Source organism: Zingiber officinale, chromosome 6A, assembly GCF_018446385.1.
Source record: "Zingiber officinale cultivar Zhangliang chromosome 6A, Zo_v1.1, whole genome shotgun sequence".
NCBI lineage: Eukaryota > Viridiplantae > Streptophyta > Magnoliopsida > Zingiberales > Zingiberaceae > Zingiber > Zingiber officinale.
Genome location: NC_055997.1, coordinates 18,717,731 through 18,860,722, shown reverse-complemented (window position 1 = coordinate 18,860,722; position 142,992 = coordinate 18,717,731). Strand labels below are relative to the sequence as shown.

The following is a 142,992-nucleotide window of genomic DNA, read 5'->3' as shown; positions in this document are numbered from 1 at the left end:
ATGCGTTATGAGATCACTATTAATGGATAGATAGGATGTTTTTCATTAATTAGAATTAGATTTCATACTTGCATTGCTCTTTTGGTCTTTAGGTTTAATTTCATACTTGTTTGTTATTTCATATCGTAGTTCAAAATTCAAAACTCAACCCCTCTATTTTCATGTTAAAATTCAAAGCAATAATTGATCCTAATTTTGTCATTTACCGCTACATTTTTGGGGAGACGACCCGAGTCATCTCTATACTATTTTAGAGTAGAGAAGTTCGGTAAACTTTAATTGTAATTTGATAAGCTCCCGTAGCACGACACTCGAGCTCACAACAGTGTCCCAGACTCTCACACCGTTTGAGCGAGTTATAAGTAAGCATGCTCTCACACCTCCAAATTCTCATGTCATTCGACCGAGTTATAAGTGAGCAAAGTCCTCGCACCAAGTGTCCCAAACTCCTGAGCAGCCATCTGGTTATAAGCGAGCATGCTCTCGGCCTCCAAATTCTCGTGCAGTTCTGCCAAGTTATAAGCGAGCAAAGCCCTCGCGCTAAGTGTCCTAGACTCCCGACTAGCCAACTGGGTTATAACGAGCATCATTTCATACCTCCAGACTCTCATGTTGTTCGACTGAGTTCTAAGCGAGCAAAGTCCTCGCGCCTAAGTGCCCCAGACTCTCTCACCATTCGGGCAAGTTATAAGTAAGTATGCTCTCATGCCTCCAAACTCTCGTGTCGTTCGGCTGAGTTATAAGTGATTAAAGCCCTCGCACCGAAGTGTCCCAGACTCTCGCACTATTCAGGTGAGTTATAAATGAACATGCTCCCACGCTTCCAAACTCTTGAGCTGTTCAGACTAGTTATAAATAAGCAAAGCCCTCACGTCTAAGTGTCCCAAACTCTCGCACCATTTGAGTGAGTTATAAGTGAGCATCCTATCACGCCTCCAGACTCTCATGTTGTTCAGCCAAGTAATAAGCGAGCAAGGCCCTCGTGCCTAAGTGTCCTAGACTCTCAAGTAGCCAATCGGGAGTGAGCATCCTTTCACGCCTCCAAACTCTCGTGTCGTTCGGCCGAGTTATAAGCGAGTAAATCCCTCGCACCTAAGTGTCCCAGACTCCCGAGTAGCCAATCAGGTTATAAGCAAGCATGCTCTCACGCCTTCAGACTCTCATGCCATTTGGCCGAGTTATAAGCGAGCAAATCTCTCGTGCCTAAGTGTGCCAGACTCCCAAGCAGTCAATCGGGTTATAAGAGAGCATGCTCTCATGCTTTCCGACTCTCGTACTATTCAGCCAAGTTAAAAGTGAGCAAAGCCCTATGCCTAAGTGCCCTAAACTCTCGAACAGTCAACCGGATTATAAGCGAGCATGCTCTCGCGCCTCCAGACTCTCATGCCATTCGGCCAAGTTTTAAGCGAAAAAAACCCTCACGCCTAAGTGTCCGAGACTCTCACGCCGTTAGGTCGAGTTATAAGCGAGCAAAACCCTCACGCCAAGTATCCTAGAATATTGTGTCATTCGGTCGAGTTTTGGGCGAACTTAGCTCTCGTGCTCTGTATTGCTCTCGCATTAAGTAAATCGATAAAACTAAGTCTTGAAGATGAGAAGTAAAGGTTAACATGAGCACTCTAAAATGCAGAACGGGCGTGCATCAAGTTAAACTTAGCAAATTTTTATAAGAAATACTTCATTGCTACAAAAGGATGTGGATAAAGTTAAAAGAAACTACGCCAAATCTGCTATGCCAAATCGCCAATTACATCATCTGGGAGTGAATCCACATCTTCTCCCTCTTGATGAACTATTAGGACCTCAGTGGAATGATAGTCACCCTCCTTTAGCTATTGAAGGGTCCCATCAATGACATAGCTGAACAGTTGAAAGGTTTGATCGACCAACATCTAGTTGAAAGCCTCCAGGTGAAGATACTCGACTTTAAAAGCCTCTAGCTGACCGGGCTCCTCTTCCTTGAACTTAGTGAATTGCGCTTGGGAGGTCTCCAATGCGACTTTCGATGCTAGCAGCTCGGAGTCTTTTTTAACAATTTCTCGTTTATGCTTGCCAAGCTGGAGTTCGTGGATGGCCTGCTCGGCCATACGGTCGACTTGCTCTATGACCAAGGTTGTTTCCTCTTTCTCAAGTTGTTTGGCCAAGACTCGGGCTTCTTTGTTTTTGATATCCAAGTCTTCGATGGTCCTGAGCTTCCTAACATTCACAGAGTTGATCTTGGCCTCAAAGTTATGAGCCTGCTTGGTCAGCTGGTCGAGCTGGAGGGCCTAATTATGATTTTTTATTTTTTGCCACTATCAGCGCCCACTCGGACCCTAGGTGTTGCTCGAAGGTCGTATCCAAGTCTTTAGTTGGGTCACCTCCACGGTTAGTCGATTGACTAAGGCCTGTGAGACACTTGTCTCCCCGATAGGGGTCTGTAGCTGTTTATTTTCATGTTCTAGATGGCCCAGTCTCTGGCACAGATCCCGTCTTTCCACACAGAATTGCAAGTAAAACGAGTCAATTATGGTTGACCAGGAAAAACGAATAAGAAACTCCGGATAAGGCTTACCTTGGTAGATTTTTGGTTGAAGCTGTCAGTAAGCTCACCAGGTGGAATTGTAGTCGCCCTAGCCCTAGCATCCGCCCAGGTCAAGGCCAAGGGGCCCTGTATGCAGACTTATGTTTGGGGGAGTATGACTTGGCATCATCCGGATGGCGCCAGTCGTTAATTGGCAATTTGATAATGGCCGTGGTATGCCTATAGCCACTCGGATCTGAGGATTCTGAGGTTGTCTTGCCCTTGGACTTGGATAGAGGGGTGGAACGGATAATAGATGTAGGGGTCACTGGGTCAACCGATGGGGGCATTAAGTAGGAGATCAGCTGTGCTATGGTTGCCTCGATAGGCAACTCGGGCAGAGAAGGAGCTCGATTAGATGACGGAGGAGTTGGTAGACTGACCATCCTCTCAGGGATGACAAATGAAGATCTCTCGTCCCGCTCTGATGGAGGCCAAGGAGTCGACGCGATAGCGGAAGTCTATGGAACAGAGGCCTCCGAGAGGGAGGACGCCTCTGACCAGAGCCTTTTCCAGCGTTAGAAGTGGATCAGTGGTTCACCGGAGTGTTAGTTAGAGCCCTAGAGCTAATCATTTGATGATTGTATGGACTCATGTATATTATATTCTTGTATATATATTAAGGCATTTGGTTTTGGTTATTATGCTTATTTGTATTAGTGTCAGATAAAATAAGTATAGTAACGTCCTTGAGTAGAAGGTTCTTACCTATATCAATCGATTGGTTGAATCGATAGTGAGATGATATAGGGAACACTACTCTAAATCATTCCTAGTCGAGTATTAACGTTCAGGGACAATGTTAATACAATAAGACTAGCATGTAGGTCAGTTCGATGACTTGATCTCACAAGTCATGGATATAGAGATATCAAGCTGACACATGGGTATGCATTAGAGAATGTATACTGAATGACCCCCCATGAGAAAGTATCATGGATCGTTATATGAGTGTCATATAATTTCTCATGTGGCTATTAGTATGACTATTAGTCCTTAAACCTGAAGTCACCATGAATCCCTACATAAGGAGTTATGTACTTTGGTTTCGTCAAACGTCACCCGTAACTGGGTGGACTATAAAGGCGATTACTGGGTATATAACAAATTATATAGAGGGATGTGTGTGGTGTAGATGGGATCTATCCCTCCCATATGACGGGAGCGACATCGGTATTCTTGATAGAGTGAGACCACGAAGTGCATGGTCATGCCCAAATGAGTCAATATGGGATATTGAGCTCATTTGATTTAGTGTGTCTACTTGGAGTTCAAGATTTAGATTGATTAGAGGATGATACGGTCTATGCCTCATATTGATCAATCTAGATGTCTAGGATAGAAGGACATTGTCACATATTGTGAGGAGTCAGAATTAGTAGTCACAAGGTGATGTTGGATCTCGACATTTCTTGTAACTTGGGTAGTAATGATGTGTTGCTAGATACCGCTCATTACTTATGCTCCTAAATGGGTTTAGGGCATTGCCAACGTTACAAGAACCTATAGGGTCACACACTTAGGACATTTAGATGGAGATTTGGTTCATATGATGAACCAAGAGGATTAGATTCATTTGATGAATCAAATTGGATTAAGAGTAATCCAAATTGGGCTAATTGAGTTAGACTCAAGTTGATTCATGTATTTAATGAGTCTAATTTAGATTATGACTCATTAGATCAATTTAATTTAATGAATTAGATTCATTATATTAAGTTGGCTTGAATCAAATGGTTAGATTAGATCAACCATGAGAGAGATTGAGTCAAGTTTGACTTGACTAGAGAGGAAGAGGAAGAGTCAAGTTTGACTTGACTCTTTGCCACATCATGAGTGAGGTGGCAAGATGTGGACCAATAGTGTTGTTCCACATCATCTTGTTTTGCCACCTCATGGAGGTTACAAGCCTCCATTGCATTTAATGTGGGTTGGCCACATTAAATGAGTGGAGGTTACTCATTTGCCACATCATTGTGAGGTGGCAAGATGTGGACCAATGGTAATGGTCCACATCTTCATGATGTGCCACATCATAGGAGTTACACAACACCTCTTAATGGCCTCCACTTAATTGTAATTAAGTGGAAATGGGGGTTACACAACAAAATGTGGCCGGCCACTTTAGTGAGGGAAAGGAAATGAATTTTTGATTCAACTCCTCATTTACTCCTTTCTTCTTCCTCAAGCTCTCAAGCTCTCCCTCTCCCTCTCCTCTTTGCTTGGCCGAATCTCACCAAGGTGCTAGCACACCTTTTGTGTGAGGTTTCTCCACCTACGTGTCCGTGTGGATACTTCTAGAGGACCGGCGCTTGACGGTCTTGAGATCCGGCAACTCCTTGGAAGAGCGGGAACGCGAAAGGGCACGCAACAAGGGTAAAGTTCTCAACACATAGATATAGGAGTAGATCTAAAAAGGTTTTTCAAACTCGTATTTGGTTTTTCCGAAAATTTTTTACCTTGCACGGATCCGTTGACCTTGGGTGATTCGGGGTTTCCGCGACGCGAAAAGCGGTTTTCGCGGCCCGAAAAACCCAACAGACCGGAGGTGGCTGACTCCAATAGGACTGCTATAGGCGACATGAAAGGACGCTCGGGAGGCAGCTCACCGATGTTACCTATATCATCACTGGCCGCCACCTGGCTTGCCTCTGCTTTACCGGTCTATTCTTCAGATTGCCTGACTGGAAATAGCCTGTGGGTTTCCAGCTTGGCTGCCCCCTTGGTGTTGATTTTTTGCATCGGTTAGTTCGCCCTTTCCATTGAGCAACGCCTTGAATATGACTTGGGCTGCAAAAAAGAATAAAAAAATCAGTTAGATTCAAAAGTGACAGAAGGAAAAATGGCTTACAAAAGGAGTCGGGCAGCTAAGCTCAGATGGAACTCAGCCCGAACATATATAGGACACCCTCCAGTAGCAGCCTATGTATATGGTATTTCTAACTGGCCAGGTGCACAACCGCTTGAAGGTAGTCAGCTCCCATTGGTATTTTCCCAACGTAGGGGATTTCGACAGCTCCATCTATCAGCCGGTCAAGAAATCGAGTCGGTCAAGAAGTCAGACATAGAAATAATGGGATTTCCAACCTTTATCGGATGTGGGCATCTTCTTAAAATAGACGACACCCACTTGGGTTTGAAAGAGGAAGACACCCGGCTTGGATACTTTAGGGTAATAGAAATAATGAAAAATACGAGGCAAGAGAGGAATGTCGTACAAGTAGAATAATACTACAACCCCCGTACAGTAACCTAAAGGAATTAGGTACCAACTGTTATAAGGGAATGTGAAAATGCCTACAAACTTCAGGAAAAAAAGATAGGAAAGCGCAGACCGACATACAGTTGGTCTTTAAAGAAAGGAAGAAAGTCGTCAAATGGTGTATGAGGGCGAGAATAGGCAGAAGGGGTTACGATTTGCTGATCGTCGGGAATGTGATAAGTCATTTTCATTTAGTATACCTCGTCGCCATTAAAATCTGACTCGGTGGAGGTATACTACAACCTAGGGGCAGCCGGGGGTGGAGAAGGAGAATGCACCATATGAAGAAGATGAAAAGCGAAGATCGAAAGGAGAGAAAGGAGAGGACTTACTCAACGGAAATCGTTAGCGATGAGCAGAGAGCAAGAAATGAAGGAGAGGAAGACGAAGACGAATGTTTGCAATACGACGAAGAAAGAAATAAAGGGTTTAATAACCCTGTTGGCGGCTACCTTGAGCCATTCGATCAAGGGCTTGGGAAAATAAGGCTTTGACCATCGAATTCGAAAAGGCAACCATCACATCAGATCCCAACAGTCACCTGTCACATCACACATTTGGCGACAGGAAAAAGCAACATGTGGCATACAATCACAAGTGACATTAATGAGGAATGGAAATTATTAACAGGCGTTTGATTAAAAAGCATGTATGACATGCTTTACATTAATGGCAAGGGATTTGAGTGATTTTCAAGAAATTATGGTGACATCAACCGCAATTAAAAGACACTAAGTAAAGGTGGCCGCTCGGGAAAGAAATTAGAAAAGGGCTAACAAATGACCAAGTGTCGTCCATGTCAGGTCCGAGCGATGTCAATTTCGGAGTCTTCTGATAGTGCAGAGATCGGCGATTGAAGAGCCTTGAGAATGACAATTGTGTTAGTCGAGCGACAACTCTAAACCCTAGAACGCTAGATCGGGAAGAAAAGTTGCAAAAAAAATTAAGTGTCCAGTTAGTCGAACTTGTAGCCTCTTTCGATTAGACTTGAGGGGGAGACTTGTGATACGACGATAGAGGTGTACCCTCCCCCCTCCCCAAGAACGGGTCAAGATAGGGAAGGTCAGCTAACGTGGAAGTCAAAGTCAAAACGGTCAAAGGCTCAGGACTACAGCTCAGGCGAGGTTGGCCGAACGAGCCTTCAATGTTGATCGGGCGTGACCGTCCGAATGGTCGTCCTCCGAAAACTTATGGTTGGGGTTAAGAGACAAATAGTAAGTTTTCCGACCCACCGTCCCTGCCTATCGGACGGCATGTCCGGTTGGACAAAAAGACAACCCTCTAACAATAGGAAAGTCGAGTGAAGGATGATCGAGCTGGTGACGTCCCGATAAAACGAATCCCGGTCGGCCTATAGCGAGACCCACATACACATATCACCGTACTGTTTTGAAAGTTTGTGCCGCCGACAATAGAGAATGTCCAGTAAGCAAATAGTACTTTAGCAATTTATAGTCTGTCACATCAGAGATTTACGTGCTCGCTTAAAGAAAGGTGTCAGTGATATTTTTTTATTTGTCTTTTCTTATGACGCTTTGAAAACGTGCACATACTTTATGATACATACACATGACACTACAATGACACTATAAAAAGAGGTCTCTATCTACAGGTGGAGGTATGCGATACTTTATTATTCTACACGTTCTTAGTTAGTACTGTTGATTTCTACTGTTTATCTCCACCGAACCAATGAGTGACTTGTGTGTTGGAAGTGTTGGTGCAACCTTAGGTCAAGGTTGACCTGGTTGACCTGACTCGAGTTGTATTTTGATGTTTGACGAGAATAGAAAAGTTCTATTCTAATGTTTGACGAGAGTAGAAAAGTTGTATTCTAATGTTTGACAGAATACAAACTTGGGAGATTGTGAGTGCAATCTTTGGTCAAGGTTGACCTGGTTGACCCGAGGTGAGTCGACCTGATTCGGGAAATCCTGGTGAGTGAAGCCAGGTGAAAGTCCTGGTGAGTGAAGCCAGACAAGGGAAAGTCCTGGTGAGTGAAGTCAGGCAGTTGGAAAGTCCTGATGAGTGAAGTCAGGCAAGGGAAATCCAGATAGGTCAAGATTGACCAGACATTTGGTGAAAAGTCCAAGCAGGGAGCTTGGCACGAGAAAAGTCCAAGTATGGAGACTTGACACGGAAAAGTCCAAGCAGGGAGCTTGGCACGGGAAAAGTCCAAGTATGGAGACTTGGCACGGAAAAGTCCAAGTATGGAAACTTGACATGGGAAGTCGGAGAGGGCTCGGTAGCTCGTTCTCCGGATTAGGTCAGAGAGGGCTCGGTAGCTCGTTCTCTGGACCAGACGAAGTCGGAGAGGGCTCGGTAGCTTGTTCTCCGGACTAGGTCAGAGAGGGCTCTGTAGCTCATTCTCTAGACCGGATGAAGTCGGAGAGGGCTTGGTAGCTCGTTCTCCAGACTAGGTCAGAGAGGGCTCAGTAGCTCGTTCTCTGGACCGGACATGGGAAGTTGAAGAGGGTTCGGTAGCTCGTTCTCCGGACTAGGTCTGAGAGGGCTCGGTAGCTCATTCTCAGGACCAGGTAGGGTTTAGGGCTGGGAGCTCTAAACCTGGATCGGTCTGGTGATCGATCAGTAACCAAACAGTGTGTTTCTGTGAATTACCTGATCGGTCTGGTGACTGATCAGTAATCATACAGAAGCGAAGAAGATCGGGAGAAGAAAGAGGGGGATCGGTCTGTGGACCGATCCACCTGAGTCCTGATCGGTCCACAGACCGATCAGACTTCGAAGCCAACTCTCTATGAGAGTTGGTTGATCGGTCTGGGGGCCTAGGGCCTGATCGGTCCACCGACCGATCAGGAGTCTCCCAGACCGATCAGGTTGGAGCCTGATCGGTCCAGGCCTAGCCGTTGCGACACAACGGCTAGATTTCTGTGTTGCTCTTTGTCTTCTTCACAGGTGCAGCAGGTGCAGGATATATATTGAGGTCGAGCGCCTCTATAGAAACTGTTCTTCTTGTTCCTCACTCTTGCGATCTGAGCTTCGCTGAGCTCTGTGTTTCTGAAGCTTCGTGTGAGCTTCCCTCGGCTGGTTTGCGGATCAGTTGCTGCTGGCATCGTGAAGTTGTTGCTGTTAGGATCTCTTCGTACGGCTAGAGAGGGGGGGTGTGAATAGCCGACCTCAATCTTTCGCGTTTCTTCCTACGATTAGGTTAGTGCAGCGGAAATACAACGTAGAAAGAAAACAGGAGAAGAAAGACAAACCATATAACGAGGTTCGGAGATGAACTCCTACTCCTCGGCGTGTCCGTAAGGTGGACGAAGCCTACCAATCCGTCGGTGGATGAGTCCCCGGAAACCCGGCTAATAGATACTCCTTGTGGGTGGAGAAACCTCACCATAATCTTTGCAACAGCAATAGGAGTACAAATAGGAACAAGAAAACAAGAACAGAAATGTAAACAACACTTGCTTGCCTTCTTGAAGTCAGCAGGAACCCTGGTGAAGCAGCAGCTTCTCGGATCCAAGCCTAGCTAGAAAACCGACGGGAAGAAGCTCACGAAGCTTTAGCACCCAGAGCTCAACAAAGCTCGGCGGAAGAAGAAGCGAAGCTTGAGGGAGAGAACTTCCGAAGGAAGAAGAAGTAGCGATGGGCGGCTTCTTTGAAGTCCTGTAGCCCTCTTTTATACTGCGAAGAAGAAGAACAGGACAGTGAAGAAACTGGCCGTTGCGTCATAGCAGCTAGAACCTGATCGATGCGTGGACCGATCAGTAACATCTGATCGATGCGGACCGATCGGAAAAAGCCTGTTCCATCCCTGATCGGTCCATGGACCGATCGAGAACCTCTGATCGGTCGGGACCGATCAGGATTTGATCGGTCCCCGGTGATCGGCCCTCTGCGCCTCGATCCTGTTCGGCCGATCGACTCGATCGGTCACCGGCCGATCAGAATATTCTCGATATCGGATCGATCACCGGATCGATCCGACTCATGGTTTCGCCCAAACCAAGTCCAAACCAACATCCGGTCAATCTTGACTGTTGGTACATTGCCTAGCATCCGGTCCTCCTTGACCTCTAGGACTCCCGCTAAGTGTCCGGTCAATCCTTTGACCCACTTAGACTTTTCTCTCCGTACCAAGTATCGGGTCACTCCTATGACCTACTTGGACTTCCCATCACCAAATGTCCGATCACCCTCGATCCATCTGGATTTTCCTTGCCCGGCTTCACTTACACTTTCACGGCTTCACTCACCAGGATTTCCACAGCCTAACATCCCAGTTAGGACTTTCTCATTCACCTAGCTTCACTCACTAGGATTTTCACCGCTTCACTCACGGATTTTCCCGAATGCGGCTTCACTCACGGACTTTCACCTTCACATATCTTCACTCACTAGGATTTTCACCGGATTCACTCACCAGATTCATTGTCTGGCTTCACTCACCAGGACTTTTCCGTGCACTTTTCCCGTGCCAAGTCTCCATACTTGGACTTTTCGCGTGCCAAGCTCCCTGCTTGGACTTTTCCAGTGTCAAGTCTCCATACTTGGACTTTTCTAGTGCCAAGCTCCCTGCTTGGACTTTTCCCGAATCAGGTCAACCAGGTCAACCTTGACCTACGGTTGCACCAACAACCTCCCAAACATCTATTCTTGTCCCATATCAAGAATAGAGCTCTCTCACGAGTGTCAAACATCAACATGCAACTCAACTAGGTCAACCTTGACCTAAGGTTTCACCGACAATCTTCCCAAGTCAAACATCAAAATACAACTCGAGTCAAGTCACCTCGAGTCGGGTCAACCAGGTCTACCTTGACCTAAGGTTGCACCAACACTTTTGATGTACTAAACCCATCAGTTAGCTTCCCGTAACATCCTTCTTAGCTACGTCTTCCAATCAACTTCCTACATTCCTAAGATCCTGCACACTTAGACACAGTTAACAACCTAACTTGGGTTCTCCAATAATTCTCCCCCTTTTTGACATACATCAAAAAGAATTCCAATGTTCTTCCTCGAACATTCCTTGACATTCTTCCCCTAGCTTAGGTTAACCCGATAACCTAACTTGGGTTCTCCAATAATTCTCCAATGAACACTCTCCCCTTTTTGACACACATCAAAAAGAAAAAGGAGAGTATCAAGGTCAAGAGTTTCTTCCTAATGAAAGTCCCATACCTTTCATTGAAACTCTTAATTTCCCCTTGATACTAAACTCAACAATCAACTTAGTGACAATCCCATATCACTAATCCTTAAAAGTCTTAAGGAGTAAAAACTCCCCCTAAAAGTCAACTCCCTTTGACAATTAGGTAAAACTCCCCCTAAAGGTCCACTTCCCCTTGACCATTGCACCAACAATATCTTTGAGAGTTCCAAACCTTTAGAAATCCAAAAACACCACTTCCAGAACTGAAATTTCAGACAACGGTGAAAAATCGAGAAATTGACGCATACGATCGGTCCCGGACCGATCCCTGATCGCACTCGTGCTCTTGGAACTCATCGGATCGGTCTGCAGACCGATCCATGCTTCACCGGATCGGTCCACGGACTGATCTTACTGGATCGGTCCCCGCACCGATCCGGACTCATAAGCGATTTCTGAAATTTCCTTCCCGAAATTCAGAAACTCCTAGAAAATTCCAGAAAATTCAAAAAATTATGAAATTTTGAGGATACATTCCTCATAACATATACTATCATGGAAAAATAGTTTTCTATGAAAATAACTTCCATTTTTTAATCTTGATACAAAGTTCAAAAACTTTGAAATAGTTCAAGTTTAACTCAACTTTGTATCAGAATGTTCAATGATGAATGCTAACACTAGGAAAGCTTCATCAAGGTTTTTCAAATCAATTTTAAAATGCTTTTAAAACCATTTGAATTTAGGACCATAATCTTAGGGCTAGATGTACATGACTTGTACACAAGATTTCCCTATGACCCTTAATTTCTTGAATTAGGGTCATCTAGGTACAAGGACTATGCACCTTGATCCTAACTCATGATCCTAATATCTCACACACATCTAAGGTGTATCAAACCACATTCAAGTCAATTTGATGTGAGATATGGATTAAGGTCAACTTAGACTAAGTTCTCATGCATTTTCTAAACACCAATTTGATCTCAATATCAAATTATATGTTTGTCCTTAAATCAATTTCATTGATTATAATGCAAGAGATGATGACATGGCATATAATGATATCATGAGTAAAAACATGTGCCAATGTCATGATGTCATGGCATAAAGTTTGAAAACTTAAATAAAGCATGACATATAAACTAGCCTAAGCATTATCATGACATTACAAATGATAATAAAATAAATATGATGTCATGGCATGGCATATGGCAACCAATCATGGCAAGTTAGCACAAATAAAATACCTAAATTCCCTATCTAAGTATCCTTAGCCTTAGCTAACTTAAAATCTAACCCTAGATTGCCCATATATCCCTAAGAAAACCAAAATCCCAATTATGGTATTTCTCTAGGTTTTCTTAAATTGTGCCAAATAAGATTAAAATCGATATTTTTCAAATATGGCACAATTTACTCTTCAAGGAGTAAATAATAATTCTTTTTCATTTTCAAAGGTTCATAAAACCTTGAAAATGCTCCTTGAGTGTCAATTTCCTCAAAGTTGGGTTAACTACCCTTCTTATTGGAGTTGACACTCTCTAACCCATTTATGGGGTAGAGAAGATGCTCCTAGGAACCCAATACCTATTTGAGCTCATTGGGTTCACTAAATATTCACTAGGGATAACTTCCCTAGCAACCCTCCTAATGACCCTCTTAGGCTTTGAAGCCTTGGTCATTTGGGACTCATCAAGATCAACTCTAGGGGTGACTCCCTTTGTGACCTTGGTGGTGGTCTTCCTAGCCCTAGGTTTTGTTCCATAATCGAATGGAACATTGTGGTAAGTGGGCTTGACTACTTGGGACTTAGGTTTGTGACCCAAACCTTTCTTGTCCTTGGACATTGGTTTTTGACCCTTAAACCCTAGAGTCAAGTCCTTAAGAGCCTTTTCTAGAGAGTCAAGTCTTGACCTCAAGACTTGATTTTCTTTCTCTAATACCTCAAACTTTAATTTATCATTTTTCTTTGAGGTATTCCTAGGCATATGTCTAGATGATTTGGGATTTCTACCTAGATTTTCCTTAGCCTTAGATGGGTTAATTTTAGGGTTGGCTTTCCTAGTGTTATCCTTATCTAGGCTCACATGTTTGGCACCTAAGCATGTGTATCGATTTCTATAATTAACATGCTTATCATCCTTGACAATAGCAATAAGGCTACTAGCATGCATCCTACTCGAATTGCAAGAGTGTGCCTTAGAGATTACCTTAGGGTTTGCCCTAGCTCCCCCTATACATGTGCTCGATCTCTTGTCCTTGTGAGATTGCCTCCCTCTCGGACATTGGCTCCGATAATGTCCCCTTCGCTTGCATTGGAAGCACATCACGTGCTCCTTGCTCTTGCGTATCGGGGCTCCGGCTTCCTTGATCTTTGGCGCCGGTGGAGTCTTCCTAACCCTCTTTGGACATTTACTCTTGTAATGTCCAAATTCCCTACACTCAAAGCATAATATATGCAATTTATTTGAAATTGAAATGCTTGAGTTACCTAGGGTTGAGGATAGATGAAGACTTTCTTCTTCATCCCTTCCGGAGGTAGAAGCTTCTTCCTCTTGCTCCATTCTTGAAGAAGAACTCTCCTCCTCTTCTTCCTTAGATGTTGAGTAGCCCTCAACTTCTAATTCCTCTTCTCCATGATGTGAGCTACTTGGCTCACTTGACTCCTCTTCATGGCTTGAAGTGGAGTTCCCCTCATGGAACTTAGCCAAGTTGTTCCACAACTCCTTGGCATTGTTGTATCCACCTATCCTACACAATATATCGTTAGGTAATGAGAATTCAAATATTTTCATTACCTCGTCGTTGATTGTGGATTGGTGGATTTGCTCCTTCGTCCACTTCTTCTTCTCAAGAGGTTTTCCTTCTTTATCCATCGGAGGAGTGAAACCTAATTGTACACAACTCCAATTTTCAATGTTAGTCATAAGGAAATACTTCATCCTTACCTTCCAATACGCGAAGTCGTCGCGATCGTAGAAGGGTGGAATGGTGATGTCTTCTCCGAGTTGATCCATCTCTAGCTTGTGCTCCCTCGGGTGTTAATCCGGCGAAGAGCGACCTCGCTCTGATACCACTTGTTAGGATCTCTTCGTACGGCTAGAGAGGGGGGTGTGAATAGCCGACCCCAATCTTTCGCGTTTCTTCCTACGATTAGGTTAGTGCAGCGGAAATACAACGTAGAAAGAAAACAGGAGAAGAAAGACAAACCATATAACGAGGTTCGGAGATGAACTCCTACTCCTCGGCGTGTCCGTAAGGTGGACGAAGCCTACCAATCCGTCGGTGGATGAGTCCCCGGAAACCCGGCTAATAGATACTCCTTGTGGGTGGAGAAACCTCACCATAATCTTTGCAACAGCAATAGGAGTACAAATAGGAACAAGAAAACAAGAACAGAAATGTAAACAACACTTGCTTGCCTTCTTGAAGTCAGCAGGAACCCTGGTGAAGCAGCAGCTTCTCGGATCCAAGCCTAGCTAGAAAACCAGCAACAGGAAGAAGCTCACGCGAAGCTTTAGCACCCAACGAGCTCAACAAAGCTCAGCAGGAAGAAGAAGCAGAAGCTTCAGGCAGGAGAGAACTTCCAGAAGGAAGAAGAAGTAGCAGTGGAAGCAGCTTCACCGAAGTCCTGTAGCCCTCTTTTATACCTGCGAAGAAGAAACAGCGAAACAGCGAAGAAACTAGCCGTTGCGTCGCAACGGCTAGAACCCTGATCGGTCTGTGGACCGATCAGGCAACATCCTGATCGGTCTGCAGACCGATCAGGAAAGAAGCCTTCGCTTCTGTTCCATCCCTGATCGGTCCATGGACCGATCAGGGAACCTCCTGATCGGTCCGGGGATCGATCAGGATTTGTGCTGATCGGTCCCCAGACCGATCAGCCCCTCTTGCGCCTCGATCCTGTTCGGCTTCTGATCGACTCCTGATCGGTCACCAGACCGATCAGTTAACACACAGTATGCTACTGATGTGTTACTGATCGGTCACCAGACCGATCAGAATATTCTCGGTATCACTGGATCGATCACCAGATCGATCCAGCTCATGGTTTTCGCCCAAACCAAGTCCAAACCAACATCCGGTCAATCTTGACCTGTTGGTACATTGCGCCTAGCATCCGGTCACTCCCTTGACCTGCTAGGACTCCCCGCTAAGTGTCCGGTCAATCCCTTTGACCCACTTAGACTTTTCTCTCCGTACCAAGTATCGGGTCACTCCTATGACCTACTTGGACTTCCCATCACCAAATGTCCGATCACCCTCGATCCATCTGGATTTTCCCTTGCCCGGCTTCACTTACCAGGACTTTCACCTGGCTTCACTCACCAGGATTTCCACACTGCCTAACATCCCAGTTAGGACTTTCTCATTCACCTAGCTTCACTCACTAGGATTTTCACCTGGCTTCACTCACCAGGATTTTCCCGAATGCCTGGCTTCACTCACCAGGACTTTCACCTTCACCTAGCTTCACTCACTAGGATTTTCACCTGGATTCACTCACCAGGATTTCCCGACTGCCTGGCTTCACTCACCAGGACTTTTCCGTGCACTTTTCCCGTGCCAAGTCTCCATACTTGGACTTTTCGCGTGCCAAGCTCCCTGCTTGGACTTTTCCAGTGCCAAGTCTCCATACTTGGACTTTTCCAGTGCCAAGCTCCCTGCTTGGACTTTTCCCGAATCAGGTCAACCAGGTCAACCTTGACCTACGGTTGCACCAACAACCTCCCAAACATCTATTCTTGTCCCATATCAAGAATAGAGCTCTCTCACGAGTGTCAAACATCAACATGCAACTCAACTAGGTCAACCTTGACCTAAGGTTGCACCGACAATCTTCCCAAGTCAAACATCAAAATACAACTCGAGTCAAGTCACCTCGAGTCGGGTCAACCAGGTCAACCTTGACCTAAGGTTGCACCAACAGTTGCTTCATCGAACTCCAGTCGACAAGAAGGCAAGCAAAGTGTTGTTACATTCATATTCTTCTTGTTTTCTTGCTCTATCTTGTACTCCTTTATTGCTATTGCAAAAGAGTTTGTGGCGAAGTTTCTCCACCCAGAAGGAGTTGTTGTTAGCCGGTTTCCCGGGGTCTCATCCACCGACTGATTGATAGGCTTCGTCCACCTTACGGACACGCCGAGGAGTAGGAGTATCATCTCCGAACCTCGTTACATCATCGTGTTTGAGGTTTGATCTTCTCCACTTTCGTTTCTACATTGTATTTTCGCTGCGCTAACCTAAATTGTAGAAAGAAACGATAATTTGAGGTCGGCTATTCACACCCCCCCTTTCTAGCCGCTATCCGAAGGTCCCAACAGGAAGGTCAATGTCAGGGATCTCTTTCCGTCCCAACAATAAGCTCCTAGTTTTATAGGACAACGTAAAATCTTTATCCAGTCAATCACATGATTACATTCTCAGCCTGTCGTCTTCTTGGTTTTGAGATATGACGATTTCACTTTGAGAATCCACTCGAAGGAGGACCCAACAAACAATATACCATCTGATTCTGATCTAGATGAAAACCCTAATTGATTCTGATTCCAAATATGTCTGCCTTTCCCCTCTATCTCGATTAGGTCAACCTATGATGGTGAGCTGCGTGAGATGCACACCATGATGGTGGTCAGTCTCTGTCTTCCCTGCACCTTCAGTTTTCTTGCAGCAGCTTGGCCATGTGCTACTTGTCACTGATGATCAGGAATGGGATCATACTTGCTCCTTTTTCTGTCACAAGCAACATGCGATGGAGTGGACTGTCATATAGCTGCAGCTGCATGGTAAACAGTTAACCAGTTCCATATTCTTAGGCTGCAGCCAACATGTTTCATCAATGATTAGGCCTTTGTTAAGAATAACTCAAAGGCCACTCAGGGTACGTCGAATTATTTTAAAATTAATTAAAATATTTTAACACGGGACCAAACTGTTCCAATTTAATTTAAATTATTTCGACTTGTTAGAATTATTTATAAAAGTATTATAACGTGTTATTAATTTTAAAATTGTTATAATATTAATTGATTTTGAAAATAATATCGTATGTCCTGGCGCCTCAACGGAAGCGGAAGCGACACCGATGGACGTTCAATCAACGGTAGGTAGGTAGGCAGACGGAAACTCTAACAACCCTGTTTCGTACCTGCTTCAGCGGCCTCCTGAAGTCTGGGCCCGCGATGGCAGGAGGATTCTACGGTGTTGGTAAGTTGCTGAGGAGTCCTGAGAGGATGTTGACGGATAGGGAGCGGATGTCAGCGAAGCGGCATTTAAGTGGATTTAATTTAAGTGAAGCGGCTGGCGTTTTCGATCTGCTTCGCCGGAACCGAGCTCCGGAGAAACCGAGGAGAAGAGAAGAGCCTGCTTTCTTTCTTTCTTTCTAAAAGGGGAACACGCGATCCAAACCCTAGACCAGAGCCGAAGGGAGAACAGGGGGAGCGGAGGGAGGGAGGCGGTGATGGGAAGGTCTTCTACTTCATGCTTCAAGATCATCGGCTGCGGTAGCGGGGATGCCGTCGATGACGACGAGCACGTGGTGGATGAGGTAATCGTTCTGGTTCGCTGGTTCATTGCCGTGCTTAGTTGATACTGAATGTCTGGTTTCTGGATCGGAATTCGGATCCTCTTTGTCTTTGCTGTTTCTGCAAGTGAAGGGAATGCTAGGATCTTCTCTGCGTAGTAGTTGGAACAGGTCGCATCCATGATCCATGGTCTCTTGATATATATTCATTCATTCATTTAGTGAACGAAGTGATGTTGATCAGATCAACATGTTCTTCCTATCTAGCTGAATCTCCAGTCAAGTTAGCTCTGTTGTCATCTTACTATTTCGAATGCGAATTGAGTAGGTAAATCAAGTGATTGTTTGGATCTCCGTGAGTACATTCATCCGGATGAATTTTCCCTTACCTGTGGATCTGGACTCTGGAAGATTGGAGATGGAGGTTACTCCACATTGTTCTTTCTAGATCCTTGATTTTCGTTTTCTAATGTAATTATTGCGTGCCTGTGTTAAACCGTTGCAATATTTGAGAGGAGAGAATGTTCGTATATCATTGACATTGGGCTGTGTAACGAATCACGATGTTTGATTTTTAAGTGTCAACCTGGTGAATGCAAACTGAAGAAAGTGGATGAACAGAGAGACAGTGAATATCACGAGTGGGAATGAGCATCTTAATTACTATTATTATTAGTATGTTTTGTTCCTTTTATGATCTACAGAATACTAAACCAATTTTGCTACCAAATTTTGATGTGGAAGATACTTCTTGATGCTAAGATCCGATATGCCCATTATTTGGATTATATTCTTCCCAGTGAGATTATCAATCTCAACTGAATTTTTTTTCTTTTTGGTAAAATCTCGTGTAAATTTGAACATCTATGTATTTGCACTTGTAATTCTAGTCATCTCATGAGGAGACTATAACCCATTATTCTATGTCAACTCTAGCAAGTTGATATTTTTTCCTTCCACAAAATTGATAAATGATTTTTCCTCTTTCTGTCTCGTTTCTCTCTTGCAAGAGAATAAAAACCTTGAATGAAAGAATTAAATGGCTGATGATAGTACAGATGCGTGAATTCACTTCACTCTTCAGTAAACTAACGCTTTTTCTATTGCTATAAAGCACGTCATGTCTAAAAGGCATTTTCACACTGATATTTATTATTTCATCAGTAATACACTATGAATTTGACTAGAATACTTAACAACCTTGTATTAGCTAAGTTTTTTTCTTTTTAATTTGTTTATCCCACTGGGATCCCTTAACTAAAAAAGGGTTTTTGAATAAAGAAATTCTGATGCTCATGTGTTAATTGATTGTCTTTCAAACTGTGAATCTTCTCGTGTCAATTTTTATGGATTGTTAATGTCTCCTGTTTTGTCAGGCAAAATCTTTAGCAGATAAACGTAGATGGAGTTTCTATAAGAGATCATCCAAGCATCAAGTGCTTAATGACAGTGTTATCTCAGAACCTGTGTCTGTTTGCTCTAGCAAACAGAGCCAAGAAGCTTCAACAACTACTCTTCATTCATCAAAATATAACTTGTCAGAAAACCCCCCAGCGCAAGAAAAGCCAGTTAAAACATCTCCAATTCCGTCAAATATTGTGAATTCAAAGTCTCCACCATCTCTTTCTAACAGAATTGATACTCCAGCTGACCCTTCTCTGAATGAACCTGATGCTATTATTCTTCAGGCTGCCATAAGGGGTTATTTGGTAGTATCCATACTTGTGATTCTATGTTAGTTTTTTTGTATCTTTTTTTAACAATAAAAATGTCTCAGGCTAGGAAAATGTTCCATAAACTTAGGAGCATTGTCAAGTTGCAAGCAGCTGTACGTGGACATCTAGTTAGAAGACAGGCTATTGGAACTTTGCGGTGTATCCTAGCGATAATAAGAGTGCAGGCCTTTGTAAAGGGTCGTCTTACTTGCCAATTAATTGGAAACTTACCTTCCTCAGGAGATACCAACTCTGAGGTATATAAATCAGAGATCTTTCAGACTCTTATTGCTTATTGTTTGTTTATTAGCCAAATATAAAAATATCACATCTTACATCATGCTATGTTAATTGGATTAGTAATTACAAAAATTATAAAATAGGTGGTTCTAGAACTTTAAATGTGTTGGTCTATTAATGGCGCTTGGGTGGGTTTCTGAGGATTACAATCCTTAAAAATGTATCTTAGCTTGATAGTTTCCTGTCTGTGTACTCAAATTACTTTGTCAACATTGATTTTGCTGGGAGTATATTCATGATTTACTGCAATTTATGATTTTCTCATTGTTTTTCGTCCAATTGCTTTTAATCAATTCAATTCTGGACATTGTTTTCAGTAAGTGCCCAAGAATCATGATTGTGCCCCTCTTCACAGTTTCTTTTTTTCTAAAAACATGAAATGCGAACAAACTAGTTCACCAGAATTGTGTTAATGTATAAATCATGCCATTACACAAATTATGAATGATTTAGCATAGGGATTCATACTGGGCTAGTAAAAAAGGTGGATGGAGGGAGACCAGTATAGCAAGAAAGGGGCAAAGAAAGGATTTGCAGGCCTTGTATGAAGAAGCCTCAAATAGAACCTTCAATCCACCCACATGTAAAAACAAGAACCTAAGAAGGGGGCACTGGTTGGAGTATGATGAGATAATATCTGTCTATTATATCCTTTTACTTAATTTCCTTATTTGACTATGATATGGGTACGGATGCTAGGGCTACATTTTTTTTCTCATTTTAGTTTGGATTTCTTCACTCATCAGTATACACTAGTATCCAATAACAAATTTTATCTTTCCTGTACTGAATTTTGTAGTTAGGACTTGGTATTACTGTTTTTGATTTAACAATTTTCAACAAAATAATTGCTTTCATCTTAATTATTATTTTTACTGCTTGGTTTTATTTTTCTTTATTACAATTTTTTCTCAGGGAGTGGAAGCTTCTTCTGAGAAATCAAATAAAACACCAATAAAATATTTACTTTCAAATAGCTTTGCTCGTCAGGTATGGCAAATTCTTAATTTTTTCTGAATGGTTTTCTCTTAAATTTAATTTCCAATAATGAGAAATTCCATTTTATTTTCTTGCAAGCTTCTGGAGATCACGCCAACCACAAAAACCATGTACATAAAATGTGTTCCATCAAAGTCTGATTCAGCATGGCAGTGGTTAGAGAGATGGATGGCTATAACATCATCGGGAGTAAGCCAACACGAACAAAATGTCAAAGAAAGTAATTTTGAATCAGAGGCCGATGCTGCAGTAGCAGACAGTGAACCAGAGAAAAATATTCCACCTACTGTTTCCACAATGCTATCGGAGCCTAATTTGTCTTCCTCGGAATCGTCCTTCAAAGATGATAAAAATAGTGTAGCAACTAAAAATACTGGAAACTTTGAGTTGCAAACTTCAGTTATTGCTTCAGATGATTCTAGCAAATGTTTGCCAAATGACGATGGTGAAAATTTAGAGCTCAGAAATGAGGTTTCCAACATTAGTGTTGAAGGTTCTATAAATACTGAGATGGTGAATGACAGTCCAAATTCTTTTTCAGATCACAAAGCATTGCAACCAAACTTAAGCTCAGAAATACTATATGATACTATACCTCATATACTTGGATGCACAAAAGGCACGTCCACTAGTGAAAGTGAATTATCTGAATCAATTGAGACAGAAGGGGAGAACTCTGTAATTGCTTCCCAAAAATCATGTAACCCTGTATTTATTGCTCACTCTGCTAGTTCAGATAATCAAAATCTTGCATCAAAAGTGAAAACAGAAAGCAATAAATTAAAGGTGGAATTTTTCACTAATACTGAGGCAATTTCAGCAGAGAACTCAACGTTCCATAATTTGAGGATTCCAGCTGCAGCTTCAGAATGTGGTACCATCTCCTCCACTCTCGACTCACTGGAGAAATTTGCAGATGATGGTAGGCAAATTGTTCTTGAAATTGGTACACTAGAGGAACAGAACCATGCTGAGAAAACTGTTAATCTCCAAAATTTGGATAGCAGTGTTAGTGTCTCTACCTTATATTCTGATACAAATGAAACACAAAGACCTGATGGAGTTGAGCATACTACTGCTGACTCAGATGTTTCTGTTAACATAGTGCATGTTCATCAAAATGCAGCTATGTCAACTATTTCAGATTTACAGAGCCGTTTGGAAGAAATAGAACAACCTAGGTCACCTGAGGGGATTGGCAGAACTCATGCAATGGTACCTGATCCACATGGCACGCCATCTAGTGACATTTCTGTGAGTTCCAGCAAGAGCAAGAGGGATCATAACAAGCGTACTCTTGGGTACAGTTCTAATTTGGCAAGTAAAAAATCACCATCCAATCCAGATAAAGATCCAGTTGGAACAAATAGTACAGGGGACTTGTCAAAGGATGCAAGGAATCCAAAGAGGAGCAACTCCTTTGGGACGGCCAAGATGGATCCTGTTGATCAGGAGGCCAGGCTCAGTAATAGCAGTTCTCTACCAGGTTATATGCAGGCCACTGCGTCTGCTAGAGCTAAAGCTCATGTTAGAGCATCTATGAAGTCCAGTCCTGATCTGCTTGATACCCCGCCTAAGAAAAGACATTCGCTACCTATCGAAAACGGAAAGCAGACCTCATCTCCGCACATGCAAAGATCAGCTTCCCAAGTTCAGCAGATTGCGAAGAGTGGTGGAGTTCATTCTCCTCACAACTCTGCTGGTAATTTCCTGATCTCATGAACGCTCTCTACAGGAGAATTGAATTCCTTACAGAGCCAATGATGCATGTGATTTCCTTTCAAGTTGAACAATTAAGACAACATTCCTGCAATCGTTACCAGAGGACTGTCTACACGTTCAGAATCGTCTTACTCTTAAAACAAATTAAATTCTTTTCATTTTTCTTCATTTCAACTCTTGAGATCTTTGACTGATAATAAAAATGTTAATACTTTTTTCAGAAAGATGGCAAAGATGAGATGAAGCTTCAGCAGCAACCTATGATCTGAACCAGTTCACATATACTTACCAATGTGATATGTTTGAATACGGTATTTTGTTATTTGCATATGTTTGTAAAGATTCAGAATTTGTTTAAGACTTGCTATATATTGTTTTTATTTTTTTACTTTGTTTCTTTAACCCTGAATTTACACCCAATCTTGACATAAGCTTTAAATCAACCTAGGAGAGAATCTGTTTAAGTTTTGGATAAACTAAAATAGATATATAAATTAATTTCTCTTTAAAAAGCTTGAGCTTTTAGAATGGGTGATTAGTCAATCAGCTGATTGGAACTTCATCGAGGAACTATCGACGGAGGGAGAGCAGAGATTACTTATGGATTCTATTGATACAAAATTGGCACGTAGAAATGAAATCATGAATATTTAAATGTTGAAGAAAATACCATCGATCATCCTTTCCATGATCGCAGCAATATTGACGATATTATGCACTGATTGATGAAAGGTTTCTCATAAATGCCTAGACCACGTGAATATTGAAAAATCATTATTCTTGTCCTATGGCGTCGTGGAAGAAGATGAAGCGGAAGCAAATAAAGTGAGGTCAAGGAGCTTAGGTTGACTGTACCGAATTCTCTTCATCAATCGAGAATGAAGAGATATGTCTCAAAAGATGCCTTCAACCTTTAGGGACCTCATTTTATATAGACAACTAATCTGTTATCAATTTATAAATAATAACGAATTAGGTTAAAAAATTCTATACATTCAATCCATATCTAATAATTTAAAACCCTTAAATCAAAATTAGATTACTTTAATGAATTGGATTTGGTTTGTATCCACATATGCAAATTACTCTTAATCCCACGTAAAGATATAAAATCCAGCGCTTGATTCTTTCCATGGAATGTTTTTATACATATGCTCAACCTTGTCTCTGCACCTCTCTTTGTGCTCTTTCTCAGCCTTCCACTCCTCGAACTCTAGCCATGATGCCTTTTTTGGGTTTTTTTTTTTTGTTAAGCCAGGTGTCTAATTCTTACCATCTAATTAATCCGAGAGGCAACTGGCTGGCCCATAAAAATTTTTCATCGGCCTGGGTCTGTCTGTAAAGGTAAATCATGAAAACATAGTATCTACTTGTAAGAGTCTATAAGGATCTGTAAGTTGTAACCCTGACCATTCAATACCAAATCAGTACTCTACTTGTTGGATTTTTTTTATCGACCCATGGTCGCCCAATCCAAATTTTTCATTAAATTCAACGTCAAACATGTCCTAGAGTGCCGAACTACAACACTTTGAGAATTCCCGTTAACTGCTGCACATGGAATGGTTAATTCGATCTTGCCTATACAGGCAGTGCCCCAACCTCTCACATTGAGATGGTGGGACCCACACTTAAGTAGTGGGTCCCACCCCCTCATTGTGAGAGGTTGGGGCACGGCCTGTACAGGCAGGGTGAAATTTACCCAAGTAAGGGCTTTTAGAATCATTTCAAAAATTCTCGGAAAACGATCCTATTTTGGTATCAGAGCTTGGAATTCTAAGTTCATGGCAGGCTAAAAATTTCTAGGCTCAAGGTGAAGGTAAGGGATTTTTGTGCCATGTAAATAATATATGCTAGTTATTCATCCCTATTTACAAGAAGTTAATCGCAAGGTTGAAAGGTGGAGACTCGACAAACATCCTTGGTCCGGAGTTCCGCAAGGCTAGTAAATGTGTAAGATGACAAACATTCTTGGTCCGGAGTTCCGCAAGGCTAGTAAATGTGTAAGATGGTAAGCCTGAAGGCCTTAATTGAGGATACTTCTTGGTAAGGATTATAGATATATTCAGATAAACATATGATAAAGTGACCGAATTTGTTAACTGAATGCAAAAGACTGCCGTGTGTGTAAACCTCCGAACGGAGCCGTTATCAATCAAGTGAGCATGAAAGTTTTATAAATTCCTAAGCTGTAAGTATGAGTATTTGATATATCACCTATGTCTGAAAGATTTGAGCAAAATATAAAAGGATGGTACAACAAGTCTTGAACCGTAAACCTTGAATACCTAGATCTTGTTGAAACACCAAAACCAAAAGTTTCGGAGTTAGCCCATAACATTGGGGTAGTTTATGATAGACTTTCTTTACTATCCAAAGTTTCAATAAAACATTTCTACTCCCTCAAGGAGGAAAATCAAGCTTTGCAAAAGGAAGTAACGCAACTGCGAACTTCTGTTTGCAATTTAGAAAAGGAACTGATAAGCCATTAGCTACTTACTAAAGCTGAGGTTAGAAGCTTAGTAAGGGAAGTAGTAAAACAACCAAAAACGGTTGAAGAAGAGACTATAAAGTTAGCAGAAGAGCTAAAAATTAGCGTCAAGAAAATCGAACAGCTGATAGAAAGTGTGAAAAGTCTCATAGGTGGATAAGTGAGGATTGGGTAAAACAGTCAGAAGACCTTAACTATCTAAAAGCAGTTAGGGCAACAGAATCCATAGAGGCCCCAACCCTCGGATTTGCCAAGCCAAACCCCAAAACAACATTTGATGCACAAAGAACCTTGATAAAACAAAATAACACCATTATTTCACTTATCGTTGTGTTATGTAATCAGGTTCAAAAGCTACAAGAACAGGTGCAGACCTTGAAAGGCTATAATTCGGCACCAGCAGTAGAGACTATCACTAAAGAACTTGAGAATTCGATTGAAGAGCTTTCATAGAAGTTAAGCGGTTTAACCTTGGGAACGGAACCAATTATTCCCAAGAAAAGGGGTTCAATTCTGGTTTATCATAACCCATCGGATATTCTTCAATAAGAGAAGAAGAAATGAATACTGCAAGACCACCAGCAGTATCAACTACCTCAACAGTTCAAATCCCCAGTGCTGAGGATCAGATCCGGGATTACTGGACAAACCAACGAAGATTTTATAATATACAGTGAAGGATAATGCCAAGCCAAAGACACTTCAGGTATACTATTGAGAGCCAAATAAGTCCTGAAGAGCAATTGGAGATCTCAAGGTCAAGAAGAGATGGCATGGTACTGGCAGAGGTTCTATACTCAGCTGGATTTAGACCCACTCAACATAGGGTCTATCAACATTATTCTGAAGAAGATATCCTTTGTATTGAAGAAAATCAAGTGGACTTATCACTTGTTACACAACAAAGCCATCAAGTCTTATGAGAGGCAGGATTTCACCATATACATATGGGCATCGTAATGATCAGAATATATGCTCTACATAGGCGAGATACAGGGGCCATGGTATTAATCGTACTCAAGGATTCCAGATGGCAAGGGGACAGGTCAATAATTGCAACTATGGAAGTAGACCTCACCCATGGAACTCAAATGATATATGTCATACCTGATCTAATGATGAACATACATGATTTCGCAAATTATGTGGAACTTTCTATTCAAACCCATGGCTATGAAGAATGGCAAGGTGGCTCAAGTAACCTCTTGGTTACACGAATGATGGTCGGAAGGTTAACTAATACAAGTTTTACAAATTTCGCTTATAATGTTCAAAATGTTGTAGACTATTTGGCAAGTAGAGGTGTTATAGCCCTACCAGGAACCGAATTTACAGCAGGAGAACTGCAACAACACAGATGGATTCTTCGACCATCAACAAGAAGGAATCCAGTAGCACCAACTAGAGTACAAACCCGAACACTACTAGACAGTAGTGTTTCGATGCAGTTCCAGAGGTATACTCCTACACTTGAAGATCGTGAAGTTCAAAGCACCAATCATGAAGATGTGGAGATCACCTCTCCCGAAAACGAAATTCTGGCAATGCTAAGGGAAGAATATCCCGAAGCACTATATGTTACCAAGATAAATCCTGATGCCATAATACCAGAAAGAAGAACGGCGGGAGTTGCAGGGTATGATCTCACTCTTAATCATACATATATAATTGAAGCAAGTGAACGAGAGTTAATACTTACCGGCTTAGCATTTGCAATACAGGAAGGGCAGGAGTTATTGACAGCGACTTCCGAGGTGAAATTAAAATTCCTGTGTTTAATATGGCATATGGAAACATAATATTAAACAAAGGAGAAGTCATAGCTCAGTTAATTTTGGAGAAAATAGTCACCCCAGAAATCACACAAGTGGTAGAATTGCCACATACTGTTAGGGGAACCAGGGGTTTTGGTTCAACTAATCAACAGACTGCAGTTCAGACCACTACCCCGGCAATCCAACTTGGAACCACAGCTTGGACAAATTTGATGGGCAAACTCCTACCACGAAAGCATATTGATGATCCTTCAACATCCTATTAGCAGCTACATGTTCTTACGGAGGATATGCCCAGCGACGAATGGATTAACTCATTATATACGGAAGGTGGTGGATATGACTCTTCCACTTCTTTTATTCAGCTGAACCCGACGTCTTTGATAAACAGATGATAGCTCATCTGGACCTAGAGGAAGGCTTGGAAATGGATTATCCTATCCAAAAGAAAGACGAGGGTTTTTTGCTTCATCATCAGCAATCTCAAAGTATAATCCACCGGAGGACACCATGATGGGACCACCACAATATGCACCAGCAATAGAATGACCAGAATTTCCAAATCCCTACCAAAATCCGAGATTTATTGGAGCAAAAATTGGAAAGATAAAAAGAGAATATAGGGAGCCGTGGACTCTCCTGTTGGCCCAACAACAGGCTGGTGCGTTATTAGTACTCCCTGATAACTTTGGATTATATAATGATGTTATATCCAGATAGGAATCGATAACGGCAAACGTAGTTGATTCAAAAATATGGTCGGACAAAAGGATAAAGGTATAATATATTGAAAACCTCTTGGGGGAAATTGAAAAGAAGACATTTATCCAATGGAGGATGATGTATCCTAACCAGTATGACAAAATGATCAACTCAGTAGATGAAACCCAAAATGTCTTATCCCAGATAAGGTGCATTATTACGTTAGAAGACCCAGCTTTGGGATCAACGACGGAACAGAATCAAGCATACCAAGATTTGGAGCGACTGGTATGTTATAACACAAAAGCTTTGATATCTTATATGAATCAATATAAAGATCTTACAGCTAGGACCGGAAGAATGTTCTTAAATGAAGAGCTATCAAGCAAGTTCTATCGAAAGATGTTGCTACTTATTGGAAGTTACCTGGAAGGAAAGTTCCAAGAGAAGTTCAAGGGAAACACTATTGGTGTACTACCCCGGATTCACCATGCTTATCAAGAACTAACGGAGATGTGTAAACAGGCATCTCTACAAAGGAGCCTAAAAGATTTGCAATTCTGTTCCCAAATACCGATTCCAAGGTATTAGCAAAGCACAAAGAGATACGGTTTGAGAAAAGCCCGAAGTTACAAAGGCAAACTGCACAAGTCCCACGTGCGGGTAATAAAGAAGAAGCACCAAAATGATAAGGCAAAGGTTAAGAAGTGTAAATGCTTTATATGCGGCAAAGAAGGTCATTTTGCCCGAGAATGCAGAAATAAAGTGGGAAATAAAAAAAGAATAGCAATGCTCAAAGAACTAAAACTTCCTGAAGACTATGATGTGATCTCAGTGGACCAAGAGGAAAGTGATAGTGATGCTATATGCAGCATTTCTGAAGGAGAGCATGACACAAAACAACATTGCAATATTGCTACCAGTATTCTACCAAAAAATATATTTGTCCTGATTGGAGAACTCCGGGGATGACAAGTACAAGTGGATATTCCTGAAGAGCAATACTATTGCCCACGTAATTGGGAAATAAACAAGGAAGTTAGTACCCTTTATATCAAATGTCAAGGTTGCGGAAGGAACATAAGCATAAGGTCACAAGTACATTGTTTAAAATGTCTATTAACCACTTGTTCCATGTGTGTAGACTACTATTTGGGCATTGAGGCAATCGTGACACCCCCACCTCCTACTCAATATGACGAAAGAAATTTAGTGTTCGAGCTACTCAATTATATTGACTTTCTGTTAGCAGAAAATAGGAGGCTCCAAATGGAAGTTGATCGATTGATAAAAAGGCATTCAGACAAAGAGGAAGAATTAACTCAAGAATTATTGGAAGACGTACAGTAGTTAGAAAAGAGGAAGGAACACGTTACTTTTCTTGAAGCACATACAGTACTTAAAGCTAGTGAAGGCCAATACCACCAAAAGAGAGCTGTCAACATATTATATAATATGACAGTAACCTTTGAAATTCCAAACATTGCACCATTTAGTGTTAATGCAATACTTGATACAAGTGCCACATCCTGTTACATTAACAAAAGGAGTATACCTACGCAAGCTTTAGAAGAAAATTCTTATACAGTAATAATTAATGGAGTCAATTCAAAGCAGTCAGCTAATTGGAAGTTTGAAAGGGGACAAATGATAATCGGAGAAAGCAAATTCAGGATTCCTTTTACATACTCCTTTGAAATGACCTTAGGAGAAGGAATACAAATGGTTCTCGGGTGTAATTTCATCAGAAGCATGCAAGGAGGCCTAAGAATAGAAGGTAACCCTATAACTTTCTACAAGAATGTAACAACTATCATCACAAGACAGAATGCAACCTCCGCAATCGAAGAATTGGAATTGGACGAAGAGGAATACTTGAACATCAAGGAGCAGGTATTCTTTACTGGTAATCCATCAAACACTTTTAGATGAAGCATGGACCATTGCTTTCCAGACTTAGAGAGCAAGGCTATATTGGAAAAAATCCCCTCCAGCATTGGGCCAAGAACCAAATTATCTGTAAAATTGATATCATTAACCCAGACATTACCATTCAAGATAAACCCTTGTCACATGTAACACCGGCAATGAGGCGGGCCTTTGATAAGCACGTTGAAGCCTTATTAAAGCTGAAAGTAAGCAGGCCCAACAAGTTAAGACACAGAACTATGACCATGATTGTGCAATCTGGAACAAGTATAGATCCAGCCACAGTCAAGGAAACAAAGGGTAAGGAAAGAATGGTGTTTAATTATCGGACCCTAAACGACAACACATATAAAGATCAGTATAACTTGCCTGGGATAAATACTATTATGAAGAAGGTAGGAAATTCTAAGATCTACTCAAAGTTTGATCTAAAGTCAGGATTCCACCAAATAGCTATGGATCTAGCATCAATCCAGTGGACAACTTTTATTTGCCCCTTCGGGTTATATGAATGGTTGGTAATGTCATTCGACTTAAAGAATGCTTCAGCGATTTTTCAGAGAAAGACGGACTTCTGCTTTAAAGGTACGGAAGAATTTATAGCCGTTTATATTAATGATATTTTAGTTTTCTCAAAAACAGAGAAGGAGCATATTAAGCATCTGGAAGTTATGCTCAACATATGTGAGCAGCATGGGTTAGTTCTATCATCAACCATTCAAAATTGCAGTACCAAGGATTGAATTTCTTGGGGCGGAGATTAGTGAAGGAAAGCTACGGCTACAACCGCAAATCATAAAGAAGATTACTGAAGTACAGGACGACAAACTTAAGGAAAAGAAGGGTATGAGGTCTTGGCTAGGTGTTTTAAACTATGCCGGGACATATATACCAAATCTAAGCTCAAAGCTTGGGTCGTTATATGAGAAGATGTCTGTCTCCCCATGGGGATAAAAGAATGAAGGCTTCTTATTGGGTCCTTGTAAAACAGATCAAAGCCCAAGTACAGCAGTTACCAGATTTAGAGATCCCTCCTGAACAGACCTATATTATCCTGGAGACAGATGGGTCAATGATGGGGTGGGGAGGGGTATGCAAATGGAAGCTCAAAAAGGCTGATCCCAGAAGTATGGAAAAGGTATGCACCTACGCTCATGGTAAATTTCCCACAGTTAAATCTGTAATTGATGCAGAAATCTTTGCTGCAATGGAGACAATGAGCGCATTAAAGATTCATTTCCTAGACAAGGTGGATATCACATTAAGAACAGACTGTCAAGTAATTATCAGCTTCCACAATAAATCTATCAAAAATAAACCTTCTAGAGTACGATGGATTGCCTTCACGGATTTCATAACAGGCACTGGAGTAAAGGTAAACTTTGAACATATTGATGACAAGTTGAACATTTTTGCAGACAACTTGTCAAGATTAATAGAAGATCAAGAGATGGTAGCAGTGCTGACAGAGGAAGTTCGGGGGGGGGGGGGGGGGGGGCCCCCCCCAATTCCCCTTACTAACAGAATATGAAGACCTAATTCATGATACTGCTAAAAAGATACTTCTCCAGGAAGAACACTAGAAGCGCCATAGGATGAAAGAAATTGAGGATCAAGCTATCAGAAATGCCTCCCTGGCAATAACTGAGTTGGAGCTTATCCAGCAGATGAAAGAATATGATTTTAATCAGAGAAGACATCTGGAAGGTGGAAAAGAAAATTACTGGACGGAGAAGCTCCCAATTATTCAAGAGACACGAAAAGATCTTTGGAGAGCATCCAATGCCCTACGCGACGTCTATCATGTAATACAGGAAATCCCACCATAACAAGGAAGCAAGTGGCGAGCCCAAAATCCAACAGATGTAAAGTGGAAAGGATTGAGCCCCGAGGAGCCATCCTTTCACTAGTCACTCTTAGCTGTAAAGTTACTTTATGTAAAGTAAAGGTGTGTTGAGTCAGGTAAAGTAAGGTATGCTGAGTTAATATGTGTTGTAAAGTCCATAATAGCCGACAAAGGTGATAATAAGAAGGATGATGAGGCTAAAGAAGGGCATCCGCTTCTTATCGTCACAACTTTGACGAAGCTATATAAGGACCATGAGTGTAAAGGTTTAGACACACTTGTACAACACCAAAATGTTTATTCCTAAGTAATAGTTCTCATGAGCTTGTAAAACCTTTCTCAAGGTGAAATAAATTCTAAGCTTCAACTCGGGTTTCATTTCAAAAATTCTCGGAAAGTGATCCTATTTTGGTATCATCTTTTGCTCCTCCATGAGCTCGCCGTGGACAGCCTTCTCCTTTCCAAGACCAAAATAAAATTAATGAACATCAAAATTACATGTTTTATAAGATAATTCTTTGCCCGGGCTACGGTGCAGCAGACATTTCAAGTTTTCATTAAATTCATGGTCAAACATTCTCTTTTGCAACACAAGAAACAGCATTTCAAGCGTGATATGAAATTGAGAAATTTTCCCTTCTCATTTTTCCATCTTCAAATAAACTGTTTCCCAAATATACTAGTCATTTTAACATTTCTGTTTCCCTAAAAAGCCTTAAAATAAATTGGGTTTGGGTCTGAAAAGTTTCTCCTGTCATGTTTTCCACTAGTCGAATGGTTTTTAAAGAGCTACGGAGCAAAATAATCCATATCTGATACATAAAAATAAATGATTTGACTGATAAGAAAATTATTGCTCAAAGTGGACTCACCTTTATCTTCTCAGAATCTGCTGATTTGCCTGGCATGATGGTGTTAAATTCACTGCAAAGAAACCAAAAAAAGGTTCATAAGAAAATTAACAGAGCACACACATAAGTTGAATGAAACAATTTACCTGCAAAGCTTGGTGAAGGCAGTATGAAAATCACCATAACCTTCAATATCAGAGAAATATCTATCATAGACGGTGTCTGTAGATAATGAATCCACATCGGGCAAGACTGCGAGAATAATTAATATACATACGAATACCAAAATAGGTATACAAGTCTAATTATCCCAGTTCCTTGATTTGATTTAGGTAGTGTTTGATTTAGAGATTTGGGAATGAGAAAATGAAATAATAGAAATATAAAGTATTTAGTTAATGGATTTAGGAATAATAATTTTGAAATCATTCCTAAATAATTAGCAATGGATAAAACCCAAGGAAAGTGGTGGATTTAGAATTCATTCTCGTCTTTTTTAAGAGTTTTTTTTTTTTTTTGCCACTCATTTCTCTCCACCGTGCAAACAAGGCATGCCTTCACCGTGCCGCTGTCGCACACATCGCAAATGCCCACTTTGGCTTGAGTTGGCTCTCGTCGATAAACTCCGACTCGGCCAAGTTAGTGCTCTTCAGTGGGAGGATTGCGGTTGAGCTGGGCGTGGAGGGAGGTTGCTTCGGCATGGCCAACCTTGGCCCTCGCTTGCCACACCATCGATTCAATCTGGAGAGGCATGAGGCGGTGCTCTTGCTTGGCGCCTCGCCTCGCCGCCCGCTCCACGTCCACCTCCTTCTCACGTAGCTATTGCGCCACTCTCTTCCTCGCAGCAACTAAAAAAGAACGGATGCTCCTCCGCCTCCTCTCCAACGTTTGCCGGAGGTACTCTCACTGAAAAAACATCAAATCTTTTCAAGTCTAATCGAAAAATAGAAGCAATTGGATCAATAGAGAATGAGGAATGCTACATGGGCGTGAAGAAAGAGTTCAATTTCATCCATCTGCTGGTTAACACCGACAGCGAGATCATCGGAGAGGAAGGTGTCGAACGATTGTTGGTTCTGCTATGGGCGGCAATGCTCCTCAACGAGAGGCCAATGCCAGTAGAGACAAGGGGAGGCACGCAGCTCTGAAGCTACGCGAGGTATACCGGCAGCAGATTCATTGCCGAGTGGCTCTACAGCACCAGTGCCGCTGCCTTTGTTGGAGCATACGTAGAATCTCTCCCTCTCTTCGTCGGATTCCACCCACCGCTGTTAATTACACCTAACAACAACATTGAAATGGCCAAATCCATTCTCATTCTAGTCTACTATCAAATCCATTCTCATTCCTATTCCTGCACCCCAAACCAAACACCCCCTTAATCTTTCACCAGGTTTATACTGTATTTTTCTGTCAATAAAAATACATGTATTTTGCTCCTAGAGTGATTGCTTAATACCAAAAAGACAAACTGTAATATATAAATTTGAAATGACACTTGCAATAAAGAAAGCTAGTAGCATATATAGCTCAACATCTTAATTCTCTCAAAGTTCTAAAGAGAAATTATTGAGACTGATTTTGAGACAACCTGCTTAGATTAGTTAAGTGATTCATTACCTTATCCCATTCAACTACTGGCCCAAAATACTTAAAATAGCTTATTCATTTAAAAGCTTAAAGAGCTTCTTTATTAGCCAACAACTTACTGCGAACTAAATTGGGCTGTCACAATAATAATATACTATCATGTGATGTCGGGCAGGAGACAAACAAAAGATATTAGATATTCATGCAACAAAAATATAAGCAATGCAATAAAGGAACTTACTATACTTACTAAGAATACTGGAGGAGATACCCATTGTAAGCAAGGAATATGACAGAAATTCTATTGTTCTGCCCTGTCGAGGATGATGGAGGTTACATATATTCTATAGCGAAGAAAGAGGAGAGCTTGAGAAGTTCACATGTGTACAGGTATATGTGGCATATGTACCTTTCCTTATGATGCGTATTCTTCTCTGCTTGTCTTTTGATTCCTGACCTTGTGATGAAGTCACACAATTATGCATCTTAGCCTCGAAGTGCAAGTCTTTCTCCAGAAATCAATGGGGAGCCTTTAAGAACAATCCCCCCACCCAAATTGAGATGATTCACATCTGCATGAAATTTAGTAGCAAAACTAGGTGATTGCAATTATGCCTGCACTTCAAGATTCACGATAAGAAAATCAACATCGATCCAAATGGCCATATTTCTAGTCACAAGTCACTTGGTAAATGTTACATACACATTTGTTCATGAAAATAGAGTGAGCAACACTGTAAAAGAGTCACATGGAATGCTACAGAATCAAATTATGAAATTGTCACTAAGGAAAAGCACAAGTCACATGGACGCTGCAGAAACAAATTATAAGCTGGTGTCACCATTGCAAGATCATGCACCCCAGACAGCACGAGTAGCAGAAGATTTGTTATTTGGTCTCGACGTCAACTCAAACAGTATCCGTGCAAAGGTATCAGAATATCTACCATCTGACATTAGGATCTCTGCAAAACTACTTTCATGTGCCAAAAGCAGGTGCCGGTTCTGAGGTTCACACACCAAGCTTTCCAGTATCATTGCAGCTTTTCTGCAAACATCTGGTACTGGATGTGGAGTCTTAACTACTTTGAAGAGTCTATCAACCGCCCTGAATTGATTGCGACAACATCAGAAGAAAGACTGATAGAACAAGAAGAATTGCTATTTAGAATGAAACCAACCATCTTTCACTTGCAAGCTTCATCCGGGAATCTGTATTGACTTCTGCTAGATTATAGAGTGCCCCAACTGCCGCTGCTTGTGCATCCACAGCTGGTAAGCTAAGAAGATCAACTAGTCTTTTGTATATCTAAGTAGAAAAAAAGAAGCATAAAATCAAACCCCATATACCACATACAGCGACTTTTTTTACTATAGCCGCTAAGTATACAGAGTTAAGTTGTAAATACATAGAACTAGAATAGGTTGACAATTTGACATGCAGTCAGTTTAAGGAAATTAGGTCAGGTCTAGTGGTATTTGCCTCATGTTTCTATTTGGGATAAATTCAGACAAAAATGTGGTGTGCATCAGTAGGAATCCTATGTCAAACATCAGGAACCAACACAAACTTTTACAAGTATACTGACCTCTGAAGATGATGGAAGAAGAAATGGCTCATTATCGGGATTTATAATAAGCCTTCCTAGCAATTCAGCAGCTGCACAATGCCAAGCCTTAACTGAAGATCCTAGCATGCCCATGATGGCTTGAACTGCACGTTTCTCTCTGCTCTCAGAAAGCATCATCAGATGTACAAATATTAAAATATAGCTGACAATAAACAAGAGGAAGCATGATAGTAGATAAGCTCACGTCATTCCACAGAAAGAAGGCTTAGACGAGCTAAAAATACGAAGGTCCAAAAGTGGTGCTAAATTGACAATTGTCTCTAATGCATTTGTTACCAGCTCCTCATCTTCTGTATAATAAAAATTAACATACAAAATTTACAACCAGACATTACTGGAACCCATAAAGGTGAGATAGTAATTGAAAATAATACAAACCAAGAGAAGTTATTTGCCTCACCTGGGTTATTTCCAGATGACCATGGAAATAATGTATTATGCACTAGTAAGGCACCAAGAAAAGCTATTTGCATCACCTGAGTCATTTTCAGATGACCATGGAAATAATGTACAGTACACTACTAAAATACCTTTCCACCATCACATCATTATTCCTCAATCCACCCTAGTAGTTGTTATGGTTGGAAACTTCTTATGAACAAACTGTGTACTCAGCTAGTTCAAGGCTTATCTAAGTTTGTTAATACATAAATGTTGTGTCAAACAGGCTGAAGGGAGGAGGGACACATTTCGTTTCTTTTTCTACTTGGGTGGAAGAACAAAATGCAGAGGAAAAGAAAGACACAATTTCACTCTCTTTTCCCCACTTTTGGTTCTTTCCAAAAGGGTAGAAGATGGGTTGTTCTCTCTTTCCCCTTTTCCTCCTAAGTAGCATATCTTTTTCAGTAAGTAACTACAACTGGACCTATAATTATGACTAAATGAGAATATCTAAAGATTTATCAGATTGTTCTATAATAGTCGATCAAATGTGGATATCTATCAATTTACCATTCTGTTCTTTTGATTTTTTGAATAACACAAACAATGTTATTTGCCAATTCATTGTCGTCCTAGATGCAATACAAAAGTAATGACCTTGAAAGTGCACAATGCCAAAGAATTTGTTGTATTCAACAATTGTTACCAAAAAATCTCCCAATAGTACTACATTAAAGCAAGTAGATTTGGCTCCAATAAACAAAGACGCACCAATAGAAGAGAGGCTATAAAACATGCATAAACGAGAGAACAAAACAAGAGATGGGTTATACCCGTGTTCTGATCCTCTATACACTGGAACATAGTTTCTATGCAGTGTCTATGCTGTGCCATGACTTGTTCATTATCAGGCATGAAAGAGAAGTTCCTAATGACATTCGAAGCAGCAACAGCACACAGTTGCTTTTCTGCACGGCCTTCTTCATCAATGTTAAACAAACCATCATCATTCAACCACCAGTCAGTTGTCCGTTGCTTCTTCAAACTAGAAGCCTCCATGTTAGATAAACCTTTATGACTACAACAAAAAATAAATTAAAAAAGTTAGTTATGATAGTTTCATGAACAAAAGGTGTCTCCAAATAAGACAGTGACTGAAGGCCATTATTTCGCACCCAGGGTAGGATATGGTACCAAGAGAGTTTGTTCCTTCAAACTCATACCCAAAACCTGTAACTGCTGTATTGGAACCCAATGACCTTACCCTTGCGGGCTTTGTATAGTCTCGTGGAAGAGCAATGTCACGCCAGTCATCAACCTTACATCCAAAAAAGACATGAAAAATCTTAATGAAAAGGTTCAGTTTAGAAGTAGGGTTTAGGGATGAAATGTAAGAAATAACTTTTTTTTTTAAAAAACATTTTGATAAGTTAATCAAATACTTTTTCTAGCAATATTCTTATAATGTTCTCGTGGAAAAACATATCCAGATTACTGGGAACATTTAGTGAATTGTAAGGGGCTTGAGACAAGCACATAAAGGACAGGTCCTGCTACTTTATAGAATTTACTAATATAAAATCAAAATTTAGTACTTGGCCCTTCTGATAATCACCTCAAGAATGATAAAACTGTAACTAAAACAGAATTAATGGAAGGTAAGATAAGAAAACTTACAACTTGAAGGAGCGCATCCAATAGGCCAGGTATCTTAGCAAGTGGAGTTGAATCTCTGCGGAAATCATCTTTTTCTTTAAAAGAAAGTAGTGTAAGAGTATTCAAAGCCCATCTCAGCTCACTCTTTAATCCACTTTGCAGTGCTAAGACAATTCTTTTATTGTTTTGTTCTGTAAAAGAGTAGCCAGTAAAATAAACAAAAACAAAAAAAAAAACAACAGCAAACATGCATGTTTATGATAAAAGTGTAGTGTCACTAAGTAAGCTCCTTAACCATGGAATAATCTTTCTACATATACAACAAGCATATCAATTTTCTGCTTTTGAAGTTTATAAAATTTAACTTATACTAAAAATGTTCATAAATACAAACTCCCATCTGTCTACCTGTCTCCCACCTCCTATTTCTTCATATCTCATCCTTTCTTACAACTATCCACAGGCATTTCCACCACATATTGCATCTTCTTCAACAAGTTTATGATTACTGCTGCATTAGCAGATGGCTTGTGCATTGCAGGTCTCAAAGTCATTTAAGATATCAAAATAAAAATATAATTATTAATATTAGTGTTTTTTTCTCAAAAAGATATTAGTGTTTTGTTAATGTGAATCTGAAACTGATCAAGCTTGTAATAATTATTTCCTCATCTTTCTAACTGTTGCTGATCTTTAACTTAACATGCTACTAAATTTCCTGTAGCCATAAGAGCAGAAGTTACTATCTTTTTATGATATGCATAATACATAGTAAACTCTTCGAATAAGATATCAGGAGGGACTTGTAGCTTATGGTAACTGGTTAACTCAAGTGTAACAAAGGCAACTTAAAACACTAATCCCGATGCCCCAACCAAACAAAGGACGGATTAAATGCTCCCAGTTATCTTGATACAACGTGTAATGATCGAGTCGAAAATCAGAAAGGATTTCAATTTAACTGTTAAAACTACCAGTTCAACCCTACAAAATGCTCGAAAATCGCGAACCTGTCCACACCCATCCCTTAGCCACACTTTATACGCGTCCTAGAGCTAAAATAAGTACTTCAGGACGATTTGTAGGTGAATCAAGATAGTAAGTAGGTAGAAGAGAGGGGGATATTGTGCTAACCGGCGAAGGATGTGGAAATCTGGAGGGTAGGGCCAAGGAGAGACCCAGGGGAGGAAGCGTCGCCGGCGAGATCGGACGTAGCGGAGTTAGCGGCTGCGGCAGCTGCAGCGGCCGCTGCTGCGGCTGTGCTTCCGAACGGGCGGCCGCGCTTGGCCGGCGTTGTGGACGAGCCGCCGAACTTGCCGGCTTCCCTCTTCTGCATCCCTAGTTTTTGCTTTCCTCCAAGAGACGCGCGTGGAGTAAACAAGGCCGTACCCGATTAACCAAACCCGGCCCGATATGGGGATCGAATCGTGAAATTTTACAAAATTACCCTTTTTCCGGCGTTTGAGTTTTTTTACAGAATTCTCCCCAACGTTTCGGGAATGTCAATATTATTAGGTAATTTGGAAAAAATGTCCCCGGATTTTTTGTAGAGTTCCTTATAATTCTTACATTTCAAAGGCCTTATATGTGAGAAATTGAATTGGCGACGTAAGAACTTATTATTTGGTCTTTACAATTTATTAGAAATTAAAATTTTAAAAACCTTATTTCTCTTTCAAAATAAGATGTTAATGATTTTATTCATACACTAATTATAGACTTATTAGTGATAGTGTTTGTGGTAATAGTTTATATAAATTAAAACTTTAAGAAACATTAAGAGATCTTATTTTTATTGAGTTATTGATTCTCATTTGTTATGGTAATAGTGTTTGCGAACAATATATCGTTTTGTCCACAATGTGTCACAACTAGGAATTTTCCCATGAGTATTCAATTAACTACGGAAGCTCCTCGTCGCTCTTCTAATCAACTAAGCTGGAAGATGATTAACTATGTCCCATATAAATTTTCATCAATAAATTCATAAATGTAAGTGTCTAGTCGTCTAGCCACCAATGTCTTAAATTTGACATCCTACTAAAGAAAAATATCTTATAATACATTGTAATTAAGAATCGAACCACTGACATTAACTAATTTTGAAATATCGGTCTAACCTATAAAATTTTTCTATCGATCATTAGAATAAATTTAAAAATATTTGTAAAAGGCATCCTATCAATCAAGCATTTTTAGATCAACCAATGATTAAAAAAAATTCATTAATTTACCGATATTATAACTCAATCCTTGTTTAAAAAACTGAGCACGTCAGAACTATATATCCATTTTATTAGACTAAAAAATAGTATGGCTCATTTTAGATGGCTAAGCAGCCTGATATAGGCTGGTAAGATAGTTTGCTCTAGCCTTTGCGGTAATCAAATTTAATAATTTGCCTTAACTACGAGGGAGAACTTTACTATTGTTATTATTTTTACTTTCTTAAAAATATAAAATAATTTTTAAAAAACCGTTTGAATGAAAAATAGAAAATAGAAGGGAAAAATAAGGAAACCACATAAAAAAAAGAAGGAAATTTACTAAAGGACATATCTAAATTTCTAAATTGTCTAAACAAATGACACACCTTTTCAAATGCACTTCTTGTTCTACCCTTCTGACAAATCTAACTTTTCATATTATTTTTTTTCTCTATCATTTATCTCTCTTCTCCAAAATAAATAATGGACATCATATTTGAACTTCTTGTAACCCCAGAAATCTACAGAAACTAAAATAAGTACAATCTGAGATCCCTAAGTTTATCAGTAGATTTTGATCGAAACTCACTGATGGACCTAAAAAATTCCGATTACACCTAATTCAGTTCATGTGGATTCCTCGTATTACAAGAAGTTCAAATATATTATTCATTGTTAGTTTTGACTTCTCAAAATGTATTAAGATGTTATCAAAAATTCAACTAAACCTTAAATGTTATGGGCCTGATATGATTTGCATATCAGGCCTACTTTATGCGTGCATGCAAAAAAAGAGGAGGAAAGAGAGAAATGGAAAAATAAGATAAGCTACATGTACAAGAGAGAAGAGAGGAAAGAGAAGAAAGAGAAATAGTGGAGAAAAGAAAAACGACATAAAAAGTTAGATTTATCAGGAAGGTAGAACAAAAAGTGCACTTGAAAATGTACGTTGATCTAGTCCGAAAACGGAGATGGTGGTGAGTTGGAGATGTGGCTTGAAAGTTGACAAAGCGAAAACTCCACGTCGTCCTACAACATAAAAGCATCAGTACCGAGCCGAGAAGGGGTTCCCGGCGTTAGTCCTCTGATGCTCAAGTCAATCCCCGGTGAGTAGAAAAAAGGGTGAACTGTAGCTAAAGCGTGAGTAAAATGAAATTACACATACATCCACCTGTAGATGGGAACCCCTTTTTATAGTGTTACTATAATGTTCGTACACACATCTTAAAGCATAGACACATTTTCCTAGACATTGTAGGAAAAGATAAGTCAAAAAGTATCCTTGACATCATTCCTTAAGCAACCATGCAATACTCGAATATGACAGTTTGGAAGCTTCTAAAGTATAATCTAACTGTTGGACATGCTCTACTGTCAGCGGCACCAACTCCTAAAAGGATATGACAAGATAGATGATGGGTCTATATTGTTGGTCCCTTGGCGACCGGTTAGAGGTGGTGAATAGCCTACAAAGTAAAAAACAAATAAAATCCCTTATCAAACTTTACAACTTAATTAAATCATACACTTGGATAAAAAAAACTGATTAATTAAAAAAATAAAAGAGGCATAAGAGAAATTACTTGGTTTGCAATTAAGAAATTGCTAATCCAAGGAAGTTGAAAGCTCACTAATGTCTCCTTCGGGCGGAGAAACCTCTTACAGTAGTCAAAGCACCTAAACAATAGCAAAACAATCAAAGAAAGTGATTACAAATGTTATTTTGACCTTCTGGGACCAGGGCTATAAATATAGCCCTGGTCGGGGTGTCTGGAAGGGTTCCAAGTGCCTGGAGGGGATAAACTTTTATCCCCGCCGCAACGGGACACGCTACGTCGAGTTTGGATAAAATTCTTGGTCTGGGCTCCCGGAAGAGTTCCGGGCGCCCGGGGTCCGGGCGCCCAGACCAAGAAAGTCAACATTTCGCATTGGTCTAGGTCTTCCACTCTGGTTTCTTTCGCTTGGGTGATTTCGGCCATCCGAAATAGGGCTCACCCGAACACCTTTTCCGGCCTTCGAGCAGTCTTCCGCTCCGGCTTCTTGTCCTTCGGAAACATTACACGCCTTCTTCTTGTCCATCAGCGTATTCTTCCGCAGCACCTCGCCCCTCGGACGCACCGAGCCTGTCGGCTCTCTCCTGTGTCATCCTTCTCGCTAGCTACGTCTTTCACTCAACTTCCTGTGCTTCTAAGTTCCTGCACACTTAGACACGAGGGTTAAACCACAATAGGACCTAACTTGATTTGGTTGATCACATCAAAACTACCTTGAGGTACTAATAATCTCCTCCTTTTTTATGTGAGCACCCCCAAGTTAAGTTAGGGTAAATTACAAACAAATAATAGTTATAAATATTTGCAAGTACAAACATTATAAAAAAGAATTGTACTACCCTCCCCTTAAACTTAGTCTTCACTACCCCCTTTGATCACATTAAAAATGGCGTACATTAAAATACTAATTGGAAAGTTTAAATTGAAAATTCTAAGGGAACACTCCAAAAAAATGGATCTATAAAGTTTTTTTAAAAAAAAACTTTAAAAAAAATTGCTTAAAAAAATTGAATAGAGAGAAATGGCTCTCGAGATAATTTCTAAAATTCAAAAGTATAAAAAATAAACATAGAGTAATAATACGTTAAAAAAATTTAAAAATTTTTCTTTAACAGAGAATATAATATACTTTTAGAGAAAAATAAATTTTACTGAATAATTAAAAAAATTTAACATTCAAGAAAATTTAAAATTTTTCCTACATATAAGTGATAAAGTTATCTTTTTCGGAAAAAATAACTTCTAATTAATTTCTAATAGAAATTTTGACAAACACTTGAAAGCATTAGTTAACAATTAAATGCTTCATAGTTAGTAATTAAACATCTATTTCAGTAATTGACTTCCAAGCTATGGTGAGGCACTAAACTTTCTTGGTTATTAGAATAACAACCACTTCTAGACAAAGCCTTTTAATGAAAGTAGATATATTATTTTTCTCTCTGAAAGTCCAAAAAATAATTAATCTAAATATGATTTTGGAACTCAATATAAGTCTTTCCTATAGGATTAATCAAAAATTCTCTTAGGAACTTGTTTTTGTGATATCCTTCTAACTTGGCCCTTATGAAATCTAAAATGTCAATTAAGTCATCGATCATATTTAAAATTTCTATCATTAGCATGTAAAAAATTTAAGCATGAATCATCTTTTTCTAACATTTTAATTTTATCTTTTAATTTTATATTTTCATCTATTAGTTTTTCAAATTCTTCTTTTAGGCATGCGGGTTCTTTCTTTGACTTTATATACTTTGTTCTCTCTTTATATAATGACTTACTTAGCATTTGCATAATTTTAAATAATTATTCTGGAGGAAGCTTACTTAATCGATGCATCTTTATCTTGGAGTGTTTCATTATATATCCGGGGATCAGGTTCATGTTTACCCAGGATCAAGTCCGAAGACTCTCCCAAAAACATGAATCTTTCAGGTTGCTTTACAACCCTCCCACTACGACGAGGCACTGCCTCTGGTTGTGTATCATGTGTGACACGTGTTACAGTCTCTTGTGGTACTTCATCTTGTACTGTTGGTACTAAAGTAGACGTGTCATCTCTTATTTCTTCTAGAACAATTTTACTCATGGGCTTATGGTTCATTACATAATCATCTTCTAAAAATTGAACATTGGTGCTAACAATGATCTTCTGATTTTTAGGATTATAAAACAAACTCCCTTTCATTCCTTTAGGATATCCCACAAACAGACATACTTCTGTACGTGATTCCAACTTGTCAGTATCTCCCTTCAGCACATGTGCTGGACTACCCCATATCCGGATATGATTCAGACTAGGCTTACGCCCATTCCATAATTCCATGGGAGTAGAAGGAACTATTTTAGAAGGTACCATATTCAGAATGTACACTACTGTTTCTAAAGCATATCCCCAAAACAAATTTGGTAATTCTGAATAACTCATCATCGACCTAACCATTTCCATAAGAGTTCTATTCCTTCATTTTATCAAACCATTCTGTTGGGGTGTACCAGATGCAGACAATTGGGATTGAATCTCGACTTCTGATAAGTAATTCCTAAACTCTCCAAAGAGGTATTCACAACCACGGTCAGACTGTAGTATCTGGATACTTTTACCAAGACATTTCTCCACATCAGCCTTATATTCTTTGAACTTATCAAAGCATTCAGACTTGCGGCGCATCAAGTAAATGTATCCGTATCTTGAATAATCGTCTATAAAGGAGACGAAATATTCATAACCACCTCTTGCCTGGATAAACATAGGACCACACAAATCAGAATGAACCAGTTCTAACACATCTTTGGCTCTATATCCCTTGGCCTTAAAAGGTCTCTTGGTCATTTTATCTTCCAAGCAAGATTCACAGGTTGGAATGTTTTCCAACTCTAATGAACCCAAGAGTCCATCGGCTATAAGCCTTTGAATCCTACTTAAATTAATATGACCAAGCCTTAGATGCCAAAGATATGTTTGGTTCATTTCCAAAGGTTCCTTTCTCTTAATGGATTTAGAAGATGTGTTATTAATTTTCATTTTTTACTTTGTGGAAGAAATTGGATTTAAAGTATATAAATTGCCAACCAATGCACTAGAACAAATAATAACCCTATTTCTCTTTATAACCACATTGATATTAAAAGAAACAGAATATCCATCCAAATACAGTTTAGAAATTGAAATTAAATTCTTTCTAAAACTGGGTATATAAAGACAATTTCTTAAAACCAAACTTATATTCCTATCAAAAGATAAGTAGACGTCTCCCACTGCAACAACCACCACCTTAGTAGCATTGCCCATGTAGACGGTTATCTCTCCTTCAAATAGTCATCGAGTTTCCTAGAACCCCTGCAAAGAGTTACAGACATGATTAGTGGCTCCCGTATCTACACACCAGGTGCTGGTAAATAACACCGCTAAACATGTTTCAACTACTAGAGAATGAGATATACCTTTATTGTTCTGATTCCTACGAGGACAATCCACCTTCCAATGTCCTGACTGCTTGCAGATGAAGCACTTGCCCTTCGACTTCTTCATTCCAGCTTTTTGTCCTGTACCCTGAGGTTTATTCGCCTTCTTTGCTGTAAAGACCTGTTTCTTCTTCTTCTTGCCTTTCGACTTAAAAGTAGAACTATTTTCAACATAGTGAATCTGAGAACTGTGATGAAATATACCTTCTGCTGCCTGTAGTTCTGTGAGAAGTTTCGCCAACGTATACTCCCTTTTATTCATGTTATAGTTCGGGCGGAACTGCTCAAAACTTCTAGGTAGCGTTTGGAGAATTATATCGACCTGGGTTTCCCCATCGATTTCACCTCCAAGGACTTGTATTTCATTCAGATAAGCCATCATTTTGAGGATATGATCCCTTACGGGTGTCCCCTCTGACGTGGTGGTTGTCATTAACTTTCTCATTGCCTCTTGCCTAGCAGTCCAACTCTGGTGCCTAAAGAGTTCTTTGAAATTGTTCATTATATCATAAGCAGTTGGTAAATCTTGATGCTGATGTTGCAATACATTTGACATTGAAGCCAAAATGTAACACCGCGTCATCTCTGTTAGAGTGTATACTGAAAGCCTAAGCTTTTGTAGACATTTATTTTGAATAAAGAATCACATTTGGTCAAATTATCTACATTTATTTATAGTTGTTCAATTAATTTATATTGTAGATAACATAGTATGTAGTGTCACATACAGAAGATAATGTTATCAGTACCTTATAAATTATAAACAGTAGCTCACTACCGAGATGGAAAGGAACAAACCATTGGAAGGTCGTAGTGTAATTAGGTATTAGTTTATCTTAACTATATAATTACACTAGTACACTTAGAGTGTATTAAGTAGGACCATTAGATGTCGTTTCTTTTATACTGACTTTATAAATGAACAAAGACCTCAGTTATTATGGAAGTGTGTGTTGAGACCGAAAAGTAGCTAGAGGGGGGGTGAATAGCTCTTCGCGCTTCTCGTGTGCTTGGCGTTGCTTGTTTCTTCAAGAGATGTGCAGCGGAATACAAAGAAACAAAAACAAACACGCTAACACTTGGGATTTTACTTGGTATCCACCTCACAAGAGGTGACTAGTCCAAGGATCCACGCACACACACACCTCCACTATGAAACACTCCTTTTCGGTAACTACCGAAGGCGGAGAAGCCCTACAAGACTCTCAATACAAGAAGAAAGGAAAGGGAAACAAAATACAAACGCAAAGCTTACAATGAGTACAGAAAACCCTAACCCTAGCTTCTCTTCTTGGCTTTGATCCGCCTCTTGACTTGGAAAACCTCCAAGATCCTTCAAGAACTGGCGATCTGAGCTTTGAGAGCGCTGTGGAGGAGCTGGCGAGAGATCTGAGATGAAACAGTAGTGAGTTGCCACAGCCATCGCACGCCTGCAGCTCAAATACGACGCAACGGTCGGATCCCGATCGATTCGAAAGCTCCCAATCGATCGGGGAGGCTTTGGATCGATCCACGGATCGATCCAGAGCGCCTCTTTGCTCTGGGAAAATGCCTGGATCGATCCATGGATCGATCCAGTGCTTATCGCGTGAACCAGCAGCGTCCCAATCGATCGGCTGATCGATTGGGACCTCTGGATCGATCCACTGATCGATCCAGAGGCTCTCTGTTCGCTTGGAAAGGCCTGGATCGATCCACTGATCGATCCAGAGGCTTTCTGTTCGCTGGGAAAAGCCTGGATCGATCCACTGATCGATCCAGCTCTTTGTTTTTGCCCAAAACCAAGTCCCAAGCCTCTCAAACTAACATTAGGTCAACCTTGACCTGTTGGTACATCATGCCTAGCATCTAGTCACTCCCTTGACCTGCCAGGACTCCCCACCAAGTGTCCGGTCAATCCCTTTGACCCACTTGGACTTTTCTCTTCGTGCCAAGTATCCGGTCACTCCCTTGACCTACTTGGACTTCCACCAGATGTCTGGTCAACCTTGACCCATCTGGATTTCCTCATGCCAAGTATCCAGTCAATCCTTTGACCTACTTGAACTTCCCAACACCAAATGTCCGATCATCCTTGATCCATCTGGATTTTCCCTTGCCTGGCTTCACTTACCAGGATTTTCACATAGCTTCACTCACTAGGGTTTTCCATCTGCCTAGCTTCACTCACTAGGACTTTCACCTGGCTTCACTCACCAGGATTTCCTTCTGCCTAGCTTCACTCACTAGGACTTTCACCTGGCTTCACTCACCAGGATTTCCTTCTGCCTAGCCTTTCAATTAGGAATTCCCAGTCAAGTATCCGGTCACTCTTGACCTACTTGACTCTTCTTCAATCAAACTGATCAATGCCTGATCAGAATCTCCCCACGTGAACAACTGCACCTGCATTGTCGATGTGTCTACATGTTTTGTCAAATATCGAAACTATGACCAAGACTCAAGCTTGGTCAACTCAGTCAAACTTGACCTAAGGGATATTGCACCAACAATCTCCCCTTTTTTGATGTTTGACAATACCTTTAAGTTAGGACCACTTTGAGTTAAGCTAATCCTATAGCCTTAACTTCCTTCATGCCAAAGTATGAATGTTGGTTCTCTTCATTCTACCCCTATGATCTCCCCCATTGGTAATGAAAGTCTAACTTAGACCACACATTCTCCCCCTATTGGCACACATCAAACAAATACTATCTCTCCCCCTGAAGAGATACTCATCATTTGCTACAACTTCATAATGAAGATCTCATACCATTCATTTTCCCTACATTCTCCTTCAATGTAGATAAGTGCCCAACCTTGAGCATTTTTCACTCTTTCAACCACTTGAAATACCACTTGAAATAATGAGGATATCCACTCCCCATTTCAAGTTCAAATGCTCATTCATGAGCATTTTCACTAAAGAAGGTTAACTACCTTCCAAGGTTCATGAAAAATAATTTTTCATGTCTTTAAAGAGTCCCTCCCCCTAAAGACATGGTGATAACTTCTGTCATTGCACCAACAATGACTTGGAATCCCTAAACCTTTAGGAACCCAAATTTAGAAGTTTTGAAGTTCAAATATTCAATATTTGAAGCAAACCTCAACCTAAACTTCAATTTAGTCTTCCTTAACCAATCCATTCTTGTTTTCAAACATGAAAACACCCTTTTTATGTATACAAATGTATTTTGAGGGTTTGGAATGGTTGCATAGACTAAACAAGTTTCAACAATGCTGAAATCAGGCTTTACCAGCCAAAATCAGCATCTTAGATCGATTGGAGTTGGGTTCCAATCGATCGGACCATTTTGAATCGATCCACTGATCGATTCAGGAGATCTGGATCGATCGGCTGATCGATCCAGCGAGCTTCTGCTCACGGGAGAACCTCCCTCAATCAATCGCCCGATCAATTGAGGTACTCCAATCGATCGCCCGATCGATTGGAGCTCTGATAGTTGCTGAAATACCATTTCAGTCAACTTCAGAAACCCCTAGAAAATTCTACAAAAATTCAAAAATTATAAAAATTTGTGTAGACATTATTTAGGATATACTTTATCATAGAAAAATAATTTTCTATGAAAATACATCATATTTTCAAAGATTGACACAAGCTTGAAACTTTGCTAAAACTTTAGCGTTTTCTTCAAGTTTGTGACTAACTATTCAATGGTGATTACTATCAAAAGATAGCATTCACCAAGGTTTTCCAAAAGCATTTTAAAATAATTTTCAAAACCAATATCCCATCACATTCCTTGGGCTTAATGCACATGACTTGTACATTAGCTTTCCCAATGATGGGAAAACACATAACTATGTGTTTTGATGAACCTAAAACTCAAAAGAATGCACTAAATCAACATCTTGAGTTTTGTTCATCTTCCTAACATCTCACTTGTATCTAATGTGCACTAAAACACATACAAGTCACCTTATGGTCCTTGTGAGATGTGAGATTTTGGTTTTGCCCTATTCTAGGGATCATGCATATCTATCTAGGCATTTTAGAGATATTAGACATCCACCTAGGATGTCACTTGTTAATAAGTGTTGTTAAATACCATTTGTCCTTAATTACAAGGAATTTAAACTTAATGCATGATTATGTTATGACATACATCAAAAGGAAATAATTGTCAAAAGAAAATATCCTATAACTACATGATGTATGAATGTCATGACATGGTATGTTTGGATTTTTCATAATAAAACATGAATGCAAAAATAGACATGATGTCATAGCATATAATGGGCAGATAATCATGGCAAGGTTTAGCATAAATAAAATATACCTAGATTACCTATCTAAGTATCCTAAATCTTAGCTAATCCTAAAACTTAAAACCTAGATTGTCCACAGTGCTTCAAGAGAGTGCCAAAGCTTGAATGGACATTTCTAATTCTCTTGATTAATTTATGCCAATTGAAATTAATCTTATTCCTCAAATGTTGGCATATTTTATTTTTCCACAAGAGTAACACTAAGAAAATACCAAAATTCCAACTTGGTATTTCTTAGATTTTCCCAAATTGTGCCATTTTAAAATGAAATCAATACTTCTCAAATTTGACACATTTTACTCTTCCAGAGAGTAAATGAAAAATTCATTTCATTTCCAAAGGTTAATAAAAACCTTGAAAATGTTAGGACCAAAAGTAGCTAGAGGGGGGGAGGTGAATAGCTCTTCGCGTGCTCGTTGCTCGACGTTGCTTGTTTCTACAAGGATGCACAGCGGAAATACAAAGAAACAAATACAAACACGCTAACACTTGGATTTTACTTGGTATCCACCTCCAAGGGAGGTGACTAATCCAAGGATCCACACAACGCACGCACCCTCCACTAATGAAACTCTCCTTTATGGTAACTACCAAGGGCGGAGAAGCCCTACAAGACTCAATACAAGAAGAAGAAAGGGTAGTAAAGAAATACAAGCTTACAAGCTTACAATGAGTGCACAAACCCTAACCCTAGTTTCTTCTTCTTGCTTTGATCCGCCTCTTGACTTGGAAGAGCCTCCAAGAACCTTCAAGAACTGGCGATCTCGAGCTTGAGAAGAGTTGTGGAGGAGCTGGTGAAGATCTGAAATGAATCTTTGAAGTTATACCGCAGCCATCGCACGCCTGCAGCTCAAATACGACGCAACGGTCGGATCCCGATCGATTCGAAAACTCCCAATCGATCGGGGAGGCTTTGGATCGATCCACGGATCGATCTAGAGCGCCTCTGTGCTCTGGAGAAAACACCTGGATCGATCCACGGATCGATCCAGCGCTTATCGCGCGAACCAGCAGCGTCTCAATCGATCCACTGATCGATTGGGACCTCTGGATCGATCCACTGATCGATCCAGAGGCTTTCTGTTCGCTGGGAAAGGTCTGGATCGATCCACTGATCGATCCAGAGCTTGGTTTTTGCCCAAAACCAAGTCCCAAACCTCCCAAACCAACATCCGATCAAACTTAACCTGTTGGTACGTCATGCCTAGCATCTAGTCACTCCCTTGACCTGCTAGGACTCCCTCACCAAGTGTCCGGTCAATTCCTTTGACCCACTTGGACTTTTCTTTCATGCCAAGTATCCGGTCACTCTCTTGACCTACTTGGACTTTCACCTAGCTTCACTCACTAGGGTTTTCAATCTGCCTAGCTTCACTCACTAGGTCTTTCACCTGGCTTCACTCACCAGGATTTTCATACTGCCTAGCTTCACTCACTAGGACTTTCCAATTGCCTAGCTTCACTCACTAGGTCTTTCACCTGGCTTCACTCACCAGGATTTTCCTCCTGCCTAACATCCCAGTTAGGGCTTCCCAGTCAAGTATCCGGTCATCCTTGACCTACTTGACTCTTCTTCAATCAACCTTGCATTGTCAAACATCGAAATCCAAACCAAGACTCAAGCTTGGTCAACCAGGTCAACCTTGACCTGAGGAATGTTGCACCAACAATCTCCCCCTTTTTGATGTTTTGACAATACCAACACTATCACTTACAATACCACATGTAAGTTAGGCTAATCTCATAGCCTAAACCTTCTTCATGCCACTAGGTAATGAATACATAAGTTAAGCCCTTCATTCTCCCCCTAAGAGGGCAAACTCCCTCTAGGTGATAAAAGCCTAACTTACTCCCTTTTATTCTCCTCCTATTGGCACACATCAAAGCATGCCCCATTTTTGGGCACACATCAACAGATTCACTTGTTGAAAACTCTCCCCCTGAAGAGTTGCTCATCGTCGTTCACAACTTCACTCGTTGTGATCAGCACGATAATGAAGGTCCCATACCCTTCATTAACCTTAACCCTACATTCTCCCCCAATGTAGGCAAATGCCCATCCTTGAGCATTATCCACTTGAAACCACTTGAACAATGAGGATATCCACTCCCCATTAAAGTTCAAACGCTCAACCTTGAGCATGTTCTTAACGGAAAGTTAACCACCTTCTAAGGTTCATGAAAAATAATTTTCATGTCTTTAAAGAGTTCCTCCCCCTAAAGACATGGTGGTAACTTCTGTCATTGCACCAACAATGACTTGGAATCCCTAAAACTTTTGGAAACCCAATTTTAGAAGTTTTGAGGTTCAAAATATTCAAAATTTGAAACAAACCTCAACCTAAACTTCAACTTAGCCTTCCTTAACTCATCCATCCTTGTTTTCAACATGAAAACACCCTCTAAAGGTATACAAACGTGTCTTGAGGGGTTAGGAATGGTTACATTGACTAAAATAGATTTAGAGTGCTGAAATCAGGCCTTCCCAGCCAAAATCAGCATCCTGGATCAATTGGAGTTGGGTTCCAATCGATTCAACCTATCTGAATCGATCCACTGATCGATTCAGGATGTGTGGATCGATCGGCTGATCGATCCAGCGAGCTTCTCTGAATCGATCCACTGATCGATTCAGGCACTCCAATCGATCCATGGATCGATTGGAGCTCTGATAGTTGCTGAATTTCAAATTCAGCCAACTTCAGAGACCCCTAGAAAATTCTACAAAAATCTAAAAATCATAAAATTTTGTGTAGACATTATTTAGGGCATACTTTATCATGGAAAAATAGTTTTCTATGAAAATACATCATATTTTTTAAAGATTGACACAAGCTTGAAAACTTGCTAAAACTTTAGCGTTTTCTTCAAGTTTGTGTCTAACTATTCAATGGTGATTACTATCAAAAGATAGCCTTCACCAAGGTTTTCAAAAAGCATTTTAAAATAATTTTCAAAACCAATATCCCATCACATTCCTTGGGCTTAATGCACATGACTTGTACATTGATAACCATGATTTAGCTATATTATTTTGATTCATAATGCATATTTTTGATGGTCTATTCATAGCTTAAACTCATATTTGCATTACATTTCATAATTGCATTTGATTTTGGACCTAATTGCAAATTAGCCTAATTTCATGGTATTTGATGCTAATATTTGTTTATTATTTTGTAGGCATCAAAAGGGTCATGGACCCGATCAAATCAGACCGCATTTGGGCTCAAATCAAGGGCTTAATGAGGCGATCAAACCTTGGAGCATTATGAGCCGTCCATTGAAGATTGGAGAGATCTGAGCCATCCGTCAAGCATCTGGTCCATCCGACCTAATGAGGAGCAGATCTTGTCCATTGATAAAGATCCAAGGGTTTTGATCCAGATCTGAGTTGATCCAGCCGTTGATCAAGCTTCAAATTAGTCTCAGCCGTCCGATCAGATTGAAGATGGTTTAAAAGCTTCGTGAGAAGCTACAGTGCAGCTGGGCTCGAGCGTTCGCGATTTCTTCACTGTAGCATCGTCTTCTTCCTTAGCGGCGCCGAGTTCCCGTTCCTTAATTCCAGATCTGAGAGCTGGCTTCTTCACCGACGGCGATACCCGAGCTGCCGGCGTCCATCTTCCGTTGATCAGAGAGCTTGAGGGAGGTCTCCCGATTGCGATTTGGGATTTGTTTCATCGCCGCGATTCCGATTGTGGAGGTCTCCCAATCGGCGATCTTCGCATCCACCAGAGCTGAAGGGAGGTTTCTCAGATGCTACTGGACCTTTTCCGATCTCCATTCCGCAGCCAAACTGTGTTGAATTGGCCATTCGATCTTGTTTGCAACTTCACAGATCCTGAGCTCTGTTCTTCGGTTGATGGGATTACCAGATGAATGTGAGCTCGAATGGAGGTTTCCAAGAGCTATGAGCATTCCCTAGTAATAGAAGGTAGCTTGTTGGATTGTTGTTGAATGCTTATAGGGGTTCCGAGAGCATTTCTGTTGGTTTTACAGCAGATTGGAGGAGTTTTTGCTACGGGATCCGGATTAAGGAATGCTTAGGGTTTAGATCTCTTTGTTTTTGTCTTTTAATTGTTCATAACCTGGCTCAGATTTGAAGATCTGATTTCTTGCTTGCATCTTTGATTTCTTTAGATTTCAGCAATTCAAGCCCTGGTTTCCTTACTTGATGTTTATGCAATTTCATTTCTGAGTTTCTTACTTGCATTATGGATTTGTTGAGTTTTTGGCAATCCAAATCTTGTTCAGTTACTAACTTAGTTTGCAACTTATCTCTAGTTTTTAATTCATGTTTTGGTTTCAACAAGTTAGAGTTTAGTTTAAATTCTTGAGTTGGGTTTCATTACAAATTCTGTTAACCTTGCTGATTGTGGAGTGAATTCAAGATCTGATAATCAAGTAAGTGTTGAATTTGATTGTGATAGAGAATGGATTGTTATTTTCGGTTCATGTAACTTTGATGAGAATTTGAGTTGAGTTATGGCTACTAAGATTGTAAATGTTAAATACTTGAAGGCTCTATTTTTGTGAACTTGAATGGAAGGGAATTCAATTGATTTAATTGATGAGCTGATACTTAAGAATTTGAGTTTAATTGTTATTAATTTGATGAGGAGAAGTTTAATCATGTTAAGGTGAGAATGGACATTCTTTGATTTATTTGTGATTGTGGAAGGATTCAGTTTGAAGTGTTAATTAAATGAAAAGTTAAATTGATCTTGTTGATGTCGGAATTTGATTGGAACCAATTCTAGAATTCATACACACCTACTAGTTATCCTTGGAAAAAATACGACTTGGGACTCCTTACTACACGCATTTTCTTTAGCTTAAATGGGTTCCAATCTTTATTAATTTGGAGCGCCTTGTGACATGCAAAAAGGCCGACACCATACATTAGCTTTCCCAATGATGGAAAAACACATAACTATGTGTTTTGATGAACTTAAAACTCAAAGAAATGTACTAAATCAACATGTTGAGTTTTGTTCATCATCCTAACATCTCACTTGTATCTATTGTGCACAAAACACATACAAGTCATCTTATAGGTCTTTGTGAGTTGTAAATTTTGGTTTTGCCCTAATCTAGGGATCATGCATATCTATCTAGGCATTTTATGGATATTGAACATCCACCTAGGATGTTATTTGTTAACAACACTTGTTGAAAACACTTGTTGATAAATGTCATTTGTCCTTGCTTTTAAGGAATTAAACACAATGCATGATAATGTTATGACATACATCAAAATGAAATAGCTTTCATAAGAAAATATCCTATAACTACATGATGTATGAATGTCATGACATGGTATTTTTGGATTTTTCATAATAAAACATGAATGCAAAAATAGACATGATGTCATGGCATATGATGGGCAAACAATCATGGCAAGGTTTAGCATAAATAAAATATACCTAGATTGCCCTAAATGCTTCAAAGAAATGCCAAAACCTAAATTTACATTTCTATTTCTCTTGATTTGTTTATGCCACTTAAAAATTAAGCATATCCTCAAATGTTGACATATATCATTTTTCCTCAAGAGTAATCACATAAATCAAGGCCCGGATTGCCTTAAATTTCTAGGAGAATGCCAAAATCCCAACTTGGTATTTCTCTAGGTTTTCCTAAACAATGCCATTTTAAAATAAGATCAAGACTTCTCAAATTTGGCACATTTTACTCTTTTCGAAGAGTAAATAATAATTCCATTTCATTTTCAAAGGTTAACAAAAACCTTGAAAATGCGCCTTGAGTGTCAATTTCCTCAAAGTTGGGTTAACTACCCTTCTAATCGGAGTTGACACTCTCTAACTCATCTATGGGGTAGAGAATATGCTCTTAGGAACTCAACACCTATTGGTGCTCCTTGGATGCTCTAGGTACTCACCAGGGATAACTTCCCTAGATACCTTCCTAGTGACCTTGTTGGGCTTCTTGGAAGCCTTGGTCACATTTCCTAAGTCAACTCTAGGGATAGCCTCCCTTGTGACCTTGTTAGTGACTTTCTTAGACTTCTTAGAAGTCTTAGTCACTTTGGTTGCAAAGATACTTCTAGGGATATCTTCCCTTGTATTTTTGGCTTGCCCACTAGACTTAGGGCTTGTTCCATAACTATATGAAACCCTATGATAACTAGGCACATCCTTTTTGGCTTTGGGTTTGTATCCCAAACCTCTATGGCCATTAGATGGCTTTTGTACCCCTAGACCTAGGCTATGCTCATTTTGCCCTTTTAGGATATTTTCCATCCTTTTTAGGGTCTTTTCCATTTTATCAAGCCTTGACCTCAAGACTTGATTTTCTATCACTAAGTCCTTAGTCTTTGGTTTTCCATTAAATTTATGAGCATTTTTATTTTTAGGCTTGTAGCTGAAATCCTTAGAGTTTTTGCCTAGACTTTTACCTACATTCCTAGCTCTAGGTGTGGTGGTTTTAGCATGAAAAGCAATATGTTTTTCCTTAACGCTATCATGCTTCCTATTTTCATGGTAAATAGCATTAAAATGATATAAGTTAGAACTATCATGCTTTTTACCATAATTTAAAAAGGTAGGCTCAATAAAAGTTACCTTCCTTTTTACCTTAGAGGCTCCCCCTTAACTTGAGCTTCCTCCTTGAGCCTTGACCATCTTCTTCCCCTTAGGGCATTGACTCCGGTAATGCCCCTTTTGATTGCAAGAGAAACACACAATGTGCTCCTTGCTCTTCTTTGTTCCGGGGATGGTCTCCTTGGGCTTCACCTTGCCCTTTTGTGCCACTTGGCCCTTCTTCTTGGCCAATTTAGGACACTTGCTCTTGTAGTGCCCATGTTCCCTACATTCAAAGCATATAATATGATTTTTATTATTAATTGAAATATTTATACCTTTGCTTGTAGGGGTGACATCTTTTCCTTTGGATCCGGAGGTGGAAGCTTCCTCTTGATTGGACCTTGATCCCCCTCCATTTGATTTTTCTTGACTTGTGAAGGTAGAATCTTCTTCCTCCTCTTCGTATCTTGACCCAGATGTAGAGGCTTCTCCTTCTTCTTGATCCGGTGTCACCAAGGATCGCTCCCCTCAATCATAGAGGTGGAGGCTTCACCATCTTGAATATGAAACAAGGAGTATGCTCCCTCCTTGTCCCCTTCGATGCATTCCCTTGAGGATGAAGCTTCTTGGATTTCGTCTTCTTCGAAAGTTGAGCATCTCTCAACTTCGGAGTCCTCCTCTTGATCTTGCTCCAATGAGTCACCCTCTTTGGATTCTTCTTGGTTAGGTACAGTGGAGGGGATCTCTTCATGAAGCTTGGCCAATTTACTCCATAATTCCTTTGCATCTTCAACTTCTCCAATTTTGCAAAGGATGGTGCTTGGCAATAAATTGACCAAAAGCTTGGTCACTTTGTCATTGGCCTCGCACCTTTGGACTTGCTCTTGGCTCCACTTGCTCCTCTTGAGAACTTTGCCCTTTGAGTTTGTTGGAGTCTTGAAGCCTTCCATAAGAGCAAACCATTGCTCTATCTCCATCAGAAGAAAATTTTCGATTCTTGATTTCCAAGAATCGAAGCTCGTGGAAGTGTATGGTGGAGCCACCCTCGTGTCGAATCCGAGCCCATCTCGGAATTCCATTGTAGAAGTTGAGCTTTTGAATTTCTTTGACTTTGACAATTTTGCTTCAACTTCTTCACCCTCTAGCTCTTCTTGTTATGCTTGACCCTTCCGGCGATGATTCCGGTGAAGAGCGGCCTCGCTCTGATACCACTTGTTAGGACCAAAAGTAGCTAGAGGGGGGGTGAATAGCTCTTCGCGTGCTCATTGCTCGGCGTTGCTTGTTTCTACAAGGATGCACAGCGGAAATACAAAGAAACAAATACAAACACGCTAACACTTGGATTTTACTTGGTATCCACCTCCAAGGGAGGTGACTAATCCAAGGATCCACACAACGCACGCACCCTCCACTAATGAAACTCTCCTATATGGTAACTACCAAGGACGGAGAAGCCCTACAAGACTCAATACAAGAAGAAGAAAGGGTAGTAAAGAAATACAAGCTTACAAGCTTACAATGAGTGCACAAACCCTAACCCTAGTTTCTTCTTCTTGCTTTGATCCGCCTCTTGACTTGGAAGAGCCTCCAAGAACCTTCAAGAACTGGCGATCTCAAGCTTGAGAAGAGTTGTGGAGGAGCTGGTGAAGATCTGAAATGAATCTGTGAAGTTATACCGCAGCCATCACACGCCTGCAGCTCAAATACGACGCAACGGTCGGATCTCGATCGATTCGAAAACTCCCAATCGATCGGGGAGGCTTTGGATCGATCCACGGATCGATCCAGAGCGCCTCTGTGCTCTGGAGAAAAAGCCTGGATCGATCCACGGATTGATCCAGCGCTTATCGCGCGAACCAGCAGCGTCTCAATCGATCCACTGATCGATTGGGACCTCTGGATCGATCCACTGATCGATCCAGAGGCTTTCTGTTCGCTGGGAAAGGTCTGGATCGATCCACTGATCGATCCAGAGCTTGGTTTTTGCCCAAAACCAAGTCCCAAACCTCCCAAACCAACATCCGGTCAAACTTAACCTGTTGGTACGTCATGCCTAGCATCTAGTCACTCCCTTGACCTGCTAGGACTCCCTCACCAAGTGTCCGGTCAATTCCTTTGACCCACTTGGACTTTTCTTTCATGCCAAGTATCCGGTCACTCTCTTGACCTACTTGGACTTTCACCTAGCTTCACTCACTAGGGTTTTCAATCTGCCTAGCTTCACTCACTAGGTCTTTCACCTGGCTTCACTCACCAGGATTTTCATACTGCCTAGCTTCACTCACTAGGACTTTCCAATTGCCTAGCTTCACTCACCAGGATTTTCCTCCTGCCTAACATCCCAGTTAGGGCTTCCCAGTCAAGTATCCGGTCGTCCTTGACCTACTTGACTCTTCTTCAATCAACCTTGCATTGTCAAACATCGAAATCCAAACCAAGACTCAAGCTTGGTCAACCAGGTCAACCTTGACCTGAGGAATGTTGCACCAACAGAAAATGCTCCTTGAGTGTCAATTTCTTCAAAGTTGGGTTAACTACCCTTCTTCTTAGAATTGACACTCTCTAACCCAGCTATGGGGTAGAGAAGATGCTCCTAGGAACCCAAAACCTATTGGTGCTCCTTGGATGCTCTAAGTATTCACTAGGAATAACTTCCCTAGATACCTTCCTAGTGACCTTCTTAGTGACTTTCTTAGACTTCTTAGAGGTCTTAGTCACATTTGTTGCAAAAATACTCTTAGGGATGACTTCCCTAGTATATTTGGCTTGCCCACTAGACCTAGAGTTTGTTCCATAGCTATATGGAACTCTATGGTAAGTAGGTACATGCTTTTTGGTTTTAGGTTTGTATCCCAAACCTCTATGGCCCTTGGATGACCCTTGTAGTACTCCTAAACCTAGGTTTTGCTCATTTTGCCCTTTTAGGATATTTTTCATCCTTTTTAGGGTCTTTTCCATTTTATCAAGTCTTGACCTCAAGACTTGATTTTCTTCCCATAAATCCCTAGATTTAGGTTTTCTACTTAATCCTTGAACATTTTTATTTCTAGGCTTATAGTTATTGACCTTAGTGTTCTTGCCTAGATTTTTATCTACATTCCTAGCCCTAGGTGTAGTGGTTTTAGCATGAAAAGCTACATGATTTTCCTTAACTTTATCATGCTTCCTATTTTCATGGTAAATAGCATTGAAATGATATAAGTTAGAACTATCATGCTTTTTATCATAATTCAAGGGGGTAGGCTCAATGAAGGTTACCTTTCTTTTTACCTTGGAGGCTCCCCCTAGACTTGAGCTTCCTCCATGAGCCTTGGCCACCTTCTTCTTCCCCTTAGGGCATTGACTTCGGTAATGCCCCTTTTGATTGCACAAGAAGCACACAATGTGCTCCTTGCTCTTCTTTGTTCCGGGGATGGTCTCCTTGGGCTTCTCCTTGCCCTTGGGTGCCACTTGGCTCTTCTTCTTGGCCAATTTAGGGTATTTACTTTTGTAATGCCCTTTTTCCCTACATTCAAAGCATATAATATGATTTTTATTTCTAATTGAACTATTTATACCTTCTTGTGTAGGGATGCCACTTGCTCCTCCATGTGATGTGGATGTAGAGGCTTCCTCTTGATCCGATAGTGATGCCCCTCCATTAGATTTTTCTTGACTTGTGGAGGTGGAAGCTTCTTCATCCTCTTCTCTTCTTGACCCGGATGTAGAAGATTCTTCTTGCTCTTGATCCGGCGTCAATGAAGATTGCTCCCCCTCAATCCTAGAGGTGGAGGCTTCTTCATCTTGTACATGGAACAAGGAGTATGCTCCTTCCTTATTCCCTTCATTGCATTCCCTCGAAGATGAAGTTTCTTGGACTTCCTCTTCTTCGGAAGTTGAACATCTCTCAACTTCGGAGTCCTCCTCTTGGTCTTGCTCCAATGAGTCACCCTCTTTAGATTCTTCTTGATTCGGTAAAGTGGAGGGGATCTCATGAATTGATGCCAACTTGCTCCAAAGCTCCTTGGCATCCTTGAATTCTCCAACTTGAGCCAAAATATTGCTTGGCAATAAGTTGACCAAAAGCTTGGTCACTTTATCGTTTGCCTTGCTCCTTTGAACTTGCTCTTGACTCCATTTGCTTTTCTTGAGAGGCTTGCCCTTGGAGTTTGTTGGAGCTTCAAATCCTTCCATGAGAGCAAACCATTGCTCTATCTCCATCATAAGAAAATTTTCGATTCTTGATTTCTAAGAATCGAAGCTTGTGGATGTGTACGGTGGAGCCACCCTTGTGTCAAATCCAAGTCCATCTTGGAATTGCATCTTGAAGTTGAGCTTCTTGAATTCTTTGACTTTGGTAATTTGCTCCAACTTCTTCACCCTCTAGCTTTGCTTGTTTTGTTTGCCCCTTCCGGCGATGATTCCGGTGAAGAGCAACCTTGCTCTGATACCACTTGTTGGGACCGAAAAGTAGCTAGAGGGGGGGGGTGAATAGCTCTTCGCGCTTCTCGTGTGCTTGGCGTTGCTTGTTTCTTCAAGAGATGTGCAGCGGAATACAAAGAAACAAAAACAAACACGCTAACACTTGGGATTTTACTTGGTATCCACCTCACAAGAGGTGACTAGTCCAAGGATCCACGCACACGCACACACCTCCACTATGAAACACTCCTTTTCGATAACTACCGAAGGCGGAGAAGCCCTACAAGACTCTCAATACAAGAAGAAAGGAAAGGGAAACAAAATACAAGCGCAAAGCTTACAATGAGTACAGAAAACCCTAACCCTAGTTTCTCTTCTTGGGTTTGATCCGCCTCTTGACTTAGAAAACCTCCAAGATCCTTCAAGAACTGGCGATCTGAGCTTTGAGAGCGCTGTGGAGGAGCTGGCGAGAGATCTGAGATGAAACAGTAGTGAGTTGCCACAGCCATCGCACGCCTGCAGCTCAAATACGACGCAACGGTCGGATCCCGATCGATTCGAAAGCTCCCAATCGATCGGGGAGGCTTTGGATCGATCCACGGATCGATCCAGAGCGCCTCTTTGCTCTGGGAAAACGCCTGGATCGATCCACGGATCGATCCAGCGCTTATCGGCGAACCAACAGCGTCCCAATCGATCGGCTGATCGATTGTGACCTCTGGATCGATCCACTGATCGATCCAGAGGCTCTCTGTTCGCTTGGAAAGGCCTGGATCGATCCACTGATCGATCCAGAGGCTTTCTGTTCGCTGGGAAAAGCCTGGATCGATCCACTGATCGATCCAGCTCCTGGATCGATCCAGCTCTTTGTTTTTGCACAAAACCAAGTCTCAAGCCTCTTAAACCAACATTCGGTCAACCTTGACCTGTTGGTACATCATGCCTAGCATCTGGTCACTCCCTTGACCTGCCAGGACTCCCCACCAAGTGTCCGGTCAATCCCTTTGACCCACTTGGACTTTTCTCTTCGTGCCAAGTATCCGGTCACTCCCTTGACCTACTTGGACTTCCACCAGATGTCTGGTCAACCTTGACCCATCTGGATTTCCTCATGCCAAGTATCTAGTCCATCTGGATTTTAGTTTTTGTAAAAATTCTTCCCTTATTTGCCTTGGGCAAGTATTATAAAAGAAGGGGTGAGGAGGCTTCATGAGACACAATTCTTATTCTCTTAGAGGAGTCTCTCTTGGTGTGGCCGCCCCTCTCTCTTCTCCCTTTCCCTTTGCTCTCTTATCCTTGGTGGTGGTGGTGGTCGGATTTTAAAGGAAGAGGAAGAAAGCTTTTGGGTGGTGTTCATCTTGGAAGATCATCGCCCACACGATGTTCAAGGCGAGGCCAGGAATACGGCAGAAGATCTCGAGGTCATTAGTTTAGAAAGAGAAGGTATAATTAGCAATTGTTTTCCGCATCATGCTAGTTATTTCTTTTTGTTAGAATTCCAAACACAAGAGGCATTAGATCTAGTTTTTCAAATTAGTTTTTTGAGTTTTTGTTTTCTTCTTTTTCGAATTTGTGATTTGATTGTTCTTTTTGGTTAACCTAGAGTTATTTAAGGAAATTAAATATTAGCTTTCCTTAAAAGACTTTGTCTAGGCGGTGGTGGTTGCTCCCATATCCAAGAAGGTCATGTGCCTCACCATGCAGTCCTGGAAGCCAATTTTGAAAATTAATTGATCCTGCCCGAACGCTGATTCAATGGACGCTCGGCACGTGTCGCTTCCTAGCTGCTAGTGTGGATCTTCGGACGGCGGCACGAAGTTCCGGCGAACCTGCACAGAAGTCGAGCCGGGAAGGGGTTCCCGGCGGCGACCCTCCGACGCTCAAGTCAGGCGAAGCTCAAGGAATAAATAATGGCTTCAAAACGCGTAGAATGCATACCTCCGGCGAAGAATGAGGGCCTTTATATAGGGCAGCGAAGAAGTGAGTGTACACCTGCTGAGGTGTACACGTGTCCATGGCCCATACCCCAGTAAGGACTTGTCAGTGAGCTTCCCTAACCCATACTGCTACAGTCTCGGCATGTCCTCGATGGGACAGCGAAATCCCCTGTCACAGGATTTGGAGCATGGCCTACACGTGAAACATACCTGCTGTCATAAAAAGACGTCCCCTGTCCTTTTCCCCATTGCTCCAGATCTGGTGTCCGGGCGGACAGCAACCTCAACATCCGGCCGGATATATGTGGTGGTTTACTTGGGGAGATTTTCCATCATATACTTTATGGAGACTATTAGCAGTGTTACCTTATGGCTTTGGCCGAGCGTGAGGTCCGCTCGGCACCACGACCTTTTCCACTGAGCGCCGGAACCCTGATTTTGACAGGGTGCCTTTTAACCATCAGCCGACTATCGTCCGATCAGGACGTTCGATTCCACCGGACGGCCGGCCTGCCGCCCGGTCGGACCCGGCCCTACCGTCCGGTCGGACACGGCCCTTTCCGGATGGACAACTGCCACTGTGACTTCTACGTGGCGTTGACTCCACAGGGTGGGGTCCCCTGTTCTTACTACCGGATCATTAATATTTAATGAATTGATAACATAGGTGGATTTGAATCAATAGTGTTAAGTTCCGCTTGCAATTCAAATCTAAACCATTAAGAACAGATAAGTTAAATTTGGAATCAATGATGTTAAGTTCCGTCTGCGATTCCTAATTTAACTTCTAAATAACACAATAGGTTATTTAAGGAAAGGTTCAACACTTGTACAAAATTTTTGTATAGTAGAACCGGTACGTTTTCCTAGGACTAACCAATAAAAAGTCAAGAGGACGTAACAGTCAATAGTCAAGAGGGTATGACAGTCAACAGTCAAGAGAAGATGGGAATCAGGGCCACTTTGCATCACTTGCCGCATAATTCCTGGTCGGTCACAGGTAGGGCAGGCCCCCGGGTCTAAGCCCTAGAATGAGACAATCCCCGACCGGCTCTGCAACAGCCAGATCATGAAGGCTGGATCTGGGCCATCGTCTCCGATAATCCCTGGCCAGGTCGACACAGCTCCTCCTCTTACATCAAAGCTCAATCCTTATAGCACATCTGAGCAGTCACCCCGAGCTTTTTACAGCTGAACCTATGCGGTACGGATAACCCTAAGCGATAATAGTGTCAGGGAATCATAACCTCCTGTCAGAGAATAACTGTCACTTGTCAAGGAATATTCCAGTAGTCTGTCACACACTGAAGGTGGAACCTTCCTCCGACCAATGGGAGACTGCAGACGTCCTCCCTCTCCCGACATACCCTGACACCCGACATCCTCTAGCAACGATCAGACTCAAAAGGCAGGTAGAGTCTTATAAAAAGGGAGATCTTCTTCATTAGCTAGGTACACACACATATGCACTCGTCTTCAACAATTATTTTTCCTTCCATCGTACACTGCTTTTCCGGAAAAAAATAACCTAACTTGAGCGTCGGAGGGTCTGCGTCAGGGACTTTTTCCTTGGTTTCTGGTCTTTAACACTTCGTGTGCTTGTCTGAATATGTGCAGAGTCTTTTTCCTGGTTTCTTCATTAGCTAGGTACGCACACATCTGCACTCGTCTTCAACAGTTCTTTTTCCTTCCATTGTACACTGCTTTTCCGGGGAAAAATTACCTAACTTGAGCGTCGAAGGGTCTGCGCCGGGGACTTTTTCCATGGTTTCTGGTCTTTAACACTTCGTGTGCTTGTCTGAATGTGTGCAGAGTCTAAATAGCACCAATCCCCATACTACAGACCTCTAGGTTCCGCGTGGGGGTTCGCTTTTCTGACGCGCATACACAGGGTGCATCAAAGTCGCCTCTCCGTCAATATTAACGTCATCTCCACCGGCTTCCGTCTGACTCAGATCCCGAACAGGATTAATAGTATTACTGTAGTGTTCGTGCATCCATCTCAAAACATATGCACATTTTCCTAGACATCTTAAGAAAAGACAAATCAAAAAGTGTCTTTAACACCATTCCTTAAACAATATTCAACTCTCTAATATAATAGTCTGAAAGTTTTTAAAATACGATCTACTTATTAGGCATGCTTTACTGTCAGCGACACCAACTCCAAAAAAAATATGACAAGATAGATGGTGGGTCCATACACAGTCGACCGGCCGAGTAATTCCTGCCCGGACTTAATGAACAGAGTTATTCTCCTGCATTTTGTCCGATTGTATTATTGTCGGAAGGCTGCCCTTTGTCCGACCGGACATGTCTCTCACTCGAGGGCAATGGTCCAAGGAATTATTGCTTGACTATTAGCCTTAGTCGCGGGCTCTCAGAAAATGATCGTTCTGACGAGATCTGGACCGACCAGATGATACTGCCGCTCTATCTAATTGGTTTACTTCATAGATCTGAACCTTTTATGATTTTTAACTTTGACCTTAACACCATCTATTTTTTTCTACTTTGATCACAGCATATGTGCTTTAGTAAATATCAAAATACTATACCTATTTTGATCAATTTAAAAATCTAGTCCTTATAAATTGCCGAAAAAAGATTGCTCCCAATAATTAACAACATGGGCAAATTCCAAATTTTCACACTAAAAGAGGAAAGCAATCCGGCAGCTGCTGAAGCGATCCAGCTTAAGGGGGAATTGGAGGCGCCGCAGCGCGCTTGTTCTGCTCCATGCAGCGGAGCACCTCCGCCCGGCTGCCCACCACTCGGTGGAACACCTCCCTCACCTGCCTCTCCAGCGGCGCCAGCGCCTTCTCCAACCTCCGACACGCCTCCGCCAGCTTCATCGCCCTCTCCGCCAAGTCCTCTACCCGAGGCCTTCCGCCCTCCCTCACCGCCTCCATTAGCCCCTTCGCGCACCGTTGGAGCGCCTGCATCTCCGCCAGCTGCACGACACCTCCCTTTCTGCTCCGCCACTCCTCCGACATGCGGTCCTGCAGCAGGACCATCGTCCCCGCCCAAGGCAGATGCTGCCGAGGCGACACCGGACTCGACGGCAACGTTCCGCCCCCATCCTGGCACACAAGGGCCGCCGCCAGGGCCCACATAGTGAAGGCCAGCACGGAGCTCATCGCGTAGACCGCAAAGGCGATCTCCTCGCCGCCGGCTGGGCTGCCCCTAGGGACGATCAGATTGGCGGGCACAGGCGGCGTATTCCTGCCGGAGAAGTAGCTTCTGCGTCCCAGCGTCCGCAAATGGCCGCTGCGGCTCGATCGGCCTGAGGATCCGGACGACCCCTCGGATCTCGCAGCCGCGGAATTGAGGAAAGAGGCAAGCAACTTAGCGATGGCCCGGCAGGCGCGGCCGCCCTGGCCGGGAATGGCCGCCGAGGCGGCGGTGTCGGCGAGCCGATGGAAGTGGCGGATCGAGTCGAGGGCTAAGGAGGCAGCCCTGCAGACGTCGAGCGACTTGACGGTTCGATCAAGTAGGTCGGCGACCGCGCGATCGGCGCCCGGCCTTGAGAGGAGGCCGCCAAAGCCGCGGGCGAGGAGGAGGCAGCGGAACTCGTCGTCACAGGAGAGGAAGGCGTCGAGGAGCCTACGGAGGAAGGTCAGGGAGAAGAGACCGTGGGAGGAATCGGCGGTGGGCAAGAGGGCGAGGAGGCGGTCGTCGACGTGGGAGTGAAAGCGGTCGAAGTCCTGCTCCTGGCGCTGCTCCATGGACACCACACGGGCACGGCGAACTCTGAGGAAATCACCGGCGACTAATGGCGGGGGGCAGCTTTCGGCGCCGCCTTCTTCTCCATCGGTTTCCTCCTCCGCCCGCAAAAGTCGAACCAAATCGGCTAATACAAGTCGCAATTTGACCACTCGATTTTTTTTTTCTCTTTATATGAAATTTCACTTATAGAAGTCAGAATTCCTCCAAATTACGGTCAACCCCTGGTTTGATATTTTTGATTGACCATCCGATACCGCATCAATGGCGGAACAACTCCGGGACTATCGTATTAATACTAATTAACTACGATATATTATAACGATTTTTTTTAATAGGACGTTAAACAGTATAATTTCTTGGGAGATTATTTGAGTTCCTCAAAGTTCGAGCTTCTGCTGGAGCTCCCAGAGCGTCTCGGCGGAGCGCTGGAGGCAGGCGGCCTCCTCGTCGGTGAGATGGAGGTTGGCAACGGTGAGGATGCCGGAGCGGCCGATCTGGGCGGGAAGGCTGAGGAAGACCTGGCGGTCGCGGGGGATGCCGTAGAAGCCGGCGGCGAGGAGGGAGACGGGGTGGATGCGATGCTGGTCGCGGAGGAGGGAGCGGGCGAGGCTGGCGACGGAGTAGCCGATGGCCCAGGAGGTGTAGCCCTTGAGCCGGATAACCTCGTACGCACTGTCCACCACTGCCTTCCGGATCCGCTCCAGCACTTCCTGCTCCATCACCACCGCCGCCTTGTTGTCGTCGCTCGCCAGCTGACCCAGCACCGGAACGCCGCCGACGCTGATGCTCGACCACAGCGCCACCGAGCTGTCGCCGTGCTCCCCCACCATGTACGCCTGCAATCACCATTCATCCATCCAACGGCCCGTAAGTCCTTGTTATAATGAACGGTCGGATCTGACCGAAACCAGTCAAAGTTTGGCGGGTGTACCTGCACGTCTTGAGCGTTGACTTCAAGGTGGTCGGCGAGGAGGAAGCGGAAGCGAGAGGAATCGAGGTTGGTACCCGATCCGATAACCCGGTTGGGCGGGAACCCCGACAGCTTCCACGCGATGTACGTCAGCACGTCCACCGGGTTCGACACCACCAGAAGCAGCGCCGCCGGCGAGTGCCTCGCCAGCGGCGGCACGATCAGCCGGAAGAGCGCCACGTTGCGGTGAAGCAGGTCGAGCCGCGTCTCGCCCGGCACCTGCCGGGCCCCGGCCGTGACGATGCAGAGGTCGGAGTCGGCGGTGACGGCGTAGTCGGTGGAGGCGAGGATGCGGGTGCGGGGGAGGAAGGCGGCGGCGTGCTGCAGGTCCAGCATCTCGCCGCGGAGAAGGTCGGGCTTCGCGTCGACGAGCGCGAGCTCGTCGGCGAGGTCCTGGGTGAGGATGGTCTGAGCGATCGCCATGCCGACATTACCAGCTCCCACGACGGAGATCTTGGTGCGCCGCTTGGTGGGGGAGGGCGGCGCCGCATGGTGGATGGGGCGGAACAGGGAACGGTGGATGTCAGTCGCCAGGCCGAGCTCCGACAGCGATGAGACCTTCTCCATGGATGTAAATAACTTTGAAAATAAAAAACCAATTTGGAGAATTTGTGAATTGATTTCTGTGATCTTTCTGCTAGATTTGGCGGTTCTTATATAGACAGAGATCTACCATTTTAACTAAAACTAAAATTAGTATTTGCAAAAGGAGGAATAAATTTCTTAAAAGAATCTTCTTCTTCTTTATTCGCCGTCATAGATGCAGCTGCTCGGATGTTTCTTTGGATTGACTTGTCTTCCAAGAAACACATGCACGCCGTCCGGTTCATTGACACGCCTCGGCGCGACTGGTCGTAAAGCGTTCCAAGCTTTCGTTCTGATAGTAGATACTTTGTGGGTTGACTTTTCTTTCCTATATTTGCGCTACTATCTCATTAGATCCTGTGTTGGATCCCAAATATCCAAGATAACTCATACGCACAAAACATACCCGCGTGCTTACCCAACAGCGCGTGGCAACGTGGACATCTGGTGGTGCGTCTTTATTTTTATTTTTATTTATATATATATATAGAGAGAGAGAGAGGGGGTGAGTATTATTATAATAAATATAATTTAATTGAAATTGTTTCACAGTTTGGTGACATGATATCTTAATATTTTTAGGATAAAAATAAAGGATTTTTTTTTTCATTTTTTACAAAGAGTTGGACTACTCTGACGTGACCACGTCGATGCTTGTACGGAAACACGTCGCAGCCATTTATGATATTTGAACAATATACTTGTTTTGATGTATCAAGGGTTCTTTTTTCCTAATATCTTCCGTTAAATTGTCGTTTTAGTAGATTTCTTTTGGGGTCAAATTCTAGAAGAACACTAAGTCAACCATGTGTTTTTGACCGGGCGAGATTCATACAAATAAATTGCCAACGTGTGATTAAAATTGATTTTTAAAATATAAATTATGAAATAAAATTATAAAAATAGTCGCATATGCATTTAGTTAAAGTAATTGAAAATATTTATTAAAATTTAACAATTTATTTTATTAAATAGATAGTCATTTTTCACTACACAGTATATTAATTATTTTAAAATTTTTAATTATCTTTATTTTTTTAATTATTTTTATTAATGTTTAAAGAGTATTTGATTCCTTAAATTTAGAAAAATATTATTTATGAAATTTAAATTGAAGAAATGATTATCTCAGATCTAAAATTTAAATTAAATTTTATATTTAGTAAAACTAATGCTTAACAAAATAAATTTATATATAAAGTATTGCACGTGAGTAATATTTAAATGTGATAAATATTTTGAAAATCAATACATTTGAGTTGTTGCACAGCTCTAGAGACATTAAAAAAATAAAGGGTATATATATTTTTTATTTTATTTAATCCGAAAGCAACCAAACCGGAGTCCGCCAATAGATTAAACCAGAGACACAAGAAATCCCATAGATTCGGTGTTCTTCAAGTACTCTAAGCTCATGATTAATGTAACAAGAAATTAAAGCCTGGAAATTAGAAACAAAACCACTCTTTAACAAGTCATGACAGTTACAATTCCCTTGACTTCTCACAAGCACTGGAAGCTGAAAAGCCTGGAACTTTGTAAAACTATTACTTTCTAAACAAGCGATACAAAACAGCTTATAGTTCCATTGATTGATCATCTGAGCTCATAGTCCAAAACCTTTATTTCTATTGTTTATTCTATTGGTTCCTTTCTCTAATTTAAAGGTTTTTGCTTTCTCAGGATCTTAAACCTTGGCCCTAACCACCACCGCAAAACCAAGGGAATAGCAAAACAGGGTATAATTTCTCATGTTCTATGGGCCAGGGTTAGAATAAGCGGGGTTGTTGGTGCAGCGGAAGTGATTTAGATTGCAGCAAAAAGGTGAAGCCCTTGCCCCCAGGGCCCCCACCGACCGGACCCACGGCCATCGTGAGGGAGGTAAATCGTAGCACCCGAGCTAGTATGGGACGGACCGGGTGGGATACAGGGATAGGGGATTTATTCTCCCGCTGCCACTGAGTTTCGACCCGACGGCCTCATTGCAGCAACTCCCGTCTCATACCGTCTCGGATGACCCACGGGGTCGCGGAAGTGATTTAGATGATTAGATCCATAAAGGAGAGAGATGACAACATGCTTATAATTAAAAAATAGAATCCCCTTGCTAATGGCTTAGAGGGACGCATTAAACAAATATAAAAACAAACATTAACCAAAAAAAAATGAGCTGTTTACTTGATTCACAAGTCCCAAGGTACTATGTCTAAGGGCATCTTCAATACAAGCTTTTTAAAAGATTTGTAAAAATAAAAAAGCTCAACAAAAAAGCTCTAATGAATAGAGAGATAAGGTTTGAGGTTTTTATTTTAAGAGCAGGTTTGAAATATCAAACCTGCTTTTTTCTCTTGGGGATGAAACTACCAATCATTGAGAAATAATAGTGCATGTTGACTTCTTTTTAAATAATTAAAAAATATTTTTTAAAAAAAATTATTTTAGCCATGGTTATTTTAGTTGTTGCTGTTTCAATTTACAATGTTAGTATAAATAAACTTTAACAACTATCCGTTGATATATTTACATTAGTATATTTATTTTATTTAATTTTTAAATGTTTTACTATTTATAGGTGATGAACTTCCTATCTTTTCCATTCAAACTTCTACTTCTCTTATCTTTTCCATTCATATTTTTAAAGATAAGAAGTCGTTGCTGCTTCTTATCTTTTTATTACTCATCCAAGCTTCTCTGCTCATCCAAACTTCTCATTTGATCCTATCATTCTAATTTTTATCCATGGATGAAAATTTTAGTGGATCTTTTAGCATGTTTTCGAATTCACAGAATCCTGAAGAAATGCAATGCTTCAAAATAACCGTCCTAATTCTCAATTTTCTCAACTTTCTTCATCTCCACAATTCTCATCAAAATTTCAAAATCTTCCTTATGCTCCACAATATCCACAAAATTTTTCATATCCTACACAATATCCTCCAAATTTTCAAAATATTCAATATCTTCAACAATACCCTCCTTATATGCATCTTCCTCAACCGCCATCGGCCATGGGCTTGGATGAATCAAGAAGAGCGAGTATAGGTGCATCCGGAGTCGAGAAAGAACTCGCAACACCACCTTCTCCCCTTGAGTCTCAGTTTCCACCACATTCGACACAAGTTGAGGTGGAAAAAATTGATTTTAATGTTGATGTAGAGATGGGCAGCAAACGAACATTTTGGACAGTAGAAGAAGAGCAACATCTTGCAAAATCATATATCAATATTAGCACTGACTCAGCAATCGAGAATTCTCAAAAGGATAAAGCTTTTTGGAAGCGTATCGGAGATTACTACAACGAGACTCGGCCATATGGAACTAAGAAGAGGGATTTCATGGCGCTAAAGTCACATTTCTATGGGTATTATTCATCGGCAAATGAATTTGGTTCAATGTACAATAATTTTTGGGAGAATCGTCATAGCGGTGAGAGTGATGAAGACATACTTGTAAAACCCCATATGAAGTGGAAGGACATGCATAAGAACAGGCCTTTTAAATATGAACATGTGTAGAGAATTTTGAAAGAGCAAGTGAAATGAGCTCCACAATCAGAGGGTCATCGTGTTGGGAAAAAAGCAAGGACATCTGAATTAGGGGCACACACATCCTCGTCCAACCCAGATGCTAGTGTTGATGCGGACGACTGTGAAGCGCGCAAGCGTCCAATTGGGCAAAAGGTGGCAAAGAAGAAGGGTAAAATCAATCATGCAGTGGTAGAAATAATGGAACAAAGCATTGGCAACATGAGCAACATGTGGAAGGAATTCAAAGGTATTCAACAAGACAAAGTTAGGAAGATAGATGAATTCCATAACAACGAGAAAGTTGCAGAATCTGAAGCATTTCGACGTGATTATGAAATCTTGATGAGGGATACTTCAAGAATGACAAAGCAACAAGAGGATATACATAAAAAGGCATGTGAAATAATATCCAAAAGATGGGGAATACCTTATTAGATGGTTTTTCATTTTTTAGCTATGTTTTTTAAGATCGAGTTTAGTTTATCTTATTGTTGTTTGTAATTTTTGTCTTGGATGGTTATCATTATAGCACTTCAAAATATCCTATTGGAAAGAAGAGATGGTAATGGACGATTTTATTCTAAAGCATGTGATGTATCACGCTCACTTCTCAAGTTCTTAAAAGTGTGCTTATCTATGGCAATATAGCTTGAGGAGATTGAAAAATGAATTTGTCAATGTGAGACATAAATCCATTTACTAGTGTAGATTTTGTCTTCTTTTTTTTTTGTACATCATATATCTCATTGTGGATTTTTTTTTCCTCTAAAATCACACCCCAACCTCTAATTCGATGCTTAAACTTGCTTTATCAAACTTCAATTGATAAGTTAAAAAAATAGCAATCATTATAATTAAATTAAAATTCATAAATTATATATTAAATAAAGATGAGAAATTATAAATTAAATATTAAATAAAGATGAGAAATTAAAAATTATAAATTAAAAATTAAATTAAAAATTATAAGTTCATTAATTTATTAATTAAAAATTACAAATAAATTAAATTAAAGATGAGAATTAAATAAATTATTAAGTAAAAATTATATAGAGATATTAAATGAAAAAAGTAATAAATAAAGATGTGTGATTTTTAATGTAGGACCCACAAAAAAGTTGCATGGAGGTTTTTTGATTGTGGAGAGAATAGTAAATTTTTTCCCAGTTGATGTGGCGTTGATGTAGCATATTGGAAACTGCAAAAAAACTTATAGAGAGGTTTAACAATTGGAGATGCCCTAAGTCCTTATGCATAGTTTAGCATTTGTCCAGTAACCTTCTCCTCTTTAGTAACATGTCAAAGAAAGAACGACAATTTATTAAATTATGTATCTAGATATCTTAATTGACCAAAAGACATATGTTACTTTGGTATTTATCAAAAAACGTACTTTTTCAAGTGCACTTCCCTTTTTATCCTTCTGACAAATCAAACATTTTTTTTTGTCGTTTTTCTTTTCTCCCTCTTCTCTTTCCTATCTCCTCTTTCATCAACGACATTTAAAATTTAGTTAATTTTTTGATAATATTTTAACACATTTAGAGAAGCTAAAATAAACTATAAATAGCAAATTTGAACTCCTTGTAAAGTTGTAATTTCATAAATCCACAAGAATTGAAATAAGTGCAATCAGAGCTCTTTAGGTCTCAGTGGGTTTCGGTCAAAACCCACTGAAGACTTAGAGAGCTCCGATTGCACCCATTTTAGTTTATATGGATCAGGTGTTGCAAGGAGTTCAAATATGCTATCCATTATTTGTTTTGACTTTTAGAATGTGTTAAAATATAAGAAGAAAGAATCAGCAAAAAAATTTCATATCAGGCCCACGTTATGCCTGATATAAATCATATCAGGCCCACGTTGAGCCCACATTTAATGTGATTTACCTCCTCCGTGTTGGCCCTGGGACGGGTTGGCGGGGGCGCTGGGGGAGAGCGTATTCGTCTTTTTTGCCACAATGAACTGAGATTTAAGTCAAAATAAAATGCTACATTGGAAATGAAGAGTTCCTAAAACAGTTGAGCATTCCTAATAGAGTGAGATTCACATTGGGCCTGATATAGAATCATATCAGGCCCAACGTGGGCCCGATATGATTCATATCAGGCCTAACGTGGAGCCTTTTTGTCGATTCTTTCTTCTTATATTTTAAAACCTTCTAAAAGTCAAAATAAACAATGGATAGCATATTTGAACTCCTTGCAACATCAGAAATCCACAGGAACTGAAATAGGTGTAATCTAAGGTCTCTAGGTCCATCGGTGGGTTTTAGTCAAAACCCACTGATTGACCTAGAGAGCTCCAATTACACCCATTTTAGTTCTGTGGATTCCTGATGTTGCAAGGAGTTCAAATATGCTATCCATTATTTATTTTGACTTTTAGAAGGTGTTAAAATATAAGAAAAAAACTCAGCAAAAAGGCTCCACGTTAGGCCTGATATGAATCATATCAGGACCACGTTGGGCCTGATATGATTCCATATCAGGCCCAACGTGGGCCTGATATGAAATTTTTTTTACTGATTCTTTCTTATTATATTTTAACACATTCTAAAAGTCAAAATAAACAATGGATAGCATATTTGAACTACTTGCAACACCAGAAATCCACAGAAACTGAAATGGGTGCAATCGGAACTCTCTAGGTCCATCAATGGATTTTGACCGAAACCCACTTATGGACTTAGAGAGCTCTGATTGTACTCATTTCAGTTTCTATGAATTTCTAATATTGCAAGGAGTTCAAATATGCTATCAATTGTTTATTTTGACTTTTAGAAGATGTTAAAATATAAGAACAAAGAATCAGCAAAAAAACCTCCACGTTAGGCCTAATATGATTTTTTTGTAGTGCATTCTTATGTTTAGCTTGCAGTAATTATACAAGTGAAAGAATGTACTACTGACCCAAACATAAAACTCATAATGAATTACAGAGACAAAATACAGTATTTATGAAGAATTACAAAGACAAGAAAAATTGGACTTGTAAATTAAATACCTCTTATTTTCTTACAATGATACAAGCTAAAGTCCTCAGTAACACATCATAAGCTAGAAAGCATGCATAAGATAACATCTTGTTACTATCTCCATTTCTCATGAATTGAGGCAGCTATAACCTTGCTTTGGCATCTGCCCTGTGGCGTGATATTTGGCCGCACTTTCTTCTGACTTCAATAGCTCTTCACGGCACATAGCCTCAGTCATTGCTCTCTTCTCTTTGGCTGCTTTATGAACCATAGTAATTTTGTTTTTCATTTTCTCAATATATTCTGCTTCTTGTTCTCTAATTTTTGCTGTCCACACAGTGTTAGAGTAATCATAGACGCATCCATTAAGAAATGAAGAGTTCCTAAAACAGTTTAGCATTCCTAATAGAGTGAGACCCACATTGGGCCCGATATGGAATCATATCAGGCTCAACATGGGCCTGATATGATTCATATCAGGCCTAATATGGAGCCTTTTTTGCTGATTCTTTCTTCTTATATTTTAACACCTTTTAAAAGTCAAAATAAACAATGGATAGTATATTTGAACTCCTTGCAACATCAGGAATCCACATGAACTGAAATAGGTGTAATCTGAGGTCTCTAGGTCTATCAGTGGGTTTCAGTCAAAACTCACTGATGGACCTAGAGAGATCTAATTACACCCATTTCAGTTCTGTGGATTCCTGATGTTGCAAGGAGTTCAAATATGCTATCTATTATTTATTTTGACTTTTAGAAGGTGTTAAAATATAAGAAGAAAGAATCAGCAAAAAGGCTCTACATTAGGCCTGATATGAATCATATTAGACCCACGTTGGGCCTGATATGATTCCATATCAGGCCCAACGTGGGCCTAATATGAAATTTTTTTTCTGATTTTTTCTTCTTATATTTTAACACCTTCTAAAAGTCAAAATAAACAATGGATAACATATTTGAACTCCTTGCAACACCAGAAATCCACAGAAACTGAAATGGGTGCAATCGGAACTCTCTAGGTCCATTAGTGGATTTTGACCGAAATCCACTTATGAACTTAGAGAGCTCTGATTGCACTCATTTCAGTTCCTATGGATTTCTGATATTGCAAGGAGTTCAAATATGCTGTCAATTATTTATTTTGACTTTTAGAAGATGTTAAAATATAAGAACAAAGAATCAGCAAAAAAACCTCCACGTTAGGCCTGATTTGATTTTTTTGTAGTGCATTCTTATGTTTAGCTTGCAGTAATTATACAAGTGAAAGAATGTACTACTGACCCAAACATAAAACTCATAATGAATTACAGAGACAAAATACAGTATTTATGAAGAATTACAAAGACAAGAAGAATTGGACTTGTAAATTAAATACCTCTTATTTTCTTACTGATCCGGCAGTAAGAATGGGGAACCCACTTCCTGAAAGGTCTCAGCTTGAGAACCGATGAAGGGCTGACTAAGCGGTTAATGGCCGAGCCGATCATCCGGGTATGTCCGAGCGGAGTTAGATAACCCATCCATGGGTTTGGGTTTCCGACGCCAAGGCAGGAGGATCGAAGGGCCGACCGGGAGCCCGAACGGCAGGGACCAAAGAGCCGAGCGGGCAACCCGTTGGACAAAATAAGGGCGAGGGAAAAAGGCGGCCGAGCGGCCTATGCGCTCGGCTCGGGATATGGAATATCGGCAGAAGCATGTCTGATGATTAGGCCGTACATAAGATCGCGATGGAGGATCTTGCCGTCACATCATGGAAAGGTTGATCTGATGCAGTGATGGCCTCATGGGCGCCTTTTACGGTCCATATCTGGCATGGCCCCCGAGCACCCATGCACGGCATGGTCAAATCGCAGTGGTGCTTTGATTGGCGCTGCTTCTTCGAGGGTCTATATAAGGCCTCCATTTCTTCACCGGAGGTACGTCTTCATCTTGAGGCTACCTTCTTGTCATTCCTCGCTTGACTGGGCGTCGGAGGACCGTCGCCGGACACCCCTCGGCTCGGTTTTGTTGCAGTTCGCCGGAGTACTCGAGGATCCAGCAGAGCGCCACGTGCCAGCGTCCGTTGACTCTTGGGACAGATCAAATTGGCGCCGTGCGGGAACGCCCCTCATCCGATCGGGAGACAATGGACGGGGCGGACGACAACACACGTGGCGCTTTCAACAGAGGAACTCGACGCCTGGTCGAGATAAGGGCCGCCAAACTCATGGAGCGAAAACAAAAGCATCCGCCGAGCGCAGCAAGCAACATCTGCGTCTCATGGCCGAGCGAAGCACCTCCAACCACCGTCGCATTCCATCGGGCCTTGTTTCGCACCCCTGAATCCAGCCCGAAGAGATAGAGGATCTTCCTCGGATGAAATGCCAAGGCGGGATGAAAGGAAGGAAAAGCTCCCCGAGACTACTCCCGAGCGGATCAATCGTCAATTTTCGGAGGTTATCCTACGAGACCCTCTGCCAAGCACTACGTGCCTCCGACGATCGGCGAATACAATGGAACAACGGACCGGATGATCATCCGGTAAGTTCGACTGACCACGCCCATCGATACGATGGAGTAAAGTGTAGAGTTTTCCTTACCACCCTCTGGGATCGGCTCAGCGGTGGTTTCGAAGTTGCCGGACGGATCCATCACGAGCTTCAAGGAATTCGAACGGCCTTCCTCCACCACTTTGCCAGCAGTCGACGACAAGTGTCGACTTGTTTGCCATCAAGCAAGAGCCAGAGAATCGCTCGAGCTTACATTCGGTGGTTCAACCAAGTGGCGATGGATATCCCAACGGCCACATCGGAGACAATGATGAATGCCTTCACGCAAGGCCTTGTGGATGGGGACTTCTTCCGATCGCTCATCCGAAAGCCGCCCGAGATTATGATCACATGCTGCATCGGGCCAACGAATACATAAATGTGGAAGAAGCGCAAGCCGCTTGGAAAAAGGAAGCTCCAAATGAGCGGGCACCTATTCATGCCGAGCGGAAACAGCACGCCGAGGACCGAGGGCCGAAGCAATCCGATCCCCACACGCCAGATCTCACGTACAAGAGGTGGCTGCCACTCGGCCCAAGCCAAAGAAGAGGTGGACCCCTATGTTCGGCTCCTACCACCAGACGGATACGCATAACACGAGGGATTGCCGAAGCCTTCCCTTTGTGTCCAATCCTGTTCCCTGGAAAGCCGAGCGACGGTCTCCTCCCACCGACAGGAAGGACTCATGAAGTCGACCGAACCCGCACCGAGAGGCGACATCAGCAGACCCGATCGGCACCGATCCCCGAGGCGGGAGAATCGCCGGGCGTCCAGGCCGTCCGCTCGGGAGGAGGAAAATAGGAGCAATACTTCGGTGAGATCAGCGTTATTCTTGGCGGGCCGACCGAGGAGACTCAACCGAGCAGCAAAGAGGGCGAAGTGACCGAGCGGGCGATGCGGCCGAGCGGGCGAGTGGACCGAAAATCACTTCGGACCCGAGGACTTAGAAGGAGTAGAAGTGCCCCACGACGACTTCTCATTAAAGCGGTAATAGCAAATTACACCATTCACCGCGTATTTATTGACACGGAAGTTCGGTCAACATCATATTCAAGAAGGCGTTCGATCGGTTACAAATTGATCGAGCCGAGCTGCTATGACAACCCGCTCTACGGGTTTACGGCAACGGTTCAGGACAATCCGGTGGCCACCTCGGGAGAAGAGCTCGGGAGGACCGGGACGATTAACCGTGGTGGTCGACTCTCCTCATCCTACAACGTCATTTTGGGACGGACGCCGGCGAATTCGGTCAGCTTGTCTCAACCTTCCATCAAGATAAAGTTCCCGTGGAGGACAAAGTAGGAGAAGTGCGGGAGATCAGGCAGCTTGGCGGTGCTATATAGAGATGATCCGAGCAGAGGCTTGTTCCGCTCGGAAGGCTCCCGAATTGAGGTACATGCCATAACCGAGAAACCTCCCGCTTAATTTATGATGAAAGGAGGAAGTCGGATCCATCCGGCCCGATCGGAGGCCACGACTTTTATCGCCTCCGATCCGGAAGAAGAACGGAAGGAGAATGATCCAATGCCTCCAACGGAATCATGTTCTCTTGGTCGACACATGAGTTACCCGGGATTTCCGAGCCTAGCGCAACATGAATTGCATGTCCAGCCAGACGCTCAGCCTGAGAAAAAGGCCGAGCAGAATGCCATCATCCGGACGGAAGTAGAAAAACTTCACCGGCCACATACGCGAGGTGCGGTTCCCGAGCTGGTGGCCAACGTAGTCTTGGTCTCCAAGCCGGGCGGCAAGTGGAGGGTCTGCATCGACTTTCGAGATTTAAACAAGGCATGCCCCAAGGATTTTTATCCTGCCTCGGATAGATAGGTGGTGGACTCCACCTCTGCTGTGAACTAATTTGCATGCTTGATGCTTACCAGGATATCATCAAGTACCGCTCGTCAAGGGAAGACCAAGAAAAGTAAGCTTCGTAACGGCTGACGGCACATATTGTTATAATGTGATGCCGTTCGGATTGAAGAATGCCGGAGCCACCTATCAACGCTTGATGAACAAGGTTTTCAAGGAGCAGATAGGGCGGAGTCTGGAAGTTTATGTTGACGACATTCTTATCAAATCCGTCCGAGCGGCCGATCTTTTCAAGGATATGGAAGAAACCTTCCGAACACTGCGCAAATATGGAGTCAAGCTAAATCCACAGAAGTGCCTGTTCGGAGCTAAAGGAGGGCGTTTCTTGGGGTACATAGTGACCGAGCGGGGAATCGAAGCAAATCCCAGCAAGGTGAAAGCACTGCAAGACATGCCGTCCCCTAGAAATACTAGAGAAGTGCAGAGGTTGACCGGTCGGATAACTACTTTATCCAGATTCATCTCCAGAACCGCCGACCGGAGCCTTCCATTCTTCAAAGTTCTGCGCAAGGCTGCTAAGTTCCAGTGGGATGAAGAATGTGACCGAGCATTTGAAGAGTTGAAGATATATCTTAATTCTCTGCCAGTGTTAGCCAAGCCGATCGGGGGTGAGTCACTTTATATGTATCTGTCGTCAACTGAGCATGCTGTGGGCTCAGCACTTGTGAGGGCGAACGGCGAAGAGTAGCCGGTGTATTTTCTAAGCCATATTTTAAAAGACGCTGAATCTCGTTACACCGGGCTCGAGAAGTTGGCTTTCGCTTTGGTTCTTGCCGCTCGGCGCCTGCGACCGTATTTCTTGGCCCATACCATTATTGTCCGGACGAACAGTCCACTTGGAAGAGTGCTGTTGAATCCGGAAGCGTCCGGACGGCTTATCAAGTGGACGACAGAATTGAGTGAATTTGACATCCAATATCAGCCCCGCTCGGCGATTAAAGCCCAATCCTTGGCTGATTTTGTGACCGAAGTGCAAAGGCCAGAGCCTGAAGCTATGTGGAGAATATATGTGGATGGATCCTCCACTCGGCTTGGAAGTGGGATCGGGATATTACTACTCTCACCTCAGGAAGAAAAGATGCACCTATCCGTCCGGCTAGATTACAAAGCTACTAACAACGAAGCAGAGTATGAGGCCCTCATAGCCGGATTGCAGGCAGCACGGCATGTGGGAGCAGCTCGGGTGACACTCTATTCTGATTCACAGTTGGCCACTCAGCAACTTTCCGGCACCTTTGAAATCAACTGTGTTCGGCTCAAACTCTACGCTGAGGCCTTTGAAAAACTCAAAGCTACTTTCCAAGAGGTGCTTATTCAGAAGATCCCCCGAACGGAGAACCAGGCAGCCGATGAGTTAGCCAAACTAGCGAGCTCAATAACGCCGGTCGCCGTTCAGCAACCAATTGAAAAAACGCTACTGGTGGCGCATGTCGATCGGATGCAAGGCCTCACATTTCCAAGTGACTGGAGGACACCCATTATAGAATTCCTCCGTTCGGGCACCACACCATCCGATGAATATGCAGCCCGGCTCCTCGAAAGAAGAGCCGGTCGGTTCACACTCATCGGAGATCAGCTTTACAAGACTTTCGTCCGCTGTTGAAATGTGTAAGCTCGGAGGACTCGACACATCCTCCGGGAAGTACATCAAGGATCATGCGGAGGTCATCCGGGCGGACGCTCATTGGCCAAGAAGATCCTGCTAGCTGGATACTTTTGGCCAACTTTACAAACAGATGCCGCTCGGACAGTATCTACGTGCCTTTCATGCCAGAAGTATCACAACTTCTCCCACCGGCCGGCGGAGGAGATGAAGGCATCAACCATCTCATGTCCGTTCGATCAATGGGGAATGGATATTGTGGGTCCATTTCCGATGGCGACGAAATTTTACTAGTGGCGGTAGATTATTTCTCCAAGTGGGTGGAGGCCGAGCCGCTGGCAAAGATCACCGAACGGATGGTTAAAAATTCATTTGGAAACACATCATTTGTCGGTTCGGCATCCCTCGCCGACTAGTGTCCGACAACGGGCGGCAGTTCTGAGGGAAGATGTTAGAGGATTGGTGCAAAAGCTACGGCATTGAGCAACATTTCACGTCCGTAGCCTATCCTCGAGCAAGCCGAAGTCGCCAACCGGGAGATTCTTCGGATTCTGCGCTCGGCTCGACCATTTGGGAGGAAGTTGGCGATGAAGTCCGAAGCGGCATCTGAACGACGCCAAAAGAAGGGACGGAGTCACACCGTTCCATTTGGTATATGGCGGTGAGGTCATCTGGTCAAGTCGGCGTTGAGTCGGCCAGGATCGAGCTATGATGATGACAACAGAACGAAGAAACATGGAGTCGACTTGGTAGAAGAGAGAGGGCAAAGGTGTCCGTCGGTGATGGCATACCGTCGGCGGATGAAGCAAAACTACTAGCCGTAGCGTAATTCCCGGATCGTTCCAAGTCGGCGATCTTGTCTGGAAGAAAGTCAAGCGACGTCGGCAAGCTTGAAGCGCCATGGGCAGCCCTTTCAAAATCATCGAAAAGCTCCGCTCGGCGCGTATTATCCGGAGGACGAGGACGGACGGCAGCTAGATAGGGAGTGCGAACCACCTCCAGCCTTACCGGGCAGGGTGAAAGGTGTATCACCGTAAATCACCCTGTGTATTTCATTTTTGACTAAATACTTGAAATGCAGAGATGAAAAGTCAAAGGAGCGAATATAAGGCATTATCATCGTGGCGCGAAGGCCCCGAGCCGATCGGTCGGGAGGTTTATATGGTTAAGACCTGTGCCGTTCGGCCGGAAGTAAGTTGGTCGAGCCAAGCGCTCGAGGAACGAAGGCCCCGTACCATTCGGTCGGAGGTATATTATCCGAGCCAAAATACTCGACGAAGTAGATCCTGAGCCGTTCGGCCAGGAGGGCATTATCCAAGCTGGGTGAAAGGCAAAGAGCTACGCCGAACGGAAGTGTCAAAATTAGCTTTAACGTCTAGCCCAGACGTTAAAGATCGAGAGCCACACCGACCGCTATAAATATCCGCCACGATGAGCACCCGTTAAAGATCAAGAGGCAGTGAGCCTATAAACCCTCGGCGGAAGACCGACGAGCACCGTCGTTAAAGATCGAGCCGGCCCGGCGGCTATAATCCGCACCGACGAGCACCGTCGTTAAAGATCAAGAGGCAGAGCCGCTATAAACCCTCCGAAGCGGAGGCCGACGAGCACCGGTCGTTAAGATCGAGAGCCACCGACCGGCTATAAATATCCGCCCGACGAGCACCGTCGTTAAAGATCCGCCGGCTATAAATATCCGCCGGCGATAACCGCAATATCAAGAGACGAGCTGGCGTCTATAAACCCTCCGACGGAAGACCGACGAGCACCGTCGGTTAATCGAGAGCCGTACCGACCGGCTATAAATATCCGCGCCGACGAGCACCGTCGTTAAAGATCGAGAGCCGCGCCGACCGGCTATAAATATCCGCGCCGACGAGCACCGTCGTTAAAGATCAAGAGACGAGCCGGCGTCTATAAACCCTCCGAGCGGAAGACCGACGAGCACCGTCGTTAAAGATCGAGAGCCGCGCCGACCGGCTATAAATATCCGCGCCGACGAGCACCGTCGTTAAAGATCGAGAGCCGCGCCGACCGGCTATAAATATCCGCGCCGACGAGCACCGTCGTTAAAGATCAAGAGACGAGCCGGCGTCTATAAACCCTCCGAGCGGAAGGCCGACGAGCACCGTCGTTAAAGATCGAGAGCCGCGCCGACCGGCTATAAATATCCGCGCCGACGAGCACCGTCGTTAAAGATCGAGAGCCGCGCCGACCGGCTATAAATATCCGCGCCGACGAGCACCGTCGTTAAAAATCGAGAGCCGCGCCGATCGGCTATAAACATCCCGAGCGGAATAACGAATGCCAGAGTAAGAAATCGTGGAAACTACAAATATTAAAACGTTCAGGCCCGATTGGGAGTTAGTCCTTCGATACTCGGCGTTTGTGGACTTCACAAAGGCAGGATACATGCAAAGAGATTAGGCCACCTCGCTCGGGCTCTATGCAATATGCCAAGCCGATCGGACGCGTGAAGGAGAACTCTTACGAGCAGGACTGACTCTAAGTATCAACGATAAGTAAACCAAAGAACATCAGGGACGATGAGTAGGAAAACAAGCAAAGGAACAGTTTCATTAGAAGAATTATGCCGAACGGCAGGTACAAAAATTTTACATCCGCCGAGCGGATGAAATATAGAAGGTACTTGAAATAACCCGCCTCACTCAGGGTCTTCAAAGTTGAAGAAGGCGTCCGGAATATCATCAATCATGGCCGCCAGGTCGGAGGCGGGAATATGCATTCCCTCGGGAAGGTAGCCCCCTTTCTTCAAGTATGTCATCGTGACTTTGACCGCTTCGGCGAAGGTGGAAGAGACGTTGCCGCCGAATTTTACGCCGAACCTCTCCGAGTGGAGGTATTCTTGGCGCGCTGCAGCTAGGCGACTCGGCTCTCCCTCTTTATATTTTCTGAGGGCCGCTCGGGAAGGTGTCTTGTACTACCTTCAAGTCCACCTCGGCCTTTGTGCGCTCTGCCGAACAGGATCTCCTCGGCATTCATCTCGGCCTCTGTTTCTTAGATTGCTGATCTAGGGCCCGACTTGACTTTCATTTTATCCAGGATCGCAATCGCCGCCTCTTAGACCGCGGTGGCGGCCCCGTCCGTTTCTTCACAAGTCTTGAGTCGGGCCACCTCGCGGCCGGATCGGCCTTCTTCTTCGGCCTCGAGGGTTTGTTTCCCCGCTCGCCGCGGACCCCCGACAATTGAAGTTTTTCCAGAAGACCCTCCAGCTCGGCTAGCCGACGGCTAGTGGCGATTTGCTCAACCCAGTGCTGTAAAAGAAATAACGAAATCAGGAATCAAATAGTGGCATGGAACAGGAAGAAAAATGAATACCTGAGTGGCCTGTTGCATGTTGTTGTCGCCGAGCTGCTTGGGCGTCATGAGGGCCGCTTGAATCTGCGCGTCCTCAAAAAGCTTGGCAAGCGGACCCGTCAAGGTTATTTCGTGAACGGGACTTGAGGGCCGATCGGCGGACAGTAAATATTCCTCCGATGGGAATCGGAGGGTGGTCTTGATGGTTGGGTGGCCGGTCGGCGCTTCTTCAGCTGCGGTCGCCTGGCCAGAGGACTCCCCTATGGTGGAAGTTTCGCCCAACCGATGTAAGCGGCGACGAGTCCGGGGAGGAGAGTCGGTGGGCTGCGCAAGAGGCGATGTCACAGGAGTCCCGATCTGCGACGGCGTGCGATCGGACGAAGTAACGCCGATCGGCTCGTGTGGTTCCCCCTCTTGGGGTGGCGGAGGACCGGAGTCTCTTCGACGTTTTCGCCGAAGTTCTAGCGGGGGATCCCCGGACGGGGGAATTCCCAGAGCCGAAGCAGGATCCGCCTCAACCTCCGTTAGGCGGATGGGGCAACTGACTGCGCCCCCCTCTCTCCCGCATCTGCCGGGCGGCTGGGGATGAGACGCTCGGCGAGCTCCTTTTGGTGGCCGCCTCGATCTCCACGGCCTTGAGTTTCAGATGAGCGGTAGCTTTGGAGCCAATGGTGCAATGGAGAAATTAAAATCTAGTGAAAAAGGTAAAGGGAGTAAAGAGTCTCTTACCCATACGGTAGGGAAGATTGGCCCAGGAGATAACCCAAAAATATATAACACCCCTTGAGCGAATCGGTCGATCTTGTATCGTGACGGACAACCAATTATTGCATGAAGGTAGGTGGATTGAACTTGCCGAGCTCAGTACTGAGTCGGCCAGATGCTGCCATTTGGTTGAAATCTTACCGCTCGGGAAGTCGGATATAGAAGAAAAATTCCTTCCAGTGCTTATTGGAGGTCGGCATATTATCAAAAAATTTAAAGCCTATTCTACTCTGGAAAATGAAAGTGCCCAACTCGGATTGTTTGGGGTAGAAGAATAAGTGGAATATCTTGGGGTCAAGAGGGATACTATGCAGCTTAAAGAGGACAACCACCCCGCTCAGCAACCTAAAGGAGTTCGGTACAAGCTGGCCGAGCGGGATGCGGAAATAATTACAAACCTCCAAAATGAATGGATGGGTAGGAAATCTAAGGCCGCCCTGGAATTGGTCTAGAAAAAAGCAAATGGTGCCGATCGGCGGGTTATGGGGCCGATCGGACGGGCTGGCTATAATTATTTCGTGGTCATCAGGGATCCCATACGTCCGAACGAGGCGCCGGGCACCCTCCTCATCAAACCGACTCTCCATGGTCATATACCAGGGACCGTGAACGTGAGTGACGGGTTCAGAGGAACTTGCCATCTCGGAGAGGCAAGAGAATAGCAAGAAATCAAAGGCAGGGAAACAAAAGGGGCGAAATGAGCAGAGAAGACCTAGTAAGTGAAGGAAGAAGACTCACTGGGAAGGAAACGGGTGGAAAGAATCACCGATGAGGTGATCGCCGCCTAAAAACAAACGCTAGATCGCCGGAGGCTGCAGCAACAGAACGAAGCAGAAGGCAACGCACAAGCAAGCATGCGGCGAAGGGAGGAGAAGAAGATTTTATACTGCCGAGGCTGGTCGGCCTCCGCCGTCGGATGCAGGTCACGAAAGGCGAGGCCAACATCCGCCCGTCCATTTCAAAGCAATCGCGTCCCATCGTACTAAGCATCGCCGCCACGTGGGAAGAGCCACGTGGAGCCTTGCCACTAGGCGCAATTAATGCGCGTCATACCGCGCGTGTTGCGACTTAATGGGAAGGATTTGCACAATTTTCGAGAAGATTTAGACAAGCAAGCATCCACATTGAACGACGAGGCATTCAAAACGAAGAGCCGAGCGGCTGAATCCGCCATAAGGGCCGAACGGCTCAAAGAATATTATAGGCGACGGTAAGGCGATGACCGCCCGCTCGGACACATATAGTCCAGTCAGTCGGACTCACGGCCTCCTTCGACTAGACTTGAAGGGAAGGCAAGTGATCCGGCAGTAAGAATGGGGAACCCACTTCCTGAAGGGTCTCAGCTTGAGAACCGATGAAGGGCTGACTAAGCGGTTAATGGCCGAGCCGATCATCCGGGTATGTCCGAGCGGAGTTAGATAACCCATCCATGGGTTTGGGTTTCCGACGCCAAGGCAGGAGGATCGAAGGGCCGACCGGGAGCCCGAACGGCAGGGACCAAAGAGCCGAGCGGGCAACCCGCCCGGACAAAATAAGGGCGAGGAGACAAAAAGGCGGCCGAGCGGCCTATGCGCTCGCCCCGGGATCTGGCATATCGGAAGAAGCATGTCTGATGATTAGGCCGTACATAAGATCGCACGATGGAGGATCTTGCCGTCACATCATGGAAAGGTTGATACAGTAGCAGTATGGCCTCATGGACGCCTTTTCTGACGGGTCCATATCTGGGCATGGCCCTTCTGACAGACCCATGCCTGGGCATGGTCAAATGCAGGTGGCTGCTTTGATTGGCGCGCCCAGGCTTCTTCGAGGGGTCTATATAAGGCCTCCATTTCTTCACCGGAGGTATGCACGTCTTCATCTTGAGGCTACCTTCTTGTCATTCCTCGCTTGACTTGAGCGTCGGAGGACCGTCGCCGGGACACCCCTCCCGGCTCGGTTTTGTTGCAGGTTCGCCGGAGTACTCGAGGATCCAGCAGAGAGCGCCACGTGCCCAGCGTCCGCTGACTCTTGGTTCGGACAGGATCACTTACAATGATACAAACTGAAGTCCTCAGTAACACACCATAAGCTAGAAAGCATGCATGAGATAACATCTTGTTACTATCTCCATTTCTCATGAATTGAGGCAGCTATAACCTTGCTTTGGCATCTGCCCTGTGGCGTGATATTTGGCCGCACTTTCTTCTGACTTCAATAGCTCTTCACGGCACATAGCCTCAGTCATTGCTCTCTTCTCTTTGGCTGCTTTATGAACCATAGTAATTTTGTTTTTCATTTTCTCAATATATTCTGCTTCTTGTTCTCTAATTTTTGCTGTCCACACAGTGTTAGAGTAATCATAGACGCATCCATTAAGAAATGAAGAGTTCCTAAAACAGTTTAGCATTCCTAATAGAGTGAGACCCACATTGGGCCCGATATGGAATCATATCAGGCTCAACATGGGCCTGATATGATTCATATCAGGCCTAATATGGAGCCTTTTTTGTTGATTCTTTCTTCTTATATTTTAACACCTTTTAAAAGTCAAAATAAACAATGGATAGCATATTTGAACTCCTTGCAACATCAGGAATCCACAGGAACTGAAATAGGTGTAATCTGAGGTCTCTAGGTCTATCAGTGGGTTTCAGTCAAAACTCACTGATGGACCTAGAGAGATCTAATTACACCCATTTCAGTTCTGTGGATTCCTGATGTTGCAAGGAGTTCAAATATGCTATCTATTATTTATTTTTACTTTTAGAAGGTGTTAAAATATAAGAAGAAAGAATCAGCAAAAAGGCTCTACATTAGGCCTGATATGAATCATATTAGACCCACGTTGGGCCTGATATGATTCCATATCAGGCCCAACGTGGGCCTAATATGAAATTTTTTTTCTGATTTTTTCTTCTTATATTTTAACACCTTCTAAAAGTCAAAATAAACAATGGATAACATATTTGAACTCCTTGCAACACCAGAAATCCACAGAAACTGAAATGGGTGCAATCGGAACTCTCTAGGTCCATTAGTGGATTTTGACCGAAATCCACTTATGAACTTAGAGAGCTCTGATTGCACTCATTTCAGTTCCTATGGATTTCTGATATTGCAAGGAGTTCAAATATGCTGTCAATTATTTATTTTGACTTTTAGAAGATGTTAAAATATAAGAACAAAGAATCAACAAAAAGACCTCCACGTTAGGCCTGATATGATTTTTTTGTAGTGCATTCTTATGTTTAGCTTGCAGTAATTATACAAGTGAAAGAATGTACTACTGACCCAAACATAAAACTCATAATGAATTACAGAGACAAAATACAGTATTTATGAAGAATTACAAAGACAAGAAGAATTGGACTTGTAAACTAAATACCTCTTATTTTCTTACAATGATACAAACTGAAGTCCTCAGTAACACACCATAAGCTAGAAAGCATGCATGAGATAACATCTTGTTACTATCTCCATTTCTCATGAATTGAGGCAGCTACAACCTTGCTTTGGCATCTGCCTTGTGCCATGATATTTGGCCGCACTTTCTTCTGACTTCAATAGCTCTTCACGACACATAGCCTCAGTAATTGCTCTCTTCTCTTTGGCTGCTTTATGAACCATAGTAATTTTGTTTTTCATTTTCTCAGCATATTCTGCTTCTTGTTCTCTAATTTTTGTTGTCCACGCAGTGTTAAAGTAATCATAGACACATCCATTATGAAATGAAGAGTTCCTAAAACAGTTGAGCATTCCTAATAGAGTGAGACCCACATTGGGCCTGATATAGAATCATATCAAGCTCAACGTGGGCCTGATATGATTCATATCAGGCCTAATGTGGAGCCTTTTGCTGATTCTTTCTTCTTATATTTTAATATCTTCTAAAAGTCAAAATAACCAATGGATAGCATATTTGAACTCCTTGCAATATCAGGAATCCACAAGAACTGAAATGGGTGTAATCTGAGGTCTCTAGGTCCATTAGTGGGTTTTAGTCAAACCCACTAATGGACCAAGAGAGCTCCGATTACACCCATTTCAGTTTTTGTGGATTCCTGATATTGCAAGGAGTTCAAATATGCTATCCATTATTTATTTTGACTTTTAGAAGATGTTAAAATATAAGAAAAAAGAATTAGCAAAAAGGTTCCACGTTAAGCCTGATATGAATCATATTAGGCCCACATTGGGCCTGATATGATTCATATCAAGCCTAACGTGAGCCTGATATGAAATTTTTTTGCTGATTCTTTCTTCTTATACTTTAACACCTTCTAAAAGTCAAAATAAACAATATATAGCATATTTGAACTCCTTGCAACACCAGGAATCCATAGAAACTGAAATGGGTGCAATCGGAGCTCTCTAGGTCCATCAGTGGATTTTGACCGAAACCCACTAATGGACCTAGAGAGCTCTAATTGCACTTATTTCAATTCCTGTGGATTTCTGAGATTACAAAGAGTTCAAATTTGTTATTCATAGTTTATTTTAGCTTCTCTAAATGTATTAAAATGTTATCAAAAAATTAACTAAATCTTAAATGTCGGTGATGAAAGAGGAGATAGGAAAGAGAAGAGGAAGGAAAAAAACGACAAAAAAAAAGTTTGATTTGTTTGAAGGATAAAAAGGAAGGTGCACTTGAAAAAGTGCGTCCTTTGGTAAATACCAAAGTAACATACGTCTTTTGGTCAATTAAGATGTCAAGGTGCGTGATTTAGTAAATTGTCGAAGAAAGAAAAGCCTCTTACACCTTTGAGTGTAATATAAAAGGAAGATAGGAAGTAGTTATGTTTATGGATGTGTGTTTTGTAACTGAGCTCCTCGCCTCTTTTTTATAGAATCTGCTTAAGCTGTTGATGTGGCACATTCAATTGAGTGAAAAGATTGTTTAGTCGACCGAAAACTAATGATGTGGTAGATAGTACTCATTTGCTCGACAATCCTTATTTATCCCTTTGCTGACGTGGTGTTCTTTCAATCGGCCCAATAACTTACCAATTGATGGAAACTTGATTTGCTTCTCTGGATCTGCTACCACGTGTCTTTTAGTTGGATCATGAATACGGATCGTCCAATGATCAGCCTCCAAGTATCGATCACCTGACCCTACTTGTTTAGTCTCGATCCTATTTGTTTGGTTGTCTGGTCCCGCTTACCTTGGATCTTCTCTTCTACATAGCTTCCGGTTGTCCGATCATAGTCTTCGGTCGATCGATCCAATCTCTATCAATTAGGGGTGAGTAGTCAACCCGCCAAACTGACAAACCTGCTTATACCGACCTGAACCGAACCAAAAAAAAAATCCGCTGGATATAGGGTCGGATGTAGGATTCTGATATTACATTATCCGATCTAGTAGGACCAGATAATTTTTTATCCCAATAACCGAATCAACCCGATCCGCGATCACCTTTACTTGTAGCAACTACTGTCGATAAGTTGCTACACGTTGTACTAGTTACTGCCGATAAGTTGCTATACGTTGTAGCAGTTACTGGCGATTAACTTCTACAACGTGTAATGAATAATGTCTATTATCATTTTAAAATATTTTATTTTTTGTTGTTTTATATTTATATTTTATATTTCATTAGATATAGGGTCGGATATCCAAATAACTGACAATCCGTCAGATATCTGATATATAATAATCGCCAGATATAGGACTGGATGTAGGTCCTAATATTGTATTATCTTATCTAGTAGGGTCGGATAGTTTTTTACCCTAATAATCGAACCAACCTGATCCACGATCACCCCTACTATCAATAACCTACAAGCATATAACATTTATCTTGTACTTTGGATTACTGAAACAGATAGTCCGATTGATCGAAAATTCTTGTTCGATCGCTTGAATTTTCTAAGTCTATTTAGAGTTGAGTCTATCCTCATATGATTACAATTCACTCAACTCTTATTTCGCCTGTTTACCTTACGTATGCTTCCACTGGTTTACGCCCCTCGGATGCTTACTCATTGTGTCATCCTTCTTGTTTTACCGGAATATTCTTCCACAACTTCTCGTTCCTCGGATGTAACAAATCCGTCGATCCTTTCGCGTGTCATCCATCTCGCTTGGTTTGCATCTTATGCCAAGGTCTTGTTGGCTCCAATACTTCTCCTTTTTCAATGTTTGAGTATCCCATACTACCTTTCACCGTATTCCCTCGGATCTTGAGCTATCGGCATATGTTCTTCTGAGGCCCTCCACATTTAAACACGTAAAACAACATAACAAAGCCTAATTTAAACTCATTTTGCCAACCCTAAAAACCCTAACTATTCAACTAGTCTTCAATACCGTGCAATATGTTGTTTTTGATTTAACTATGGAATCCGAGTCTCTCTCTGTTTATGTACCGAACAAATAAGCTGAAGAGAGACGCAGACTTGGAAGGGTTTTGTTGGTCCGCAGCTTCACCTTATCCCCCATTTCGTCTGCCGTCGCCAATCGAAAGCATCCGATCCGATCTGGTGCCACAGACCATGCAGAAGGTCTCTTCGCTCTCCGAGCTCGGCTTCGCCGACGACGTCCACCGCGCTCTCTTCCGCCCCATCCACCAGGCGGCGCCGCCGTCCCCCACCAGCCGCCGGACCAAGATCTCCGTCATCGGCGCCGGAAACGTCGGAATGGCCATCGCCCAGACCATCCTCACCCAGGACCTCACTGATGAGCTCGCCCTCGTCGACGCTAAGCCCGACAAGCTCCGTGGCGAGATGCTCGACCTGCAGCACGCCGCGGCCTTCCTTCCCCGCACTCGCATCCTCGCATCCACCGACTACGCCGTCACCGCCGACTCCGATCTCTGCATCATCACCGCAGGAGCCCGCCAGATCCCCGGGGAGACGCGGATCGACCTCCTGCAGCGCAACCTGACCCTGTTCAAGGAGATCGTGCCGCCGCTGGCGAGGCACTCGCCGTCGGCCTTGCTTCTAGTCGTGTCTAACCCGGTGGACGTGCTGACGTACATCGCGTGGAAGCTGTCGGGGTTCCCGCCCAATAGGGTCATCGGATCGGGGACCAACCTCGACTCCTCGCGCTTCCGTTTCCTCCTCGCCGATCACCTTGAGGTCAACGCCCAAGACGTGCAGGTTCGTGAACCAAACTCTGACCGATCTCCTTCTTTAAGTTTTCGTTTTTTTTTTCATTTAAAATGATTTGATTTCGATCCGTTGAATCGAGAGGTTTAACAAATAATTTTTGTTTTTGCAACACACTACGGATTTTTCATCGGAGCCCAATCTTGAAAAATAACAGAGGAGATTTGTTTTGCAGGCGTACATGGTGGGGGAGCACGGCGACAGCTCGGTGGCGCTGTGGTCGAGCATCAGCGTGGGGGGCGTGCCGGTGCTGGGTCAGCTTGCGAGCGACGACAACAAGGCGGCAGTGGTGATGGAACAGGGGGTGTTGGAGCGGATCCGGAAGGCGGTGGTGGACAGCGCGTACGAGGTGATCCGTCTCAAGGGCTACACCTCCTGGGCCATCGGCTACTCCGTCGCCAGCCTCGCCCGCTCCCTCCTCCGCGACCAGCACCGCATCCACCCCATCTCGCTCCTCGCCGCCGGCTTCTACGGCATCCCCTCGGATCGCAAGGTCTTCCTCAGCCTCCCCGCCCAGCTCGGCCGCTCCGGCGTCCTCACCGTCGCCAACGTCCACCTCACCGACGAGGAGGCCGCCCGTCTCCGCCATTCCGCCGCCACCCTATGGGAGCTCCAGCAGAAGCTCGACGTGTGATCGATGGAATGGAGGATAACTGCTATTTCCTATCTAATAACCGTGGAATTGTATCTTCTGCGGAAATGTTCTGTGTATGCTGCTTAAGCAAGGGTTCTGTGGACATTTTGGTTTAATATCTATCTTCGTTTTATCTGCAATAATTTCAACAAGCCTAAGAGGTATATATGAGATGGTAGGTAGTCGGAGATTTGTCACTTGGGCTTTAGGTAAGGGATTGAATTCCAGGATCAGTGGGGTGTAAATTTTTGCACCCCATATCCTCTGTTAATCCTAGGACAGATCAGCAGGCGCTGGAAGTGGAACCAGCGTGTTTTTTTTTTTTTTGCCGCTTGCTATAATAATTTTAAGAATATTAAAAATTATTAATTTTAGCAAACGATGCATGCTAAATTCGGAATCTATCAAAAAGCCCATTATAGTTTGCGGAGTCAAATGGATGATATTTCTATCTAACCTCCATTTTCCCTATCCCATTTTTTTGAATCATATTTTTATTTGAAAATATTTTTTTTTTTTGGGTTCAGATGCATATGTTCTCACCGAGTCCGGATCCTCTAGATCGTTTTTTGCGGTCCAAGGGATGATCCCTAAGCATGCATCGGTGGACATGAATGGTCTCCACCTATTTTATAAGTGGGGGTCATGTATTCCACCAATGCATGCTTAGGGACCATCCCCTGGACCGCAAAAAGTGATCTAGAGGATCTGCCCTGGTTCTCACCATCTCTATGTCCATACCTCTTCCTGCTCCTATAAACACGACACTATCAAGAACCTCTTTCACTTAGCATATCTTCTCTAGCAGTTTGACGGAATTACAAAAGAATAATTAGAGCAGGTGTATTATCGTAAGGGTTTCAAGAGACGACTTTAAAGAATAATAGTGTTCAAGAACAACGTCGTTGAAGAACATCATCGTTGAAGGACAAATTTCAAACAAGAGTAAATTGATAGAAGAAGACAGATAAAGATTTAGCGATGTACATATCAAATTGCCATTGTAAAATTTGTTTGTAGTGTAAAAAAAATATTGTACACTTATGTATAAAAGGTGATTACAAAAATCGTGTTTATTATGTCAATGGATGTGTGAGGCAGATTTATGGAACAACTTAATTAGAGTTTAAACCAAATTTGCCAGACTTTTTGAAATTTCTAAATGCACCATATAGACTCGAATCCTACTGTGAGACCTAGTATATTTGAATTTCTAAAAACAAATCACAATTGCTAGCAAGTTTTTAATTTACATAACGGAGATATAGTGTGAAGTTTTAGATATCGAGATCAAAAACTAGGTTGTGATCAATAAAAAAGAGGTCAAGATCCCAACGTATTAGGCCCATGTTGGGCTTGATATGAGATCATATCAGAGCCAAAATCAAGCTGAAATTGATCATAACGTTGGAGCACCTATGGAGAGGTTTAAATAAGTAATGGATAGCACTGTTGGAGTCCTTGTAAAATTAACAACTCACAAGACTTGAAATAGATGCAATCGGAGCTGTCTAGGTCCATTAGTGAGTTTTGACCTAAAACCACCGATGGATCTAGGGTATTTGGAATTTTACAAATTCGTAATCGCTAGGAAGGGTTGAACAAGGAGAAGCTAAATATGGTGCTAAAACTTAGTTCTAACTACTACTGATGAAGCTCTTGTAGCGTGCTAGTTGGCACGGAATAGTGTACCTGATAGATTTTAATGAACAACACACCCTATCGAATTTTAATTTACAGACACAACAACATCATTTTGTTTAAGTCATAACTTAGTTAGAGTTGAAAATAAATTTACAAGACTATTTGAAATTTCCAAGCATACCGTGTAAACTTGAATCCCACTGTTAGATAGAGTTATTAGACTGGCTCATCCGTGGCGGGGCGGGTCGGCCCATGGTGGGCCAACCATTTGGTAGGGTGGGCCAAGCCGACCAGTCATCTTGGTAGTTTAGGAAATCTCTAATCCAACCCAATCCAAGGCGGATTGCGGGTTAGACAGGCCAACCCATATCTTCAATATTTTTCTTTTGAAATGTTTCTGATCCTGTCCGAGCGCTGAGTCGACGGACGTTGGGGACGTGGCACGCTCCACTGTCTTCGAATGGTGGTGTAGCTTTCCGACAATCCTGCAAAGAAGCCGAGCCAGGAGGGGTTCCCCGGCGACGGTCCTCCGACACTCAAGTCAGGTAACAAACGAGACAGAGTAACGTGGCTACAGTAAATAGTTGTGCATACCTTCGTCGACGTCTGGGGTCTTTATATAGGACCCCGGAGAAGCGCGGGCACGTTTCCCGTCACGTGCACGCTTCCCCAAACATACCTTAACAAGCCTGTGTCAGAAAAGTGCTTCTGGCGCCATTCCGCAATCGTCCGAGCATATCCCGGATGTGATGGTGGAAGCTTCCACCGTACGATTCTGTGTACGGCTCGGTCGCCAACTCTGCTGCTTGTCGGTGGCAGGCGTCTCGAGGATGACGTTACCTCGTCTCCTTTGTCCTCTTGCGCTCCTTGTCTGTTCCAGGACCGAGCGGATAAGCCGCTCGGCAAGCATCTCACTCCTGCACCGGTCATATGCTCGGCTGAGACTGCTCCTGCCTGTATTGCCTTGCGCACCGGCCGAACGGTGACCCCGTTCGACCCTTGAACCTTTTTATCGTGAGCATCAGAAACCCGACCCCTAGTCAAGTTGTACTCCATTTGGTTCGGAGAACTCCCTGCCGGTCGGCCAGTCTTCGGGTTGCTTCGTCCGATTGACCAATCTTCGGGTTGACTATCTTGACCTTTGACCTCCACGTGTCGTTGACCCTTTGCTGACGAGGATCCCCCGTCCTTATCACCTGATCACATGTCTCCCCTTCAAGTCTAGTCGAAGGAGGCGCCGAGTCCGACTGACTGGACTATGAATTTGGTCGAGCGACCTTCACTTCGCCACTTCCGAAAGTGTATTTCCGATCGGCTCTAGGAGGTCCCCTAGGCTGATCGGCGAGTTGATGGCCATGCCTTGTAGTTTTGATCTCCTTTCGTTGCTTGTTACGCTACTATTCTGGGGGCGGTCGACGTCGTCGGGTCTCCTCAGAATTCGTGCCAATCCTCATTAAGCTGCCCACGCGCGGGTAATGGCGCTCATTAAATGTCGTCCAATCGTTAATAGCCACTTGGCATATCCGCCGTCATCGTACGGCGAGGGCGTAAACTTTGATGGGGCATACGTCGGTTCAAATCTGACGGTCCGATGTCCTCGCTTCTTTCGATGACCTGGATCGGACGACTGTTGTGAACCGAGACCGGGGTTTAAGAGGCGCCGGCACTGAACCTCCTTCCATCACCTTTGCCTTTGCGTTTTTGGCGACTTCTCCCGCGACCCTCCTCCCAGCGTCCGCTTGCCTTGGTGCTCCGACAAACTCTCGGCCTTCTCCCTCGCATTTTGCTCCCAGTAAGCCCCTTCCTATCTCTGCGTTCTTCCGCTTTCTTCTTTTTTGGTGACCTTTGCACTTGTTCACTGTAGTTTCAGCCTTCTCCTTCAACCCTTTCATTTTTCTTTCCTCGGCTCTTCCTTTCCTGCTATTGTCTCGGCGATGGCTAGCACTTCGCAGCCTTCCGGTCCTTCCCCTGGTCTATGGTACATGACCATGGTCAGCCGCTTCGACGAAACTGACGCCGGACGTTTCCTTAATGAATTTGAATTGCCTTCCGACCATAGACTAGTTTTAGCCACCTTTTCCGATCGGCCCCATAACTCGCCGACCGGCACTGTTTGCTTCTTCCGCGATCAATTTGTGGTCGGTCTGCGCTTCCCTCTACACTCCTTTATCCGGGAAGTTTGCAATTATTTTCGCATCCCGCTCGGCCAACTTGTCCCTAACTCTTTTAGGCTGCTGTGCGGCGTAGTAATCCTCTTTAAGCTGCACGGTATTCCCTTAACCCCCAGATTTTTCCATTACTTTTACTACCCAAAACAGTCCAAGTGGGGTACTTTCCTTTTCCAGTCACGGATCGACCTCGTCTTCTTCGATAAGATGCCGACCTCGAACAAGCACTGGAAGGAAAATTATTTTTTCCTTCGTTTTCCCGAGTTGCCTTCCTTTCGCACCAAGTGGCAAACCACCATGCCGGACCCGCCTAACCTCGGCAAGTACAAGAACCAGCCGGAGTATCTTCATGAGGCTAATCTACTGGTCGGCCAGAGGTTCAATATCGACAAACTACTTCACGAGGGGGTGTTGTATGTATTTGGCTTGAGCCCGATCCGCACAAAGCTCCCGAGCAGCTTGGGTCTTGTCCTTTTTCCTTTTGGTCTAACTGTTTATTCTTCTGTTATGCAGCTGACATCATGTGGTGCGCCAAGGTTGCCAAACGGCTGAAGTTGAAAGCCGCCGAGATTGAGGCGGTGGCATCCAAGGAGATGGCCGATCTAGGCATCGCGCCGGTCGGCTCGCACGAGGGCGAAAGTGAAGAGGCTCCAACTGAGGCCCGAGAGTCTGCCGCTCAGGGTACCGCCACTGGAGCGGCCGGGGATGCTATCTCTTCGGCCGGTCAGCAGCACGTATCAGAGGACGCGGAGCGATCGGCCGGCGATTCCCCACTGATAACTCGCAAACGTCGCCGAACCGCCATTGCGCCCGTTGAGCCGGTGCTTGGGCCAGTCGACACCCTCCCAGAAGCAATCGACCCGCTGCCTGCCGCGCACGAGACCATTTCTTCTGATCAGACCCCCTCCCAGCTTGACCAGCCAGCACCCTCGACTGGAGCACCACCCGTTAGCTCCGTGCCCCGGGTCCGCCTTCGGCTCAAGCGCTTGGACATTACTTCTGCACCGGTCGACGAGTCTTCCAGCCGAGCCGTTTCTACCCAAGCGGATCCGAGCGGCCGCCGAATGATCAGGTTCGTCCTCCATCTCCCCACCGAGGAGTTCCTCTTAGCGGCAGATCAGCCTGTCGCTCCCGAGCACCAAGTCACCATCCAGGGTCCGCTCGCCCAGACGTGGGAAGATGCAAGGGCTCGCGTGGCCCTGATGACTCCCAGTCAACTGGTAGACAGCCACATGCAGCAAGCCACCGGGGTATGTTTTTTAACGCGCTATCATGATGACTTTATCAGGTTACTGACGTTATCCATCCGAATGCAGCATTGGATGGAGAACATTGCGGTCAGCAATCGTCTGGCCGAGCTGGAAGAGGAGTTGAAGAAGCTCCAAATTTCTGGAGCGCCGGCTGAGGGGCCCCCGTACGCCACGCTCAAGTCCGAGCTGGCAAAAATGGAAAAACTGCTAGCAGCTGAACAGCGCAAATCTTCCGGCCTGGAAACCAGGGTGGGCGGACTTGAAAACCAAGTCAAGTCCCACGACCACCAGATCACTGTGGCCACCAACAGAAAAAACAGGGTCGTTGCTGATCTGGATGCGATGAAGGTGGAGGTTCGAGCGCTGGAGCAGCACGTCACAGAATTGACCGACTTGCTAGCCGCTAAGAAAGAGAGTCGATCGGCTACTGAAGTTAAATTGCAAGCTGATCTGAAAGATCTTCAGGAATCTCTCGATTCATCCCGAGCGGCTTTGAAGGAATATCAGGGCGGAGAGTCCGACCGCTTCGAAGTGATGAGACGGAACTACCTCCGATCTGACGAGTTTGGTAACAAGTTAAGCGATCGGCTCGTCTTGTCCTTCGAGGAGGCTATCCGGGTGACCACTGCATACCTGAAGGCCAAGGGTCATCTTCCAGAGGATACCTCCATCCCCCCCCCCCAGATATGGCCGACCTCCTGGAATCTGTCCCGGAGTCCATATTCGAGCCCCTGGAGTGAGGAGAGTTTGTGGTTTTCTTGGTGTTTTTTGTAACTCTTTCGACCGGCTCTAAGGGCCAGGATTCTAATGGATATGTCCTGTCCTGTTATTTAACTTTTTTATCTTTGTCAATACTTGTGTCCTCTGATCAGAGCGCGAGCTACAATCGTTATGTCTCCTCCCTTTCTTTTCGTTAATCGTTTCTCGTGTTTATAACTGAGCCGCTAGTATGGACCCCCCTCACTTCTTACTGGAATTTTCGTTAAATGGTAGTGAAGTACCTTTGGTAATTGGGTCGCGCGGCTGCTCGGCTCACATGCCGACCCCCAGAGTACCTTCTCGTCGATGTATTCAGACGGAAGTACATTATCACTATTTTATCGCAGAGCCGGGGCCCGTATGACTTGTCGCGTCTACACCAGAGAGTCTTCCGACCGGGGGATTTATAGTCGCCGGTCCGACTCTAGAGTTTAACGTCGCCGCTCGACGGTCTTCAAGCCGGGGGGTTTATAGTCGCCGGTCCGACTCTAGAGTTTAACGTCGCCGCTCGACGGTCTTCAAGCCGGGTGGTTTATAGTCGCCGGTTCGACCCTAGGGTTTAACGTCGCCGCTCGACGGTCTTCAAGCCGGGGGGTTTATAGTCGCCGGTCCGACTCTAGAGTTTAACATCGCCGCTCGAAGGTCTTCAAGCCGGGTGGTTTATAGTCGCCAGTTCGACCCTAGGGTTTAATGTCGCCGCTCGACGGTCTTCAAGCCGGGGGGTTTATAGTCGTCGGTCCGACTCTAGAGTTTAACATCGTCGCTCGACGGTCTTCAAGCCGGGTGGTTTATAGTCGCCGGTTCGACCCTAGGGTTTAACGTCGCCGCTCGACGGTCTTCAAGCCAGGGGGTTTATAGTCGCCGGTCCGACTCTAGAGTTTAACGTCGCCGCTCGACGGTCTTCCATGGTGAGCTCATAGCTCGAATAATATATTCCCGGCCGAACGGCTCGGGGTCTTCGCCATCGAGCCTTGGACTCGGATAATATACTCCCTGCCGAACGGCTCGGGGTCTTCGCCATCGAGCCTTGGGCTCGGATAATATACTCCTGGCCGAACGGCTCGGGATCTTCGCCATCGAGCCTTGGACTCGGATAATATACTCCCTACCGAATGGCTCGGGGTCTTCACCATCGAGCCTTGGGCTCGGATAATATACTCCCGGTCGAACGGTTCGGGGTTTTCACCATCGAGCCTTGGGCTCGGATAATATACTCCCGGCCGAACGGCTCGGGGTCTTCGCCATCGAGCCTTGGACTCAGATAATATATTCCCGGCCGAACGGCTCGGGGTCTTCGCCATCGAGCCTTGGGCTCGGATAATATACTCCCTGCTGAACGGCTCGGGGTCTTCGCCATCGAGCCTTGGGCTCGGATAATATACTCCCTGCCGAACGGCTCGGGGTCTTCGCCATCGAGCCTTGCGCTCGGATAATATACTCCTGGCCGAACGGCTCAGAGTTTTCGCCATCGAGCCTTGGGCTCGGATAATATACTCCCGGCCGAACGGCTCGGGGTCTTCGCCATCGAGCCTTGGACTCGGATAATATATTCCCGGCCGAACGGCTCAGGGTCTTCGCCATCGAGCCTTGGGCTCGGATAATATACTCCCGGCCGAACGACTCGGGGTCTTCGCCACGGCATCACGCTGCTACCCGCTTGGTGCGTCAACATCATGCCCTTGTTCTTATAGCTTTCATTCCTGCAACCAAGTAATACATCCGAACAGAATATTTAAAAGTATATTACATCAGCGCACCTTTCATCCAGCCCGATAGGGCTGGAGGTGGTTTGCGCTCCACGACCTCTTTAGCCTTCGTCCATCCTCATCTTCCAAGTAATAAGCTCCCGATCGGAGCTTCTCGATGACTTTGAACGGTCCTGCCCAGGGAGCCTCCAACTTGCCCACGTCCCCGAACGGCTTGACTTTCTTCCACACCAAGTCGCCCACTTGGAATGTTCGAGGAACCACGCGACGATTGTAGTTCTGCTTCATTCTCTGCCTGTAGGTCATTAGCCGGACGGATGCTTTTGCTCGCTCCTCGTCGATCAAGTCCAATTCCAGCTGCCTCCGCTCGGCGTTATCCTCATCGTAGTTCTGGATCCGGGCGGACTCTACGCCGACTTCAACTGGGACGACCGCCTCGCCTCCGTATACAAGGTGGAATGGGGTGACTCCCATTCCCTCCTTAGGGGTCGTGCGGATGGCCCATAAGACTCCCGGCAACTCGTCCACCCAGCTTCCTCCCATGTGGTTGAGCCGAGCCCGAAGAATTCGGAGTATCTCCCGGTTGGCTACTTCAGCTTGACCATTGCTTTGGGGATACGCCACGGACGTGAAATGCTGCTCGATGCCATATCCCTTGCACCATTCTTCGAGTTGATTTCCGACGAACTGCCGCCCATTGTCGGACACGAGCCGACGTGGAATGTCGAACCGACAGATAATATTTTGCCAGATGAATTTTTTGACCATGTGCTCGGTTATCTTGGTCAATGGCTCAGCCTCCACCCACTTGGAGAAGTAATCTACCGCCACTAAAAGAAATTTCCTTTGTCCGGTCGCCATAGGGAATGGTCCTACGATGTTCATGCCCCACTGGTCGAACGGGCAAGACACTGTGGACGCTTTCATTTCTTCCATCGGCCTATGTGAGAGGTTGTGGTACTTCTGACAGGAAAGACACGTTGCGACGGTCCGAACGGCGTCCGCGTGTAGTGTTGGCCAAAAGTATCCGGCCAGCAGGATCTTCCTAGCCAAAGATCGGCCGCCCGGATGGCCTCCGCATAACCCTTGATGTACCTCCTGGAGAATGTACTCGGCGTCTTCCGAGCTGACGCACTTCAACAGAGGTCGGGAGAATGCCTTTTTGTAAAGTTGCTCCCCGATGAGCGTGAACCGGCCGACTCTCCTTCTTAATAGCTGAGCTTCGTCCCGATCGGAGGGCGTGGCACCCGAGCATAGAAACTCCGCGATGGTTGCTCTCCAATCATTCGGGAATGTGAGGCCATCCATTCGATCCACGTGTGCTACCAAACATATTTGCTCGACGGGTGGCTGGATGACGACTGGCGATATTGAGCTTGCGAGTTTAGCTAACTCATATGTCGCATGGTTCTCCGTTCGGGGTATCTTCTGGACTACTACCTCGGTGAAGCCGACCTTGAGTTTTTCAAAGGCCTCCGCGTACAATCTGAGTCTGACATTGTTTATTTCAAAAGCGCCCATGAGTTGTTGAGCGGCAAGCTGTGAATCCGAGTGGATCACAACCCGGCTGGCTCCAACATGCCGCGCGGCTTGCAATCCGGCTATGAGAGCTTCGTATTCTGCCTCATTATTTGTTGCACGATAGTCCAGCCAGATGGATAGATGCATCCGCTCTCCCTGAGGCGAAAGTAGTACTATCCCCATTCCACTCCCGAGCCGAGTGGACGATCCATCCACATATATTTTTCATGTAGCTTCGGGCTCGGGCTTCTGTACCTCTGTCACGAAATCCGCCAAGGATTGTGCTTTGATCGCCGAGCGGGGTTGGTATTGGATATCAAACTCGCTTAACTCCGTCGTCCACTTAATAAGCCGTCCGGATGCTTCGAGGTTCAGGAGTACCCTTGCTAGCGGGTTGTTTGTCATCACAATAATTGTGTGCGCCAGAAAGTAAGGGCGCAACCTCCGAGCTGCTAGAACCAAGGCGAAAGCCAACTTATCGAGACCGGTATAGCGAGACTCATCATCCTTTAAGATATGGCTTAAAAAATACACTGGCTGCTCCTCGCCGCTCGGCCTCACTAATGCTGAGCCCACAGCATGCTCCGTTGATGATAAATAAATGCGAAGCGGCTCACCTACGACTGGTTTTGCCAGCACGGGTAAAGAATTCAGGTAAGTCTTTAATTCCTCGAACGCCCGATCACACTCCTTGTCCCATTGAAACTTGGTGGCTTTACGGAGTATCTTGAAAAACGGCAAGCTCCGGTCGGCAGTCTTAAAGATGAACCTTGACGGTGCCGTTATCCCGACCAGTGAGACGCTGCACTTCTCGGAGGTTTCTGGGAGGCGGCATGTCCTGCAACGCCTTTATCTTGCTGGGGTTCACCTCTATGCCCCGCTCAGTCACAATGTAACCCAAGAAGCGCCCTCCCCTTGCTCCGAACAGGCACTTCTGTGGGTTAAGTTTGACGCCATACCTCCTTAATGTTTGGAAGGTCTCCTCCATGTCCGCGTAGAGGTCGGCCGCTCGGAAGGACTTGATAAGTATGTCGTCCACGTACACTTCCTAATTGTGTCCGATCTGCTCTCTGAAGACCTTGTTCATCAAACGCTGGTAGGTGGCTCCCGCGTTCTTCAATCTGAACGGCATTATATTGTAGCAATAAGTGTCATCCGCCGTGATGAAGCTGACCTTCTCTTGGTCTTCTCGGGCGAGCGGCACTTGATGGTAGCCTTGGTATGCATCCAACATGCATATTAGTTCGCACCCGGCCGTGGAGTCCACCAGCTGATCGATCCGGGGAAGAGGATAGAAGTCCTTCGGGCACTCCTTGTTCAAGTCCAGGAAGTCGATGCAGACTCTCCACTTGTTGCCCGGCTTGGAGACCAGGACCACGTTTGCAAGCCAACTTGGGAATTGTACTTCCCTTATGTGGCCGGCCTCCAGAAGCTTCTCTATCTCCGCCCGGATGATTACATTCTGCTCAGCACTGAAGTCCCTCTTCCTTTGCTTCACCGGGCGAGCGTCCGACCGGACATGAAGTTCATGCTGCGCTACGCTTGGCGAGACCCCAGGTAGCTCATGGGTCGACCAGGCGAAGATGTCGCAGTTCCGCTGGAGGCATTTGATCACCTTTTCCTTCTGCCTCTCCTCCAGATCGGATGCTATGAAGGTAGTAGCCTCCGGTCGGGATGGGTCAATCTGCACCTCCTCTTTTTCTTCATAAACTAAAGAAGGTGGCTTTTCAGTAATAGCATATACCTCGACACGCAGCACTTTCCGAGCGGACTTTGATTCGGCTCGAACCATCTCCACGTAGCATCTTCGAGCGGCCAGCTGGTCTCCCCTCACTTCCCCTACTTGATCCTCCACCGGGAATTTTATCTTCTGGCAGAAGGTGGAGACGACCGCCCGAAACTCGTTGAGAGCCGGTCGCCCCAGGATGATGTTGTATGCAGAAGGAGCATCGACCACGATGAAGGTGGTGGTCCTTGTCCTTCTGAGCGGATCTTCGCCCAACGAGATAGCCAGCCGGACCTGACCGACCGGCAAGACTTCATTCCCCGTGAATCCGTATAGGGGGGTCGTCATTGGCAATAGTTCGGCTCGATCAATTTGTAATTGGTCGAAGGCCTTCTTGAAGATTATGTTGACCGAGCTACCTGTGTCAATGAAAATACGGTGAATAGTGTAATTGGCTATTACCGCTCGGATGATCAGGGCGTCATCGTGAGGGACTTCAACTCCTTGAAGGTCCCTGGGCCCGAAGCTGATCTCGGGTCTGCTTGCCCTTTCCTGGCTGCAGCCGACCGCGTGGATCCTCAGCTGCCTTGCATGCGCCTTTCTGGCTCTATTCGAATCTCCGCCGGTCGGACCCCCGGCGATGATGTTGATCTCTCCCCGAGACGCGTTGCCTCTGTTCTCCTCCTCCCGAGATGAAGGTCGAGGTCGTTCATTTGACGCTCGATGGTGGGCTTCGCGTGGCTGACGGTGATGCCGCTCGGGGGATCGCCTTTCTGTCCTTTGCATGGGGCTCCGTTGCCGATGCTGCCGATCTTGTGAAGGCGATCGGCGACGGTAACTCCTCGGTGCAGGATGAGCGATGGGGGGGGAGACTCCGACAATCGCGAGTATTGTGAGTGGCCGACTGATGGTGTGAGCAAAACATTGGGGTCCATACCTTCCCCTTGTGTTTGGGTCGATCAGCCGCGACTTGTTGGATGGCGTGCGGCCGAGTATGCTGATGAGGACGGGCAGCTTCGGCCCGCGGTCCTCTTGGTGGCTGGTGACTGATGGGTTGCTTCCGCTCGGCAGGAGCAGGTTGGTCGCTCGGGGCTTCTTTCCTTCTTGCCGCCTGGGCCTCCTCCACATTGATTTATTCGTTGGCTTTATGCAGCATGTGATCGTAGTCCCGAGGCGGCTTTCGGATGAGCGATCGGAAGAAATCACCGTCCACGAGCCCTTGCGTGAACGCGTTCACCATTGTTTCCGAGGTGACAGTTGGAATGTCCATGGCCACCTGGTTAAAGCGCTGAATGTACGCTCGGAGCGGCTCCCTTGCACCTTGCTTGACGGCAAACAAGCTAACGCTTGTCTTCTTGTGGCGCCTACTGCTAGCAAAATGATGAAGGAACGCCGTCTAGAATTCCTTGAAACAGGTGATTGAGCCGTCCGACAATCTTCGAAACCACCGATGCGCCGATCCCGAAAGAGTTGTGAGAAACACTCAGCATTTTACACCATCTGTGTACTGATGCAGAGTGGCGGTACTGTCGAATTTACCCAGGTGGTTGTCTGGGTCGGTCGTCCCGTTGTACTCCCCGATAGTAGGGGGCACATAATGCCTCGGCAGTGGATCGCGCAGAATGGCATCTGAGAACTGCTGATTGGTCCGCTCGGGCGATGCGTCCGATCGGGGTGTCTTTCCTTTTCTGACGTCCCGGATGGGTGCCTCGTCTGATGAGGATCCCTTGTCTTGATTGGCTTGCACCACCTCCGAGGGCGTCTGGAACAGAGCCCGATGAAAAGGTATTGGGGCGGGTGGTACACCCATCTGTGTGCCGGCCGGCCCCTTGTTTTGCCCCCCATATTGAGAGCTGCTCCTGCCGGTCTTCGGGTGGCGCTCTGCCACCCGAAGCTGATGTTGCTTGCTGCACTGCCTGCTCGGCTTGAGCTTTCTACTGCTACTCCACAATCTTCGCTGCTCGCGCTTGGATGAGTGCTTCGAGCTCTTCAGGGGAGAGCGTTACCAAAAGTTGACGTCCAGCTTCTTCCATCTTCTTGGCTCAGATTCATGTGTGTTCCCACAGATGGTGCCAATTTGATCCTGTCCGAGCACTGAGTCGACGGACACTGGGGACGTGGCACGCTCCACTGTCTTCGAATGGTGGTGTAGCTTTCCGACGATCCTGCAAAGAAGCCGAGCCAGGAGGGGTTCCCCGGCGACGGTCCTCCGACGCTCAAGTCAGGTAACGAACGAGGCAGAGTAACGTGGCTACAGTAAATAGTTGCGCATACCTTCATCGACGTCTGGGGTCTTTATATAGGACCCCGGAGAAGTGCGGGCACGTTTCCCGTCACGTGCACGCTTCCCCAAACATACCTTAACAAGCCTGTGTCAGAAAAGTGCTTCTGGCGCTATTCCGCAATCGTCCGAGCATATCCCGGATGCGACGGTGGAAGCTTCCACCGTACGATTCTGTGTACGGCTTGCCCGCCAACTCTGCTGCTTGTCGACGGCAGGCGTCTCGAGGATGACGTTACCCCGTCTCCTTTGTCCTCTTGCGCTCCTTGTCTGTTCCAGGGCCGAGCGGATAGGTCGCTCGGCAAGCATCTCACTCCTGCACCGGTCATATGCTCGACTGAGACTGCTCCTGCCTGTGTTGCCTTGCGCACCGGCCGAACAGTGACCCCGCTCGACCCTTGAACCTTTTTATCGTGAGCATCGGAAACCCGACCCCTAGTCAGGTTGTATTCCATTTGGTTCGGAGAACTCCCGGCCAGTCGGCCAGTCTTCGGGTTGCTTCGTCCGATCGGCCAGTCTTCTGGTTGACTATCTTGACCTTTGACCTCCACGTGCCGTTGACCCTTTGCTGACGAGGATCCTCCGTCTTTATCACCGGATCAGTTTCATAATCAAATGTCTCCAGAAATAAATATTTTAAATGTAACTGAATACAAATGAGTACTCATGTTTGACAAAAAATATTATTTTTATTTTAAAATTATAACAAAGAAAAATAAAAAATTGACATAAAAGTTGGCTTGTATATGTTTCTCAACCTGCGGGTCAACCCAAGCCCATCGCAGGCTAACCCACGCGGGTCTAGGCGAGTTGGCTCGTGGTGGGCTTGGGTTGATAAAATTCTAACCCAACCCGCTTAAATGATTTGGTAAGGTGGACCAATGGTAGCTATCAAAATTGATGTCACAAATTAACTCCCAAATTAATCTTCAAATCGAAAACCCACAACTACATAAAGCAATGTTTTAGTATAAGGCCCGAGTCGAATTTTCTGAGGATTATGCTAGCATCGTGTTGCTTCGGATTTGGAACACATCTTTTTGGGTTTTCTGGATATGAAATGGGGGTTTGGTATTAAATGTAAAAGAGAACAGAATTGAACTTGCTGGCAAATCGTTTATTGCTGCAGAAATAAATTTTAAAACAAGCTAGAAATCAAACACTTAAACCACATTTTCATTAAGTGGAATTCAACCAAATTGCTCTTATGAAAACCACATATTCTAAATTATTCCCAAACAAACTTAAGAACTAACCTTAGGTTATCATAAATTAATCTGAACCGAATGCACTCAACTAATTAAATTGACCAAATGGGAATCAAATTGCAGAATTCAACTTAATTAACTGCAGAACAAAACGTGCAAGAGCTTAACACCACATCTAACTCATCACACTACAAATTATCTATTCTATAACTCCAACTAACTTATCAACTGATAAAAGGCTAAAACAGAAATGCTGCTCAAACAAAGGAAACAAAATTGCAGCAGGAACTGCTGCACAACCAAAACAAAACAGAACACCAAAGAACAGAAATCAGTAGAACAGATTCGTGTAGAAATTAAGACTACAAACTAATCTAAGCTATGAACTAGTAAATTCAAAAACAAAAGTGCAGAAACAAGAAAATCTAAACTACGAATCAAACTGCAAAGAAAACCTAACATCCCTACAACTTAAATCTTAAATCAGTTTGTCTCCTCTTTGCCGTCACACAAAGAATTTATAGAGAACACTCCAACAGAAGTCGGTCTGGTGTCCTCAAGCTTCAAAACGAACTCAGATTCACTTGTATCAGCTCACAAATCTTCAGCGAGATCAGATTCTGACATGGTACTCTGTTGCACGCTGTTGGGTTCTCTAGAACTGGAATCGCAAGCTGAACAAAGGCCTACGAAGGATGGAAAGCTGTCGGAAAAGGTTCAGAATCACCGGAGGACCACCGCTGATAATCCCGTGAAGAAATGGAAGCTCAACCCAGAGAAACACCGCTGGGCTGAGGAAGAAAACGCACCCCGCAGCTACAGTGCTTCACCTGCAAAAACGCTCGCTGGAGATGTGCTGAAGGTCAGAAACTGGTCGCCGGAAGCTGAGGAACTCCACGCCGATGATGACAACTTGATTCGAAGATCTGGGAGAAGGGAGGGAGCTGTGTTCGCGCCATCACGAAAACTGGCACGATGAACAGTAACACAAGCTCACTGTTCACCGTGCCAAATTCCAGCTTTTATACCTAGGGTTTGGTCCAGCTGGGGTTTGACTCGAGTCCAAGCTCAATTGGGGTCAGTTAGGGTTTTGGGTTCCATTTGGTTGAGTGAACCATGCCTCCACTTGAATCATGAACCCATTAGTACCCTACAAGACAAAATTCACATAATGAGAAATAAATCATGCATAAGATGGAAAAACATCATAAAGCTCATAAAAATCTTGTTTTGGGAAACATGATCAAAATTGGAATTAAACATGTGTAAATATATAAAGAACACCAAATATTAACCCAAAATTAATGTGTCAATTCATAGCTTATCAACCAACCCGATGAATCCAACCCAAATTGATGGCCCTAGACCTAGCTTATTTGAATTTCTAAAAAAAAATCGCAACTGCTAGCAAGTTTTTAGTTTACAGAATGAAGATATGGTGTGAATTTTTAGATATCGCGATCAAAACTTTGGTTGTGATCAATAAACAAAGCGGTCATGGTCCTAATGTATCAGGCCCACGTTGGGCCTGATATGAGATCATATTAGGCCCACATTCAAGTTGAAATTGATTATAATGTTAAAGCACCTTAGAGAGCTTTAAATAAGTAATAGATTGGAGTCCTTGCAACACTAGCAACTCACAAGACTTGAAATAGATACAATCAGAGCTGTTTAAGTCCATCAATGGATTTTGATCGAAATCTATTAATAAACCTAGGGTATTTGGATTTCTAGAAATTCACAATATCTAGGAAGGGTTGAGTGAGGACAAGCTAAATATAATGTCAAAACTTAGTTTTAACTACTACCGATTAAGTTCTTATGGTGTGCAAATTGGCACGAAATAGTGCACCTGATGAATTTCAATGAACAACACACCCTTCAAATTTTAATTTATAGATACAACAACACCATTTTGTTTAAGTTATAATTTAGTTAGAGTCGACAATAAATTTATAAGATTATTTGAAATTTCAAAGCACACCATGTAGAGTCGAAACATACTGTTGGATCTAGCCTATTTGAATTTCTAAAAAAATCACAACCGCTAACAAGTTTTTAGTTTATAGAAAAGAGATATTGTATGAAATTTTAGATATCGGGATCAAAACTTTGGTTGTGATCAATGAATAAAGTGGCCATGGTACCAACGTATTAGACCTACGTTAGGCCTGATATGATCCCATATTAGGCCCACATTCAAGTTAAAATTTATTGTAATGTTGAAGCACTTCTAAAGAGCCTTAAATAAGTAATGGATAGCGTTGGAATCCTTGCAACACCAGTAACTCACAAAACTTGAAATGAGTGTAATCGGAGTTCTCTAGGTCCATCAGTAGATTTTGACCAAAATCTACTGATGGACCTAGGGTATTTAGATTTCTACAAATTCATAATCGCTAGGAAGGGTTAAGTGAGGAGAAGCAAGATATGGTACCAAAACTTAGTTCTTACTACTACCGATGAAGTTCTTGTGCGTGCAGTTGGTACGGAATAGTGCACTTAATGGATTTCAATGAACAACACACCCAATCAAATTTTAATTTACAAACACAATGGCACCATTTTGTTTAAGTCATAACTTAAAGTCGAAAATAAATTTACAAGATTATTTGAAATTTCCAAGCACACTATGTAGATTTGAATCTCGCTGTTAGACCTAGCCTATTTGAATTTCTGAAAAAATCGCAACCACTAGCAAGTTTTTAGTTTACAAAACGGATATATCGTGTGAAGTTTTAGATATTGGGATTGGTTTATATTTCTCATATTATAGATAACATTGTATTGAACAACAAATACTATATACAAAGATATAAAAGTAACATCACTCTACACAATTGTAGCTTTACAGTCCCTACCCAAATATTTTTCTTATAACAATATAGATAATTAATCGGATATTTTGCATAACTTGTCCCTCAAAATTGATACTAATACATCAATTCTATTTTTTTTTTCATGTCTCCTTGTTTGAAATTCATCTTTAGATCGTATAGCATATATAGAATATATTGCATCACAAAGAAGCCATAGTTAACATTATAAATAACATCAATAATTTAATGTTCAATAATTTATATTCATATATTCATATTGTTTATTTTTTACTTACCTACTTCTTATTGTGGGCATTCTACTGTGAGAGAGATACATTGGTCCAAGGGATGATGACTTTCAGAATATGAATGAATAGCAGCAAGTTGTTGACTACTATATTGTTTAAAATCCTATACCTGTAAGAATGAACACAAAATTTAAATTATACATTAATTAGAATTTATATTGCAATACTAACATACACATAAATATTGGATACTCGTCGCTGCTTCAAATTCATATCTTGATTTACTTCCACTCATAAGAGAATTGTAATGGTTGAAAGTCATTATTTTGGTGTCCACTGACAACAAGTGAAAGTGTGCACTATCACTACACAAAGGTATCAAAATATATCTAAACCCTTCATCTTCCATATTTGTCTTTGTCACTTTTTGCAAGGCAAACTTGCTTGAGAATTTTATTGTTGACTACAAAGATGCAAAGTCATACATACTTAACCAAATAATAAAATATATTCTAATATTATATATTCTCAAATCATTTATAATCCTTACTGTGAAGAAGGTTGAATAATATATAAACATGTTGTATGACCTAACAGACGAGGATGCCTCCTGATCCTGTCTGAAAGTCGAAGAGATGGAAAACTAGGGATGTGGCGCTCCCGCTGACCGCCTATAGACTCCGCTCTGTCCTGCAACACAGATGACATCAGTGTCGAGCCAGGGAAGGGGGTCCCCGGCGTTGGCCCTTCGACGCTCAAGTCAGTCACCAACGATGAAGTATAAGGCGGAGCAACAAGAAGATTGTAGCGCAAATAGTGAATATCGCATACCTCTACTGATCCTTGGGCCTCCTTTTATATAGAGCTCCTGTAGCGTGCATGCACACTCCCCAAGGCGAGCACGCTTCCTAAAGTTTTCTCTAAAAAAACTTATCAGTAAAGTGTCCCTGACACAATACCTTAACATGCCGAGCATATCTCTGAAGTGACAGTGGAAGCTTCAGTCGTACGATCTTCTGGTTGATCATGCCGGGTGTCAGATGCACTAACTCCCAAAAGGATGTTGATGGATAATAGAGAGAGTATGTTGCTGGGCCGAGCGGACTAGCCGCTCGGTCGGGACTCTACTGTCCTTGTGTCCCGTTCGCTTGATCGGGACTTCGTTGCATGTGTCTGCTCGGTCGAAACTCCTCTGTACTCTTGCTACGTCCGCTCGGCCAAAATAATAGTGTGCCAGTGTCACGCCCGCTCGGTCGTGGCTCCATTGTGCCAATGTCGAATCCTGCTGCTTGTCCAAGCGGGGTAGCCGCTCAACCCGGATTCTGCACGTTATCTCCTCTGGCGTCCTCCCTTATTGAGCGTCGGTTATTCAACGTATTACATGAGTCAGAGGTGGGGTCGGATCAGGCCCTTCTCCTCCCGGTCGAGGCATGATCGTCTCGATCGATCGATGACCTCTGAGCGTTGACCACCTTGACTTTGACCTTCACTGCGGCAGCTATCCCCTATAGGGTGGGCCCCGCCTTATCATCGCATCACCCCCTAAACAAAATTTTATAATAAATGTCAATTATCTCCCTTTTGGTAAAACCCTCTCCATTCACACCTGATAAAAAGAATACATATTTAAACCAAAGATGGTTCCTCCAAAATTAATTCAGTTGTAAACCTGCAAATTAGTTTAATATAAATCATAAAAATAAATTAAATAACCATAAATTATATCAATTTATCACTTAATTAAAGAAACTATGTATATTACTATACTTTAGATTCTTCAATTGTTTTAACAAATATGTCACATCTTCATCTTGTTTTTTCTTTTTCAAAGTCTTAAATTACTTTTTCACACCTTAAACATAAAATATATTTAATTAATGAATTAAATCAAACAATAAAAACTATTTTATATGCAAATACACACTTATTGTAATGGCTTATTTCGTCATTTTGTTAAGTTGGGCAATGCTAGTTGCTTCCTTCTCTGAATCTTCTTCGAAATTGCCTTCCATAATTGTGATGTTGTCTCTTTCTTCTTCCATATCATCCTCATTAAATTTTCCTTTCCTCTTGCCCACAACATCAAATTATTTTACAAATTTTTTACCCTATACTTTTGGTAAAACGTTCTCCACATGCTCATATATTTGTATCTTGCTCTGCTTCCTCTTAGGTAAAAGTTGTAGCCACAATGGACTATCAATTGAAGTATTCCTATAATTATAATGATTTTGGTCACATCCTCTCCTACTCCTTGTTCTAAAAGCTACTGGTTCAAAATAAGGATTGACTACAAGATCACTTGATTGAACCTGCATACCTTTATTTTCTATTATTTCGAGTAATTCTTTCACCCTTTCATTCAAATGCATGTTCTTCAATGTTAGATCCTTTATTCGATTTTCTTGAATAATAAAATTACAACTCATTATTGCTTTGGCTTCTTGCTTCTGTGTTATCTAATTGTGATGTTTCCATTGGACATGGAATGTCATTAACAAAATCAAGGTTCTCAATCATTGTTTTTTCATATTCGATCAATGCTTTTTCATATTGGGTTGGGATTAGTTCAATTATAATCTGTCAAATTATAAAAACAAATGCTAAAACTGCATATTAACCTATGTTAGGTGACAATCTTCAATATTTACCTATTCAGGTGAGACTCGGTTGAATAAGGCTCTCACCTTATTAATATGTGAAGGAATATTAATATTCCTCCACTTGTTTATTCACGCTCCTTCAATATTATATGATTTTTAGATTGGAATATGCTCAAAAAACCATGCTTGATTCATCATAACAAGTGTTACATATTCATAAATGCCTCTAAAATATTATCAAATTTAACATCAAAAATAAACTCACAGCCAAAAGACTAACAAATCCCTTTAGATAAGGGAGGTTGGTGTTGGAGTAATATATTTGAGTTGATGAAAATATGTCTCGAATCTTAAGTAATTATGGAGCCATAAATTTATGGATTACTTCAACCCAGTTGAATTTAATAAGATTGTCAAAATCATCTATTATATCTATAAGATTTAAAGGGATCTTATATATACTAGAAGAAAGAAGACACAAATAAATATATATAAAATGTAGAATTTGTAAAATAATAAAATATCATCTACTTCAACTCTATTAGTATAAAATTTAAATAACTCCTCAATTCTATCTGGTAGCTTCTTTTTTATTTGAGAAGTAAACAAAAAAGAGGTCACCTGATACTTTAGCTGAATTGATAGAAACCAAAGCACCTTGGTTTGCAATACCAAGCAACAAAGAAAGTTTAACCAGTACACCTATAAAACTTAAATGATTAGTTATCTTCTATGACATGATGAGCCTAATATAAGATAATATCATGCCCACATTGGGCCTGATATGAGATCATATTAGACCCACGTTGGAGATGATCCCAATATCAGGGCCATCTGCTAACCAAAATGAAAAAAAAAGATTAAGTTTTTTAAGGTACTTTATTTTACTATACTACTTACTAATTCATGCTTAAAATTCATAATTATAAGTTGTACCTGAGAATCTAAAGATTTGAGCAGTAGAATCTCAATTTTGAAATATATTAACCAATATACTATGGATATACTACATATCTTTATGTCCAAAAAAATACTAAAGGGAAACTGTTTGATCATCGCTATGTGTCGATCATGTAAAATAATATATCCATGATTCTTCCTTTCATTGTTGATGCTTAAAAAATTGTTAAAATGACCTAACACATTGTTCTAATGTAATTTTTACCCAACATCAGCTGAAGCTTGCAAGTTTTAAAAATTAAATTTATTAACAACCAAACCCTAATTGGTTGAGCTTTTCCAAATCAAGATACACATTATTTCTGAATATATCCAACAATGTTGTTTTAACCTAGTCAGTTCTATGAGTTTATAAGGTGAACATATCCAAGATAAATACCTTTACGAATAATTGAACAGTAGAGCCTGAAACACTCGCCGAACTTCCTACCGTCATTCTAAAAGGAAAGTTTTGATGAAAACCTTAAACCCTTCATTGCAGAGAGACGATCATTGTAGATTTCGTTGGAAACTCTTGACACCACCTAAGGAACACACGAAGACAGTTGCGTAGACTTTCAGTGGGAAACGATCTTGCCACTAAAACAGAGCACTAGATTTTTGAAATTAGAGAATTAAGAAAAGATATTAGACCTGCACTTGATGAGAGAGAGAGGGAGAAAAATGTTTACGCCATTAGTACAACAATTTACTAAAATGTGTACTTAGGTTTTTGAATTTACCAAAAGAAGCATACTACTTTAGCATTTACCAAATGACGCACCTTTTTACAGTGGTCTTCCTATTCTACCCTCCTGACAAATTTAATTGATTTCCTTTTTATTTTCTTTGTCATTTCTCTCTCTTCTCTTTCCTACTATGCATGCAACGTATATTCTCTTTCCTTCTTCTTTTTTATCTTCTCTTTGTTTCTTTTTTTATTTTTTTCTCAAACATGTTATAAGAGATCAAACCCACATTGAGTCTGATATCTCTCCATATCAGGCCCACATTGGGCCTGATATGGAGAGATATTAGGCCTAACAACAAGGAAATAAACAAAAAAAGGGAAAAAAAGAGAGATTTAGATTTTTCAACACCTCTGGTCCACTACTAGAAATGTCGAAAATAACAATGGAGAGCATATTTAGACTCCTTACAATTTTAGAAATATACAGGATCTTAAATGATTACAATCTGAGGTCTCTAAGTCGATCAGTGGATTTTGACCGAAACTCACTTTTGGACCTAGAGAGCTCCGATTGCACCCATTTCAGTTCCTGTGTATTTCTAAAATTGCAAGGAGTTCAAATATACTCTCTATTATTATTTTTGGCATTTCTAGTGGTGGACCATAGGTTTTGAAAAACCTAAATCTACCGTTCTTTTTTTTTTACTTTTTTTCTTTTTGTTATTAGGCCTGATATGAAGAGATATCAGGCCTACGTTGGGCCTGATATCTCTTTATATCAGGTCCAATGCAAGCCTAATATCTCCCCATATCAGGCCCAATGAGGGCCTAATATCTCCCCATATCAGGCCCAACGTGGGTCTGATATGGGAGATATCAAGCCTAATAACAAAAAAAATAAATAAATAAATAAAGAAAGAAAGAGAGATTTAGGTTTTTTAAAACATCTGGTCCACCACTAGGAATGTCAAAAATAATAATGAAGAGCATATTTGGACTCCTTTCAATTTTAGAAATCCACAGGAACTAAATGAGTGCAATCGGAGCTCTCTAGGTCCATCAGTGGGTTTCGGTCAAAACTCACTAATGGACCTAGAGAGCTCTGATTGCACCCATTTCAGTTTCTGTAGATTTCTAATATTGCATGGAGTTAAAATATACTATCTATTATTTATTTCAACTTCTAAAAGATGTTAAAATATAATAAGAAAGAATCAGTAAAATAATCCCTATACATTTTAGGTTTATCAAAACTTTTCTTTTTTAACCATCCTTATGGTTTTAGAAAAAAGGAAGAGAGTTTTAAATTTGAAACTTTCTATTTTTATAGCCATGTTAAAAAAAGGAAATTTTAGAAGAGAAGTTTTAAATTTTAAAACTTGGTTTTAATTTTTAAAACTTTCCTTTTTTAACCTCCACTTTAGGGAATTAAAAGAGAGGTTGTAAAATTTTATAAGAGTTTTTCCTTCTTTGCTTATAAAATTTTTACAAAGTTTTTTTCCCTCTTTTAAGGGGTCGGCCACCCTTGCTTGGTGCCCAAGCAAGGGGCCGACCAATCAATGATTGATCCAATCAATGATTGATCCAATCAAGAGGAAGGAAAAGAAAAAATAAAAGGGGAAAAGGAAAAACAAGAGGAAGATTTTAATTTTTGTAAAAATCTTTTCCTTATTTGCCTTGGGCAAGTAATATAAAAGAAGGGGAGGGGAGGCCTCATGATACATCAATTCTTATTCTCTTGTTGGAGCTCTTCATTGTGGCCAACCCCTCTCTTCTTTCTTTTCCCCTTGCTCTCTTTTATTCCTTGGTTGTGGTGGTGGCCGAATACTAGAGAAGGAGGAGGAGCTTTGGGTGGTGTTCATCTTGGAGGATCGTCGCCCACACGACGTCCAAGAGAAGGCGAGGAATACGGCAGATCTCGAGGTTATTAACATACAAAGAAGAGGTATAACTAGTAATTATTTTCCGCATCATACTAGTTCTTCTTTGTTAGAATTCCAAACACAAGAGACATATGGTTCTAGAATTTCGGATTTGTTTCGAAGTTGTGTTTTTTTTTTGTTTTTCGAATTTGTGATTCGATTGTTCTTTTCGGTTAAACCTAATGTTATTTTAGGAAATTAAATATTGAATTTCTATTAAAGGCTTTGTCGAGGCAGTGGTGAATGATCTCATACCCAAGAAGGCCTAGTGTCTCACCATGTTTGACCTGGGAGTCGATTTTAGAAATAAATATTTAATCAACTTTATAACATAGGTGGATTTGGATCAATAGTGTTAAGTTCCGTTTGCGATCCAAATCTAAACCATCAAGAATAGATAAGTTAAATTTGGAATCAAAAATGTTAAGTTCCGTTTGTGATTCCTAATTTAATTTCTAAAAACACAATAGGTTGTTTAGGAAAGGTTCGACACTTGTACAAAATTTTTGTACAGTGGAATCAGTATGATTTTCCTAGGATCAACCAACAAGGGCAACGTTGGGCCTGATATCTATTCATATCAGGCCTAATGTGGGTCTAATATCTCCCCATATCAGGCCCAATGTGGACCTGATATGGGAGATACCAGGCCTAATAACAAAAAAAAAGAAAAAAAAATAATAAAAAAAGAAAGAGATTTAGGTTTTTCAAAACCTCTGGTCCACCACTAGGAATGCTGAAAATAATAATGAATAACATATTTGGACTCCTTGCAATTTTGGAAATCCACAAGAACTGAAATGGGTGTAATCGGAGCTCTGTAGTTCCATCAGTGGGGTTCGATCAAAATCCACTGATGGACCTAGAGAGCTCTGATTGCACGCATTTCAGTTTCTGTGGAATTATAATATTGCAAAGAGTTAAAATATGCTATCTATTATTTATTTTAACTTCTAAAAGATGTTAAAATATAATAAGAAATAATCAGCAACACATTCCCAATACGTTTTAGATTCTTTGCAATTTTAGAAATCCACAGGAACTAAAATGAGTGCGATCGGAGCTCTCTAGTTCCATCAGTGGGTTTCGGTCAAAACCCACTGATGGACCTAGAGAGCTTCGATTGCACTCATTTCAATTTCTGTGGAATTTTAATATTGCAAGGAGTTAAAATATGCTATCTATTATTTATTTTAACTTCTAAAAGATGTTAAAATATAATAAGAAATAATCAGCAACACATTCCCCAAACGTTTTAGGTTTTTCAAAACCTCTGCCCCACCACTAGGAATGCCGAAAATAATAATGAAGAGCATATTTGGACTCCTTGCAATTTTAGAAATCCACAGGAACTGAAATGGGTGCAATCAGAGCTCTCTAGGTCCATTAGTGAGTTTTGACCGAAATCCACTAATGGACCTAGAGAGCTCCGATTGCACCCATTTCAGTTCCTGCGGATTTCTAAAATTACAAGGAGTCCAAATAAGCTCTTCATTATTATTTTCTACATTCCTAGTGGTGGACCAGAGGTTTGAAAATCTTAAAACGTATGGGAAATATTTTGCTGATTATTTCTTATTATATTTTAACATCTTTTAGATGTTAAAATAAATAATAGATAGCATATTTTAACTCCTTGCAACATTAGAATTCCACAGAAACTGAAATGGGTGCAATCGGAGCTCTCTAGGTCCAATAGTGGGTTTTGACCGAAACCCACTAATGGACCTAGAAAGCTCCGATTGCACTCATTTCAGTTCTTGTGGATTTCTAAATTTGCAAGGAGTCTAAATATGCTATTCATTATTATTTTCGGCATTCCTAGTGGTGGACCAGAGGTTTTGAAAACCTAAATATCTCTTCTTTTTTTAATTATTAGGCCTGATATGAATAGTATCAGGCCCAACGTGGGCCTGATATCTCTTCATATCAAGCCTAATAACAAAAAAAAAAAAAAGAAAAAAAGAGAGATTTAGACCTAGAGAGCTCTGATTGCACCGATTTCAGTTCCTGTAGATTTATAATTTTACAAGGAGTTCAAATATGCTCTCCATTGTTAGTTTTGGCATTCTTAGTGGTGGACCAGAGATTTTGAAAAACCTAAAATGTATAGGGATTGTTTTACTGATTATTTCTTATTATATTTTAACATCTTTTAGAAGTTGAAATGAATAATAGATAGCATATTTTAACTCCTTGCAATATTAGAAATCCACAGAAACTAAAATGGGTGCAATCGGAGCTCTCTAGGTTCATCAGTGGATTTTGACCGAAACCCACTAATGGACCTAGAGAGCTCCGATTGCACTCATTTCAATTCCTGTGGATTTCTAAAATTACAAGGAGTCTAAATATGCTCTTCATTATTATTTTCGGCATTCCTAGTGGTAGACCAGAGATTTTGAAAACCCTAAATCTCTCTTTATTTATTTTTTTTTAATTTTTTTTTGTTATTAGGTCTGATATGAAGAGATATCAGGCTCACGTTGGGCCTAATATGGGGAGATATCATGCCCACATTGGGCCTGATATGAAGAGATATCAGGCCCAACGTGGGCCTGATATCTCTTCATATCAGGCCTAATAACAAAAAAAAAATGATAGATTTAGGTTTTTCAAAACCTTTGGTCCACCACTAGGAATGTCAAAAATAATAATGGAGAGCATATTTGGACTCCTTGCAATTTTAGAAATCCACAGGAACTAAAATGGGTGCAATTGAAGCTCTCTAGATCCATAAATGAGTTTCGGTCAAAACTCATTGATCGACTTAGAAACCTCAGATTGCAATCATTTCAGATCCTATAGATTTCTAAAATTGCAAGGAGTCTAAATATATTCTCCATTATTATTTTCGGCATTTCTAATAGTGGACCAGAGGTGTTGAAAAAACTAAATCTTTTTTTTTTCTCCTGTTGTTAGGTCTGATATCTTTCCATATCAGGCCCACATTGGGCCTGATATGGAGAGATATTAGGCTCAACGTGGTTTTGATCTCTTATAACATGTTTGAGAAAAAAATTATAAAATAAAAAGGAAAAAACAAAGAGAAAATAAAAAAAAAAAAAAAAAAAAAAAGAGTAGATACATTGCATGTATAGTAGGAAAGATAAGAGAGAGAAATTACAAAGAAAAGAAAAAGAAAATCAATTAAATTTGTTAAGAGAATAGAATAGGAAGACCACGATAAAAAGGTGCATCATTTAATAAATACTAAAGTAATATACTTCTTTGGTAAATTTAAAAACTTAAATAAATCTTTTGTTAAATTGCCGCCATTAGTATCCAAACTTCAATATTATTTTTAAATCATTTTCAAATAACAATGTGGTTAGATACTTTGAAAAATGAGATAGGAAATAAGGATGTCAGTGTAAGGGACGTCCTTTGATAAAATAAAACTATAGTGCACCATTTGATAAATTCAAAATTTGGTGTACGTAAATTGCTGAAATTAATATGATTATAGTTAGTTATATAATATTATTTTAAAAAATTATAACCAGACAATTAATGACGGTTTTGATCCATACAGTAGCTGAAATATCGGATAGAGCCGATATATCAAGAGAGCGTTACGATCTATTTCTCACTGTTCTTGATTCGATGCCCATGCCAATTGAATTCGTGGCGCAGAGTTAGATGCAGAGGCAGAGAAGAACAGGGAACTTTCCTGTTCCTTTTGAGCTAGGAAATTGCTGGATTGATCTCAGCGGAGGAGAAAGCAAAGCGTCTGCATCGGCGCACTCAAAAGCGACGCCATGATCTCGCCAAAAGTTAGAAAGATGAAATCTTTTCTTTCCTGCTCCAGCCAGCTCGCGGAATCATGGCAGCGGAGCGTGCTGAGAGAGAGAGAGATCCAGTAGGTGCGCGAAGCTGCGGAGACTGCACTGGGCTATTTGCTGGGAGGTGCGGAATCGGCGGGTTGTAGTGCTGTTAAGGATCATCAGATGAGGGGAGGGACGCCCCTTGCCGTCCCACAAAATGGGGCTTCTTTGCAGGTCTTGGAGGGAGAAGAAGGTCTCCTCTGGTGCGCTACTTCTGCTATGGTTGCTAAGAGGAAGGAGAAAGGAAGGGAGAAGGAAAAGCTGCTGCTTGAGCCGCGTTCGGTGCTGGAAAGTAGGCGGAGCCCTAGCCCGCCGAGCTCCTCCGCCTCGACGCTGTCGTCCTCACTCGTCGTTGGTGGAGGAAGGTCTGCCTCCTCTGACGGATCCGCGATCACCGCCACTCCCTCGGCGGCGGCGGAAGGGGCCCGGAGGGCGGAGAGCACGACAGAGCTTCTGCCAGTACCAGCTTCCCTCGCCGGTGATTTGGAAGGCATGTTCTGCGAACCGGCCGCCTCAATAGGACAAGACCATAACTTTCTTGGGTGGATCATCAGCGAGGCTGATGACACCTCCGGCGGCGGTAACTTCGATTCGCTCTGCGTGTTCGAAGGTTCTGACAGTTTTGGTTGCGGGATCCCGAACCCTAATCTTTGCCTTGCTCCTTCAGCCGATATCCTCCCTGTTCTGTTGCCTCCGTTGCCGGCGGAGCTTCATTTGCAAGACGAAAAGCATCTCCTTCCCAATCAGGAGAACCAGGCCCAACCACCACAGCTCTTCCCTTCCTTCTTCCTCCCATTTCATCAGCAGTCGACTACCTACCACCGGGGTCAGCCGTGGAAGCACCTCGCCCCTCCTACACGCAAACGCCCTGCCGTCGATCCCTTCCCTACCTCTCGTGCTCCTGAGCTCCTCTGCCAAAACGTCCCCCATCAAATGGGATTCAGACGACAGTTCGATGCCGCTGGATTCCAGCTTCAACCGCCGTCAGTAAAGCCCAAATTAGCAAGTGGAGACGAGCCGTCCGTGGCAGCTGCGACCCCAGTTCAGCAGCAGCAACGGGCATTGTTCGACCAGCTCTTCGAGGTAGCAGAGTTGATCGTGGCCGGGAACACCTTCAGCGCCCGTGGGATATTGGCGCGGCTCAATCACCAGCTCCCTTCTCCATTGGGGAAACCTCTCTTGCGGTCTGCTTTCTACTTCAAGGAGGCTCTCCACCTCCTCGCCAGCAATTCCCCCCAAGCACCGCCGCCGGTGTCGACACCATTGGATGCGCTGCTCAAGTTCGCCACCTACAAAACCTTCTCCGACGTCTCGCCCATTGCCCAATTCACCAGCCTAACCTGCGTCCAGGCCGTCTTGGAGGCACTTGACGGTGCTACCTGCATCCATATCATTGATTTCGACATTGGCATCGGCGTGCAGTGGTCAGCCCTTATGCAGGAGCTGGTTCACCGGTGTTCATCAGCAGTGGCTGCTCCGCCATGCCTAAAGATCACTGCTTTTACATCTCCCTGCTCCCATCACCCTCTAGAGCTGCACCTCATTCACCAGAATTTGCTCCAGTTTGCTAGAAGTCTTGGCCTCGTTTTCGAATTCAACATTCTCGACCTTGACCCGTTTGATCCATCAGCGCTCTTAAGAATGCGTCCCACGCCCAATGAGGCAGTCGCCGTGAATCTCCCGGTTGGTTCTTCAATCGACCTGCTTATTCTGGATCTCCTACGCTTTGTGAAGCAGCTTTCCCCAAAGATTTTGGTCTCTGTTGATTATGGATGCGATCGCATCGACCTACCTTACGGGCACAATATTCTCAGCTCAATTCGGTCATGCATACTTCTCCTCGATTCAATCGATGCAGCGGGTACCAATCCAGACGCCGCCAACAAGATCGAACGTTTCTTAGTCCGGCCAAGGATTCAAAATGCTGTTTTCCGACCCCTTCATTTGTCGAACAAGGAGGCAGTTTCATGGAGGCATCTCTTTAGTTCTGCTGGATTCGTGCCTGTGCAGTTCAGCAACATCACAGAGACACAAGCAGAATGCCTTCTGAAGAGGGTGCTGGTTCAGGGATTCTCCGTCGACCGGAGCCAAACTTCCCTTTCCCTCTGCTGGAAGCGCGGGGAGCTTGCATCAGTATCAGCATGGAAGTGACGAGCTCTTTGCTTCCTTTATTGATCGTGATCGGTATCGAAATATGTTTTAAGGTGTAAATTGTTGTAGTAAGAGCTTCCCATCGTAGCTGAGATTTGTGTTCTAGAAATCAACACGAATCCAAATCCGTAAAATGAAATGGACGACGACGACGAGGGCTGACGTGGAGGGCTCACGACGGACTCGCGAAGGCGGTCGGCCAAACCTCTGACCTCCTCCCTCTATAAATATTGTACCCACCCTCCTCCCCCCAAACCCTAACTTGATGCGATCCTCCTCTACCTTCGCCTCCGAAGCCCCAAATTCGCCTCCTCCTCTTCCCACTCGATACGACCACCTCAATTGCTTCCTCTGAAGCGAGATCGGTCGGATCTCAGCTTCTCGAAGCGGTCTGAAGATCTGAAGCGCCCACCGATGCCTCCGAGATCGGATCTGTTTTCACCGCTCGGCTAGAGCCCGATTGGCGTCGGTCGTCGGATAAGGCTCCGCGGCCTCGCGGTTCTGGCTCTCCTCCAGCAAGAAGGCGCTGCTCGGTTCGTATACTCCCTTTGTGGTGCTTCTCGTGGCAGCTATGTTGCACGGAACGCATATTTCTTGAGGGCCTTCGCGCAAGCGTGAGTAGTGCTTATCCTCGATCCCTGAGCTTCGATTTCAGAAATTTCTTAGATGTTTTATTCAGTAGGGTTTACGATTTGCTCTCCATCTTTCCCTGATGTTGCGTCCCGAATTGTGATAAGGGTAACTAGAATTTGGTTCTAGTTGTGAGGATCGTGTAGCGAAATATTCAAATCATTTGTTGTTATAATTCCCTAGTATTCCCTGAGAATTCTTGTTTCCTATTTGGTAAATTTTAGCTATGAGATTGCGGCAGAATGTGCTGATGATGATGACGACGCCAAGGACACACAAAAATGAGTTGAGGAAAGATGTTCTTGATGAGCTTAAAATGCACGACTCAGTAATGCAGGTACTATCTAAAACATTTTTTTTTCCTACCTTCTATCAGATTGAGTTATCTACTTTTTCCCCATTCTGATATACACTGTCAGTTGACAGAGATGAAATTGTATTGTTACATTAAAGGAGAACAAAATAACCCTACATATAAACTTAGATTACTACAAACATACTAACTCAAAGGTTTTGAAATTTTGATGATGCAAATCCTTTGGGTGAAGTAGATAACAATTTCAAAAGAATTTTTTATTGTTTCATTCTGATTTTCAAAATAGACGATTTGATCTTCAAAATAGACGGATTATTTTACTACTTGATCATGTTTGGCGATAACATGGTGGGTTACCTAAAACTTTAACCGTGTACTTAAAACAATATTTGGATCATAATATTCACTAATTACTCTAATTGGGTTATCCGGTTTACTTTCTTTGTTTTGGTACCTCAACTATGTTGTGCATAAAACATAGTTCTATGCCAAATTAGGTTAATCTTGATTAGATAGTCGAATGATGATTATTAATGAGATATGAATTAAGTGTTGGTTTAGGGTGCACAGTCACAGGTCTTAGGTACCAAACCATGCCTTTGTTGTGTGTTAAAAATGCCATGGGGTCATGTCTGACCAATATTTATACCTCCTCATTAATACTAAAATATATTTTATAAGTTTCTATATTTTGTTTGTTTTAGTATACATGATACAAGGATTATATTTTGACTTATTTGCAAAATCTGATTCTACATTATCCTAGTGTTGAAAATTGTGTAGATGCTAAGAAGTGTCATTAAGTGTAGAAATGCTTACATATGAAAATGAAGGCAACAAATACCTCTATTGTATAAAACCATATTTTTATTAGGAGGATCGAAGAGAAAATATGGGGGCTTTACCTAGGAGAATTGAGAAGAAAATCCTAACCTCAGGATAAATGCATCTTTGATTCCAAGTGAAAAAGTATGAAAATGGTAATGTTTCCGTAAGGAGAACATTTACACCAAATTTATATGACTATGAGAGCCTTTCTCAATGACTAAGTACTCCATGGGGAACTAATCTATATAGTCTCATTATTATTATCATCAAGCCATGTTTCTTTCTACTATTTGGGCTCTACTGCGTGGATCTTATCCACAAACTCTTACTAAGGTTCCTAACCCTCATAATGTTGGAATCAGAGTACAGACAAAAATGTTTAATATGCCATAAAGTTTAGGTGGCATCCAAATCCAATAACTTTTAGAAATGTGACCGTTGGATTAAAACAACTGATTTAAAATCTAAAACTGGATAAGTGATCACTATTGTACTCATTCCTATCACTTTGACAAGCGCACATACTTTTTGATGGGTACACTTTTACATCTGTGAATTGTCTTTCCAGCTTATTCACCGTGCTTTGTTGTAGAGAGCAAAAAATAGTCTCTTATGGTTGTACCAGCCGTTGGCTAGCACATGATGGTGTTGCGACCATAAGATTTGGGGGTCAAATCCCAGCTAGTAGCCGGGTGCTTGTCCTTCTCCATGTGCTATCAACTACCTAAGGCTGGTAGTCATCCGTGATTTACCTCTTCCTTTTTGGGACAGGATGGCGAAGGTGCTGGGTATGCAAATTGCCTGTTGCCACCATGAAATAAGTCAAAATTAGATTGATAAACTAGTAGAGCACATCATATTGGAAGAAAGATGATGAATTCTGGTGCATGCTAGCTTTTCACAGGCTCTAACCCTGCAACATGCATTACTAGTGATGGTTTGTTAAACTATCTTTAGCAGATTGATTAAATTATGCTCATTTTAAATTTTCATTGGAGGTATTGCAACAATTTTTATCTATCATACAGTTCACATTGGCAATTAAATTTCCAGGTTTTATTAGCTGGACAGGCGATGACAGTTCAAAATTCCCTTTTCTTCCTTTGGAACTTGCTATGAGTTTGTTTATTAGTTGAATGTTTAGATCTTACCGTCGATACACTTGTTTTTTTTTTTTTTTTTTGAAGTAAAATAAAATTCCCATTGTTCATCAAAATATGGGAAATGACGATATAAAGATCATAAATTATTGTATGGTCGGATAGTTACTGTGAATAATATATTGGTTAGGTTTAGACTTGCTCCTCTTTTGAATATGTATCTTAGTACTTATTTACATTATTGATGGTACACCACATAATTATCTGGGTATCTGTGTATATGAAGCCATCTGAGAGAACCAGTTATGCAGAATTAGGGAATTGATCCCTCCAAACTCTAAAGAGATAATTCCATTGGAGGGGGGAGGGCTTTATGCATTCTTGGGTAAAGAGCTCCAACATATCTGAAAACTGAAGGAATGGTCATCCGTACAAGAAGTGGATGACACTTGTTCCTCCACAAGTTTTTAGGTATTTGGATACCTACAGGCAATCATCAATTGTTTTTTAATTTCGTCCATAATTTAACACTAGATTATTGTTGGTCCAAACCCGTACCAGATAAACTTATTTGTAATGCTTACTTTTGCGTTTCTCTTTTCTATTGTCTAGGAATATGCCACGCAAATAGAAGATTTGCTTGATAATATGAGGGAGCGTTTGGTTCAGGGGAATAGGAGTGGAGAATAGGAATGAGAATCATTGATTGTCATTGTTAATGTTTGGATTATAGGAATAGGAATGCAAATAAGGGAATGAATCTTTGAAATTGGGTAATAACTCATTCTCATGTACCTCCTCTTCAATGAGCCATTATCCTATTTTCATCAATCAAAATATTCCCTTATTCCAAAAGTACCCTTAACCTAAAACTAAAATTTTCTCCCTTAATATTAAATATCAAAATTTATTTATTTATTTTTTCTTTCATATCACTTCTCTCTCCTTATTCTCTCTCATCATATTTTCTCTCTCATCATTTTATCACACATTTTCTCTCTCCTATCACACACTCTTTTTTCTCATTAAACTTTCTCTCTCCTCAATTTCTTCCATCGCACTCTCTTCCTTCTTTTTTTCTCATCATACTTTCTATCTCATCATACTTTCTCTCTCCTCAATCTTTCTCATCACATTCCCTTTTTTCTGATTACACTTTCTCTCTCTTCAATCTCTCTTGTCACACTCCTTCGTTTTTTCCTCAACATACTTTCTCTCTTATCATACTTTCTCCCTCATCATACTTTCTCTCTCCTCAATCTCTCCCATCACACTCAATATTCTCTTTTTTTCATTACACTTTCTCTCTCATCATATTTTATCTCTCACCATACTTTCTCTCTCATCACATTCTCTTTCCTCATTTTTTCTCATTACATTTTCTCTCTCTTCATCCTCTCTCATCGTACTTTCTCTCATATCATATTTTCTCTCTCATCTTCTCTCATCATGCTCTCTCCTATCACACTCTCTTTTTGTCATTTTCTCTTATCACACTTTCTCTCTCTTCATTCTTTCTCATCACACTTTCTCTCTCATCATTCTCTTTCATTCATCTTTCTCTCACATCTAATTTTTTCTCTTATTTTTTTAAGGGTAAAAAAGGAAATTTTGATTTATTCCGATAGAAAATATGCAACTAACCAAATATTACTTTTAAGAGTGATATCAATGCTCATACCCATTTCCATTTCACAATACAATGATTCCCATTCTGATTCCTATTCCTAGGAAAGAATCAAACGCCCCTGAGTGTTTCATTGACTGGTGGAGAGCTATAAATAATAGAAAAGCTTTACATCCAAGCTTTTGCTACAATTGAAGTTGAGTTATGTAATTCCCAGTCTATTATTGCCCAACTGGTGGTAGTTCTGTTCACCAAAATGCTTGATAAGGAAACTCAACTGGTTATATTTTCTGATTTTGACTTGACATGCACTGGGCTTGATTCCTGTGACATGAAATCCTAACTGCATCCAAAGTTGTTCAGATTGACACTCTGATTCTTTGGCGAAGATCACGATCAATTGCGAGGAACTCTTGGACATACTTTCAGAGCAGTATGCAGAGTATGAGCTGTGCTTTGAAAACTTGCTTTCAACGGACGAAGGTTACTTTTTTATGCAAATTAGTTACGAGTTGATTAGAAATAACAAATGTTTCTTCAGTGGGGATATGCTGTCGCAAACTAATACTCGCACCATCTTGTTGCTTAGCTGAAACATTTGATCATGGAAGCCTATGTAAAGGAATTGTGAACCTCTCTGATTTTGAAAAAAAAAAAGAGAGTAAATTCTATCTTGAAGACATCAAAAGGACTGGTGGTGCGATTGATCCAACAATATGATGCAAATATTTTTTCCGTGATAAAGGAAAACTTTGATGCTGATTTCATTATGCTGTACCTTGGTGAGATAAAGAAGCAAAGGGAGGCTGTAGGGGAAGATTAAAACCCATGGAAAGGTTTACCAGGTGTTCTCTACACTGCATCTGGCTGTTCTGCTACCAGCATTTCTCAATTTATTCCGTTGGTTGTCCATAGGCATTGCTCGTATAATTCACATGATAGGCGGTTGATTGTAGTTCCGTTATCCTGTACATTTGGAATAAAAAACGTGCAAAATCACTCGTTTCAGTTTTGGGCGTTTTTAGCCAAGAAGGTGAGAGAATACACGCAGGAAGAAATGTGTGTCCCGCTTGGCAAGCTAGAAACTGAACCATTACCATTCCAAGATTCATCCGTATCGGTGAATCATCATCCCCAGTGCATTAAACACGCTCATAGATATATTGCTATAGTTTGCCAATCATGTCAGAACTCGGCGTCGATAATTGATGGGTGCCATTTAAGATGTGAGATTGAGATTCTTTGCCGCGGGCAAGGTGCAGTTGCAGGTGCAGTAGCCATCGGATAAAACCACGGGCTGCAGGTCACACACCACTCTCTGCTCGCCTCCCGTGATATTAGACACCAGAAGTTGGACCATCATAAAGGTAATAAAAACTTGGCTTCACCTTTTTTTTCTAAGCGGTCCAAGACAAAACAAAGAGTCGGTGATCAACCACAACTTGATCAACTTCAATGACTATATTCAACTATTTTCTGCTGGGATATCTCCATTTGACAGAGAGAGGAACTATTTTTTTCTTTCCTTGTTATCTTTTCGGTGCTGTGAATGGCAAGCTCGATGACTCCAAAAATTAACGAATGATTCCTGATTTCTTATCTTATTGCCAGAGGATGGCGATACGTAGCTACCCTCACCCGTCTCAATCCGCGCCCAGCGGATAATAAAGCCAGATCATTTCCCTTCCTTTCGCCGTCCTTCTCCCCCACCCTCGCTGTCTCTCTCGCCCACTTCACGTGCGGCGGTTGAGTGCGAGTAGAAGGCGCTTCCGCCGGAGGTTTTACTTTTTAGCGTGCGGCGAAAGCGAGAAGAAGGGGGGGATATGGTCGGCGGCGGCCGTTTGTTCTTGGATCTGGATTCTTTTGTGCGGCGCTCGGTGCGTGCTTTTTAGATTTTCGGACGCGGATGCCGATGGTTGGAGCACCGGAGATCGCAGTCCGCAGGGGAATGCAGCGTTCCGTGGTGGGTGATTTCGGCTTTCGGTTTTTGTGTTTCCGATTTAACATGTTGATGATCGTTGAGCTCGGTGACTCCACTGGAAGTGTTCTTGATTCTCCTGGAGTCTATTGGCGGTTCTCCGCCTTTGATCGCAGCTTTTTCACTGAGAAATTCCAGTAGCTTTGTATTGTTTCAGATAGCTTTAAAGTATTATTTCTTTTTGTTTCTTCTCTTTGCATGTGATTTCTTTCTTCCTCATCCTTTTTCTTTCATATTGTCTCATCCTTCTTAGGGATGATAATTCCGGTTAACTGGGATCTGGACACAAGCTTTTGCCATTAATGTCGGACATTCATTTCTTGCAGCTGCTAGAGGCTATTCCAATACCATAAAGAGGTCGATACATCCTGTTGTGGAGGATATGGGGAAACAAGTAAGCACTTACATTTATGTGAAGATAGTTACTCTTTTTTTTTCCGGTCTAATTTGCATCTAAACACAGATAACAAATGAACAAAGGAGTAGTTGTCCCGATGAAATATCTGGCAGAACTCCGATGAAGATGCTAATATCACAGGAAATGTGTGGTGGCACAGAGTCTACAAAGAAGCCACCAAGTGTTATTGCGAGATTAATGGGTCTTGATTCTATACCAGCGCAGAAATGGGAGACAAGCAAGGAGAAAGTAAGAAACAATAGCTATCTTAGCAATGGTTTGGCCGATGAGCTACATCAATGCAAACACAACCACAAGGAGTATTTTGATGTATATGAAGTAGAACAACCGACGAAGGATATTTGGATCGATGAGCAATCTGTGCGGAAGGCAAGATTAGTTGAGAATTCACATAAGATAAGAACAGTCCTTGTTCGGGAGAAGTTTCTTGAAGCTAAACGCTTGGCTACTGATGGCAAGTTTCTTGATTCTCAGGAGTTCCAAGATGCAGTTAAAGTTCTAAACTCAAACAGAGATTTGTTTATTAAATTCCTGGAAGAATCCAACTCAGTGTTCACAAAACAACCCTTGAAGCCACAGAGCCTCTCTCTGCCTTCTCAGACAACTCCTATAACTGTGCTGAAACCTTCCAATACCATGGACAGTAAAGGAAACCAGTCCATGGGAAAACAGCTTTTATCTGATTCTGATGCAAATATAGGAAAGGTAAGTAAGCGTTATTGGGGCACTGGTTTCTGTGAGCCAAAGCATGATGCCTTATCTCAACGAACAAGAATAGTCATCCTAAAGCCCAGCAATTTACATACATTGCAAGGCACACATAACTCTAGTCGAGATCTGATCGCTGCTGATGAATTGGTAAGTTCAAGAAAAGAACTCGAGGAGGTAAGTGAGGAGGAGGAAGAAAGCGTATTTAGCATCAGAAAAGATGAAGCTTTGTCTATGTCAGTATTATCAACTGGATACATTGGTGATGAGAGCTCATTCAATAGGTCAGATTGTGTGTATTTGGAAGATGAGGTTGGCAGTACAAATGAATATGATGCTGCATCTTCAGCTACAGAGTATTCATGGGATTACATCAATAAAATTAGTAGTCCACTCTCGACATCATCCTTTAATCAAACATCACCTTCTCCTGAATCATCAGTTATTGTAGAAGCCAAGAAAAGGCTTTCAGAAAGGCTATCAGCTTCTGTCGCATCCAATGTTCATCTTCGAGAACTTAGACATTTAAGAACCACAAGCACCTTACGAGAGATGCTTTCCATTCCCGAGTCAACGAAGCAAGGAAGAATTGAGGAGGACCTTACTCATTCTAATAAACCATTTGATGCAGAAGATATCCTGAATGCACCCTCAGCATCATTCCCTACATTTGAAGAAACTTCCCAGCAGAATTCGTTGAGATCTTCTTTGGCTCATGGAATTGACGATTTTAATGTTGGGCTCTCTGGGTCTTTAATGGTCGAACCCACTGTTCGAACAGTGGTTCCCAAGTCAAATAACAGGAAGTTATCATTCAAGGACAAGATCTCAAGTTTTTTCTTCTCCGGAAGCAAAAATCCTAGCAGAGACGAGCTTTCTAGAGCTGCCTCAGTCCCTGACGTGATATCATCCTTCAGTGATACTTTTGTATCACCACATGGTAGATCAACTGAAATGTTGATGCTTTCTGAGGTAAGACATTTCTCCTCCATGTTTTATACAAATGTATTTCATTTGGAAAGCCTTTCACTTCTTTGTTCTTAGCTGAAATATATTAAGCTGCCACTTTGTCATATTCCTTATCCTTGATACACCTTGATTACATTCTGGCTCCAATATTCTTTCTTATCTGTAATTTATTAAAGATTTACCAAAATCTTTTTATTTTACTCCTGAAATCTGGTGTGCATGATCTGCAGGGTGTTCCCAAAGAAAAATCCAGAAAGTTAACTGACTTCCAGGATAAATCTGGCCATAATTCAGCTTCAGAAGACATGCTACTCGATGCAGAGAATAGTTTGTCAGAGTCTTTTGGAGGGACCATTGCTGCACGTCCACGTAAGAATTGCATAACTAGTTATGATTCTAGTGGCGTATAGTGCCTAGTTCTAATTCTAGTCACGCACATACTCTATCGATAACCTGCCAATCTAATTCATCAGCAGTGTGTAGGTCTCCACTAATCAAATCCGTTCGCTCCTCCTACTTGGACTTGGCATCAACAAAACCTTCCAATCCTTTTATGGTTTTCACCAAGGCAGATGAAGAGTATGAGCAGTTTGCATTCCTCCAGAAACTGCTATCTTCTTCCGGAATGAACAGCATTAACCAAATGCTGTACCGCGGGTGGTATTCACTCGACAGCCCTTTGAATCCATCTCTACTGCACGAGTCCCTTCACATGGAAGACAGGAAAGAGAAATCCCAGATGATACTCTCGAGCCGGAGGCTGTTGTTCGACTCCATAAACACAGCATTGTTAGACATCTGCCAGTCTGCATTGCTCGCCGCATATCCATGGACCCAAAGGCCAGTTCACAAACCCAGAGAAGAACACCATGACGGTGATGCCGCAATGGCAGAGCAAGTCTGGGCGATCGTTAGAAAAGGGTCGAATGGCGACAAGTGGATATCAAAGGAGCCCTGTTATAATAGCAATATGTTGACAAAAGGCGACTACTGTTATAATAGCAATATGATAGATAGATTGGTGAAGGAAGAGGTCGCAGGGAGTCAAGGAGATGCAGCAAGGTGGCTGGAGGTGTGTGAATTCAGCAAGGAGATTGGTGGGAAGGTGTTGGAGGAGTTGGTCGAAGAATTACTTTCTGAATTATCCCATAGTTGAAGGTTGTCATCATCCGGTCCTGTAATATGTCTGTATTATCAGATAATTGGTGCTAATCCATTAATGAGAACTATGTTTTTTGCATTATGATATCTTTGGATGGGAACCTTATTAGAGCCATTAAATAAAGAGAGATTCTCTGACGAACTTGTGGTAGTTAACATTTCAGGGGAAGGAAGAGGACAAGGAGGTGGAAACAAAGCTCGGCGTAGCAACTGGTATTAGCTAAGATCTGGCATGAGTCAGTGTATTGTATTTCGTTGCAGGATCAACAGTTCACGTTTTTTTGATTTGGAAGCATGCGGAAAATATATAGAGGTACAGCTGCTGCTGCTATGCAATTTTAAATGTGTTTTTTTTAATATAAATTGAACTATTTCTTTAATGTTCTCATGTCTAGAATTATACCAAACTTCTTCTCGCCTACATTGATCCCCCATCAACCTAATAGCGTAGTAGGAAGATGCTTGAAATGTATGTGCTCCCATAGAAAGAATTTGCCTTCAATTCAGCAAGAAGGGACGGGACAAATGCCAGAGCAGCAACAATAAACACTGAGAAAACACATGGGGCAAGCAATCTCAAAGCACGGGCAAATTGGCACGGACATGGACATCATAAAAAGGAGATATAAGCAGCATGATACCCGCAGAGCTCCACATGGACACGAGTCCAGGACAATGACAATAAATATGATACAAGCGACTACACATCTTTTTTACCTGCCAAACATGTTCTACAATATCAGCTTCAGTTCCGAATCTACTGCTTACAGGATATGTCACCATCTTCCTTTTCCTGTATCCATCTTAAATGCAGGGTTTTGTGAGAATTCACTTTGGTTGAGCCCATACTGCGACAAAGTATAATAAGATTCAATGCGATGTACGAATCATGTAACAAGAAAGAAATGCAAATGAAGACGTCAAAATTGAGCACCATTGGAGAAAGCCAGAGAGTTGTGTGTATTGTGGCAAAAGGAAGGAACATGTAGGTTTCATAATCTATAAAATACCAGAACATTTTATTTGTGAGAAGTCTAGCAACTGTTCCTGACAAAATATTCAAAATATGCATATGAACCAAAATATTTGTATTCATAGTTGCAAGCACGAGTTATTTTTCCTTGAAAAGAATCGATATTCCGCACTGATCAAGTCCATTAAAAGATTTTTCAAGAGTGGAGATGATGTTGTCTCCAATGATCCAAAAAGTTTAGGTTTTAACTTGTTGGATGATCCATCTTGCTCTTGTAGATGTGAACCACACTAAATTACTTGATATGTGCATAGGAAGTTAGTCAACTTCAATAAAAACATACAATTTTTCTCTAGTCTATAGGGAAAAAAAAACAAAGTGTCTACTTCCATTAAATCAAGCATCTAACGGATAGGTTAGTTATGCTCAAATTGGTGGAGAAAATGATATTGATGTGTCCTTTCCTTTTCTTCAAAAGACTATCTATTGGCGATTTAATTATGTATGCCAGTGTGACAATTGGCCATTGACCAAATCATTCATGTTGCCTATCATGGAGATAGAATTCCATATTTTACTTCTCTTCGCCTTCATAACCTTGTAGTTTTTTTTTTTCACTATCATGGCACCAACATGATTGATACCAGGCATTGGCTTAAAATAACCATTGCTTCCATAGTAAACAATACCCTGATTCATTCCCAAACATACACTGATGGAGTATTCATCTCTTAAAGAATTAGTCTGATTGTTACTCAAATTGCCTTACTGGTTCCATCATATCGAGTGATGGACTTCAGCTAGTTCCAAGCTCTAATCTATTGGTGCAACCCAAACCCCTTATGCATCTACAATTACAATCATTCAGAGTAGGATCCATGAATTATGTTGAAATCAAGATTGCTCTCTTGGAGATAAAACATCTTAGCATCTCAGATATAATGGACCTTCTATAACTATGATATCATTAAAACCCAACCAGTATATTAATATACCAATCCTTAGCACTCATATTCGTATAACTCCCTAATGTGGAATGAGCCTACTCTGTTAATTGTTCAACTCATCATATGGAAACAGTTGTTGATTAGCTGAACCACCTAAGGTCGTACACCCTTTCCATAACTCTAGGGTTCATTCATTCAAGCATCATAAATAAAACAAGGATAGAACAATGAAAGCCATGGCACCAAAGTACCTTCTGTCTCATCCTAGAATTCCAATTGTCATAGTAAGATCTCCTGACGTCAATTGAGGTTGAGGGCCCTACCCCTTTTGGATCCAAAAGTGGTTGCCTAATTACAACAAAATCTTCATCACTGTCGTATGTAACCCTTCTATGAGCAGTCGTGGCACGCAATATCAGTGTTAACAGAAGTGAGAGAGCCTGTTCCACAGAAATAAGGATTGTAAAAAAAAAGTGGAAATAACATATACTAGAACACAAGAATGAGCAGTGACAGTTATAATAATTTCACAGAATATGCACTGCAGGGATTACAATTCATATGGAGAAAAAATAATATATTATGCCCAGGTCTGATTTAATTCAAGAAGTGATGAATCTTCTCTAAATGCCTATGGATGTTTTAGCCATTCCATAAATTATGTAGGACCAATAATTAATGATACAATATAAGATAAGCCTTGGCGCAATGATAAGGTTGTTGCCGTGTGACTCAGAGGTCATGGATTCAAGTCTCGGAAACAACCTCTTGTAAAACAAGGTAAGACTGTAATATAGACCCTTCCCCGTGAGCATTGGCGGGGGCTTCGTGCACTGGACTGACCTTTATACAATATAAGATTAGGCGATTATATTGACCAAGTCTCAAGCATGTAGGAAGTACCCGTCACTAATAATTAGAATTACAATATTAAACATCCACCAATTGGATACTTGCCTGAGTAGCAATGACACAAACAGCAACCCATGTGAAAATATCCATGTTATCTTCTATAAACACTCGTAGATGTTTTAGTTCTCCAGTGGAGTCATACGGAAGTTCCTGTCAAATGATAGAATTAGACAACATTGCTAGACATTAACATAAATACATAATACTAACAATCATCTCTAATTCAAATGCTTACCTCTTCCCAGTGCTTATTTAGCATTAGCTGCCCCACTACAGCCACTTCTAGTACAATAAGCATGACGGTTAAGATTGCATGCTGTCATCCATCTAAGCTAAGGAGATAATATGCAACGTAATTTACAAGAATATTATGATATTATTGTGCTCGAATCCTATATCTTCTAGTAAATACACAAAGGCAAGAGTGAGGAAATATGATTATGTTTTCCAACAGCAACAAACCTTGATGAACACTTTGGTACTTGCACTGCTCAGAAAAAAGCCGATGAACCAAGCACTTTAAAATTAAAGATCAATTATTTATGCAGAATATTCACAGCTAACCATTATTTACTTAATATTTAAGCCAAACATCAATCTATTCAAAATTTTATTTTTAGGAATTATCTTACAGTTATCTGATTTATTTCTGATTAACAACATTTTGGTGCTCAGCAATTAGTGCTGTGGTAGTGTCCAGAAGAAAATCTAACAGAACTGTGAAGACTCTCAGTGATACTTAAAACACATTAGTGCTCCTGTGAAACAAAATTGTTGTACTATCTCTAAAACTCCAACAGCATTGAACAAAATTTTATTTTATTGAGGATTTAAGACATTAAAGAAACCCATTGTATGAATCCCTAAAAGGCATAAAAAAAAAGTTAGTCTTTGTTTTGCTCAAGAATAATGATTTGCATGAAGTTCAGGAAGAGAAGGCAAACACTTATGAGGGAAGAGGGGAGCAATTACTCAAGCCAAGCCAACTTGATTATGTTCAAGTTTATTCATTTCTTATCGAGCTTGTTTACTAAAAATGTTATTGAGCTCAACCTGAGCTTGAGCTTTTTAGTAAGCTTAACTAGATAAATTATTGTCCTTATAATGTAGTAAAAAAAAATCTAATAAATGAACCATACATTTTCTCATTTTTAACACTATATACATAAATTTGAAATTACAAAACAATGTAATATTATTCTTTAGATATTTGAATAAAAACATAAACAAATTAAGATTATTATTCAAAATTGTTACGATTTTGTTCATGAATGTTAACAAGCCAGATTCATTAGTATTTAAGCTAGCTTGTTTACTTAATATATTTCCCACTACCAAATGAACAAAATGAACTCTTATCAAGTTGGGTACCAAATTTGTTCATGAACAAGCTATTAATTTACGCCCCTAGAGGGAAGTGCTAGTCACCATCATGGTCCTTGCCTCTATGGTTTTTTGTCATGTCTTCATCGTAATTGCCAACTCACCAACATTGTCATTTCTAGTTGTTTCCTCCCTAAGGGTAAGTTCTTGCACATTGCTCCCTTGTTTGTTGATAAAGAAACTACTTTCTATTCAGCTTGCATTTCATCCTAAGACAAGAATGAACTCTCCATGAGATTCATAGATGTGTTACATTAGTAGTAGTTTGCTTGGTTTTAGCATTATTTATAGTTTCCTTGTTGATTGTGAATTCCTTTTCAATCTTATATATCTAAGAAGTATCACACAATGTCACACCAATTGAATCACTTTTTTGAGACTTGGATAGTTGTAACTCCATTTCTTCGCCACATTGATTCATATAGCAAGTACCACTTGAACACGACCATTCAACATAATTAGCCATTTGAAATAGCATATCCTCTACAAGCATATCTTCTATTTTTCACCATACTGCACAACCATACGACATAATTAGCCACCTAGTTTCCACCATGTTAAAATGAACAGGTACAATCTACCTACTCCTTCTCTATTACTTCTCATTATTTGTAACCACCTCTGCTTAATCCACATCTCATTCCCCTCATAATATAGTGTTAGTTTGAGTTGATGGCAAATTGTTCAAGCCACTAACCTTTAGCAGATGGAGAACAATTGTGCCTAATAAAATTTCCTTGAGACTCAGAAAGTAAACAGAATTTATGTGATCACATAAATCCAAGCCCTATAGTTGTGCAAGAAAATAATAATCTGACACACTAAAATTTTCATGTGTTATGAAAGTTATGCTTTGAACCGATGAGGAGCAATTAGCCCTAATACAGCATAAATAAAAGTAGATACCTATATCTAGGTATGGCATAAGTGTTAAAAGGAACTAATAGCAGGATAGGCCACCTTAGCTCCAGAATAAGATGGCGCCAGTAAGTGGTTAACATTTCACAAAATTTGAAATTTCTTCCTACTTTGAGTTCATCAAGAATACCATGGAGGCAGAACCATAACGATACTAGCACAACATGTTTCTGACTAGGTTTGGTTCCTCTGTAAAAAAAAAAAAACATAAAATTCGAAGTAATCAACAATCAATTAACCAGTGCAATAAGTGAGAGCAAAAATAACAATTTTTTTTTATTAAATCGAATCCGGCAATACAATCTGAAAGTTAGAATTACACACGGATATCATGATCAACTTGAAGGATACGAAACAGAGGCAGCATCCATAAACCGTCTCAGCTGCCAGATACCCAATCAACGAAATCAAACATATCAAAATCCCAACACCCATCGAAACGCACACGAACCTGTTCGAAATTATTTTTTTTTTAAAATAACCAACAACAATAATAATAATAAACAAACAGAAGAAACGCGCAAACAACAGAGAAAAGCGCGATTGGAGCTCACCAGGGCGCTGGGAGATCTGGGAGATCGAAACTGAGGTAATCATGGCGACGCCAACGATTGAGCACCCACAGGGAATAGATCAATACGGAGGCGCCGACGAAGGTCTGTAAGAAGTGCAAGAACTTGAGGGCGAAGGCAAGGCAGCTCCGGCAAAGGCTGGGACGCATCTCTTCTCCCTCTCTCTCCTTCAGCTCCCTCCTCCTTATCACAGAGCGGATCGAGAGCCCTAAATGCTCGGGCGAGGTCGCGAAGCGGTCGCTTCGGTTTCTTCGAAGATAAGAGAAGACGAAGGAGACGAAAACTCTGCCGATGATTGGAGAGAGAAGAGGCAAGAAGCAGAGCTGCGGAAAAAAACGTTACGGGAGAGACGGCACTCCATCGGTTACCCGTGTTTGAACTGCAAGAAAAGCTGGGACCACAACCAATAATTTATGACCCCCGTTATGGAAGTGAATAAATAATCATAGATATTTTTTAGTAGATTTTTGTAAATAATTTAATTGTTCAAAAATTATGTAGGAGCTTTCCGTAAAGCGGCTCGAAAATTTTGAATTTTCACATATCAAAGAGGCGCCCTTATATTTCATACTATCAAATGGTCAAAAATATTAAAATAAAACACCCTCATTTTTTAAAAAATCATGAATGCTCCTTTTTTTTAAATCATGAATGCCCTTTTTTTAAAGGCTAAATAACTTTAAACCCCCTTATACTTTCCTTCCAAAAGTAATTTGTCCCCCTATATTTAAAAAATGACACTTATCCCCCTATGTTTTAAAGAAAAAAGATAAAAAATAATAAATGATCAAAATAACTTTTACTTTGCTATTTAAATGTTAAATTATGGCTAAATAACTTTAAACCCCTTTTATTTTTCATCCAAAAGTAGTTTCTCCCTGTATTTAAAAAATGACACTTAGTCCGTTATGTTTTAAAGAAAAAAAAAAGAAAAAAAATAGTAAATGATCAAAATAACTCTTTTACTATTCTAAATGTTAAAATTATTCTAACTGAAATATCCTTATTCAAGGTAATCTTAGATTTTTAGATTTTTAGATAAACAGAAAAGTAAAAATAAGGATGTTTCAGTTAGAATAATTTTAACATTTAGAATAGTAAAGAAGTTATTTTGGTCATTTACTATTTTTTTTTTAAACATAGGAGGCTAAGTGTCATTTTTTCAATACAGGAGGGAAATTGCTTTTGGATGGAAAATAAGAGAGGTTTAAAGTTATTTAGCCATAATTTTAACATTTAAATAAAAGTAAAGGTTATTTTGATCATTTATTATTTTTTTCTTTTTTCTTTAAGACATAGGGGGGCTAAATGTCATTTTTTAAATATAGGGGGGCAAACTATTTTTGGATGGAAAACACATGGGGGTTGAAAGTTATTTAGCCTTTTTTAAATACACTATTTAATATTATTATCATATTAAATTATGAATCCGGGCCTATTATAATAGCTATGAAATTATAAATGCTATGACATTTATAACTACTACAATATAAATATTGTTAAATAAAATAAATTTAAATTGTAATAGTTATAGTATTGTAGTTGTATATTGTAAAATAAAATAAATTTAAATTGTAATAGTTATAATTTTGTAACTGGTATAATATGAATGTTAGATGAATATGTCGATTCTGCACTATAACAGCTACGTTTTGAAATAAGTTAAATATATGTAGTAATAATTATAATTTTATAACTGTCACTATATAAATATTAGATGAACATGTCAAATCTACGTTGTAGTAACTATGAAATCATAACTATTACAACGTGAATATTTTTAAACATATTACGTATGTATTGTAGAAACTGTCATATCTATTACAAGGTGAATGTTAGGTGAACTCATTGAATCCACATTGATTCTGTCTGAAATCGATGAAAGCTAGTCCACTGGTGATATGGCTTCAAGGTTGACAGGGAGAAGATCTCGAAATAGGGACACCTTCAAACCCATAAAATAGAGAGGGAATGAGTGTTAGTAAGTAGGTCAGGGAGTGTCTTGGCGCAACCACTCTGACGCTCAAGTTAGTGAGGTGGAGGAGATGTATAAGATGAACAGTAGAAGGAAAATGTATTATGAACGCATAGACTAAGCGTACATGTGCTTGTAGGAGCAAGCCCCTTTTATAATATCTCTATGATCTTTTTCATTAATTAGGTATCATATCAAAATGTCAAATCACTATATATTTATTGTATTGATCAATCTCATCGCTTATGTAGTATTTATATAGTGATACTATTTCACGTGCTTATGATATCCCATGTGCAACTTTTATTGAGGGGTTAGCCCATGAACTACGAAGCCCGTTAGGCTTGCAGGGCCTAACCACCTAAGAGGAGTTTAGCTAATGGAGACGTAGTGGGATAGTGCAAAATATAAGGGTGGAGCCCCCTGGTCTGATGATGTACTTGTTATCTATAGGGAATAGTGGAGAGTCGAGTCCCTAGAGTTGGAAGGATCCGACCGGAAGGTGATAGGAGTTGGTTGATCGACTTATGGACTCGGAGGGAGCATGATCCTTGGGGATTGAGGGAGTCCAACCGATCGAGCGTCTTTGAACTAACTGAGAGTGTTGGTTTGGATGGAACATATCGATTATGATTAGACTCATCTAATTAGCTGAACATTTTCTAGATTTGACAGACAAGAACCGAATCAAAGGAAACATAACCCTCTGGAGTCGGGAGGGTACAATTGGCAACATGCCTTTGAACTAAGAGGATTCAAGTGCAATGAGTTATCATCTTTGGGGGTCTGTATAATCTAATCGGTTGTCCACAATCGCATTAACTCGACTGGACTTTGACCAACCTAATCACAAAATGATTGACCATTTGATCCTACGTGGAGGCTTCCAATATTTATTATATCACAAATTTCTCCTTTAAATCTAACCGAAAAAGACTCATATCTAACTGACTAAACAGTAATATGTTCCTGTCCACTAATTGACTGAATTCCCTAGAACTAATGTCATTCAGATAACCTTATCGTTGTACTACGTTGCCTTGAAGATATGCGAGTGAGGCGTCATAAATATTGACGATATGCGTGATGGTATATCTCAAATTGGTCATGAATGTGGCCTTATAGAAAATTGATGCATACCACCGTCATGTTGAGGCTGTCTTTTCGAGGCGATGCGTTGCGATTCCATCGATTCAGCTTTCAATCGAACGGATGTGGTAGTTAGCTGCCCTTTTGCATTCTGGATTGGACGGTTTGTTTGTTTGTTTTTTTTGATCGGACGGTTGTGATTCAAGGGTAGAGAGTTTACTAGGGCGACGAAAGGAGAAATGCGAACGCCTTCAACATCATGCTCCTCCTTCTGCTATATCCACAGCTATACGCCACAATTGAAATTTTAATATTAGATACTTATTAACCACTTGAAAAGTCTAACTATTTGCACCATATAAACAAGAGCAATTTCAACAAATAAAAGGCGCCTCTTGATTATTGCCCTTATCAAATTACCCCTTCTTCGACTTTCGCCTTTGGCATGCCAAAACCACTAAACGAAGCTACTTTTCACAACTGCCTAGGAGCAAAAAGAGGGCTTTAGCTTGAATGTTACAAAGTTGAAGAAGAAAGGAGATTCCCAATTGGTTTCTCTATTGGCAATTAGAGTTTCTGCCTGGTCCTCCATAGTAGAAGTACTGCCCCCAATCACCATTGTTTCCGTTCTGCACGTTGTAGCAGTTTGACTGCTCCGTGAACGATCCGACCCCCGTCGGGGCGCTTAGATGGTTAGAGCCATCAACTATCTGAATGTTCCTGAAGTAGCTTGCTTTGCTGTATCCTTCTTCAGGGAAATGGCCACTGCCCATCCCAGTAGAAGTGTGCTCCCCGTCTGGGTCTGAGTTCAAAACCTCCCCTCCCCATTCGATCATGGACGCACTGTCGGCGAGGTATGAGAAGAGGAAAGAAGGCCAGTAGCCTAACACATGATCCCTCCCAAATTGCATCCACCAGTTCCCTTCCTTGGGATCCTGCTCAGGTTCATACAATCATGTTAATACCACTATTTCAATAGATAATTTTGGTGGCGTTCCATGTGAACTGGGAATCTACCTTCCAAACCAGTATGCTTATATCATATTGCGAACCGTCGTAGTTGGAGATCGGGGAGATGCTGGCACCCATTGCGATCGCATTGTTTATTTGAATGAAACCAGAGCACAGCAGGTTGTAGCATCCTGTTGCTTGGTATGCGTCGCTCTGGAATTCCATGTTAAAACAAAAACTACTATAAAAAATTGATTACAAACAAAGCACCCAATGAATGACCTTGTGAAGTGAAGAATTTCTGATAACTTCATCTTATTTGTATGTGGGACTTCAAAAAAATAAATAGAGAAAGGGCATTGAACTTACAGTCCAATAAGTAAACAGCCTAGTGTTATTGTCCCCATACAGCTCAGGGCTGACCTAAAATCAGAACACCAATAGAAATGAAACTGTAAGCCCTTCTCTTATATGAAAGTAGAATGAAAGCATACCTGCCAACCAGCTTCGATGCTATTAAGATCCTGCCCAAAAGAGCCCCCTAATATCCAGAGCTGAGAGAGACTGAACTCATTGGTTTGCTGGATCTTTGGCTGCCAGACGTTAATTGTTGCTTTTGCTCCATAGTATTTGTCTCCCTCTACATATGCAATTGCATGCTACTCGAAGAATCATAACAACAAAGCCATTGAGAAAGGGGAAGAAATTAAAAGGGGTGGTACTTTCGGATCAGGATACCTGGTGTCCATTCTCATTGAGAAGGTCAGGCTCGACAGATAGGGGGTTGGGAAAGCTTTTATGCTTCTTCCTCCCGTATCTTTTAATGGAGCTAGCCCGTAATACATCATCCCTGGTGGTTCTCCTGATAGGGATGGTATCCTCAGGGCATCTCCCATTCTGATGCCACGGCTGAGCCATGGAGGAAGTTTTCTTATCTGATGTTGCCTTGCTATCATCAAACAACCCTTCTGGGTGGAAATTTGGCCTCGTCTATAAGAATTTAGCATTAAGGAAATTGGTCAGGTAAAGAAACCGTCAAAGGTGATTAAAAAGTAGGGAGTTTGTATGCAATGAGATAAACCTGGATAGTATGGTTCTTGAGGAAAGGATGATCAAAGGCTGGTTGGTGAGACACATGAACACAGTCTATGGTATCTCCATCTGGACTCTGCTTATTTATGTAATTTATCAGAGAATCATCATTAAACAACAGAGAATAGCATATCGAATTTTTGTAAAAAGAAAAGAAAGAATCAGGCACACATAAAGATCTAAAACTTTTGATGGGAAGATAACTCTAAATTAGAGAGATTTTGTCAAAGCAACCACCATGTTGAGCAACACTCCCAATCAGCAAATGATAGCAGAAAGCTGCATTCTGGAAGTAGAAAAAACTGGCATATTAATTATTTGCCCTTTTAAACCATGTGTACTTGACCTAAACACATCGTCGAAGCTGGAAAATCCCAAATATCAAACAGCACAAGTTCGATAAACTGAAGTGAAGAACATTGAACAAAATTGAAAGAAATTGAAGAAAATGATGTTTTTTTTTTTACAAATCTCGTCCAGATTGAAGTAACAAAAGAGGAGGAAAAAAGTGCGGAAAAATCGATGAATGAGAAAACCTAGAAAAGGGCACAGCCAAGCACCTTGATGCTCTTGACGGGGGCTTTATTGAACCGCTTGAGGTGCCGCCGCACCTCCAACCGCTGCGTCTCTCCCGGCCCGCCGACGCGCCCCGCGACAGCGCACGATAAGCAGGCCACCATCGCCAGAGCCAGCGCAGCCACCATCCGGCGGCCTACATTAACGTGCGCCGCCATGTGCTCTTCCACTCTCTTCCCCCTCACCCACAACCTTCTCCTCCTCTTCTCTCGCTCCACTCGCAGCCCTCTCTATCGCACGGATCTCTCGTCCTCTTCCATGGGAGAGTCCAAAACCTCGCTTGGAGTCACCTCCCGCCAAACTTAACCTTTCCACGTGTGCGCACGCTGAGAGAAAGCGATGCCGACGAGGCGGTGGAGGTAACCACACCCATCCGGTGACAGGATAGCGAATCACGGGATGGATTCGATGGATCCGATAGACGGCCACGATTGCTCATCGACTAAAAATGTTCAAAAATTTGACCGTCGCCTGCGTGGAGATTTGTGCACGCATGGGATCTGACTCCAATTTATGACGTGGCGACAGAGAATCTAACGATGGCACGATTTTATCGTACTATCGACGTTAATTAATTAATTAACAGGAATAATTTGGTCAATGATAGATTAATCATTCATTTCAATTTTGTGATTAAGTATTTTGCGAAAAAAATAGTGGAAGCAGTTAAAAAACCAAAAGTTTGGCTACCGTGATTTCTGCCTAAACATACGAGTCAACGCATTGACTGATCGTATATCCAGTCAAACGTTTGGCAGGGGTTGATTATATACGTAATAGTAAAACTTCACCGAACAAGCTAAGTAATTTAATGAAAGTGTCAATGGGGTTAACCCGAGCTGAGCTGGCCACAACCTGATCTGATTTAGCCTAGGCTAGGGCCCACGGGCCATGACTACGGGATCGGGCCAGGTAAAAGTACGGCCCAAGGCCTAAAAATTTTGAAATTAGGCTCGATGGACCAGACCGATCCGCTCGGCTCGGCGAGGCGTCTAGCGACGACGAAAATAAGCCGGCCTCGCCCATTACTGCGACGACCGCTTCCTCGCTACTCCTCATCGCCCATCTCCGGCCGCCTCCTCGACTCACGCCATTTGCTTGAATTCGTGGGTATACGCGGACGATTGGGTGGGATCGAAGCGGTGATGGAAACCGGCGAGGAGCAGGGTGGCTGCGGGAGTCGCTGGACGGCGTCTACTAACTGGATCCTCGCCGGAGGATCTCTCCAGAACGCCATCTCGTTCGAGACCTCCGAGGAGGACGCCCCCTCCCCTGAGATTTCGGATCCTCTTCTCCTCGCACGGCCTCCGGCCGTGGCGGAGGAGGACTTTCTCCCTTGCGAAGTCACCAGTGAGTTTGCCG

General features: G+C 42.4%; 10 protein-coding genes across 13 annotated transcripts; 5 read left to right on the top strand and 5 right to left on the bottom strand.

Moving 5' to 3' along the window:
• The first annotated feature begins 17,248 nt into the window (after positions 1 to 17,248).
• Positions 17,249 to 22,591, top strand: LOC121996019 (protein IQ-DOMAIN 32-like). Its single transcript, XM_042549822.1, has 6 exons — positions 17,249 to 17,491; positions 18,844 to 19,176; positions 19,245 to 19,439; positions 20,398 to 20,472; positions 20,560 to 22,183; positions 22,425 to 22,591. The coding sequence occupies exons 1-6, from the start codon at positions 17,405 to 17,407 to the stop codon at positions 22,439 to 22,441; spliced, it is 2,331 nt and encodes a 776-aa protein (XP_042405756.1). The 5' UTR covers positions 17,249 to 17,404; the 3' UTR covers positions 22,442 to 22,591.
• Positions 22,592 to 34,036: 11,445 nt separating this feature from the next.
• On the bottom strand, positions 34,037 to 38,455 carry LOC121996018 (armadillo repeat-containing protein LFR-like). The gene is made up of 8 exons (XM_042549821.1): positions 38,190 to 38,455; positions 37,077 to 37,246; positions 36,575 to 36,717; positions 36,233 to 36,477; positions 35,203 to 35,308; positions 34,977 to 35,115; positions 34,569 to 34,696; positions 34,037 to 34,495 (listed from the first exon to the last, which is right to left on the bottom strand). The coding sequence occupies exons 1-8, from the start codon at positions 38,389 to 38,391 to the stop codon at positions 34,240 to 34,242; spliced, it is 1,389 nt and encodes a 462-aa protein (XP_042405755.1). The 5' UTR covers positions 38,392 to 38,455; the 3' UTR covers positions 34,037 to 34,239.
• A 25,571-nt stretch (positions 38,456 to 64,026) lies between these two features.
• LOC121996017 (protein ROH1-like) lies at positions 64,027 to 65,299 on the bottom strand. The gene has a single exon (XM_042549820.1). It carries the CDS (start codon positions 65,164 to 65,166, stop codon positions 64,135 to 64,137), a length of 1,032 nt encoding a protein of 343 aa, XP_042405754.1. The 5' UTR covers positions 65,167 to 65,299; the 3' UTR covers positions 64,027 to 64,134.
• A 76-nt stretch (positions 65,300 to 65,375) lies between these two features.
• On the bottom strand, positions 65,376 to 66,792 carry LOC121996015 (L-lactate dehydrogenase B-like). The gene is made up of 2 exons (XM_042549818.1): positions 66,099 to 66,792; positions 65,376 to 66,003 (listed from the first exon to the last, which is right to left on the bottom strand). The coding sequence occupies exons 1-2, from the start codon at positions 66,702 to 66,704 to the stop codon at positions 65,545 to 65,547; spliced, it is 1,065 nt and encodes a 354-aa protein (XP_042405752.1). The 5' UTR covers positions 66,705 to 66,792; the 3' UTR covers positions 65,376 to 65,544.
• A 2,938-nt stretch (positions 66,793 to 69,730) lies between these two features.
• Positions 69,731 to 70,684, top strand: LOC121994662. The gene is made up of 2 exons (XM_042548619.1): positions 69,731 to 70,148; positions 70,278 to 70,684. Exons 1-2 carry the CDS (start codon positions 69,731 to 69,733, stop codon positions 70,682 to 70,684), a joined length of 825 nt encoding a protein of 274 aa, XP_042404553.1.
• Positions 70,685 to 89,654: 18,970 nt separating this feature from the next.
• LOC121996014 (L-lactate dehydrogenase B-like) lies at positions 89,655 to 91,193 on the top strand. Its single transcript, XM_042549817.1, has 2 exons — positions 89,655 to 90,398; positions 90,583 to 91,193. The coding sequence occupies exons 1-2, from the start codon at positions 89,661 to 89,663 to the stop codon at positions 91,039 to 91,041; spliced, it is 1,197 nt and encodes a 398-aa protein (XP_042405751.1). The 5' UTR covers positions 89,655 to 89,660; the 3' UTR covers positions 91,042 to 91,193.
• A 26,918-nt stretch (positions 91,194 to 118,111) lies between these two features.
• LOC121996010 (scarecrow-like protein 6) lies at positions 118,112 to 123,702 on the top strand. Of its 4 annotated transcripts, none has more exons than XM_042549814.1 (4): positions 118,112 to 118,936; positions 119,024 to 121,121; positions 121,362 to 121,474; positions 123,335 to 123,702. In XM_042549814.1, exons 1-2 carry the CDS (start codon positions 118,480 to 118,482, stop codon positions 120,505 to 120,507), a joined length of 1,941 nt encoding a protein of 646 aa, XP_042405748.1. In that variant the 5' UTR covers positions 118,112 to 118,479; the 3' UTR covers positions 120,508 to 121,121; positions 121,362 to 121,474; positions 123,335 to 123,702. The 4 variants fall into 4 exon arrangements, with proteins under 4 accessions (XP_042405748.1, XP_042405746.1, XP_042405747.1 ...); XM_042549812.1 differs by adding an exon at positions 123,053 to 123,218 and having other exon boundaries at positions 118,112 to 121,121; XM_042549813.1 differs by having other exon boundaries at positions 118,112 to 121,121; positions 123,668 to 123,702.
• Positions 123,703 to 126,308: 2,606 nt separating this feature from the next.
• Positions 126,309 to 130,324, top strand: LOC121996011. Its single transcript, XM_042549815.1, has 5 exons — positions 126,309 to 126,375; positions 127,313 to 127,380; positions 127,450 to 129,084; positions 129,312 to 129,450; positions 129,558 to 130,324. The coding sequence occupies exons 2-5, from the start codon at positions 127,369 to 127,371 to the stop codon at positions 130,235 to 130,237; spliced, it is 2,466 nt and encodes an 821-aa protein (XP_042405749.1). The 5' UTR covers positions 126,309 to 126,375; positions 127,313 to 127,368; the 3' UTR covers positions 130,238 to 130,324.
• A 524-nt stretch (positions 130,325 to 130,848) lies between these two features.
• LOC121996013 (tetraspanin-18-like) lies at positions 130,849 to 136,339 on the bottom strand. Its single transcript, XM_042549816.1, has 6 exons — positions 135,930 to 136,339; positions 135,727 to 135,826; positions 133,310 to 133,390; positions 133,120 to 133,224; positions 132,414 to 132,602; positions 130,849 to 131,090 (listed from the first exon to the last, which is right to left on the bottom strand). The coding sequence occupies exons 1-6, from the start codon at positions 136,094 to 136,096 to the stop codon at positions 131,019 to 131,021; spliced, it is 714 nt and encodes a 237-aa protein (XP_042405750.1). The 5' UTR covers positions 136,097 to 136,339; the 3' UTR covers positions 130,849 to 131,018.
• A 2,971-nt stretch (positions 136,340 to 139,310) lies between these two features.
• Positions 139,311 to 141,895, bottom strand: LOC121996009. Its single transcript, XM_042549810.1, has 7 exons — positions 141,615 to 141,895; positions 141,044 to 141,130; positions 140,701 to 140,952; positions 140,457 to 140,621; positions 140,332 to 140,385; positions 140,029 to 140,175; positions 139,311 to 139,946 (listed from the first exon to the last, which is right to left on the bottom strand). The coding sequence occupies exons 1-7, from the start codon at positions 141,786 to 141,788 to the stop codon at positions 139,569 to 139,571; spliced, it is 1,257 nt and encodes a 418-aa protein (XP_042405744.1). The 5' UTR covers positions 141,789 to 141,895; the 3' UTR covers positions 139,311 to 139,568.
• Between the last annotated feature and the right edge of the window lie 1,097 nt (positions 141,896 to 142,992).

Bases quoted from the DNA above. Each gene is read 5' to 3' on its own strand.
- LOC121996009 (XM_042549810.1), bottom strand. From the start codon at position 141,788: ATGGCGGCGCACGTTAATGTAGGCCGCCGGATGGTGGCTGCGCTGGCT. The intron at 140,176-140,331 runs GTAAGTTCAATG...ATGGAATTCCAG, and splicing joins GGCTGTTTACTTATTGGACT to AGCGACGCATACCAAGCAAC. The intron at 139,947-140,028 runs GTAGATTCCCAG...GAACCTGAGCAG, and splicing joins TAAGCATACTGGTTTGGAAG to GATCCCAAGGAAGGGAACTG.
- LOC121996018 (XM_042549821.1), bottom strand. From the start codon at position 38,391: ATGCAGAAGAGGGAAGCCGGCAAGTTCGGCGGCTCGTCCACAACGCCG. The intron at 37,247-38,189 runs GTTAGCACAATA...ACTCTTTTACAG, and splicing joins GATTTCCACATCCTTCGCCG to AACAAAACAATAAAAGAATT. The intron at 35,116-35,202 runs GTGAGCTTATCT...TTCTGAGAGCAG, and splicing joins CCTTCTTTCTGTGGAATGAC to AGAGAAACGTGCAGTTCAAG.
- LOC121996011 (XM_042549815.1), top strand. The intron at 129,085-129,311 runs GTAAGACATTTC...CATGATCTGCAG, and splicing joins AAATGTTGATGCTTTCTGAG to GGTGTTCCCAAAGAAAAATC. The intron at 129,451-129,557 runs GTAAGAATTGCA...ATTCATCAGCAG, and splicing joins GACCATTGCTGCACGTCCAC to TGTGTAGGTCTCCACTAATC.
- LOC121996015 (XM_042549818.1), bottom strand. From the start codon at position 66,704: ATGGAGAAGGTCTCATCGCTGTCGGAGCTCGGCCTGGCGACTGACATC. The intron at 66,004-66,098 runs GTACACCCGCCA...TGGTGATTGCAG, and splicing joins TCAACGCTCAAGACGTGCAG to GCGTACATGGTGGGGGAGCA.
- LOC121996014 (XM_042549817.1), top strand. From the start codon at position 89,661: ATGTACCGAACAAATAAGCTGAAGAGAGACGCAGACTTGGAAGGGTTT. The intron at 90,399-90,582 runs GTTCGTGAACCA...TTTGTTTTGCAG, and splicing joins TCAACGCCCAAGACGTGCAG to GCGTACATGGTGGGGGAGCA.
- LOC121996019 (XM_042549822.1), top strand. From the start codon at position 17,405: ATGGGAAGGTCTTCTACTTCATGCTTCAAGATCATCGGCTGCGGTAGC. The intron at 17,492-18,843 runs GTAATCGTTCTG...CTGTTTTGTCAG, and splicing joins ACGAGCACGTGGTGGATGAG to GCAAAATCTTTAGCAGATAA. The intron at 19,177-19,244 runs GTAGTATCCATA...AAAATGTCTCAG, and splicing joins CTGCCATAAGGGGTTATTTG to GCTAGGAAAATGTTCCATAA.
- LOC121996017 (XM_042549820.1), bottom strand. From the start codon at position 65,166: ATGGAGCAGCGCCAGGAGCAGGACTTCGACCGCTTTCACTCCCACGTC.
- LOC121996010 (XM_042549813.1), top strand. From the start codon at position 118,480: ATGAGGGGAGGGACGCCCCTTGCCGTCCCACAAAATGGGGCTTCTTTG.
- LOC121996013 (XM_042549816.1), bottom strand. From the start codon at position 136,096: ATGCGTCCCAGCCTTTGCCGGAGCTGCCTTGCCTTCGCCCTCAAGTTC. The intron at 135,827-135,929 runs GTGAGCTCCAAT...AATTTCGAACAG, and splicing joins CCAGATCTCCCAGCGCCCTG to GTTCGTGTGCGTTTCGATGG. The intron at 131,091-132,413 runs GTACTTTGGTGC...ACTTTGTCGCAG, and splicing joins ATTCTAGGATGAGACAGAAG to TATGGGCTCAACCAAAGTGA.
- LOC121994662 (XM_042548619.1), top strand. From the start codon at position 69,731: ATGGGCTTGGATGAATCAAGAAGAGCGAGTATAGGTGCATCCGGAGTC. The intron at 70,149-70,277 runs GTGAGAGTGATG...CTCCACAATCAG, and splicing joins TTGGGAGAATCGTCATAGCG to AGGGTCATCGTGTTGGGAAA.